Here is a 105592-nt window from a genome sequence, read left to right on the forward strand (position 1 = left end):
CGAGCATATCTAGCGCTTGTGGTTGATGAACGATGCATTTGTGTTTTGTCTGAATTGCCTTTTAATGTTTAAACATGGCTCTTTTAAAACAATCACAAAGGAGGTAAAGGTATATGTTTTCCAAGGCAATTTTGAAGAGTCAGTAATGTATAATGCATAGATGAGATTTTTCTTTCATTTTCATGACCTGGAACATATTTCACAATCACCAAATATAGCACACAAATAATGGTGCACAATAATGAACCAGCTAGCAAAATGATCAGTAAAGACTTCTCAATATACTTAAAAAAGGCAAAATCATCATGAGGTGTAACACATGGTAGTCGATTTTGTTTTATATTTTGCAAGTACTACACGTGTATCAACAATGCGCGAAAGTGACAAATCTTTGTACTTTGTTGTGTGCTTGTGTTTTGGAAGAGTAATTAGTAGATATATTATCGTAATAGCTTAAAACACTTTCGTATCCAAAAACCTATTCAGGGCATTTGTAGTAGTGATGGGTACTTTGTTGTGAGATATATTATCTTTGTTATTATGTTTCCATTGCATGCGTGTAACGTTTGATGGTAAACGCCTAGAGCGAAGAAATATGTGATAAGGGACAATTTTGTTTTGTGTGGACAACTTTGTTCAAAAGACTTAAGTTTCAATACAACACGTTTAAAGAGTAGTTTAGTTTCGGATCAAAATGGCTTCTAAAAGTTAATAGGAACAAGTCTCACATTTCTTGAAAGCTTTGGAACAAACTCCTTGAATATTTCTTTCATGTATAAACCATTGTGTGCAATGTGCATATCATATAAGTAGGATACATGATCATAGTAATAACAAGGTTCACACGACTACATCATTTTAACAAATCACATTAACATTTTTTTATGTCAAATAATTTATTTTAGATTTTTAGTTTCATTAAGAATTCATTAACAAATCACATTAACATTTTTTATGTCAAATAATTTATTTTAGATTTTTAGTTTCATTAAGAATTCAGCACATGTAGGCTCTGTTTGTTTTTTGCTTAAAAGGCGTACAATGGGCTTATGTCCGCCACCACCAACGTCCACCACCTGCCACCACCACCGTCAATCACCACCACTACCCACCGTCGGCCACCACCACCGTCCACTACCACCACCACCGTCCATCACCACCACCCACCATTCTCCACCACCGTTCACCACCTAACCATCGTTTACCACCAATCGTCCGACACCGTCCACCATCACTATCACTAGGGGCGTTTACGGTCCGGTTTTGACGGTTTTTAGATCAAACTGTAATCAAACCGTTACTAACGGTTTTTGATTTTCGAAAACCAAAACCGAACCGTTAACTTATGAAACCAAACTGAACCAAACCGTTAGTAACAGTTTGGTTCCGGTTTAGTTTCACGGTTTGCGGTTTACATAAAATGATAAAATGAAAAATAAAAAACTTGTCGAAAAATGCATATATCAAGCTATAAAATAAACATGATGCTTAAAAATGTATAAAAAAACATGTCCTTAGAATCTATGTTTTATATAGAGTGGAAAATATATGGCCTTATAATACCTATCCATCCAAATACATTAGACAAAAAATAGTGGAAATACATTACAGGAATATAGTCCAGGTTTTATTTTCAACAATCACACAAGCCATATTTGTATCTAGATATTTAACTTGAAGGCCCTCTACACTTCAATTAAGAGGTAGAAACCTACTTAGATTGTGGTGCTATAAATAGACTACATTTACAACAATCTAATAATCTAAACATTTGGTCTAGTTCTATTTTTATAGTGAACTTAAACAAAATATAAACAATCAAATACTTATAATATAAGTTAACTTAAAAAATAATTATATTAAAATCTCACGGTTCGGTCTGGTTTTTTACGGTTTGAAAATTTTGAAACCGTAAACCAAACCGTTTGTTACGGTTTAAAAAGTTTGAAACCGACCGACCGAAAGTTAATTAAAAACCCGACCGTGAAACCAAACCAACCGCCGGTTTGGACGGTTTCACGGTTTTAAACCAAACCGTGAACACCCCTAACTATCACCGTCCATCACCACCACCCACAGTTTGTACGCCACCATAAATTAATTTTGCAGTCTACAGACGTTAAAAAACAATCAGTCTTCTTCTTGCAAACTACAGAAGTTTGGTCCACATCTTCTACAAATGTCTGCAGATTTAGTTCACATATTGCAGACATTTTACCTCTGAAAAAACAAACAGCACCATAGTTTTATATTATCTAAACGCGTATTAATCTCGCTCCTAAAGAAATATGCATCCCCTTTTAATAAAAACAGAATCAACTAAACTACAATATACTAGTAAGGTTAAGAGTAGCAGCGTAAACGAGTCGAGTCGAGTATGCTCTTTTAGGCTCAATCTAGGCTCGTTCGAGTTTTATGTCTAAAATCTCTGAATTGTTTATTACTTAGCTATAAATCTTTCTAATCTTTTCTTCTTATATTTTGTTTATTTCATTTTTCATATTTTGTCTACACTTATAAAAAGATTGGTTATTTATATAAAAAAAAGTAGCTTGTTAAATAATAGAATAATAATAATAATAGTTGTATTATAGATTATTGTTGAAGTGATGGTTTATGAGACTTCATCCTAACAAACAAATTTCAAACCAGAACTTGGTACCATACTTGTCTGCCATTGCCAATCACCTAAATCTTGGCTGCCAACACACCACTTTGGCACTTTAACCTTCTCCTCAACAAATTAATACAAACTCATTCATATGATGATCTTCTTCAAACCAGTCTAAATTTGAAGAATGCATAAGCTCCAACCCATGAAAATTCTTTTCTACTTAGTTTTCATATTCCCATTTATAAACTCGGGTGACACCGCGATACAAAATCGCAGGACGCTACACCAACCATTCTTCCCATTCGACTCACCCGCCACACCTCCATTGTCGTTGTTGCCGTCCTCGGATATTTTATTTACACCGCCTGCCGAGCAGCCGTTTTTCCCCAAAATTCCAACTCCGCCTCCTCCGCCTGCTTCTTTCACTCCTAACATTCCTCCCATCAATTTTCCGAATTCCCCGAAACCAGCAAACAAATTAACTGCGACTGCTGCCACTCTGGTTGTTTTTGCTGCAATTGTGGCCGCAGTCGCAGTTATTGTCTTTTTTAGAAAGCGGAGAAGGCATGATCAGGACTCTATGCCTTTTAGTAATTCGAAGGCAAATGAATTACTTGATGCAACAAAAATAATTATTCAAGATTCCAATTTTCATAAATTGGATTCTCCTGAGCTCCGCCCTCTGCCTCCGCTTAATAGTTTAAGAGGCAGAGGGCGGAGTGAAAATATTATTAGTAATAATAATATTGAAGAAGAATTATCCAGCTCCAGACAGGCATTTGTTGCAGTGCCAGTGGATAACCATGAATCCGAAAGAATAATAGGTTCGGATTTGTCCTCTTGTTTGTCTTCAGGCTCAGGTTGTCCCGCGAGGTCTATATCATTAAGTACTTCACCACGGGCTAGTTTGAGCTCTATAACATCTAGCCCGAACTCGCCCGACCTTGTTGCAATTCTAACCGCTCCTACACTGCCGCCGCCGCCACCCACCACCGATTGAAATGTTTACGGAAAATGAAAATGTTGGAACCTCAAAACCTAAGTTGAAACCACTTCATTGGGATAAAGTAAGAGCAAGTTCTGATCGTGAAACGGTGTGGGATCAACTCAAATCGAGCTCCTTTAAGTAAGAAACCAAATCCGTTTAATGTTTTCTTGAGTCAAGAGGCTCGGCCTAGAGCTCGGCTCGCTTTAACTTATGAGGGCTTGAGCTTGAGCTCGAGCTCGTCTCTTTTAGAACTATATCTCTAAAGCTCAAGCACGAATCGTTATCAGTTTTCTCAAACTCTGACTCGGCTCGTTAATTACTTATTAGTTATTTAATTATTTTTATTTATATGTATAATTTTATAACTATTTAAGTATGTATTTAGAATTATAATTTTAGTATATAATATAATATACATACATTATTTTATTTTATTTATTATCATAACTTAATATATAATAATAGTATTATATAATTATATATAAATAAAAAGTTATATGAATAAAATGTTTGTTCAGGCTTGCGAGTTGGCTCCAGCTAAATATATGAAGTTCGGGCTCAATCTCGTCTATGAAATGAGCCTCAATAAAAGCTTGGGCTCTTTCAATGAGCCGATCTCAAGTAGCTCACGAGCGGCTTGATCTTTGACACCCCTATTCTTAATTACAGGTTAAACGAGGAAATGATTGAGACATTATTTGTCGTAAAGACACCAAAATCACCCACCACGAACCGCCCAATTCCACCATGGCCACGAGTTCTTGATCCAAAAAAGTCACAAAACATTGCGATTTTACTTAAGGCGCTCCATGTAACAATAGAAGAAGTTTGTGATGCACTTTTGGAAGGTATATTTTTGCTTGAGTTCAATCAAATTTCATCTTTTCATCATGAGCTTTGTACTTTCGTTTATTTTAATGCGTTTTTTTTATATTGATGATTGCATAGGCAATGCCGATATGCTTGAGACCGAGCTTCTAGAGAGTTTATTGAAGATGGCTCCAACTAAAGAAGAAGAGTGGAAGCTAAAACAATATAAAGACGATAATCATGGAAAGCTCGGGCCTGCAGAGAAGTTCCTCAAGGCGGTTCTTAATGTACCATTGGCGTTTAAACGAGTTGGCGCAATGCTTTATGTATCAAATTTTGAGTCGGAAGTCGAGTTCCTTAAACGATCGTTTCAAACTCTCGAGGTATAATTCTTTGCAATAACTTTATTTCAATTGGTTGTTTTCGTGTGTTAGGAGGGCTAAGTAGCGTGTTAGAACATGTTACGTTAAAAGGGTCAATCATTATTGCGAATGTGGTTTTTAAAAGATTGGGGTTTATAATTCAAAAAGGGGTAGTGACGCATCTTGTTGCCCGCTTACCTTCTTTTTTGATGTAATCACTACCTTGCTTATTACACTTAATGTATCATCATTATTAGTTTTATATCAACAAGGTTATTACACAAATAGTCTAAATTTTCAAATATAAGGTTGAATGTATTACACTTTAGTCAACTTTCAAACTTGTTTTACATGTTTTTTCTTTCCTGATATTTTATATGATTGAACTAAGGGATTCTCAGGGACTGCCCTGATTATGACATGATAATGACAGGTAGCATGCGAAGAGCTTAGAAACAACCGAATGTTCCTAAAACTCCTAGAAGCCGTTTTGAAAACTGGAAACCGTATGAACGTTGGAACAAACCGTGGTGATGCGCACGCATTCAAACTTGACACGCTCCTTAAACTCATCGATGTCAAAGGCACAGATGGAAAAACAACTCTTTTACACTTCGTCGTTCAAGAAATCGTCAAAAGTGAAGGCGTTCGCCTTTCTATTCCTGACACCAACGACACTAAGTGCCGCAAACTCGGTCTCCAACTTGTTGCTAATATCAATTTCGAACTTACAAATGTCAAGAAAGCTGCAGCCATAGATTCGGAGGTCCTTCATAGTGACGTCACAAAACTATCCAAGGGCATTTTCGACATTTCACAGGTGGTCAATTTTTTTTCTTTCTTTTGTTCTTTTTAACGACGCTCCCAAGGTCTGAACGCTCACCAATATTTTGGTTAACACAGGTGGTCAGATTAATTGACACAATTTCAGACCGACAAAGATTCTCAGAATCTATGAACATGTTTATGGAAAAGGCCAAAGAGGAGATTATCCGGATTCAAGCTCAAGAAAGTGTCGTGTTTTCATTAGTTAAAGAGGTTACGGAATATTTTCATGGGAATTCGGTTAAGGAAGAAGCTAATCCTTTTAGGATATTCATGGTCGTTCGAGATTTCTTAAATGTTCTAGATCGTGTATGCAAAGAAGTTGGTTCCATAAATGACCAGATTGTGATTAGTTCGGACGTTCATAAGCGTCCGGTCTGGTGAACCGGACACTGCCCAAGGGTTTTATGGGAGACCGAGAGTCCAGTTCTTTAGGTGATTAAAGTAATTAATACTTTCGATCGTTGTAGGTAAGCGTGTTCGTGTTCGTTTATGTATCATAAATTTAGAAGATTTTGAATTTTAGTATGTTTATGATATAAACATATATGATATATAGTGATTTTTCTGTAAATTTGAAAAGTTACTGTTCACCTCTATAATTTTTTAATATTTGTTGAAAGTGGTTGTGAGTGAATGATAGAGAAAATGTAATCATAAAAGTATGAAAAAAATATTATTTAATTGGAAAGAAAAGAGAAAATATTGAGAAAATATAGTTTTTTTTAGTGTAAATGAAACCACATGGATCGACTCTAAAATTTACTTTAATTTTTAAAAATTTTTTGATCGCTTTACAATAAATGGTATTTAAGAACGTCGTTTTATGTTAGCAACAACATTTAAAGTTAAAATAAAGCACCCAATGCCATTTGTGTAATGGACCAAAATTCAAAATTATTAATTAATAGTATTGTGTAAGTTAAAAATATTTGAAAGATGAACGTTGTAGAACGGTCATAAAAAGGTTCTATATGTAAGTGGTTTTTTCTATCTCAAGTGCATCCTGTGTCACTAAACCTCTCTCCATTTCCGATCTTACTTTTCTTAGCGGATTGTTTTGCATCAATTTCTTTGTCTAAAGATAGATATTTCAACAAAAAATGTTTTGATCATGTATTTCAAGTTTTACCATTTTGCTTCAAGTAAAACTAGGAAGCATATTGTCGAAGCACGAAATGAATCTTACCTGATCCATGACGATGTTTCCACGGATTTTCGAGATAAACGAACCACGTCTTGATCTTCTTCTTCTGCGGCAGCGCCTGTGACCTGCAATGTTGAGACCTGCAATGGTTTCGGGGGTGTGGAGGTGACTGCTAAGATATCCTGAGGATTTCTTGTTCACAGACACAAAAAGGTGGTGGTGGCTCTTATTGAGCATGACCTCTAATAAGGAGATGGAGACCTCCTTATATAGAGAGTCTCATGGCCACCATCATGGTACCCTAATGGGCCTAGCCCAATTAGGGTTACCTCCACAAAACCCCCTCAGCCCAATAACATTGTATTAGTCCATGTAATAAAATAAGCCAAACATAATAGATTTAGGGTCGTAGAACCGGGTTTTAGTACCATACCCCTACAATATGTAAGCGAGAGCTAGGCATATGCGGTCCACCCGACTTATCTAAGTCATATGCAATTAGATAAGTGACGCCACCAGATCAACGAACCATCTTCCTGACCCTTTCTAAAGGTTACCTACTTTCTGCCGATGAACGAACCATCTTCCATTTCAATATTTCCCGATGAGAAAATTGGGGAAAAGCTTCTTGGTTTACAAAGAGACGCAAACTGTCCTAATAGAAAACCACATGGACTCAATTTGTTTATTCTAAGTTTGAGGGACCCAAAGTGCCTCCGCCAACAAACAACAGAGACGCAAGCGAGAATTCTCTCTCTTCATTATATAATTCACTGGATTATGTATATTAAGTTCATTACACATTAGCCCATCTGTATCAGCACGAAAAATACGAAGTATAATAAAAAATTTGTGTAGTTACTAGTTTTATAAATTTGTTATAATAAATGGCTTGATTGAGGAACATGTTTAATTAAACAGATTGACTAAGCGACATTTTTAGTTAAACGGGCTAACAAGTCAACATGTTTAATCAAATAGATCACTCTGAGCACGACCAATTGAGATAAAAGTTAAATGTTTAAACATATATACCGAACATGACCTGTTCATTCATATTTGTACAAATCAATATACAACCATTTATACATATCAGTTAAACGAGTTTAACATATAAACGAATACTACAACCAAAAATCTGATTATTTTCGATACATATCGATTTAATTAAATAGATACAACCAAAAATATATAACTTTTCACTCCTACACATTTATATGCTATTACAAACTTTATAAAATATTTTTTTATTATTGAGAATAAATCAATAACTATCAAACAAAATACAAGGAAAATAGTTACATATTATTAAATTTTTATGGCCTTATTTTTTAACTTCAGTTTTGATATATGTTAACCTCTTATGATTATTTGATGTTTTTAACGTCGTTTAAACTCTAAACAGTTTCCTTAGACTCCAAGGATTCTGCATCCATGCGTTCCAGGATTCTGCGGGCCTCCTCTTCTATGGCCGGAACCACCTTACGAATTCTAACCCTGTTACTATTGGCTTTCGCCTCTGGACGAAAGTAAACGTGAAGTAGAACGTGTTTGAAACCTGCACGGCACCAAGTCAAACGGGTCAACTTTTTTTATACGGTCTGGGTCGGGCCAGATTGGCCCGGAACAACCACTCTTGTTTGTGCCAAGTATAGATGTGTTAAATATGGCCACAAAAGTTATTAGATTTCAAATATAATATAGATTTTGAACAAAAACGAGTTAGGAGGTTGTATGCATTAACAATACACTTTGAGAAACTTTCGACCCGTTTCGTTTCCTTTTGTTTATAAGCTCATTTTTAAGAGAGAAAAAAAAAGGTGAAGTTTAAGAATAAAACAGACCTCACTAGACCTCATTTCAGGCCTTGTAACATATGCAACAACTTCAACATTGATCAAAGGTTGTTCTGCATGTTCAAATTCGGTAAATAGGGCACACGATTTAAATCATAGGATATTACCAACGTCCACCTGAAAAACATAACCCAAGTCAACCTGTTCATATGTCTCCGACAAATGCTTTGATTCATAATTTTGGTACGTTAAATTGTGGTGGTTGTAAATAGAGAGGTTTATTTATTTTGTTATAAGCCATGGTGATATTATTGCTGGCTCAACCATTAAATAAAAGATTTGATAGAAGGAAGAATATTATTTTTGTATTTGGGTTAATTCTATAGAAGAGAATACATTGACATATATAACCTAACAATCTATACAAGGAAAATGCATAAACAAGGCAAGCATAAATTATGGGATATATTAGTTAAAAGAATCCCATAATATAAGGCAGTGAGTTAAGGCAAAATCATTGGCTTCTTTATTCCCCCTCAAGCTGGAGTGTGAAGGTTACAAACACCCAACTTGTCAAGTAGAGTTCGTAACTATTTTGTGCTTAAAGCCTTTGTGAAGAGATCAGCAACTTGAAGTTTAGTCTCAATGTATGACGGCTCTATCTCCTTGCTTTCGACTCGTTCACGAACAAAGTAGCAGTCCATCTCTACGTGTTTCGTTCTCTCATGAAAAACTGGATTATTTGCTATGTGTTTTACTGCAAGATTGTCACAAAAAATGGTTGTCGGCCCTTTTTGATCTATACCAAGGTCACGAAGGAGCCATCTCATCCAAAGAACTTCACTGACTATGGTTGCCATTGCTCGGTATTCTGCCTCTGCAGATGATCTTGATACTACTGACTGCTTCTTTGATTTCCTAGACACCGGTGCACCTCCAATTAGTAACAAGTAACCGGTTCTAGATCGTCTAGTGTCTGGACATCCCAACCAGTCTGAATCAGTATAGGCTATCAAGTTGGTTCCCCCTACTTTTGGTAACAAAATACCCTGACCAGGTATGTTTTTCAAATACCGTAAGACCCTAGTCGCGGCGTCCATATGACTTTGTCGTGGATCGGACACGAACTGGCTAAGAACGTTGACAGAGTGTGCTATGTCGGGTCACGTAACTTGCAGGTAGAGTAGTCTACCTATTAACTGGCGGTATTGACTAGCGTCCACATATTCCCCTTCATCTCTTTTCCCAAGCTTCAGGTTTTGTTCCATCGGGAATGCGCTAGGATGGCAACCAAGCATTCCACTATCTTCGAGAATGTCGAGGGTATATTTTCTTTGACTAAGGACCAAACCGTCTTGAGTTCTTGTAACTTCAATGCCCAAGAAGTATTTGAGTGGTCCAAGGTCCTTGATGCTGAAACGTTTGTTTAAGAAGATCTTTGTTTCTTTGATTTTTGTGACATCATTACCGACCACAATCACATCATCCACATATATAAGAGCTGCAATGAATGTCTCCTTTTTATTAAAAATGAATAACGTGTGGTCCGCCTTGCATTGCCTAAAACCCACTTCAAGCAATGCTGAAGTAAACTTTTGATACCAGTTTCTTGACGCTTGTTTTAGACCATACAATGATTTTCTCATACGGCAAACTTTCTTTTCTTTTCCTTTATCAAATCCTTGGGGAACTTTCATATAGACTTCCTCGTTTAAATCTCCGTGCAGGAAGGCGTTATTCACGTCTAGTTGATGTATTACCCAGTTTCTTTTAACCGCAACGGCTAGTAGAGTACGAATAGTCGCTAACTTGGCGGCAGGGGCAAAAGTGTCATAAAAGTCGATACCTTCCATTTGCGTGAAACCTTTTGCCACCAATCTCGCTTTATATCTTTCAATGTCCCCATTCGGTTTGTACTTCACCTTGTACACCCATTTGGAGTCTATGGCCCGCTTCCCTGATGGTAAATCTTCTAGGGTCCAAGTTGTTTCAATTTCTTGTTTCATGGCGTCTCTCCAATTTTTATCTTGCACAGCTTGATGAAAAGTTTTGGGCTCATCGTTGGCACTAATGGCCATTAGAAAAGCTTTGTGATTATTAGAGAATTTATCATTAGAAATATAGTTAGCTATGGGGTGTACCGTTAAGGAGTCTTGATTGGAGTTGGGTAATGCATGATTGATGGATGGTGGGAGTTTTACTTCATAACCATCGAGTCGTTTAGACCGGACTCTTTCCCTTCTTTCTCTAGTGGGCCCTTCGGTCTCAATATGAGTAGGAAGTTCAGTTTGGATAGTGACTTCTTCTAGGCCAGAATTCTTGGTTTGGGTTCTGACATTTTCTAGGCTAATATTTTTTGTTTGGTCAGTGACCTCATTTTCTTGACTTTCAATGCCCTCATAAGTTTGCATGGGACCATTGTTGGCATGCAAATTATTTTCTTCATGTAAGTTAACAGTTTCTTCATGCTCTTTTAAATTTGTTTCCTTGTCATAATACCAAGGTGGAAACGTGAAGATTTCTTTTCCATCATAAGTTTCGGTGGCATTGCTTAATTTGTAAGAAAAACTGTTTCAAAGAATTTTACATCTCTTGAGATGATTATTTTATTTTTGTGGGTGTCAAAAATCTTGAAACCTTTCGTTCCCGACGAATATCCCAAAAATATTCCCGATTTCCCCTTCTCTTCGAACTTGTCTCCACCCGTTTTGGTTCTTCGGTAGTAAGCGAGGCAACCGAATACTGGTTGAAGTTAGGTTTTCGATTAAACACCATTTCAAAAGGAGTTTTATTGTCAATTGCCTTTGAGGGTAATCTATTAATTGTGTACGTAACGGTTAAAATACACTCACCCCAGAATCTCAATGGCAGTTTTGCTTCGAACCTTAGGGCCCTAGCAATTTCGAGTAAATGCCGATGTTTGCGTTCCCCCACACCGTTTTGTTGCGGTATGTGGGGACAGGTTGTTTCAAGAAAAATGCCTTGTTCGGTGTAAAAATTAATCATACGGTTGGAGGTAAACTCACCACCGTTATCACACCGAACACGTCTCACGGTTTTGTTGAATTGTGTTTTCACAAATTTATGAAAAGCAATTAAGTGATCACTTGCTTCATATTTGTTTTTTATGAGAAATACCCAAACCGATCGACTATAATCATCGACTATCGTCAAAAAATAATGTGCCCGGGTGAGAGATGGGGTTCGATACTTTCCCCATATATCACAATGTAAGAGTTCAAAACAATCTTTAGTTTTAATAGAACTAATTGGAAAATGTGACCTGGTGTGTTTTGCCTTAGCACAAGAATCACAAACAAAAGTGCTTGTCTTTAAAGATAAATTTCTAACAAAATCCAAACGAGAGAGCTTGTCACATGAAGCATGTCCCAACCGTTGATGCCACACGTCCAAAGTTGTTGCCATAGCCCTTCTTTTATTCCCCACCATCTCTACCTCATAGAGTCCTTGTTTGCATTTACCCACTCCAATCAATCTCCTCGAGTTCAAGGCCTGCATGATACAAAAGGTAGGAAAAAAAGTCACGGTACATTGCAAGTCTTTTGATATTCGACTAACTGATAAAAGGTTACATGTAAATTTTGGGACATGTAACACGTTTTTAATTTTAATCCCATTCGGCAGAGTACACGTTCCCCTCCCTTCAACTGGTATTGACTCGCCGTTTGGTATCATTACTGGTAACTCATTTGAGATTACTACCTGATTATCAAACCAATCTGTTCGATGTGTTATATGGACGGTGGAGCCCGAGTCCACCACCCATTTATTATTTGATTCGAATGTACCTGCCATGTTTGCTGTTGGTTGCGCTTCTTGCTTGCCGGGTGCGTTCTTTTCTTTGAACATGTTCAAGAATTGTTGATATTGTTCGTTGTTTAAGCCCGGAATTGGACTTTCTTCACTATCAACGAGCGCTGCCTTGGCCTTTGGTTTCTCGCTCTTTCTCTTTCCTGGCCACCATTCTGGATAACCGACTAGTTTGAAACAACCGTTACGATTATGTCCGTCTTTGTTACAGAAATCGCAGTGTTCAACACGATCATTTGTAACACGTTTTCCAGCCTTTGCTGCGATTTTGTTTTGTGAGTTCGCGTTGCCTTCTCGCTTCATCTGAGTCTGAAATGCTGCAGATTCCACGGCTGTTCGCTTTCCGGTAGTGATCATTCTTTGCTGTTCGTCTTGAGACACAAGTTGGAAAGCTGCTGTCAACGCGGGACTCGGATTTAGCGCCAAGATCTGGGTTTTTATCACAGAGAATTCTCCGTCTAGTCCCATGAGAAATTCATACAATCTCTCTTTATTTCTGATGTCTTCAAGTTGTTTTCCAAGATTGCAGGAGCAACCATTACAGCTGCAGTGTGGGGAGGGAAGGATGGTTTGAATCTCATCCCATATCACACGTAATTTGGTAAAATAAGCACACACCGACGCTCCGTTTTGCCTCGTGTTAGTGAGTGCCTGCTTCAATTCGTATGCACGAGGTGCACTTTGTTTCCCGAACCTCTCCTTGAGGTCCGCCCATATGCCCGATGCGGTGGTAGTGTATTTAACGCTTCCCCGGATATCTTTCTCCATAGCGGTGGTTAGCCACCCCTTTAACATTGCATCACATCTCAACCACGCCATATAATCGGATGATCCGCTTTCTGGTTTCTTAATTGTGCCATATACAAACCCAATCTTGTTTTTGGCAAAGAGAAAATTCTCCATCTCTTGTGCCCAATCAACGTAGTTGTTGTCGGACAACGGATCATTAACATGCATTTGCCGGGGATAGTCAGATGGGTGGAGATAGAATGGTGAGCTGACTCAATGGCAGCCCCATCACTTTTGTTGGTCTGTGTTTTATCTCCCATATTGGATGCGATAAGGGATTTTAGGGTTTTGAATTTGTTGAGCGGCTCGTTGCCTGCTGTGATACCATAAAAGAACTGATAGAAGGAAGAATATTATTCTTGTATTTGGGTTAATTCTATAGATCAGAATACATCGACATATATAGCCTAACAATCTATACAAGGAAAATGCATAAATAAGGCAAGCATAAATTATGGGATATATTAGTTAAAAGAATCCCATAATATAAGACAGTGAGTTAAGGCAAAATCATTGGCTTCTTTATTAAATGATTACTTGTTTATAAGCATTTTATGATTCAGTTAACGACATGCAATTAGTAAGTATAGTATAAGTATATAACAGATGACACACCACGATATCATAACATGCGTTAAAATGTGGCAATTCAGATGGGAAAGACCCAAAAGGCCAAAAGTTTAAATAGGCATATCTCAGGCTAGGAATGAGTTACGAGATCCATAATATATGAATTTATATTAATCACTCTATTTCATTTTGTTGTAGTGATCATTATTACGCTACAATAATTGTACACGGAGAGTAAATATTATTACGCTGCACTTTACAAGTACAGTAATATTTATTCAGTAAACCAAGACATAGTCAGAATTTTCAGAAAAGCTGCTTATATGCCAGACCACACCACTGTCTAGTCGTTCTCGAAGAACTGTTCTCGTAGGGTTGATCGTGTTTGGTGTATAGTAGCAAAATAACGATATTTTGATTTATGTGTAACATGATTAACGATAGGAGCAAGGAGATGAATAAACCTAACAAACAAATGTTTTAAAAACAAAAAGACATAAACACCCCTTTGTTAACATTTAGATTTAACAAAAGTTAGGGTCTTCGACTTAAAAAAGAAAAAGAAAATTTGAAGATTGAGGGCCATATCTGCAAGTTTCAAAGATCAAGGACCGAATCTATGATTTAAATGAAACCACGTGGACCGAATCTAAGATTTTACTTCAATTTTTAAATTTTTTTGACCATTTTACAATAAATGATATTTAAGAATGTCGTTGCTTTATGTTAGTAACAACAATTAAAGTTAAAATAAAGCACCTAATGACATTTGTGTAACGGACCAAAATATTGCGTAAGTCAAAAATATTTTGAAAAATGAACGTTGTAGAACGGTCATAAAAAAGTTCTATATATAAGTGAATTTTTCTATCTCAGATGCATTTTGTGTCGTTAAACGCCTAAACCTATCTCTCCATTTCCGATCTTACTTTTCTTAGCGGATTGTTTTGCATCATTTTCTTTGTCTAAAGATAGATATTTCAACAAAAAAAGTTTTGATCATGTATTTCAAGTTTTACCGTTTTGCATCAAGTAAAACTAGGAAGCATGATCAATCTTCCAACAATATTTCACATTGTTTTTGGCCAAAAAAGTCTTTAAAGAAATGCGTGCTCTTTTCAAAAGGGCCATCACCCTCATCGTGATGCTACTATTGCCCACGGTGTTATTGGTCCGGTAGTGGGATTTCAACTTGGAATGGCGAGCGAAGATACATATGTAAGCGCGAGCTAGGCATATGCGGTCCACCCGACTTCTCTAAGTCATACCCAATTAGATAAGTGACGCCACCAGATCAACGAACCATCTTCCTGACCTTTTCTAAAGGTTACCTACTTTCTGCCGATGAACGAACCATCTTCCATTTCAATTTTCCCGATGAGAAAATTGGGGAAAAGCTTCTTGGTTTTCGGAGAGACGCAAACTGTCATGGCAGAAAAACCACATGGACTCAATCGGTTCAATCTAAGTTAGAGGGACCCAAAGTGCCTCCGCCAACAAACAACAGAGACGCAAACGAGAATTCTCTCTCTTCATTATATAATTCATTGAATTATGTTTAGCTAATTTACTTTATTTAGTGCTACTTTGTATGTATATTAAGTTCATTACACATTAGCCATCTGTATCAGTATCCATAAGCACGAAAAACAAAAAAATATATGTAATCAAAAATTTGTGTAGTTACTAGTTTTATAAATTTGATATATTAAACGGCTTGATTGAAGAACATGTTCAATTAAACAGATTGACTAAGCGACATGTTTAGTTAAACGGGTTAACAAGTCAACATGTTTAATCAAATAGATCACTCTGAGCACGACCAAATTTATACATATCAGTTAAACGAGTTAAACATATATACAAATACTACAACCAAAAATCTGATTATTTTCGATACATATCAATTTAATTACAACAATGCATATATAACTTTTCACCCCTAGACATTCATATGCTATTACAAACTTTATAAAATAATTTTTTATTATTGAGAATAAATCAATAACTATCAAACAAAATACAAGGAAAATAGTTGTACATTTTATTAAATTTTTATGGCCTTATTTTTTAACTTCAGTTTTGATATATGTTAACCTCTTATGATTATTTGATGTTTTTAACGTCGTTTAAACTCAACAGTTTCCGTCGACTCCAAGGATTCTGCATCCATGCGTTCCAGGATCCTGCGGGCTTCCTCTTCTGTGGCCGGAACCACCTTACGAATTCTAACCCCGTTACTATTGGCTTTCGCCTCCGGACGAATAGTAAACGTGAAGTAGAACGTGTTGGAAACCTGCACGGCACCAAGTCAAACGGGTCAACTTTTTTTTATTTGGTCTGGGTTGGGCTGGATTGACCCGGAATAACCACTCTTATTTGTGCCAACTATAGATGTGTTAAAATGTCACAGAAGTTATTAGATTTCAAATATAATATAGATTTTGAATAAAAACGAATTAGGAGGTTGTATGCATTAACAATACAATTTGAGCAACTTTTGACCCGTTTTGTTTCCTTTTGTTTATAAGCTAATTTTTTAAGAGAAAACGAAAAAAAATAATAAATAATAATAATAATAATAATAATAATAATAATAATAAAGGTGAAGTTTAAGAATAAAACAGACCTCACTAGACCTCATTTCAGGCCTTGTAACATGTGCAACAACTTCAACATTGATCAAAGGTTGTTCTGCATGTTCAAATTCAGTATATAGGACACATGATTTAAATCGTAGGAAATTACCAACGTCCACCTGAAAAACATAACCCAAATCAACCCATTCATAAGTAAACTTCAATTCAACGGATGATACGCTTTAAAAAGTAAACTTGGCAATAAGGTACTTACCGGTCTACGAAAGTCAACATGGTCAACTTCAAGAAAAAACGGCATAAATCCAGCAAAAGTGTAAGCAGTCGAAAACGCCAATTCAAACGCCCGATGCATCAAAAACCCTCCAAATATCCGCCCATGTATATTCCGTTGTTGGGGCTGGCAAATTAACGAGTTTTCCAGACGCGTGTCTTTAAGAAGAATGCTATCTCTATTTGCCAGTGCAGGCATGTCACTGAAAATGCGTGCTTCGGCTAATAATGTATCAACCCGAGTTTTATCTATACTTTCAACCCCTTGTCTTTCTGCTAACTTTAACTTTCTTAACTTGCTTCGTGCATCCGCTTCTTCATAAACTAATGTTTCTGTCTCGGTTTGAGGTGCTAGTCGGTTCACAGCAGCTGCTTTACCGGTTTTCGAATCGCGTGCCACAAATATAAAGTTAGCTGTTAAAGCTACTGTTTCTGACCCATCTGCAAAACCAATATTGCCATGTCAGCTCGGGTTTTTCTATAAAGTTTGAGTTGGGTAACGGGTCAAAACAGGTAACTGAAGCATCAGGTTTGAAATAATAAACAGTGTGTCAAAAAAATTTCAAATAATCTAAAACTTTTTAATAAAATAATTTCAGAGGTTTTATATATTAAAAAGTACATTTTGGGAGATTTCTGACATCTTTCCACTCAAGCTATATTATTAATTTACCTGTTGACCCGTTAGAGATAAAACTAAAGTTGAAACGGGTCAGGATATGTGATTTGTGTCTGTACTTAACAAATGGAAATTTTGTTCATGGAATTGCCATAAAAAAATATTTTATAATATAGTTTATTAATTTCTTTGGGGTGTGAGAAATGATAAAAATAAATAAATAAATAAAAATTACTTATATAATAGGAGAATAATTGATACCAAAACAGTTGCAGTTACAAAGAATAATTGATTATTATGCATTCTTAATTAATTTTCTAACTCAAGATAGGAGACTGATTATTGAGATAAGTGCAAGTTGTCTTAAGAAAAGTGAATATTGAGATACTTGTAAACTTAGCTAACAATAAGCACTCGATTATTGACATGTACCTACTTACCGCTGGCCAACTGCGTGACTTCAAGTTGAACATCGATGGATGAGAAGCCGACCCATATAACCTCACCAGCCATTTTGAGATCAGCATCAACACTAATTGTTTTCTTGAGGACCATTTTGTCAACAGATGCAGTAACCAACAGTAGGGGTCTTGTCATACTATCATGATCAGAGCAATGCTGCATTTACAAACAAACAAAAAAACATATGAACTAAGGATATCAACATAACTAAAGCTATATAACAACCAACCTAAACAAGTTGTAATCTCACTCACAAAAAAGCTATGGTAGGGTTGGGAAGGGTTTGAATGAGACAAACCGTACCTCAATCCTAGAGGACAGAGACACAACTCCCAGTGAGAACCTCGGCTCTAAAAACATTTTTTTCCGTGTACATTTATAAAGCATGCTAATGGATATTGTTAAACTTTAAGCAGGTGAATCAAGAACATGAACACGAGATTTGTAGAACTCTTTTGCGACTCTTTTATTAAGAAAACTACAAACGGGAAAAACTTAATAATAACTAACACATTGAACCTAGGGTATATAAAAACCCACGGTTCCAATCCTATACCAACTCAAATACATAATTTGAATTCAAAACAAATAAGATTAAAATAAAATAAGACTAACTTATCTTATAATAATAAACTAATTATTATATTAAATCATCTCCAAGATTCTAGGAGCTTTCAATCTGGTTTGGTGTTGGACACGTTTAACATAACAGATATATTATAAAATGAAACTAAGAGAACTCAGAGCAAACAACCATACAAAAGTACAAACGGAGGTTGCAAACTAACGCTAATATACAATGATGAGTAAACTCAAATAGCAACAGGTAACTAGCTATGAGTAAACAAGAAAAGTTATAATCAAACAATAAAGATAATACATAGGATCGAGCATGACAATAAGCCAGTTTTAAAAACGTCGCATTATCTGGTTTTACAGTCGTAGCTCTCTTTTTCAGTTTTTTGGTGGGACAATATTCCTTTTTATTTTGTAAATTATATAGAGTACTATAAATGAGTGATTAAAAATAAAAATCTGGTGATGATGCCATGCCACCATATTTTTGAGTTTTCTTGGGTGACTTTTTTGTGCTTATGAAGGTTTTTGCCTTTTCTAGTTGTGCATGGCAGCATGGTATAATAATATGATATCCAACTCTCTAAAGTGAAAACACAAAACCACTTTTTTGTTGGTCCGGTGAAACGCGGCAAGCTCAGATGGCAGGGAGAGGCGTGAGGCTGAGAAATGAAATCAGAGAAATCCATTTCTCCGCTTTTTGTAGAGAAACAAAACCAGAGAAATGGAAATGGTTTATTTCCATTTCTCACCTCTTTCTTTCATAAACAAACAAGAGAATTCTTTCCAATTCCATTTCTCACCCCTCAATTCCCTCTACCAAACACCCCCCAAGATTCCATAGACACACAACATAAACCCAACATGCAAGTGCTTAGTTCTTATAAGAGGGTCCCACACAATATTCAAAACATGTTACATACAATAAACAAAACAAACAACAATCATGAAAAGTAATTAATACCTTAACAGAAATGGTGCTAGCAAGGGCATCAAGATCTTCAAGCAATTTCCCAATCCTAACCTCATTCCAAGGGTCCCTATACTGTTCCCTCAATATATAATCAGTTGAGAAATTATAAAGAATCGTCGTGCGGCTTTGGGACGGGGTTTTGGTCAACAATTCGGTTTGCGGGGGTGCTTCTTTTGGTGAATCAAGAAGTCTTTCAAATATTTTGGTTCTTGTTTCCCACAAAGCAGCCGTAACCGGAGAATGGTACATGCCTGGCCATAAACTAAGTGGCTTTCGAAACGGAGAGTTGTCGTCATCTGATCTTGGAGAGTTCTCGAATGGAGATCTGAAAGTTGAATAGATTTTGATTGTGTTGAATTCCATTAATATATATATATATATATATATATATATATATAGGGTTTGTTGTTCCAAGATATATAAATATATATATATTGGTTTTCATGCAAAATTTAATGGGAATTCGGGATCAATGATATATATATCATGAGGGATTCTTGTTTCAAATTATGGTTTGTTTGTTTGTTTGTTTGTTTGATGATTGGGAAGAAAATGGGGTGGTGTTTATGAGACTCGTGTAAGTTTTCATTACATGAATATCATGGTGACTTATCTTAGAGATGGTAGAAAATATTATTAAATTTTGAGCCAAATGGGATTGATTGGTTTTAAGATTGAAATGGGATAAGAAAAATAATTTGAGCCAAAAGAAAAGGGTTTGGATTGGGTTGAGATTGTGGTGGTCCGATCCCAGAAGACCTACACCACGCAAAGAAAATTTTAGGGTTGTTTTATTTGAACACCTAACCGCAGGGTTGTCTTATTTGAACACCTAACCGCTTTGTACACGTCTAGCTTTGTATACGTCTATACGCGACATATAGCATCAACCTTAAAATTAATCAGAGTTGTGTAGCTGTCAAATCTTGTCTGGCAGCTAGGGTATTCAAAATAATCCGAATTCATATCCAAAACATTTGAATCCGAATTATCCGAAAATTCGGATATCCCGTATATCCGAGTTTTCGGATATTTCGGATATCTAAATTATGCGATATATTCTTTTCAATTATTAAATAATAAATATTAGTTATAAATTTTGGATAATTTTCGGATATTTGCATCACTTTCGGATATTTCGGATTATTTTTCGGTTATTTCGAATTATTTTTAGGATATTTTGTATAATATTCGAATATCTGATGTATTTTTAAAAATAATTTATAAAAAAAATTATAATTATTATCTTTTTTTCAAAATTTCAGATACGGATTTGGATATCCGAATTTTCGAGTTTTGACATCCGGATTTGAACACCCCTTACTGGCGATTGACAGCGAAGTGTGGACCTATACGCTCCCTATATAGGTGAAGGTTGCCTCACAAACGTACTTCGAGTGGCTTTGTTTCTTGTACCAAGGTGAAGGTCAACCCTATGCACAAACTCGTTATTGGGTTGTGATTGGCAGTTGTGTTCATAGTCAAAGCCGAACTCATGAAACAACGTAATGGTTAGCCTTTAGTAAAGGTAAAGGCTAATAATTAAAGAGGTACTTTGCCTCACATAAATCTAGCAGCCAGTCTCTTAAAGTCTTAAGAAAAATGAATGTTCGAGCCATCCTGAAATAACGATACGGTAAGTGTTTTAAATACAAAACAACAAATAAGTGAATAAATATTATACCAAACTACTTTTTGGCACCACCCATTCGTTAGAATATTTGCCAATAACATAGTTGTCGTTCGAATGCGACATTGCTAAAGAAAATTGGAATGTAGAGAATTGAAAACTGAACTCAATCGTTATGAAAATTGAAAAATCTTGATTGCTTTAATCAAATGAAACCGGATCGATCTCCAATATATAGAAATTATGTAGAATCTCACATCAAGTAATAATGGTAAAATTGAACCATGCGTCTCGTATAGACTGGTCAATCGCATGACTATATGCCACGTATAGATCTATACATGGCGCATGGCTGGGGCCAAAAAGATACGAATTGTTCTTGTACGTTACCTACTATACGCCACGTATGGTCGTCTGCCTTTAGAAATTGGGAAAGTTGTACGCCGCGCATTATTCTATACAAGTGGATGAAGTTAGATGACTTAGTAGCAATGCAAAATGAAAGATAAGACACCGAAATACTTCATTTAGAAAAGTGATATGCACTGTGATAAAAAAAAACGGTTTCGGTCTCACTTATGATGAATTTCCTTCCTAAGAAAACATACGATAAATAATGCACTCCTTTTAATTAGAGGTGCACAAAAAACCCGAACCCGGAACCGGACCCAAAAAAACCATGAACTGGTTTTTTTATACTCGAACCCGTACCTGACCCGTAGGGTACGGGATAGGGTATGCATTTCTGTACCAAAACCTGTACCCAAACCGGATTCTGTTCTATACCCGGAACCAGGTTTTTCAAATAACTAATCTATACCCGAAAAATACCTGAAATATCCGATAAATACCTTTAAAAAGTACAACTCCCTTAAAAAATCAAATCTATATCCGAAAAATACCTGAAAATACCCGAAAATTCAAATACCCAGTTTTAAAATACCTGGTTCTATACCTGACCCGAACCCGATACATAGAGTATGACTTTTAGAGCCGAAGCCGAACCCTACCTGGGTATAGCCAATACCCAGTCATACCCGAACCCCATGTATTTGAAAAACCCGATTTGTGCGCCTCTCCATTTAATAATAACAAGATGAGATGAAATTCATCTTATGATGCGTAGCAGCCCGTTTCTTTCCCGGGAAAAAAAACACTTACACAAGCGCGTGGGTTAACCTAACAACCTGGCAAAGTGGCAATAAACACAAATCATCATATAACCCTCTTTACTTTACTTTCCTCTTTATCTGTCAACATGCCTTGATCAAACTCCACAATCCGCCGCCACCGTCTCAACCGCCGTCAATTCACCAACTACTTCCGTAAGTTCAGTCAACTCTGTTTACTTTATTTCTTCAATCGTACTGTAACGGTAACGGTAATAATATTCAGATCCAATTGCTTTACTATTACTATTACTATTACTATTACTATTACTACCTGATAGTTTAAATTTACTATAAATGAATTGTTTATTTTTGTAATTACAAATGAAATCGTCGTTTGTTGATTGCTGCATAATATAATATCTATGTACATAAAATTGTGAACCAATTTGATGTTATTATTAGGTTTATTTTTATTGGTATTTGCTGTTCTTTTTTGTTCGTATTTTGCTAATTTTCAATTATGAGACGTTTTAAGTATTTGCTGATAATTTTGTTGTTATTATTAGATTTTTTCTTTTGTTGTTATAAGTATTTGCTGCTATTATTTTGTTCTTGATTTTGATTCTTTTGTTGTAATTTTTAGGTTTTTTTCTTTGTTATTATAAATCATTGTTTATGTAGATTGGTATTTTAGTTGGTAATGTTTCTTACGTTCTCATTTTTCTATAAATTGGTGTTATTTCCTACGTTCTTATGTTAAGAATAAAACGTACAAGAACCTTCCCCTATATATATATATATAGAAAAGGGTTCAAATAAGAATAAGGAGTTTCCTAGGAATGGTAAGAACCAATAGATTTTTAACATGTGGCATTATAACTTATGGTGAAAGAATATTCTAGGAAACTATGTCGGTTTTTGATAATTTTAAATCTCAACCATTGATTAACATGATCCAATGGCTATGATTTATTCCTACTCTTCCTAGGAAACTACTTATTTTTAGGATAACCCTCCCCTATATATATAGGCAAAGTATAAAATGAAAACCCAACCCTATACACACACACACACACACACATACATATATATATTGCTTTTTTTTAATGAAGTTTTAATTAGGTTGGAGATTATGATGATGAAACAAGTGTTGTGTTGAATTCATTTGTAGTAGCTTAATTTTCTTTTCCCTTTTTGTGTTTGATTTCTAAGAAATGATTTAGTTTTTGAACCTAATAATTTTAGCAGGTGCTCGTGGTCTAACTAGCTAGCTAATGGTAGTTAGTTAGTTAGTTACAGTTAGTTTGTTAAGTGGTTGAGTAATGAGTAGTGTTAATTGATAAGCTAGGTGTATCAACCACTATAAATACCTTGTGAAGTTTATTATAATCGAACTGACTGTTCAAAATCTGTCCTGATCGGTCCTTTGGTTCAACTTTTAACCCGTTAACCTGAGTTTTATACATTGACATCGACCTGTTCAAGTTTTAAGCAACAAAAGATGATCAAATGAGGTTTCAAAATGCTGAGATTTGTAAGAAAAACAACAGAAAATGATCAAATGAGGGTTCGATGCGTGTGTGTCTATATAAATATGAATAATTACATATAAAATTCCAATACGATTAATGGTGTTGATGGCTAGTTGGTACCACCGCCCGACTAGCGCCTATACAACACTGCAAACTGTAAAACATAATCACAACTTTCACATTTTTAATTCTCGTTTCATTCTTCTTACATTCAGATTATATTAGATTTCTAATATAGTGTTTGTTTTGACTGTATTTGAAGGTTTATTTGGCTTGCTTGCAATGGAAGATTCGGATTCGGTAGCAACACTCTTGGAATCTACAACCTCCAAAATCCAACAACTTCAGAAAGCGTTCGCTGAGCTAGAAAGTCACCGAGCTGTAACCCTAAACCTGAAATGGAAACAAATTGAGGAGCATTTTCATGGGCTTGAGAAATCCTTAAAAAGGCGTTTCACTGAGCTCGAAGACCAAGAAAAAGAGTTTGAAATGAAAACCACTCAAGCCCAAAAGGTGCTCGAGAAACGTCGTGCTGCGGTTATGGCTAAAGAAGAAGCTTCACTGGCAAGGCTTCAAGAGAAAAGAGATGCGGCAGTTGTTGCTATCTCTAATGCCTTCAAGAAAAACAAAAACAAACATTGTGTGGAAACAGAATCTGAATGTGAATCTAAATCTGAATCTGTTAGTAGTGAGATTCTTGTTGTGGACAAGAAACCACTTGATTCACATGTGAAACTGCTATCAAATCCGCAACTTTTTAAATTTTGTGAGGAGATGGATGCAGCGGGACTTCATAAGTTCATATCTGATAACCGGAAGAATATTGCTTCTATAAAAGAGGAAATACCAATTGCATTGAAAGGTATAAGTGATCCCGGTGGTCTGGTTTTGGATTCACTTATCGGTTTCTACGTCTCAGAGGGGTCAAATTTAGATGGGAAAAAAGACAAAGAAAAAGATTCAAATCTTTTAGGGTTGAGGCGAACATGTATTATGTTAATGGAATGTTTGAGTGTTATGCTTGCTAATTTAGATGAGAGTACGGTTTGTAAGGTGATTTCTGAGGATGTGAAGAACCGAGCAAAGATTATTGCACAAGAATGGAAACCTAAGTTAGATGATCTTGATTTGGATGCTAGTAACGGGAACTCATTGGAAGCTCATGCTTTCTTACAACTTGTTGCTACTTTTGGGATTGATTCTGATTTTGATCATGAAGATTTGGCCAAGTTGATACCGATGGTCTCTCGCCGACACCAGGCCGCCGACCTTTGCCACTTCCTTGGGTTGTCTGACAAGATGCCAGGTTATTATTATCAATATTTTCTTTTTGCTTCCTAGCTCTTAATATTAGAAGTAACATTTTGATCCACTTGCTTATTGAAAGAGGTTTATTACAGAAGACTAAATTATTGCGAGAACATAAAGAGCAAACCTAAATTGTCTAATTTATCTATCAGATTTATTTATTTTTTTTTAAATTACTTGTTACATACAAATGTCTATGTTATATACATAAAAGAACCATTAACTAACTTGTTCATATGGTTTTTGTAGTCACTTTTAAATGTTTACCTACACATAACTTACACATACCTATACATGTGTAAGTTATGTATAGGAAATATACCTACTCATGCTACACATAACCTACTCGCATAGTGTCTTCTGTGTAGGACCCTTCCCTTGCTTATTAATGGGTCAACTGAGCTATGTTTTATCTCAAAGGGTCATAGAAATGCTAATAGTATGTGGCAAAAAGGTTGATTTTTGTGCGAAGTTTAATGTTAATACATACATTCTTCTAAATTGCGTTATATATAGTAGACTATTATTGTAAAAAAAATGTACACAACATTGATCGGGTCAATCCGACTTTCAACACATATAAATAACCCATTTGACATCTCTGCTTTATTCTGCCCATGAAAACTGTAACTTCTTGCATGACGATGGTTTTGTTCATGGGTTGTCATATACAAACACCATCCCCGTGGTGTGTGAATAAGGCTATACAGCTCGTATAGGGCCTATGCGAGTCGTATAGGCCTAACTTATTAACATGCGTACGGAGGTGACAGTGTGGCAGCTTTTTGCAGTCTATACGAGCCGTATAGACCTATATGAGTCGTATAGATATTCTTGTTCGTATAGACCCTATACGAGCCGTATAGGGTCTATATGACTCATATAGACAGCATGTCGGTTGTACTTTGGCCAGATATTTATAATTATTTTATGATCTATACGGCGTACACGCCATGTATCAGTTTTTCTTGCTCCAAAAGTAATTATTTTTATGGCAGTTATATTTCAAAAGCTTAGATAGCTCACATGGGCGTCAACCAAAATGGATTGCATGACCACATATAAAAAGTAAAAACGCTCATGTTGTTTGTATGTTTTTATGTATATAGCAAAATATTTGCTTTTAAATTACATGTTTCTATTTTGTAAACAACTCGGATGTTATTTTTAATATTTTGTAATTTTAAAAAATCTAAAAAAAAATACTATACGGGTCAAACAGACTCTATACGAGTCGTATAGCCCTATACGGCTCGTATAGGGGCTATATGATGCAAATAAATGAAAACTGACACTCCTGACCGAAAATGATTTGACACTACACCTATACGAGTCGTATAGGACTCGTATAGGCCCTCCTGGTGTGTGAATAACCTCCTTGGTGTATGAATAACCTAAGCCTTTGTTCATTTGTTTGATCACTTGTGTAATATCTAAAATATCCGCTATTTCGTTAATAGAAATAGAGAGCACTTGTGGAGTGATTCATTCCATTGATATATTCCTGGAAAAATAAGTACTTTGACATGAAACACAAGCAAGAAATGTTGCGGTTTTCATGGGTTTTTTATCCAAAATTTTGCAAATATATTGCAGAATCACATCCTATGTTTGCGTATAATCCACAGGTGTAATTGATGTGCTGGTTAACAATGGAAGACATATTGACGCGGTCAACCTAGCATTTGAATTTGAACTCACACATCGGTTTTCTCCTGTTACGCTACTCAAATCCTACATGGCAGATGCAACTAAAGCTGGAACTCAGGTATGAAAACTTAAGAATCCTTAAGTTTGACCCATGGTCAACTGGATGGTTCTGCCATAAACTTATGTTTTAATATTCAAATTTCAGAATGATGTCAGCGAAAGAGAATTATCTGCACTAAAAGCCGTCACAAAGTGCATTGAAGAACACAAACTTGAAAACGAGTATCCGTTAGACCCGCTTCAAAAACGGATCCTTCAGTTGGAAAAAGTCAAAGCAGACAAAAAACAGGAAGTGGCTAAACCTCAGTCCAAAAGACCCCGAGCCAGTGCTGTGGTGGCAGGATATGGGGCCCACAACAGTGCCAGGTATGCACCGCCAGTTCAGCAATACATGTATTACCCTGGCCCACCCGAAAACCATGTCCCCTCATTTGCTTACAATATGGGTCCGAACCATGGGGCGTACTTTGGGAATGGTTTTCAGTACCAAGCTGCATACCTTCACTAAGAAGTAAGAACACTTTGACTTTTAGGTCTTGACTTTTGATGAAAAAAAAGTTGGTTTTGTAATTGTTTGTACTTTGTTGTATAAGTTGACATTGTAACCTTTTAATATATTTATTATTATGTTGTTAACTTTGGCTCTTGTGGTCAACAAGTGCGGTTGACTTGAATTATGGCAAACACATTTGATTTTTGTTTTGTTTGACTATGTGGTCAAATTCACAGTATGACTTTATTCTTTGACTATAAATCATACCACATTATGTTTTTAGTAAAACAAATACTCAACAAATAACACGAATTGATCATGTGATAATATATTTTAAATTTATGATAAAATTAAAAATATGAATCATTCATTTATTTACTTTTTTCATCTTATCATTTTTGAAACTCCCAAAGGAAAGCTTTATGAAACTAACGGTCTATCCGATACCCAACATATACTTGGCGAGTGACAGATACTGGTCTATCCGATACCCAACAGATACTTGACAAGTGACAGATACTTGACGAGTATATACTTAAAGAAAAGTTAAGTTTTCATGAATTTTTTTGAAATGAATATAATATACATAGAATAAATGAAAAGAAAAAAAAGTAAATTATGTCATCCTGTCAGGTATATAATCGGATAAATGGGTATATGTTATCTAGTAAACAAGTATATCACCAAATCCTATACACGTCTTATACCCGATTACCCGACCATATATGATATACCTGTCCTAGATAATCCATAATCCAAGAAACTATTACATTTCTTACAAATTACTTACAACTTATACCACATCACATAATAATTGAGCATAGACATAATTCTCAACCCAAATTCAATGCAAAAATGCATACACAGCAGTCGAAATATAAACCACAAGAGCAGAACTCACCAGCACAACCATCGAAGCAACAGCATTAACCGTCGCCCGACTGCCACAGCTCAACAACCCCAACCGAATCTCGATCACACTCACCATCGAAAGCATAAGAAACAAACACCCCATAACCGATCCAACAGCCGATCCCAGCATCCCAAACCGCAACGCCTTCACATTAACATGCGCCTTGAATGCATCATCAACTTCTTTACTATTAAGCAGATTAATAGCCAGCTTCAAACCCTGCGCTACCAACGACGAAAACAAGAAGAAACTGAACGATACGACTTCGAATACTAGAAGCTTTTTGGCAACTGATATGTCCGCGTCGCATGCGGACCGATTATCCAGGCTGCGTTGGCCTGGGGTGGTTAAGGAGAATCCTACGAAGACTGCAACCGTGAAGAGCGAGTTCACGTTCACGAGGCCGTCAAGTGCAGTTACGTGTATGCTGGTTGTTGATGTTGATCGTGTGGTGGTTGATGATGATGAGATTCTGGTTGTGTATTGTTGATCATGGAGGTTGTAATGATCTGATCTGTAATTAATTGAAGTGAATCAGGATTAGTAATAAGAATAAGGAATATTGGTTTTTACTTTTTATTAATCCCAACTATCATTTTTTTGTTGCTGTCGGTCCGAACTAACGAATTGGTTGCTGACGGTCCCATCTTTTAACGTGTTTGTTTCAAACAGTCCCCGACTAACAGAACCCTAATAATGTTATTTGCTAGTTGTCGGAAAAACCTTTTTGGCCAGAAGAGTCACATTTTTGACGGAAAACTCAACCGGAACACCGCCACCACCACCAACAGACTCGCCACCAACCAATCAGTCAATCACCACAACTTGAGCACCACCAACCGAATCCGACAATGGTTTAGGGTTCTAGCGACCTCAATAATTATGGCTAGGGTTCTAGCGACCTCAATAATTATGGCTTTTACTTTTTCAAAAGGTTCCTAAATGTCAGATCCAAGTTACAAGAATTTGAGAAAATGTTGAGTTTTCTTGGGAAAAAAAAAGTGAGTTTTCCGGGCAAAAACGAATTTCCAGATTACCTGCGACAAATGGCTTTTGTTTGAAACGAATTCGTTAGTTGAGACCGATGGGATTAATAAAAACCAACGCACCTAATAATAATAATAATAATGGATATATGAGTAATTAAGATGGAAATTGAGAGCTTACTCTGCTGCCATGGATGAAGCTTGAAAGCTTCAATTGAATTTTGGAGTGTTTTTGAGGGGTTTTGTGGGTATCCTGGAATGCAAGGGAAAGCTAAAGTGGTTTAGCGTGCTGAATTAAAGACAATTGTTTTTAAAAGCTCATTTGATTTGAAATAAGTCGGCTCGTATTGTCTTCTGATCAAAAGCCTAAATAATCGATTTAAAACTCGAAAAAATAAAATAAACGACGTTAAGTGTTTTTTACGGAGGTTCATTGAGAGAAAATTAGTTGAAAAATTGGACCATTGACATAGATTTTTAAAGGTAAGATTATTATCGACCAGTTCACAAAATATGATATTATTTATTTCCAATTTGCCTTTTAAATATATGATTCGAGTAAATATGTATGTTTCAGGTTATTAGAATATGTATCATGTAATACTAGATTCGTCCAATACCATGAAAGTTCTTAAAACTAATTATCTATATAGAAGTAAAGTTGAAGGTTGGTGCCGCAAGACCCTAATTAGATCAAGTGGCACCACCTCAATGGTCCAAAATTTTGTTTTTAATTTTGTTTTATTGGTTAAATGTTTTTTTTTTTTTGTTTTTTTTTCTAGGTTCTTAACAAACGTTATGTTTTTTGTTTTACTGAATTCGTGTCAACTCACCACCATAACGTCTGGGACTGAAGGTTGGTGCCGCAAGACCCTAATTGGGCCAAGTGGCACCACCTCAATGGACCAAAATTTTGTTTTTAATTTTTTTTTATTGGTTAAATGTTTTTCTTTTTGTTTTTTTTCTAGATTCGTAACAAACATTATGTTTTTTGTTTTACTGAATTCGTGTTAACTCACCACCATAACATCCGGGACTGACAATGCTCGGGTTTTATCGACTCACCGCGCAACGTCCAGCACCGACAACGCTTGGGTTTTACTAACGCCCGGGTTTTACTGAACTTTATTTTAATTTCGATACCATAACAATCGATATCGTAGCAAATGTGAACAAAATCGACAAAATTCGTGTTGGCCCACTGTCGAAAAGCTCGGGTTTTTACCAGCGCCCCAGTTTTACCGACTCACCCGCCCGAATACAAGTCGAGTCGATGTTTCAACGATCAGGTTTTACCAATGTCCAGGTTTACCGACCAAATAAACATTGTTTTAAATATGCTTTAAAAATTACAATATGTTATACGAGTGTCGTAGAGTCACTAACTCAGTGTCTTGGACCGACCGACGTCAGCCCATCGATTCACCTTAATTTTTTTTTTTGTTTTGTTTTAGTTCCAGTACCATAACGAACGTAGCTAATACTGACTAAATTTGTGTTGACTCGCTGCTGTCGTCCGGGGCCAACCAACGCCACCCCATTGTCCTGCCTCAATAGCTACTATTAACTGAATTCGCGATGATTCGCCATTGCAACACTTGGGTTTTACCGACCGATTTACCACGCAACGCACAGTTAAATCACTAGTTTTAATAGTAAATAAATACCCATCCCGAATATTTCGCGTTTCAGATTTATCCGTCGGGTGCAGGTACGGGTACAGCACAGGCACAGTTATATATATATATATATATATAATGAATATGCTAGATTATCACTTTTTCTTTCTTTCCTACATTTTTGTAGCTGTTTTGGTGTTGTCCGCCGGTGAATTTGTCGGCGGCGATGATCGGCAGTGGTGGCGGAGAAGATGCAGCCCAATTAGGTCATCATCTTTCTTCTCTTACTAATTTATTTCAACAGTTTTTTGATTGTATTGTATGAATCACAATCTGAAGTATGATCCAAATTCATAACTTTCCATTTGTTGCTGTTAGTAATAGTAATCATTATCCTTCAATTGAGAAAAATTTATTATTAATAGCCAGTTTTTGGTGCTTGGATGTACTTTCAAGATCCTATCATTTTGACATTTAAATATCAATTTTAGGGGTGTAACTGTAAACGAGCCGAGCCACGCCTGAGCCTGACCTCTGCTCGTTTATAGAGAGCTCCAGCTCGGCTCGTTTCAAGCTCTATATATAAAAGCTCGAGCTCGGCTCGTAAATAGTTTTTAAGCTCAAGCTCAGCTCGGGTTCAGGCTCGGGCTCAACTTGTATATTATTTGTTAACTAATTTATATACATAGTTAATTATTTTTATATGTTTTGAGAAAGTCTTTAACAAGCCTAAACTCGGGTTGAGCTCGTGTGCCGTACCATAAACGAGCCGAAGCTTGGTTGTGTAGTGTGAAATTAATACATAGAAGTCTAAAAGAGTTAAAACTTAAAAATAAGTTGGGCTCGTTAAGGCTTGGCAAGCCTGAATGATCTTCCCATACAAGGCTTGAGCCCGGGCTTGATAGCTAAACAAGCTTTATTTGAGGCTCAGGCTCAATAAGGCTTGGCTTGTCTCGAGCTTTTTAACGATCCAGTCTCAAATTGCTCACGAGCGGCTCGGCTCGTATTTTTCTCGTATATGATGGAGGATTGTGTGTTGTATCAAATGAACTAGTAAATACAGTTTACATTTCACAAATTATTTATATGCATATTAACAGTTAAATTGTATTTAACTGGACAATTAATAAATACACAATCCTCTATTATATAGGAGTGAAATACAGCCTTACAGAGCTTAATAATAAAAATGACTATGCTACCCTCAACTAATATTATACTCTTAACACGCCTAATGTTTATAACAATGGATGTTAATTTTGCAGCAGGGTTAACAGGAGATTATGCAGAACCATGTGTAGGTATGGAGTTTGACTCAGAGGATGCTGCTAAGAAATATTATGACGAATATGCAAGACGCGTAGGGTTCAAAATGCGAATCGATCAGTGTCGTCGATCTGATGTTGATAAAAAGATAATATCTCGACGGTTATCTTGTAACAAAGAGGGTTATTATACAAAATCCAAGAATCAGTTTGGGCAAATAAGGAAACAACATACTAGTTCAAGACAAGGTTGCAATGCCATGATGCTTGTTCGGGTTAATCAGTTGGGAAAATGGGTTGTTACTAGATTCGAAAAAGAACATACTCATCCGCTAGTGTTTTCGCCTTGTGGGTCTGTTGATAATGAAGGGGTAAGTTGGTCATTTTACCTGGCGTGAGTGTTATTTTGTTTTAGTTTTTCTTAATTATTGGAAAATATGCAGGATTGTAAAGAACGAAGGATTCAGGCGTTGGCTGAAGAGTTGAAGCATCAAGATGAACTGATTAAGTTTTATCGAGAGCATTTAAGCATGTTTTTGAGAGACGTCGAGCAACAGACACAAGTTTTGTCAACAAAAATACAAGTAGCTGTTAATAATATGAGAGAGATGGAATCAACAGAAGACGAAGAACACTAGATGTATGTTTTGTTCTTGTTTATTAGAGGTAGTAGTTTCAAGTTTCAACCGTGTATAAGTTAATTTGATTTTTGTTTTTATCTAAATGTTTATGTGAAAGTCCATTTTTAATGCATACAACTTCCTAAAATTGTAGATTATTGTTTCTTGCCAATTACCGTATATCTATTTGCAAAAACAAATACTTAACGAGCTGAGCTCGAGCCCTCTTAAATTAAACCGAGCCGGGTTCGGACTCGGCTATGCTTAGCTCATTTACACCCTACTTGCAGCCAGATCATAGAAGGAAACAAGTGACAGTTGGATTGTAAGATTATTTAAATCTTCAACTGAACTGAGTATTTGTTTCTGCATATTTTTGATTTTGTTTTCATGTATAAAGTCTTTGCTGCATAAGAAGCCAAGTCCGTATATTGTTGTAGTTGCATTACATCTTGTTTAAAGATTTTGGAATTAGTTGAAAAGTAGGTGTAAATATCAAGAAACAATACTAGGACTTTTTAAGTTTTAAAACAAAACTAGATTATTTATTAATTACATGTTACCCACTGTGGTTGTGCCACCTCTGCAAGAAAGACTGTAACCATAGTCAAAAGTTTCAAGTTTTGCAAAGGTAAAACATAAATCAAATTGAACAACTTGAATGCATTTAGAATAATTAAGATTAGTATTAATATTCTTATCAAGTCAATTAACATTTCAAATATCATCTTCTCTTCTTTATAAGTGAAGCAGCTCTCAGAACCACGCGATCGACCTCGTCAAATTCTAATTCTTTTTCCTTCTTCGAGTTAGCAGATATCCGCCTCAAGTGCTCCTCAAAATCATCTTCAGCCTCGTTACTTTCTACACAAAACTTATCAAATTCATTTAAATAAAGCGGTTTTTCATCATTATCTTCATCTGTTTCACGATCTGTCTCAAAAATATCAGACAAATCTTCTGAATCCGAAACTAGTTCTGGGCCCGTCACATAATCATCATCATCTTGAAAAGTATCATTTTTAGCGATGACTTGTTCGAGTTTCTCTTTGGCCTCAAGTTGTATCTTTGAATATTCTTCAGGCTCAACAACTTCAGTGTCCGATAATTCTGTTTCCAAATATACCCCTGGCCCGTTTCCAGCTTTTGCGCGAAGTAGCTCAAGATCTTGTTCAAGTCTAGGAATGTATCTTCTAACAGCACGAAGCGCGTCTTTATATTTTGATTTGTCTAACGCCTACAAGATAAAAAAAATGATACTTATTTACACACACTATCCCATTTTAAAGACATTATTGCATACTTCCATTATATATATATATATATATATATATATATATATATAAACTATTTTTACCTATTTTCTGTTTTTGCAAAATTAATATGATAACAAAGTAATGAACACTATTTTATGAAAAGTAAGATGATTTCTATTAAACTAAACAATTTATGACATTGTAGCATTGTAAACATTAGTTGACTGTTGTCAGTTAACCCGTACAACAGTTGGCCTGTCTCGTATTAAGTTAATTTTCTACATTTCGCACAATTTACCAGTTATCAACAAATAAATCCTAATCGACTCATTTCTTAAAAATTAGTTAGAAATTTGCCACTCCTCTGTAAAGTTGTTCAAAAAGCTTGGGGCTCGCTCGTAGTTTGCTCGAAGAAAAGCTCCTTTAAAAATGAGCCGCACCAACTTGGCTTGTAAACGAGCCAAGCCCAAGCCAGGGTTGGCTCAGCTCAGCTCAGCTCAGTTCGTGGCTCACTCGATAACTTGGCTCGTTTAGATTAAACACCAGATTTTAACGAGCCAAGCTTGAGCTTGGCCTTTAAGCTCGTTCAATTGGCAGCCCGAGACAGCTAGTTTACGTCCGAGCCCGAGCCCGAGCCCAATCCGGCTCCGCTCGGCTCGTTTACAACCCTAACCCTCTAGCATAAGCGTGATCGGGAAAAACACATTTCCGTTTTTAGCTAAGTTTCTTGATGGCATGCTATCACTAATATACAATCCAAATCGACCCATTTCCACATAAATGACTTGGAACACCTTTTTCCAACGCATTTGACCCGTTTCAGTTTCGGCTAAATTTCTACATGTGGCACATTACAATAAAAATACATAAACAAAGGTAAAAATCATACCTTTTTCCTAGGTAGAGTAACTCTAGGCGACATAATTTCAGTAGGCGGCTGTGAATAATTCTTCCCTCTATACATAATAATAGTGTCATCGTTGTCAATATCGAGCACAATTCCACCACTTAATCTTGCAAGCTCAACCGCCATATCTTTAACTTCATCGGGAGTAAACGTTTTTATTCTCACTTGTAACGTCTCGTGTTTTTTCCAATGTAAATGCATGTTGAGGATCACACCTTGATATATTCCACGTCTTCCAATAGGCACATAATTCTTGCTTTTCTTCCCCATTTTCAAAAAATAAAAATGTTCTTCCGGTGTCAGTATTTCTGGATCATGCGTCGTTTCTGATGACTCTTTTGGTTCAATCTTGTTTAGAGCTTCCAGTAACTGCTTCTCTTTTCTTTGAGCCTGTAAATAAGTTTCAAATGCTATTTAAGTATTAATAAATTAATCGAGTTGATAAAGCTTGTAATTAGGGGGGTAAACGAGCCAAGCCGCTCGTGAACTACTCGAGGTTGACTCGAATCGAGCTGAACTTAAACAAGCTCATGCATGAAAATAGGCTTGTTTAATAAAGAGCTCGAGCTTCACTAACATAGCTCAAGCCAGCTAGCGAGCTTAAACGAGCCTATTATTTATATAAATTTTATTTAATATATATTTATTTAATAAATATTATCATACATGAAATTACTAAATACTATATATATAAAATAAATAATAGGACACGAGCCAAGCTCAAGCCTAGTCGAGCTCGGGCTCGTTTATAATCAAAACTAACCTTTCTCAGTTTGAATAGAATTTTTTCTTCTGCGGTCATTCTTTCATAATCTTTTTTCTTCTTATATCTAAATGACTTTAACCACCTCACAACCGCTCTTTTTCCCTTCAGTTTTTTCCTCTTCGGTTTAGCTTCACTTGGACCGTTTGCCACCGTGTCGGTCCAACAGCTCGTTTGTGGCTCTAAAACTTTGGGAACCATGTCCATAGGAGCCGAGTGATACCACATGGTACCACACGGGAGGTATCTTTTCGTAACATATGATGTTTCATGATCCCGAACCTTGTGTATAACATTAGAAAAACTACTACAACATGAGATTAGCAGAAAAATCCTATAATAGAGGTAGTAAAACATCTTCTCAAAAAAAAAAAAAAAAAAAAAACTGGTAATTTTTAATCCTGCAAAATTACTATCTTTTTTTATAAATAACTAGAGTGTCAAATGTTAGGCCCGTTGATTATACCCGTACTCAACTAACCCGACTTGACCAGGTTTCACTTATACTCGCTTAACCCGACCCGAACAAACCATTTGCCCAAATGCCCGAAAACTGATTGTTATTAGGTTCGGGTATCGGTTACACCATTACTCCGTTAAACATTAAAAACCCAAATAACCCGAACTGATTAACCCGACTGCAAAACGGATTGGCTATCGATTGTAACATTATGCAGTACAAAAGCCCGAAACCCAAACTACCCGATTGCGATGCGGGTCGGTTATCGGGCACGATATCATACACGAAAAACCCAACTTGATCAACACCCACATCAAATTGTTGATTTTTAGGAGGTTTTATGCATTAAAAACCCTTAAAAAACAAATTTTGTTGATTTAGCCATGAAACATATTAAAAAAATTAAACATTATTTGGTGAAATTTGAGTTGAAATCAAGTTAGATGTACCTGGGATTGTGGAGAAATTGGGAATATGTTAAAGGGTTGAAGATAAGAAGATTCTTCTTCAGGTGTTTCGATTTGCAGAATGCCATTGAAGTCACAGCTCTCATCATCATTTCTTAATTTTCTGTAATAACATCAATTAGGGTTTATTATCAGACTTGTGGCAATATTTGGGTGAAATACCAGACAGACACACTATGGAATTGTAGACACAACAAGGTCAACCGGTTAATAACCGATCCTACCCATCGGTAAGTAACCGATTTATATTTTTTATTTCAAAATCGGTTGTAAATCGGTTAACCAATTTTTTTTATTATTGTTATATTAAAAAACTGGTTTTTACGATTATTAACCGGTTCAGTCTAAGCGGTCAAAACCGGTTACTACCCGACCCAAAAAACCGGTCTAACTGGTTAATTCCCGCAAGAAAAGAACGGTAAAAACCGGTGATCAAGTATGGGACCGGGTATGGGTTAACTTTTGAAACTTCTAGTGGTTATGAGATTTAGGTGTTGTTTATTTTTCTCAGAAGTAAAATGTGTAGTGTGTGAATCACATCTGCAGGCATCTGTAAAAGAAGATGTGGTCTTGTGAACCAAACCTAAGTACTCGGCAAGAAGAAAACTGTTTATTTTTAACGTATGTAGGCTGCTAATATGTTGGTGGTGGTGTACAAACTCTGAAAGTGGGGGGTGGTAGACGATTATAGTAGACGGTGAACAGTGGTGGTGGTGGTGGTGGAAGACGATGGGTAGTGGTGATGGACGGTGGTGGTGGTGTTAGACAATGGGTGTTGGTAGGATGTGAAGAAGTGCGAAGAAGTTGAATATTACCTTTTTTCTAAGACCATAAAACAATTTTCAGGTTTTTTTTTTAAACCAAACCGGCAGACATAAGCCCATTACAGACCTTTTAAGTAAAAACAAACAGAACCTTAATGGTATACATGTTTACTTGAGTCGATTACTCGAAAACATATACTAGTTTAACAAATTGTATGACGGATATGATTTTACTTTTAGTTTATTTTAAGTATATATGGTTTACTCGATCATATTCGTAGTTTCTTACCAATTGGGTTTATTTTAAGTGTATACGGCATATAATATACCTGATTTATTTGAAGTGTATACAATAATAGTTGATAATATACCTGATATTCGACGGGTAATTATCCGATTATCCGACCCATTGCCAACCCCATTAGAAATCCTAATTGTGTCAAATTTATGGGTTAGATTTTTCCTAAGCCGATTTATATGCATATTTGTGTCATGTAGTGTTGAACCCGTTTAAAATTGGTATTGACCCTAATAAACTGGGCACCATACCATAAATCGGCTGCACATTCGAGTACGTGACCCGTAGTGAAGGCGGAGAAACCGAAAGCCTTGCCCAATCAAATTGTTTTATGTTTAAAATTTTTATATTGTTCATTTGCAAATCTTCACACCCCTAATAAATCTTCATAAATCTCCAACTCCATACTATTGACATGACATTTTCTTATTAGTCGATCATTCTCCGTAAATCTCCAACATCCTCTAATACCCTTAATCATCAATTCTTTCTATAAATATCTATCATCCAAATTAGATGTTGTTGAATGTTGGATTAGCATAAAAAACTAAACTAAACATCTACCTTGTGTACCTTATTGAAAAGTAATATGTTACAATGCATACATATATAATTTCTAAGTATCTATACAATTTCCAAATAAGAGGATAATCAAATCATACTATGAAATAAAATCAAGTTTCCAAGCCAGCAAAACCACCTGCCTTCATCATTTGCTTAAACTCTTTGTAGTTAACCATTCCATCACCATCTTCATCCACCTTTTTGATCATGAGCCTACACTCCTCAACCGATCGACCCTGCCTCAACCCAAGGGACCCCAAAACGGACCTAAGCTCTTCCACAGTGATAAACCCGTCCCTATTTTGGTCAAACACGTTAAACGCCTCCCTCATATCCTCCTCTTCATCTCTCTCACCCAATACTGTTTGATAAAGCTCACCAAACTCCTCCATGTCCACGAACCCGTCCTTGTTGACATCAATTTTCTCGATCATTTGTGCAAGATCATCGTCTGGAATGTATATCCCAAGGTTTTCTAGAGAGTTTGCTAATTCTTGTTTTGTGATTTTGCCATCACCGTTGCAATCAAACATCTGGAAAACACGACGTAGCTCTGCTGGATCCATACCACATATGGAAATAACACAATATTTAATGGTTGTTTGGTAATATGGTTTTTTTAGAAGAAGATTGTTATGAAATTATAGCCAAAGGTTTAATGAAGAATAGAAGAAAATATACAAAATAGTAACAAGAGGGTTTATTGAAGAGCAATTACCGTTATTGAGGGGTTTTGTGGTTGTGAGAAATATAGGGAGAAAATATATGAGAATGGCCACTAATTTTGTAAATTGTCATTTTGTTTTAAGTGGTTAAGAATATTGCTGACAATTTGGCTGTTTTATACTCCATAAAAGGATGATTTCTCGTAACAAAAAGAAACACTTGGAAACTACTTTCTTCAAAAATAATTTGACTGAAGTCTTTGCCTTGATAGAACAAATCTAAAAACTTTATAAACCATACAAATAAATTAGAAAAATAGTTGAATTAGTTACCAAATCAAATTGCGGTTTCGATTCTAAGTTTCAGTTATTACACCTTTGGTCAAACGACTTCTCAAACGTAACGCAGATGGTCCATAGGAATTTAAGTTTTCCATCAAATTTTCAAGAAATGGCCAAAGTATTCCGACGTTAAAAAGAAGCAGCTTACATCTAAACTAACTAATTTGAACGGTGATAAATCAAATTTTCGTCATTGATTCATCTTATCCGCATAGGCGTTTGAAGTGCCATATGCAATTGTATAACATAAACTTAACACAATCATTTTCATATTTCTTGCACTACTTTTATAGTGTTTCTAATAACCACCATTAAAAAAACACCACTGCTTATAGGGTTAAGCACAAACAGCACTACCTTATAATTCCAAGTCCAACCACAAACCTAAATTTGACCAAAAGCCACAACTTTTCCAGATGCAACCGGTCACGGTGGTGTTGATATACTAGGCTTCCTTGGATCTGTAGAGAACAAAAATATAAGAAATGGTTCATGTATATCAAATTTTGCACTTTTTACATACAAATGCGCATACTTTTGTACATAAAAAACTAAAAATAATTTATTTATAGAGAAAATTACTGTTTGAGTCCCTGTGGTTGTAGGGCGGAGTCACATTAAGTCCCCTAAAAAATAATTGAACTAGTTGAATCCCTGTGGTACCAAACGTGACCCAAATGAGTCCTTCTGTCATTTTTCTGTTAAAAACACTGTTAAAATGAGGGGTAATTTAGTCTTTTCAACTTACAAAACAAAAACAATACATATTTAAAATGCAAACATCTTTGGGTCATCTCCATCGTGAACTTTTTTTTACATCTCCATGACTCCATCATGCTTTTCAACATTATTTGGGTTTTTTAATAGACCAAGATAAGTATTGTTCTTCTTCTTCTCCATTTTCTAGCCGACCAACACAGTGGAGCTGCTACCGACCAGCCTGAAAGAGTGTGTTGGCTCTTGAAATGGCGGATTGACAGCCAAATTAGGGCAAAAATTGATTAACTGTTGTTTGATTAATAAACCTTCCTAGAAAAAAATTGATGATCAATTGAAGATAAGATTGAAAAATTGGTCGACGCAAAGAAGTTAGGGCTCCATCATATCTTTCCCCGTCATCTGAGCACGAAGCCTCGCCTAAGATTCGAGGTTACTTGCCGGAACCTTGTTATGGGCGGAACCTAGTTCAGCCATCGTCGTTGTTGCTTCTTTCTCTGGAAACCATCTTCTGAACCGGCGAGCAATGCGGAACCCTAGCCGCCGCTGTTACTTATTCGCCATCATATTTCGTTCGCTTTCAAAGGTCGTCGTTACTGAGGGATTTGTGTAAATGTGGAGAGTAGAATGGTGCGGTTGAATCTCAGACGTCAGTGGTGGAAATTACGGCGGTTGGATTTCCAGTCCAGATCTGGAACCGACAACCATCACAGAGACTGGTTTTGTTCTGGTTTGAAAGTGAGCACCGGTTGAAGGAGCGAGGATTACTGGTTCATGACCAGTTATGTCTTTGCTAGATGTGTCGCCGAAAAGCCAAGGGTCGCCAGAATCCCGTTTAGATGGCACATGTATCTTCCTCTGTTGTTCTTCTTGTTCTTAGATGTAAATATATGGAATTATTTTTTGCATTTTAACTATGTATTGTTTTTGTGTTATAAGTTGAAAAGACTACATTACCTCTCATTTTAACAGTGTTTTTAACAAAAAGATAACAGAAGGACTCATTTAGGTCACTTTTGGTACCACAGGGATTCAACTAGTTTAATTATTTTTCCGGGGACTCAATGCGACTCCGCCTTGCAACCACAGGGACTCAAACAGTAATTTTCTCTTATTTATATCTTTTTTAATCTCTAATCATGTACTTACACATGTGTAACACATGTATAGATTATATTTGTCCATATTTGTTTTAGTTTCAGGAGAGATGAATAAACACTGCATTTCAACATTTTTTTTGAAGTTTCAAAAGTTTTTAAGATTGAACAGATGAACGGTTTATTTTGTTTTGGGTGCTGCCGCAATATTTAGTGTTATGCATAGATTCCTCCCCTGTTTATAAAAGTGTGTGTGTCTGTGTATACCATAGTTATTATTGATTACCTTTAACTTAATCACTGTCACTGGATACGAAGTGCTGTGAATCAGGTGCTGTGAACCGCATAGGTGCAAAGGCTGTGTGAGCAGAAACATATCAGTTGTTGAAGTGAAGATTTTAGATGAAACTTTTATTTGGAAAAATTAAAAAAATAATTAAAAGCAAAATGAAGGATTTGCTTTTTGAAACTGATAATCTGATAACATATATATGCTCATACATTCATAATAGTTAGCCAATGTTGAACAATCAGTTCCATACCAGCTCCAACAAATAATTAATTATCCAATTACACGAAAATTTTCTATAAATCCAAAAACTATTACATCAAAATTGTGATTAACTTGAAAATGTGATTAGTGCAGTTGAGTATTTGTAGGAGTGCAAATAAGCCAAGCCACTCTAGAACTACTCGAGATCGGATCAATATGAAACTCAAAACGAGCCGAGCCTTATCGTGCATGAACCTCAAGAAAGCTTGTTAAGTTATCGAGCCTAGGCTCAAGCCTTGTATAGGAAAATCATTTGGGCTTGTCGAGCCTTATGTATTTTTAAAATTTAACTCTTTTGGACTTCTATGCATTAAATTTCACGCTGCACAGCCGAACTCAAACCGAGCTTTGGCTCGTTTAAAGTGCTCACACGAGCTCAAGCCTAGCTTAGCCTCGTTTAATTTTTTTTTTAAATATATAAAAAATAAATAAATATGAATATAAAATAATTAAAAAATAATAAACGAGTTGAACCCAAGACGAGCTCAAGCTTAAAAAAATGACTCACGGGCCGAGCTTGAGCTTTAGAAAAAAAGAGCTCGAAACAAGCAGAGCTCGATCTCTCATAAGCCAAAAACGAGTCTATCTCAGGCTCGGCTCGTTTACACCCCTAAGTATTTGATATAAACTTAAAATTATTAAGAATACATACGATTTGTAGATTATAAGCAGAAAGTGACAACAACTGACCTGTATCTCTCATTCTTCTCTCGCGATCAAATTCAAACTTATCTCTAATCATAGAATCACCCTGCTGCCTATTTCTCCCAAAACCATGATTCTGGTTCTGCTTTCGATATTCAACCAAGTTTTAGTAAATTTACACACAACTTACAAGGTTATCAAAAATATGAGCTGTGAGCATCAAGTACCTTTGTTTCATCAGCATGAGGTGGCCTTCTTCTGCAAAACATAATAAATCAACGAATTTAAATGCTCGATCTAACAATAATCAAATAAACAACAAACACAGATTCCTTAATTAGTATGAATTCAACCTGTAAGGCGAAAAGTCTCGGTCGTCATCTTCAGCAGAATCATAACTTGCACGTTCTTGACCGTGCTTTTTGGAGTAACCTTCATCCCAGTATAACTTCTCCCAATTCTCTCTAAGTTCTTGATAAAGCTCCATGTACTTTTTGCACCAGAGTTCTTGCTCCTTTAATCAAGCATCAAAAACATAATACAATCATTCTCAATTGCCCTAATTACCAAGGAGTGTACATGAAACGAGCCAAGCTGCTCTGTAGCTACTCGAGATCGGCTCGTTAAAAACTCAAATCGAGCCAAGATTAAACAAGTTAGAGCTGTTATCAAGGCTCATTTGACAAGCTCAAGCCAGCATAGGGGTGCAAAAAACCGAGCCATTCATGAGCTCCTCGAGATCAGATGGATAAAAAACTCAAACGAGCCAAATTCGGGCCTCAAACATAGTTGTCAATAGCGAATAGCGGTAAATAGCGACAGGCCACCTATATGCTACGTAGCGAAGAGTGGCAAATAGCGACCGCTATTTCAAATTTAGCGATAAAGGAGTATAAATTTTTTTAGCAAATAATTAGGTTTTATATTCACAAAATAAGCTTTTACGGTGGAACTTGTGGAAGGTGCAACTGTTTGGTCGATAAGCAAGCCTAAAAAATAAGTATCTAAAGCTTTTTATATTAAAAAATAAAATAAAATAAACTAAAAAAACCCCTAAATACCGCTATAATCACGTTAAATGACCGATATTTAGTATATAGCGACCTATAGCCGCATTGCTACGTAGCGCGCTATAGCGCCCGCAATCACTGATATTGACACTATGGCCTCAAATAAAGCCCACTTATTTATCTAGCCCAAGCTCGAGCCTTGTGTATTTCTAAGCTTTACCTCTTTGGGACTTCTATGTAAATTTCACAATTCGCATTACACTGCCCAGCATTGGCTTATTTAAGGTACTACAAGAGCTCAAGCTGAGCTCAAAAGCTCGAAACGAGCCGAGCTCTAGCCTAGTCCAGCTCTGCTCGATTGCACCCCTAAATTCCTTTGAAACCCTAGTTCAGATAACACAAAATCAAAGTAATTGGATTCACAATTAATATAAACAACAATTAAAGAATATAAAATTAATAAACTAACGGAGTCCTTGAGGACAAGGCGAGTGCGACGCATGAACTGGTCACGGAGCTGTTTACGGCGTCTGTTCGGAATATTATCGCGAGGTATCACGAACCGCTCTCTCGGCGGCACGTTTTCGCCGATTTCGTGCATTTCGCCGTCAATGGCCCACCATTCGGACTTGTCGTCGGGTTTCCGCAAGGCGGCGGGTCTGGATTTGGAGCGTCTACGCGTTGGAGATGGGGCGGCGGAGAGATGTCGTGTTGGTTGTAGTTGGACGGTGGTTAGGTGGAGATGTCTCCGGCACCGGCGTGCTAGTGAAAGCATTTGAGTGGAGGCTTTAGTGGCGGCACGATGTTGTGTGACGGAAGGCTGCAACCAGGAAGTGTGTGAGTTGAGTTAGCCGGTGACAAAATAAGATATACGGCTAGCAATAGAGATGAAAAAAAAACAAAAAAATTATAAGACCATCTATGAACTAGTAGCTTTTTACTCTCAATCCTATGTGTTCTAGGCTAACTAAAGATAAATTAACTGGTTAAAGCATTAAGTTCTTACTGTCATGTGACATGCAGTGAGGCTTTAACTAACATATCATGTAACCTTATGGATCACCCACGATACGTTGGTTAAAAACTAAAAAATTTGACCAATTGTTATAGGTGGACCTCATTCACCATTTGGTGAAAATGGCGCTAACAAGCTACCACCCCATCCCTCAGCTTCCCCGTTGCTTTGCGTGACGTGGTGTTAGGACATTGGTAAGCACATGTTCGCCTTGGCTCCCTAGCTAACTCACGACCGGTGGTCTAACCAAGCAACTATAACTTATTTACCTCCAACATTAAAAACATCATGCATTTATCGATTTACGTATCATTATCAGTTGTCCAAGTTATTGATGCGCTTGTAGAAAGGAAAAATATTAGCATGATTTAAATAATAAAAAAAGAGCATAAAAGTTGAACACGCGTTATTCTTGTTGTGGGCATGTAGATGTTTGTGGGGTATGCACTCCAATGGGGAAAAGTCGAAAATTTGTTTGTGGGACAGATAATTAGTGTGTGCAAGACAATTCAAATCCTAATTATTTGAAATTCTAATTTGAAATATCCGAGAATTCGGATTTGAACATACTTTAAGAAAAATGGATAATTCGAATATTTGAGATGTTTTTTATAATAAAGTTTTTAAATACCAAATATTAATAATTAATTAAGTTTTTTTATAATAAAGTTTTTAAAACAACAACAACAATCATACCCATCATATCCCACAAATAACTAAAGTTATCTGTAGCAAGGTTTAATGAGGGTGGGATGTATACAGACCTTGCCTCTATCTCTAAGGATAGAGATGTTGCTTCCAGTGAGACCCCAGCTCAAAAATAAGTAAATAAACAAACAAAAAAAAATAAGATAAAATAAAAGAAAACAGTAGTGTTGAAATACTATACTAGAAACAATATACTAATGGTAACATTTAAGCAACGTTTATAATATACAGACTAAATAATAAAAATAATAATATGATAAAAAATACTATGATAAAAATAATAACCATAAATAGAAAATTAAAATAATAATAACGAAAATAATATAATAAAAAGTTATAACAAGAAATAGCCCCTCCTCCGACGGATCCTTAACCTTAATTCTACGTCTCTAGGAAGTCTTATCCTGAACCATGTCCTCAGATATGTGCAAATCTAGCAAATCAATCGAGTCAAACACCATATATATTTATTTATTTCCACGTCATATGTCCTCTAAAATAATTTTTTTTATTAAAAAATACATTTCATTACAAAGGTCCTAACACACACACACAGAGACTATTGTGTCGATCTAGAACCATCATCTCTCTCGCCTGCCATCGCCTGCCACCGAGTTTTTAACAAACAGGAAACAAAGCATTCGCGTAATAATAATAATAATAATAATAATCGGCGATGGCGAAGGGTGTGAATTCAGCAGCGGAGCAAGCAGAACAACTCAAGCAAAACGGAAACCTTTATTTCAAGAAGAATAGGTTAGGTGCTGCCATCGATGCTTACACCGAGGTATTTCATTTCATTTTATTTTATTTTTTTTTTATATTTTTATTTCATGCTCATAAGGTGTTCGACGAAATGCCGATTTGTTTGATTTTGATAGGCGATCACGCTGTGCCCTAATGTTCCGGTTTACTGGACCAATCGTGCGTTATGCCACCGTAAACGCAAGTATGTACCCTCTGATTTTGTCATTTAGGGTTTGAACTAAGACACAGTTGACAGTTAAATCTTTGCTTCATATTGCAAAATTGGATTGAATATTGTAGGCAAATTGTAAATAAATAATCCCACCTTTTGTGCATCGGCCGATAATAATCCCAACTTTAAACATCACCACCAACGGTCCAACCTTTTAGCTATTTTTGTCTCAATGGCCCCTGTTAAAAAACACTTAGCGTCGTTAAGTTTTTTCCGAGTTTCAAACTTATCTCGAAACGGTATCATTCTCGAAACTTATCTCGACTGATGTAAATCAGTTAGAAACTCGAAAAAAACTTAACGACGTTAGGTGTTTTTAACGGAGGACCATTGAGACAAAAATAGCTGAAAGGTCGGACCGTTGGTAGTGATTTTTAAAGTTGGGATTATTATCGGCCGATACACAGAAGGTGGGATTATTTGTTTCCAATTTCCCAATATTGTATGTAATTATTTGTGTTGGTGTATAGTGAATGGGCAAGAGTTGAAGAGGACTCGCGGAGGGCGGTTAAGCTTGATCCTAAATCTGTCAAGGTGTATATTAACAGATTATTTTGTTATATTGTATAGATACACTATTCACCTGTTGAGCTTCATAGTTCATATTGCTGTTCATTGTGCGAATTATAACTTTTTGCTTCTATTACGGGGTGTGATTGACTGATTGATTGATATGTCGAGTGTTGATAATTTCATACCGTTTATTTTTTTTACACGTGTTGATCATTGTGGGAAATGCGAGTGTTGATAAATGATAATCTTTTCTGTACACCTCTGTTAATACAAATCGTTATAATACAAGATATGATAGTCATGTTGCGGTATAAATGGAGCATAAAATAGATATAACTCTATTTGCATGTTAATATCTCATTATCAGCATTGACAGTTTAGATATCTTGGTTTTTCATGTGAACCATAGGTTGATGTTAACTATTTGCATATTAACTCTATTTTAGCTTCTATTACTGGGTGTGATTGATTGATTGGTTGATATATCAAGTGTTGATAATTTCATACCGTTTATTTTTTTAGACGTATTGATCATTGTGGGAAATGTGAGTGTTGAATGTTGATAAATGATAATCTTTTCTGTACACCTCTGTTAATACAAATCGGTATAATACATCTGAAGACATGCCTTATCTTCTTGATCTACATCTTTTTCTTTCTAGACCAATTAAGCCTGCACCGACTGAGGAAGAGGTTTTGCGTGATATGAAGGAGGTTATGTCGGATATTGATCTGGCAATGGCCAATGGTGAAACCGTGTTTGGGCGTTTTCCCCAAACAGCCATTGATCTTATTGCAGATAGAGTTCATGAAACAGTTGATTCGTCTACAGAATTGGACTGCTTGTTGAGGCCTTGTGAACGAGCATTCCGCTTGTACACCAAAACAAAAGAGAAGCCTTCCAGGGAATCTGCTAAAAGAGCTAAAAATTTGCCTCGTGAGGGGTTGCACCCAATGTTTATCAAAGTACTGGAGGGCAATGAGTTGTCTGCATTAGCATTTTCCAAGAGCTTAAAAGCATACAGAGTAAAGCAAACTGTCCTGGAATCTGAAGGTCATGCTGCCAAAGCAAAGCATCTGCAGGTAATAGTTTTTATATTTGTCTATACTTGTTCTTGATGGTGTTCTGATTAGTGTAGTTTGAATCAGTTTGCATTATTATATGAATATTTGTTATGTGTCTGTTTGCATTGTGTTTCATGCGCCCTGTGCCGCTTCACTAAGAGCATGCATACTGCTGTATGTACAATAGGACTATTAATCTTCTGCCTATGTCACGTTCTACAATCACCTTTTAATGCTCTAATGGAAAAGGAAATGAAGGTTAAGTGATGACTTGTTGCCTTTGCTGCTTCTGAGGAAAAATGTTTTTTCCATGTTTACTCTTTCTTATTGCCTTGCGTTCCTCTCTATGTTTAAAGACGGTTGTATGCTTCCAAGTTTTGGTTTCTTAAAATGATGTTGCTAAACACATTGTTTTGTTTGCAAACACGAGCTTTATCTGAAGAAGAAATAATCACATCCTTTAAACTAGTTATTGATTATTTTAAAATATGAAGACGAGAACGAAGTGTGTTTTTGTTTTATCTCTATTCTTATTTTGTTGTGTTGTTTCAGGGACCTGCTGGGCAATGGGTTGATGTTATGAAGATGAAACGAGCTGTTCATGAGAGGATCATTAATAAAGTAAACCAGCAGCAGTCTAGCAATCGTTTAAAAGAGGTGAAGTCAGATCTTGCATTTTTTAGCTAATCATGCGTTTGTACCAGTGATTGATTACATGTTATTTCGTTTCCTGTATGAGGTGCATTTTTTTTTTCTAATTGTCCAAATACACAGATACCAATGTCATTACTTAATGATGTATCCTGACTTCAAAATAACATAATTCAGCCTGAATAGTCTAGGATTATTTATTTTTATAGTGTGACTTGTAGCGTCTCTCTCGTACCCTATTAAAAGAGTTATGTAAGTGGACTTTTCACGTGTAATATCAAAGTCTATATATAGAGCCCCTATGCAACCCAATACACACTTACCTTTATGGTTCAACTATACGACGCGATTGGTTTTCTAAAAGCACATTAACCTGGATCTTTTTTCACTTCATTTAGCTGACACGTGAAATGGCTATATGCTTTGCAGGAAGTTGAACCTACAGATGATACTTCAACAGGCAAGGGAAAGAAAGGTTTGTTATTTAACTGACACCTAAGTCGTTTGCTAGATGCATTCACTATCATATCTATGTTATACTTGAGAAATCAAATATTTGATGGATGCTTTAAATTTCAAAAGCGTCTGTGGTCTGTTAAGCAAGTGTAGATTTTGTTGTACTTGCTTTTGAAGGAAATGGGAACTTTAGTATGGCTTTATGATAAAGGCTGCTAATATTCCTTTATGTATTACGTATCTGTAGTTCATCATTAATATGAAATTCTTGCAGTTTCTGGTAGTAGAAGGAAGGCACAGTGCTTCAAGGATGAGGAGTTTTTTATAAGTTCAGTGCCAACAAATCAAGTAGGTTATCATTCTCTTAAAAATTAATATCAACACTTTCGATGTATACGCTACTCTGTTATCTATGAATTTGCTTTCCAACTATCAATTTCCTGGCACCGGTGTGCTCTATTTTATTGTTTGATTTTTATATATCTTCTTCTTGGTGTCAGCATTTTGAGGCAGGCCTTTCCGTCAGAAATAATCAAGGCGGCTTTGCTTCCAACAGGTATACTTTTATATGCTAATTGCTTATGCCATTAGTTGGCTCTTGGATTTTTTTGGTTTTTGATTCTAATTTGCCAAAGGTGCTAAAGCACGGGTCTCATACGCATGTTGCATATTATCAAAGTTGAGGCATTGACTTGTATTGATCAATGATCAGGTTGGATTCAGCTGTTCTCGATCTAGCTGCAGATGATAGTGGGGGATTGCAAAAGCAGAAGTCTGCATATCATTGGGATAAGGTTGGTTTTTCAATTGTAATTCTTTACTTCACATAATATCTCAACGTCTTTCATTTTTTCTGATGACAGAGGAGTAAAAAGTATGTTAAATTGAACAATGGAGACCGCATCACCGCTAGTGGGAAGGTACATTATTTACATCCATCTATCAAATTGTCTTTTCTTTAACCTATATGAAGCAGCCACTGATATACTGTATACAGATAGTAACGGAGAGCGGTTCAAAAGCAAAGGCAAATAAAACCGGATTATATAAACGATGGAAGGAAAAATCTCACAATAAGATATCTTTCCAAGGAACAAACAATGAAGGTGGTAGTGCTGTGGAATCTACAAGTCTCAGAGGTATGATCATCTAATCTTGTATTATGAATTTTAAAGGCGGTTTTCGGTTTTCTCATTCATTTGTTTTTTACTGTTATTAATGAAGTTGTGGTTTTAGCAGGAGGACGCAGAGGGTTCAGAGGTGGGAATAAGGGCCGTCCGGTTCCTAACGCTCATGTGCGTTCAGAGGTGAAAAATTTCGAGCAAGTTCGGAAAGATAGGCAGACGAAGGCAACGAAAGCGGCGCTGATGAAGAATAACTCCAAGAAGAAGGGGAACAAGTTTGGGAAAAATGGTGGTAAAAGGGGAAAGGGAAGGAAATAAAGATGCTAATTCCAAGATTTTGACAATTGTGGGAGATTTTTGTTACATGATATTTGTTTTTTTATATTGTTTTATAAGTATTATTATTACACAATCGTTGTGGCTAATATTACACCATCTAAAACTTAGCAAGAATGCCTACGTCTCCAAAAGAAATTTAAATTTTAAAATGAGTGACCCGTTTATTTCACATTTGCCTTAAAAAGTTTTACCAATGTTTTAGAACCGGATTAGACAACAAACCGAATGTCTTACTGGTTCACTGGTAAGATGGGCAAACTGGATTTAAAAACCAATTGTATTATACATAATCTATTAAAATAATTATTTTGAATCATTCTTGTGTGAAGGTTTTAGAAACTAGTAACAGTGTAACATTATACAACAAGCCAGATGTCATATTGATGCATTGGTAATTTGGTAGGACTGGTCATATTGTAAGGCGATAACACTATGGGTAAGGTTAAAATGAAAACTCATTTGAGTTATGAAAACCCGTGAAAACCCTATGTAACATCGTTTTTTTTTTGTTATATGTAATATATGTTGTAACATTAAATACAAAACATCGAAACATCAAAAAAAATATTTTGCTATTTTTTAACATTTTTTTACTAATTTTTATATATGTTTTCAGGAGAGAGAAAAAATTATATTTATATTTATATTTATATTTTTTATTCACTTTAATTGTGGACCACAAAATTTAAACATTAATTAAAAACATGTTGTTGAGAATGGGTTTCTAGAGTTTTCACAACTCAAGTGGGTTTTCATTTTATACTTAGCCATAACACTATAAACAATATATAAAACTATATAAACTAATTGTTAGTATAGAAAAGCATAAGCAATATGCTATAGTTTAATTGTTAAGGTATGTATATGATAAAACGGAAAATCCTCAAAATGTCATATAATGGGGAGAGATTTTATTTTTGTCCCCTTAAATAAAAGTTTCCAGAAATATCCTCTATAAACACATTTTTGACGATGTGTTAGGTCTCAAAGCGTCTTTCACGACCTATTTGGCCACCAAACGCGTCTTTCACGACTTGTTAGCCTGCAACGCGCGTCTTTCACGACATGTTTGACATATTTTTTTTTAATATTACATTATTATAATTAATTTAATACATATTTGTTATTTCTTTATAACTTGTAATATATAAATTTATATATAATTTTAAACATGTCATTGAGACGTGTTTATTTTTTCTACATGTCATAAATTTTACTTAAAACCGAGTGCCAAATTGATATCGAAATGTTCAATAAAATTTGACCAGTCTCATGTTAAGTAAAATTTATGCCAACACGTAGATAAAAATAAATAAGTTTCAACTGTATATTTGGATCTTTATAAAACTTTATGCATTACAAGTTATTAAAAATCCAAAGTAAAGTTAATGATAATAATGTAATTAAAAAAACAATTATTAGGGCTAAGTTGCTAACTTGTCGTGAAAGACGCGTCAGAGTCTAACAAGTCGTGAAAGATGCGTTAAGGCCTAACACGTCGTCAAAGACGTGTTTGCAGAAAATATTTCTGAAAACTTTTATTTAAGGGGATAAAAATGATTTCTCTTTCCGTTAACGAGACATCTTAGAAATTTTCCCATAATAAAATTGCTAAGATATGTATAAAAAAAAGTTAAAATTGAGCAAGTAATAATAAAACAAATATAAGAAAATAAAACATTGATTCTATCTCTCTCTCTAAAGTCTAAAACCAAACCAGAGTGTTTTGCGGCGGCAGCGTCATCGCCGTGAGTAGTTCGTTTTTAGCAAGATTGGCTTTGCTGTTTAAAAGGGGGTTGCGGCGCAGCTTGTTGCCCGTTTGCCTGCCACTTTATTGTAATCGTTTTATAGTAAATTATATAAAACTTCCATTATTAATTAATGGCACTTGCCCTTCCTTTGGCGGTTGCTCATCCTGCTGCTGCCGCTGACAATCAAAGTCAAACACCGCCTCCTGTTTTCAAATGGCGGTTGCTTTTATCTTATGACGGCACTCGATTTTCCGGTGGTTATCTCTTTCCTTATTAATTACTTTATATACGTTTTTAATTATTTTTATATATTTCCTGAACCCTAAGTTCAACTCAAGCTCATGTAGTAAATTAAACGAGTCAAAGCTCAGCTCAAGCTCGGCTGTGTAATGTGAAATTGATACATAAAGTTCCAAAAGAGTTAAAACTTAAAAATACGGCCTAAACAAGCGTGAGATCGGGCTCAATTACTAAACGAGCTTTATTTGAGGCTCGGGCTTGGCTCAAGTTCGGGCTGTTTCAAGCTTTTTATCGATCCGATATATGGTGGCTCGCGAGGGGCTCGGGCTTCTTTGCACCCTACTTGATGATGACTGTGCTCTATGTTATAAACTTCATGTCATTTGTAGCTGCTAATTTAATATTTAATGCAATTTTGAATACCCGTTTTAGGCTTATTGCTGTTTATAGGGGTGTATACGAGCTGAGTCTGAGCTTTGCCAGGCCTGCAAAGAACACAAGCTCGGCTCATGTTTTATTTATTAATTAATTTATATATATTTTTAATTATTAGATTTATTTTTAATTATAATTTTATCTATAACATAATATATATTATTAAGTTACTTTTGTGATAGTTTTATGCATAACATTAATTATTAAATATTATTAAGTTACTTTTGTGATAGTTTTATGCATAACATTAATTATTAAATAAATATATACTAAATAAAAGATATACAAATAACAGGCTCGTGAACTAGCTCGAGCTCGATAAGTAAAGCCTGGGCTCGGGCTCGTTTCCTGAGCAAGCTTATTTTTAGGCTTGAGTTCATTGAAGCTCGGCTCAATTCGAGTTTTCTTGCGAGTGGCCTGCGTTTGCACCCCTAACTGCTTCTAGGATCTAATGACAAGGGTATGATGAGAAACTAAACTAATTTTTGATGATTTAGGCTGGCAGTATCAGCCGTCAACGCCAACCTTACAAGGCGCCTTGGAACAAGCCTTAACTCGTGTTACAAAACTAGACCGTAAGGACCTGTGTTTAGTTGGCGCAAGCAGGACCGACACGGGAGTTCATGCCCTTGGTCAGGTGGCACACTTTGTTACGCCTTTCGGTTATAACGAACTGCAGGATATGCACGCTGCACTCAACGGTCTTCTTCCTCCTGACGTTCGGGTCAGAGAAGTCAGCCCTGCACTGCCTGAGTTTCATGCTCGGTTTTCAGTCACTGGAAAGATTTATCGGTACATGATTTATAATGATACTGTCATGGACCCGTTCCATCGTCTGTACGCTTATCATAATCTTTCCAAGCTCAATATTTGTGTCATGAGGGAAGTGGCCAAGTATTTTGTAGGGAGACATGATTTCTCTGCTTTTGCGAATGCACAACGCAATGACCGTGTCGTTAGCTCGGTCAAGAGTATATCCCGAATGGATATAATTGAAAAGGTATGCATTTGTTTTCATGAAATTCTAAATACTTGTAGGGGTGCAAACGAGACGAGCCGAGCCGCTTGGGAGCTACTCAAGATCGGATCGATAAAAAGCTCTAAATTAGCTGAGTTTTTTCGAGCTCGAGCCTCAAATAAAGGCCATTTATTATCAAGATCGATCTCAAGCCTTGCATGGGAAGCTCGTTTAGGCTTGTCGACCCTTGTGTATTTTTAAGTTTTGCCTCTTTTGGACTTCTATGTATTAATTTCACATTGCAAAGTCGAGCTCGAGCCGAATTTTGGCTCATTTAAGTGACTACAGAGCTCATGCCGAGCTTAGACTCGTTTAAGGTTTTTCTCAAAAATATATAAATATAATAATAAAATGTATCTAAAGTTTAAATTGATAAATAATAAAAGAGCCAAGCTTTAGAAAACACGGTTCATGAGCCGTGCTTTAGAAAAAGAGCTCGAGCTCTCGTAAGTCAAAACAAGCCAAGCTGAGCCTAGTCGAGATTGGGCGCGGCTCGGCTCGTTTGCACCCCTAGTCATACTTGGATGGCTGAATTTTTGTTTTATAGGGACCCATTTTGCATGTTGAAGTTGAAGGCTCGGGTTTTATGTATAGGCAAGTCCGAAACATGGTACATCAACGCCCTTTGTGAATCTATACTAATTATCCAAATATATATATTCCCACAACTTTAGTATGTTTTATAGGTCGCGCTATTGCTACAAATCGGGAAGGAGGCGCTCCCACCAGAAATTGTTCCAAAAATTTTGGCAACACGTGATCGCAAGGAGCTTGCAAAGGTCGCTCTGGTTGCCCCGCCTCATGGTCTTTGTCTTGTCCAAGTCATGTATAATGAGGAACATCTTCGACTTCCCGAAGATGGACCTGCAACTAGTTTTGGTAGGCATCATACCATTAGCAAATGTAAGCTGCAGTATTATTAAAGTTTTTACCAACACCTTTTAAGCATTCATGCTCGTTTAAGAGTCGAGTTGACCGCCCATTTGTCTTGCATATTGATTTTTGTTGCTATCATACGACGAAGAATTTCACTATAGATGAATTTTAATACATGAGAATCTTCTCTTGGGTTTGGTGAACATTACAACAATAAAAACACCACTCGAGTGGCACTCGGCTTGTTTACACCGTTAAATAGGTGTATATACAATTGTGTTTAGCAACTACAACCATTTACAAGATTGTGAAATTACCACATAAGAATATTATTACACATGATCACTTCATAGTTCATAGTATCATTATTATGATTTCGAATTCGATTCTTTCCGTGTGCTTCTTGAATACAATCAGATATCTAACTACCATTTGGTAAGTTTCACTATAACATCTCAAACACATTCTAAACACTTGATGAGCTGCCACCGAGGAGAGACGATAACATCAACAACTTTACTGACTTATCATGCGATGTATTCGACGCGATAGAATGTTGTATTTGAGTAGATTGTAGATTAGGGCAGCTATCCAACCATCTATTGAGATGGAAAAAAGAGACTCACAAAAGACTAATGAAAGACTCCACAAAACTAGAGACAAGTTAAAGAGAGAGAGGTACAGGAAGAAATTTTTATTTCTTTTCAATGATGCTTATATATGAGAGGAGAGTTTTCCTTAACTTTACATATACAAGATTTGTTAATTTAAACAACTCTTTTCCAAAATATTTCGATAATATAATAAAATTGTTAGGTGGTTCTATGGTAAAAAAAACGGTCAGTAAATATTTTAATACTTTTATTTAAAAGCCGTATAATAAGTGTAAATCTATGATAATTATGCTACCGGGATTGTCGTTGCTAACAAAACTAAAATTATAACTTATAAAAGTATTGTTCCTATCCCTCATTTTTATGAGGGAGGTTTTTATAATGTATTGAGTGGTTTAAGTTGTTCTAAGTTGAGAATAGAGAAAATGCAGTAATTTTTCTGTATATTTGAAAAACTACTGTTCACTCCCAATAATTTTTTAATATATGTTGAAAGTGGCTGTGAGTAGACGAAAGAGAAAGGATAATAATAAAGGTATAGAAAAACATTATCTAGTTGAATAGGAGACATAAAAAGTAGTGATTTTTAGTGTAATTTTGAATTTGAAGATAAGAGAAATGATTATAATGCTTATAGGGTGGAGAGTTTTGCAAATTATAGGGTGGAGCTATGAGTGCAAATTATAGGGTGAAGAGAAAAACGTAGTGACTTTTCTGTAAATATGGGGAAATTTTGTTTGCCTCCATTTATTTTTTTAATATTTGTTGAAATGATTGTGGGTAGTGGAGAGAGAAAACTGTAATAATCTATCTATAATATATATAAACGAAACCCTAAAATCCTACGTGTCGCGATGTGGTCGCTCTCCCCTTTTATGGAAGTCACCAGATTGCTTAATTTTTTAATGGAGGTCTCTCATTGATTTAACCCAAATTCATGGGTATGAGTTTTACAAAATCCAGATAGTTCTTAAACGAGTTATAACATCTCATTAAATTAAAAATTAATCTTACCAATTATTTGATATGAAAACCCTATAAAATAGGAATACACTAAAATTTAGTCTCATTTTATTTAAAAAAAAAGGTATTATTTATAATTAATAAACAATTTTATAATAAAGAAAATAAACAGGCAATGAGTATCACCAAACCCAGATAGCTTTTAAACCGGATTATAACATATCATTTATTTGTGAAACAATTTTATCATCAAACCTCGAGTATATTAATTATTAACTTTTTTACAATAAATAAAATTAAAATCCAAATATACATATATGAATATTGAAAACGAATAATGTAAAACAACCTCCGTAATACGGGAGATTAAATCTAGTAAAGATATAAAAGAATATTATTTGATTTTTAGTGTAATTATAGAAATAGAGATGAGGTACATGCCGGAATACTATTAGTCAAATTTTATATTATTAAAATCCGGTTTTTCTTTAAAAAAAAATAAAAGAACAAAGTGGTGTTTTTAAGGTAAACAAATTTTTAAGGACCAAAACCGTAAGTTTAAAGAACCAAACCAAACACAAGTACTTGTACTTTCCGGTTGCCATCTGTTCCAGTTCCACACGTGCTCAACACAACCCTCACTTCATCCTCCGTTACGAACAAATATTCACCCGCTTGTAACTCATAGCTCCGATCAAGGTATGCCTTTATCACCCACAACGTTCGATCATCAACCTAATTGCTTATGCTGTTGAAATTTAATTTAGTCGAGTGTGTGTATTTTGAGTTGTCGTTTCTTCGGTCTGAGTTTACTTCATAAAACCTAAATAAGGGCTTTTGTGCTGGCCTTTAAACCAATACATTGTCAAACATAATACTTTACTTTATGTAATGCTGATGATTTGTTTTGTTATTTCTTTGTAATTTTGTTGTCCAATTTCTTAGACCTATTTATACATAATTTTAGGGTATTTTCATATTTTAAGAACAAATTATTTTGAAATGTGTGAATCTGATAATATTCTCAGCAATAGTAACCTAATTACTCTTACGGGTGTGCACGTTTCGGTTTGGGTGGGGTTTGGGCTAAAACCGAACTAGAAACCGAAATTTCGGTTTTTGAATTTTTGATAATAGTTTGGTTTCGGCTCGGTTTTGGTTTTTAAGGTTGAAAATTTTGGGTCGAAAAAAAGAGTTTTTGTCCAAATAATGAATTTGGGCCTAAATTAGGTTGTTGATTGTTAACTAATTTATTATTATTATTATACATTTGGGCTAAACTATTTCAGTTACATATTTATTAAGTTTATATAAATTACTTAAAAATAAAAAGTGAAAATCTATACATTTGGTGAACGGTAATTCGGTTTTAAATAAGCATAAAGGCAAACCGCCAGCTTTTGTATCGGTTCGGTTTTTTGGTTTCATGCACACCCCTAAATTTTATACGCATGTAACTTTCTTTATTATAGGGATTCACCATTTGTGTCTTTTCTGTTTGCTTGGGTCCTTTGTTGGGTTATGAAGGCCTTTGGGCCGGTTTTATTAGGAGGCCCAGTTTTGGTTCCTAATTATGTTTAACCCTAATACTGTTTATTATATATATCCCATCATGTAATTGTAATCTTTGTTCTGAGCTAATAAGAAAACCTAGTTGCAGCCCGTGGACGTAGGCCCCCTCGCGGGGACCGAACCACGTTAAATTCTTGTGTCGTTTATATTTTCGTTTATGCGTGTTTATCGTTGTGCATGTGTGTGCTGTTTCGCTTCCGCGCGCCGCTTTGTTCCTAACAAGTGGCATCAGAGCTTTGGCTTGTTGGACACACGGTTCGTTGCACTGGTAACGATTTCGCAGAAGGTTTTGGTTCGAATCTGTTTTTTGGTGATTAGGGTTGGGTAGGTCCGTCACCGTGAATAACTCTTGGAGATCGCAGGGTTAATTTCTGGTTCGTGTTCATCAGTGATCGACAGTCAAGATTGGTGGCTGTCAGGCTGAGTTAGGGTTTGACTATTTATTATCAACCGTAAATTAGGGAACCGGGTTTTGTGAAGACCATTTAGGTTCGGGTTCAGATTTGTTTGCAAGAGATTAGTCTGAGGTAACTTTATATAGTTTATTTACAGTTAGTTGATTTATCGGTTATTGCAAGAGCAAATCGGTTTATTTGGCAGTGTTCTGTTGAACAATCGTCAAGTTTAGGCCCGTGCCCTTGTTGTGTCTGTTCACTGTTTTCGATTTGTTCTCGTTTGTTATTGTTATAACTGAAGACGAGGTGGTTATGATCGGAATGTTGACGGTTATGGATTTTGGTTGATTGGTTTGTCATGTGAACTTGGATATAGTACTGGTGATGGATAAACTTGGAGAAAATGGAACCAGCGGGTGTGCTGGTGACGGCATAAGTGAAAAAAAAAATGAGGTTAGTGGCAAGTCATGTAAACTATTGCTCGTTTGGATGATCTTTCGGTTAGGGTTTGAGTTAACTGATCGTGTGTACGGTCATAGAACCCTTGGTACCGCTTGATTTCATGAAAGTTCTACTGTTGTTATAGCTGTTTGCCTGTTAGCTGGTTCGAAACTGTGATTATTACTTCTTGTTCGTTTGGAATTGTGAAGTTATATCTTGTTTGGTGGTGATCAGTGGTACACCATTTGAGAGGTTCATAATCTCGTGTTGGGTAAAGTTATTTGCCGGGATAGTACGAGTGGGGTTCATCTCATGGAGTGTTGGTGTGGCATGGGTTGGGATAACAGAGACAGTGGGAGCTGGGCATAGTCGACTTGATAGGTTGCGTAGAGGTGAGACATTTTAAGAGTCGATGTCGAAAGGTTTGGAATTCTGCTTTTGAGAATGTATATGAGGTTGATGCATTGGGACTCAGTGAAGGCGGTGACGACTCTTGGGTTCAAGATTCTAGTTTGCTTTATTTCTTGTTACTCACTTCAATGAAGCATTTGTTGAATCTTTTAATTAAAGACTTTTGGAAGATACGAGTTTTTTTTTGTATCGTCGGAAGAAGTGAACCAACTTCCGAGTTATAAGGTCTTGGCTCGCTGAATCGGGTAGAGCTAAGGGGTTTCAGTTTGCAGACATGAAGCCTGGAGCCACAGTGATGTTAGCTTGAGCGTATTCGGAGGTCTGAACATGTTCGGGGTTTTGGTAACAGTGGGAGCACGCGGTGTGTTCTAGGTTTGTTTCCAAAGGGACGTTGAGTTCGGAAGACTGGGAAATCCGAATGTGAAAATCTCTCCTGGTATAGTCTGCTGATTTTTTGGAGAGTGATTATCCTCTGGAAGTCTTTGGAGCCGGTAGTGTGAGTAAGTGAGGGCCGGTTAAGATTGAGGATGAGCCATTGGCGGGTTTTGTCATGGATGGGTCTGTGATGACCGGATTGGAGTTCTCGGGAGCTTCAATAGGCCTTTCAGGTAACTGATGAGAAGGGCGGATGCAACCAGGGTGTGGATTGGTAGAAATCTTAGTTTGTTCCTAGAGAACTGGAGGCTTGGAGAACTTCTTTTGTTGAAGTTTTAGCTTGTTCTTGGAACTGGAGGCTTGGTAGATTTCTATTACTGAAGATTACTAGAGTTACTGGATGAATGAGATTGTTATATTTACTTGGATGGCAGGCTGGAATTTATCGCAAGGCCTTCAAGTGGGAGATTGTTGGGTTATGAAGGCCTTTGGGCCGGTTTTATTAGGAGGCCCAGTTTTGGTTCCTAATTATGTTTAACCCTAATACTGTTTATTATATATATCCCATCATGTAATTGTAATCTTTGTTCTGAGCTAATAAGAAAACCTAGTTGCAGCCCGTGGACGTAGGTCCCCTCGCGGGGACCGAACCACGTTAAATTCTTGTGTCGTTTATATTTTCGTTTATGCGTGTTTATCGTTGTGCATGTGTGTGCTGTTTCGCTTCCGCGCGCCGCTTTGTTCCTAACATCCTTGACATTCGATAGTCACTTTTTATCAATTCTTAATCCCTTGTATCGTTGGTATTTGTAAACATTTTGTGCTTCAACTTCAAGTATGGCTGTAAAGTTTGGTGTTTTCTAAGTTTTATGTATTCTTCGGTTGGTTAATTCAGCGGTTGCTTTTGCAGATGCATATATTTTAAAAAGGCTTGGTTTGTGTAACTCGTTATATTAATAGGAAGCTATCTTCTTAGCCTGCCTGCCTGCTTCTTTTCATGCCAAGATGGTACACCAAAACGTTAGTCGGATACTACTCATCGTCCAGTATTTTGTTTTATAATGAAAGCTTTGCTGTTTTAACTGTGCAGTTGGAAGTAACTAATCTATCCGACAGCGAAGATGAGGTTAAACCCGAGCATAGAAGCCTTACCAAAGTAGAGACCATAGATTGCAATGGTTTTGCATGCACAAACATGTTCGTTGGGGTATGCCTCTTTTGTAGCCTATGATTATTGTGGAGCTACTTACCCGTGTTCAGCGGGTCATGCATAGTAATGTTATGACTCCAAGATCAGCAAATATAGTTTTTAAAAGATTGGGTTTTGCGATTCAAAAAGGGGTAGCGGCGCAGCTTGTTGCCCGCTTGCCTTCTGTTTCGATGTAATCCAATAAACAATCATATATTAAGATCTTATTCTATTATTGTTTCTTTTTTGTCTCTTCATATTCGTATCTTTTGTCTGTCACATTGATACATTGATTGCAGAAACTTAAATTGCACGTGGAGATTATGATCAATATTGTTAATAAGTGGCTACTAATGTTGTATGTTATCTTTTTGACAGAACGATGGTGCGAGCTCATCTGGAAGCAATGTAAGATCATCACTCCTAGGGATGGGATTTACGCCGGATCTTGTTGACAAAGCAATCAGACAAAATGGTATGTTATGCACAAACCAGTTTCTAACGATTTTAGGATCGTGCGATTAGGGCTCCTACGTGCTCAATTTTTATCTTATATTAAGCATTTTACTTGTATAATGTAGGCGAAGACAACATGGAGTTGTTATTGGAGACTCTCTTTGCATATTCTGTAAGTGGTTGTGATATACGATCCAGCATTTTTTATTATGTTTCGGAGTTCTTTACTTTAGCCAAAATATGACACAAACTATCATTGGCTTTTGTCTACTTTCATACTTTTTAAAATTGCTTCTTCCATATCTAGAAAACTACCTCTTTTTTCATTTTAAGGCGTCCCATGAAAGTTGTTTGTTTTATATACTCATCAAATTTGCTGGTGAATATTACACATATACCCCCTCACTTCAATTTGGTTTCTGTTACTATTTTGTAGGGGTGTAAACGAGCTGAGCTGAGCCCGAGCTTGAGCAGGCTCGAGCTCGGTTTGTTTTGACTTATGAGAGCTCGAGCTCGTTTCAAGCTTTTTTTTAAAGCTCGAGCTTGGCTCATTTATTATTTATTAATTAGTTTATATACGCGTTTAATTATTTTTATATATCTTGAGAAAAACCTTAAATGAGCCTAAGCTTGGCTTGAGCTCTAGTACTTAAGTGAGCCAAAGCTCGGTTCTAAAAGAGGTAAGTTTAAAAACACACAAGGTTCGAGCTCGGTAACCAAACGAGCTTTGTTTATTCGTTTCATCTCAGATCGTTTGCACCCCACTATTTTGTGTGATTGAACAAACGACTAATAAGCACGCACTCGTGTTAAAAAACTGTCAGCCAATTCTTTGAATTAGGCTGCATGATATATGTTGGTTGAGCAGTCATTTACTCATTTATACATTTGAGAGTTCAAAAAGATGAGATATAAGTTGTTATTATTATTATATTTTAACATTATATTTCAACAAAACAGGCCCTTCAAACATCAAAGGTCAGATCACTGCAGCCTGCTAACGGGTCTGTCCTGGAAAAAGACAAAGATTTGGCTCAAAATAATGGAAAACGGAAGGTAATAATCACAACTTGACCTCGCAATTTTCTTCCGCACGTTTACTTCCTATACGAGTCCTGATTTCTGTTTATGCTTCAAATGACTGAAAGTGACATTTTTTTTTGTGAATTCAACAGGCTGTTCTTATATCCCGTTCAGAGTCATCTGATTCTCTGGATGACTTATTTGAAGACGAGAAGGATATAACCAGCCGAAGCAGTGGCCCCACAACTATTTCTTTGAAAGAGGACAAAATGGCATCCTTACTAATGATGGACTTCACTGTTGAGGAAGTTGAGTTTGCAATGAACAAACTTGGTATGGTAACTTGTATTATCCCAAGTCTATGTGTGAACAAGTAGTGTGGTTTGTATTTTGTAATATAGAGTTATAGATGCTATCTTCTCTTGATTGTTGACAGGAGAAGATGCTCCGGTTAATGAACTTGTAGATTTCATATTTGCTGCTCAGATGGCTGCCACAGAAGATCCGACAAAGATCCATGAAACAAGGAATGAGGTTGACACAACAACACCGTGACAGTTGCAGAAACAACGAGAAGCACGGATGGCCTCTGTCCATTGATTCCGTGCTTCTCGTTGTTTCTGCAACTGTCACGGTGTTGTTGTGTCTTTAACCGACAGTATTTCATTAATGGATTGATTTTTTATACATTTTATTTTCAGTTACTGATTTCTGTTGATATTAACTATTAAGTTTGAAAGTTGTTTTTCTCGTGATTCTCATCCTTAAAATCGACCATGAATTACATATTCATTATAACAAAAAAGACTATTTGTGATGGCTAAACGCAAATTACCTGGAAAAAAATTGTGATAATAAGTATTAAATATTCTTGATTGTGTTTCTGGAATATTAATAAATATTCATTCTAAGTCATATTATTTGCTTAATACTAATTCGGTTAACATGAGCAGGATACCAACACCGAGACCTTATTTGGGACCATGGACAAGACACTTAGATTGCTTGAAATTGGCTTCTCTGAACAGGAAATTTCTGCAGCTATTGAGAAATACGGTGAGCATATCTTTATACTTTTCTTAAGTTGGATTTATATATGTTCTGTTAGACTAGTTATGCAATTATCCGAATGGACCGAATGTAATATTTTTCTCTATATATAGAGCCCCTATGTAACCCTATTATGTATACAATTTATTAATCCTGTTCTGTTAATGATTGTACGTATCAGGTCCGGACGCTCCCATATCAGAGCTCGCTGACTCGATTGTTTGGGATAGGATGGCTGACCATTCTGTTAAGACAGAAGAGGTTTTTTTATTTATTTATTTTATTTTTTTAATTTTTATTTTTTTTATTTTTAACTTTTTTGTTTGGTTTATGGAGGAGCATGGTTCTGACAAAGTATCTTGACTTCACAGGATCCATGGATGGCTGGAAACACGTCTATGGCTATGAAACCAGAAAAAGTGTTGGATGCCAGTTTTTATAGTAAGTTAGCATTAAGAACCGAAGAGAGACTTAAGGCTGCAGCTTCTCAGAGTCAGGCCTTGGACAGGTTTAGAGCGAAACAACCACAAGAAGATGCACCGGTTAATTTACAAAAACCAAAGCCAGAGTTTGAGGATTTGAATGATTATTCTGGACCAGCACACGCTGCACCAAAACCTCCGGTTAGCGCCAAGGTTTTACAGAGACAGCTTAAGTACAAGGCTAGACGTATGGCGGCGATGGGAGTGCCTAAACTCATACAGCCTGTTTCGTGTAGCAGTGTGGACCAGATGGTCGCCAAAGCTCCGTTATTTTTTTATGGGAATGTTATGAACTTAGCTCATGATTCATGGGTCAAAATCTCTCAGTCCTTGTATGCAATCGAGCCTGAATTCGTTAACACTCAGGATTTCTCGGCTTTGAGTAGGAGGGAGGGGTATATACATAATCTCCCAACCGAAAACCGTTCTCACGTTCTGCCAAAATCACCTATGACCATAGAAGACGCGATACCTCAAACAAAGAAGTATCAGCCGTCATGGGATACAAGAAAGCAGTTGAGTTGTGTTAGTTCTGAAACTATAGGAGTTACCCAACTCTGCGACCAGCTCAGAAACGTACTGAAAAACTCAAACGGGCGATTATCCGCTGAACAGCAAAACGATTTTCTTCAGCAGTGCAAGACCTTTAATCTGATGTGGGTGTCCCGTAACCGACTAGCACCCATCGGACCTGAGTCGGTGGAAAGAATTCTTGGATACCCGTTGCATCACACTGAGGCGGACGGGTTGAGCCTGGGAGAAAGGCTGCATTCGCTTAAACACTCTTTCCAAATCGACACTTTAGGGTACCACTTATCTGTTTTGAAGTCCATGTATCCCGAAGGCATATCCCTGCTTTCAATCTATAGTGGAGTGGGAGGAGCGGAAATCACCTTGAACCGCCTTGGGATCCGGTTAAAGGCGGTTGTGTCAATTGAACCGTCGGAAGCGAAACGTGGGATTTTGAAGCGGTGGTGGGATAAGTCGGACCAGACAGGGGAGTTGGTTCAGATTGCAACTATTCAAAAGTTGTCAAGTAGTAAGCTTGAGACTCTGATGAAGAAGTTGGGTGTTTTTGATTTTATCATATGTCAAAATCCGTATACCTACTCTCCCAGAAGCGTGTCGATGGCTGCTGCAGAATCGGAAAGCTTTGCTGGTTTGGACTTTTCCATGTTTTATGAGTTTGTTCGTGTTCTACAAAGAGTCCGGAGTGCGATAAAGACCAGGTGATTGGCTGTTTTTCTTGATGGAACTTAAGTTATTCTTGTAGGTTAATAACTTGATATAACTCTAAACTTTATGTACTTAAGGTCTTAAGTTCCCCTGCCTTTTTCACTTGCTAGTTAACTGATTTGGTTGGTGGAAAATTAACTAAGGATATATTATGTTTGCTTTTTAGGAATTGATAAGAATCTCTGAAAATATTGTTTGGTGTAGGAGATTGATACATCTTAACTTCTGCTAAACCATATTTAAGATGATTGAAAATTAGACATAATATGTAGGACTTGATGAATGAATAAAGCTTTTTATTGCCAACCATACAAGGAAAAGAACAAAGAATGATAGTCTCTTGTTATGATCTGGTCATATTTATTGATGCAAGAGTTATATGGTCACAACTTCTTAGTCTAGTCAAGGGCTAGATTAAATCACAATAAAAGATGATTTTCTACATTAAAAAACAATTCTTTGATTAAATCAAAATAAAAGGTTGGTCACAACTTCTTAGTCAATGGCTAGATTAAACTAGTACTTTACCCGTCCGGTGGACGGGAGCATTAACGCGGAAATCTTTAAACACTATTGATGCTAACTTTGATGTTATGCTTACATAGCAAGTGTAACATATAAAACAACCAATCAACCCAAGTTTGAACATATAAAACTAACTCAATAAACACCCTAATGGTTAACACTTAACAATATCAAAGCATTTTTTGGTCCAGATGAAACGGGGTTGACTTGGAAAATCAAAACCGGTTTGCGAATTTTCAATTATGAGACGTTTTAAGTATTTGCTGATAATTTTGTTGTTATTATTAGATTTTTTCTTTTGTTGTTATAAGTATTTGCTGCTATTATTTTGTTCTTGATTTTGATTCTTTTGTTGTAATTTTTAGGTTTTTTTCTTTGTTATTATAAATCATTGTTTATGTAGATTGGTATTTTAGTTGGTAATGTTTCTTACGTTCTCATTTTTCTATAAATTGGTGTTATTTCCTACGTTCTTATGTTAAGAATAAAACGTACAAGAACCTTCCCCTATATATATATATATATATATATAGAAAAGGGTTCAAATAAGAATAAGGAGTTTCCTAGGAATGGTAAGAACCAATAGATTTTTGACATGTGGCATTATAACTTATGGTGAAAGAATATTCTAGGAAACTATGTCGGTTTTTGATAATTTTAAATCTCAACCATTGATTAACATGATCCAATGGCTATGATTTATTCCTACTCTTCCTAGGAAACTACTTATTTTTAGGATAACCCTCCCCTATATATATAGGCAAAGTATAAAATGAAAACCCAACCCTATACACACACACACACATACATATATATATATTGCTTTTTTTTAATGAAGTTTTAATTAGGTTGGAGATTATGATGATGAAACAAGTGTTGTGTTGAATTCATTTGTAGTAGCTTAATTTTCTTTTCCCTTTTTGTGTTTGATTTCTAAGAAATGATTTAGTTTTTGAACCTAATAATTTTAGCAGGTGCTCGTGGTCTAACTAGCTAGCTAATGGTAGTTAGTTAGTTAGTTACAGTTAGTTTGTTAAGTGGTTGAGTAATGAGTAGTGTTAATTGATAAGCTAGGTGTATCAACCACTATAAATACCTTGTGAAGTTTATTATAATCGAACTGACTGTTCAAAATCTGTCCTGATCGGTCCTTTGGTTCAACTTTTAACCCGTTAACCTGAGTTTTATGCATCGACATCGACCTGTTCAAGTTTTAAGCAACAAAAGATGATCAAATGAGGTTTCAAAATGCTGAGATTTGTAAGAAAAACAACAGAAAATGATCAAATGAGGGTTCGATGCGTGTGTCTATATAAATATGAATAATTACATATAAAATTCCAATACGATTAATGGTGTTGATGGCTAGTTGGTACCACCGCCCGACTAGCGCCTATACAACACTGCAAACTGTAAAACATAATCACAACTTTCACATTTTTAATTCTCGTTTCATTCTTCTTACATTCAGATTATATTAGATTTCTAATATAGTGTTTGTTTTGACTGTATTTGAAGGTTTATTTGGCTTGCTTGCAATGGAAGATTCGGATTCGGTAGCAACACTCTTGGAATCTACAACCTCCAAAATCCAACAACTTCAGAAAGCGTTCGCTGAGCTAGAAAGTCACCGAGCTGTAACCCTAAACCTGAAATGGAAACAAATTGAGGAGCATTTTCATGGGCTTGAGAAATCCTTAAAAAGGCGTTTCACTGAGCTCGAAGACCAAGAAAAAGAGTTTGAAATGAAAACCACTCAAGCCCAAAAAGTGCTCGAGAAACGTCGTGCTGCGGTTATGGCTAAAGAAGAAGCTTCACTGGCAAGGCTTCAAGAGAAAAGAGATGCGGCAGTTGTTGCTATCTCTAATGCCTTCAAGAAAAACAAAAACAAACATTGTGTGGAAACAGAATCTGAATGTGAATCTAAATCTGAATCTGTTAGTAGTGAGATTCTTGTTGTGGACAAGAAACCACTTGATTCACATGTGAAACTGCTATCAAATCCGCAACTTGTTAAATTTTGTGAGGAGATGGATGCAGCGGGACTTCATAAGTTCATATCTGATAACCGGAAGAATATTGCTTCTATAAAAGAGGAAATACCAATTGCATTGAAAGGTATAAGTGATCCCGGTGGTCTGGTTTTGGATTCACTTATCGGTTTCTACGTCTCAGAGGGGTCAAATTTAGATGGGAAAAAAGACAGAGAAAAAGATACAAATCTTTTAGGGTTGAGGCGAACATGTATTATGTTAATGGAATGTTTGAGTGTTATGCTTGCTAATTTAGATGAGAGTACGGTTTGTAAGGTGATTTCTGAGGATGTGAAGAACCGAGCAAAGATTATTGCACAAGAATGGAAACCTAAGTTAGATGATCTTGATTTGGATGCTAGTAACGGGAACTCATTGGAAGCTCATGCTTTCTTACAACTTGTTGCTACTTTTGGGATTGATTCTGATTTTGATCATGAAGATTTGGCCAAGTTGATACCGATGGTCTCTCGCCGACACCAGGCCGCCGACCTTTGCCGCTTCCTTGGGTTGTCTGACAAGATGCCAGGTTATTATTATCAATATTTTCTTTTTGCTTCCTAGCTCTTAATATTAGAAGTAACATTTTGATCCACTTGCTTATTGAAAGAGGTTTATTACAGAAGACTAAATTATTGCGAGAACATAAAGAGCAAACCTAAATTGTCTAATTTATCTATCAGATTTATTTATTTTTTTTTAAATTACTTGTTACATACAAATGTCTATGTTATATACATAAAAGAACCATTAACTAACTTGTTCATATGGTTTTTGTAGTCACTTTTAAATGTTTACCTATACATAACTTACACATACCTACACATGTGTAAGTTATGTATAGGAAATATACCTACTCATGCTACACATAACCTACTCGCATAGTGTCTTCTGTGTAGGACCCTTCCCTTGCTTATTAATGGGTCAACTGAGCTATGTTTTATCTCAAAGGGTCATAGAAATGCTAATAGTATGTGGCAAAAAGGTTGATTTTTGTGCGAAGTTTAATGTTAATACATACATTCTTCTAAATTGCGTTATATATAGTAGACTATTATTGTAAAAAAAATGTACACAACATTGATCGGGTCAATCCGACTTTCAACACATATAAATAACCCATTTGACATCTCTGCTTTATTCTGCCCATGAAAACTGTAACTTCTTGCATGACGATGGTTTTGTTCATGGGTTGTCATATACAAACACCATCCCCATGGTGTGTGAATAAGGCTATACAGCTCGTATAGGGCCTATGCGAGTCGTATAGGCCTAACTTATTAACATGCGGAGGTGACAGTGTGGCAGCTTTTTGCAGTCTATACGAGCCGTGTAGACCTATATGAGTCGTATAGATATTCTTGTTCGTATAGACCCTATACGAGCCGTATAGGGTCTATATGACTCATATAGACAGCATGTCGGTTGTACTTTGGCCAGATATTTATAATTATTTTATGATCTATACGAGCCGTATAGATGGTATACGATCCGTACAGGCCATGTATCAGTTTTTCTTGCTCCAAAAGTAATTATTTTTATGGCAGTTATATTTCAAAAGCTTAGATAGCTCACATGGGCGTCAACCAAAATGGATTGCATGACCACATATAAAAAGTAAAAACGCTCATGTTGTTTGTATGTTTTTATGTATATAGCAAAATATTTGCTTTTAAATTACGTGTTTCTATTTTGTAAACAACTCGGATGTTATTTTTAATATTTTGTAATTTTAAAAAATCTAAAAAAAAAATACTATACGGGTCAAACAGACTCTATACGAGTCGTATAGCCCTATACGGCTCGTATAGGGGCTATATGATGCAAATAAATGAAAACTGACACTCCTGACCGAAAATGATTTGACACTACACCTATACGAGTCGTATAGGACTCGTATAGGCCCTCCTGGTGTGTGAATAACCTCCTTGGTGTATGAATAACCTAAGCCTTTGTTCATTTGTTTGATCACTTGTGTAATATCTAAAATATCCGCTATTTCGTTAATAGAAATAGAGAGCACTTGTGGAGTGATTCATTCCATTGATATATTCCTGGAAAAATAAGTACTTTGACATGAAACACAAGCAAGAAATGTTGCGGTTTTCATGGGTTTTTTATCCAAAATTTTGCAAATATATTGCAGAATCACATCCTATGTTTGCGTATAATCCACAGGTGTAATTGATGTGCTGGTTAACAATGGAAGACATATTGACGCGGTCAACCTAGCATTTGAATTTGAACTCACACATCAGTTTTCTCCTGTTACGCTACTCAAATCCTACATGGCAGATGCAACTAAAGCTGGAACTCAGGTATGAAAACTTAAGAATCCATAAGTTTGACCCATGGTCAACTGGATGGTTCTGCCATAAACTTATGTTTTAATATTCAAATTTCAGAATGATGTCAGCGAAAGAGAATTATCTGCACTAAAAGCCGTCACAAAGTGCATTGAAGAACACAAGCTTGAAAACGAGTATCCGTTAGACCCGCTTCAAAAATGGATCCTTCAGTTGGAAAAAGTCAAAGCAGACAAAAAACAGGAAGTGGCTAAACCTCAGTCCAAAAGACCCCGAGCCAGTGCTGTGGTGGCAGGATATGGGGCCCACAACAGTGCCAGGTATGCACCGCCAGTTCAGCAATACATGTATTACCCTGGCCCACCCGAAAACCATGTTCCCTCATTTGCTTACAATATGGGTCCGAACCATGGGGCGTACTTTGGGAATGGTTTTCAGTACCAAGCTGCATACCTTCACTAAGAAGTAAGAACACTTTGACTTTTAGGTCTTGACTTTTGATGAAAAAAAAGTTGGTTTTGTAATTGTTTGTACTTTGTTGTATAAGTTGACATTGTAACCTTTTAATATATTTATTATTATGTTGTTAACTTTGGCTCTTGTGGTCAACAAGTGCGGTTGACTTGAATTATGGCAAACACATTTGATTTTTGTTTTGTTTGACTATGTGGTCAAATTCACAGTATGACTTTATTCTTTGACTATAAATCATACCACATTATGTTTTTAGTAAAACAAATACTCAACAAATAACACGAATTGATCATGTGATAATATATTTTAAATTTATGATAAAATTAAAAATATGAATCATTCATTTATTTACTTTTTTCATCTTATCATTTTTGAAACTCCCAAAGGAAAGCTTTATGAAACTAACGGTCTATCCGATACCCAACATATACTTGGCGAGTGACAGATACTGGTCTATCCGATACCCAACAGATACTTGACAAGTGACAGATACTTGACGAGTATATACTTAAAGAAAAGTTAAGTTTTCATGAATTTTTTTGAAATGAATATAATATACATAGAATAAATGAAAAGAAAAAAAAGTAAATTATGTCATCCTGTGTCAGGTATATAATCGGATAAATGGGTATATGTTATCTAGTAAACAAGTATATCACCAAATCCTATACACGTCTTATACCCGATTACCCGACCATATATGATATACCTGTCCTAGATAATCCATAATCCAAGAAACTATTACATTTCTTACAAATTACTTACAACTTATACCACATCACATTATAATTGAGCATAGACATAATTCTCAACCCAAATTCAATGCAAAAATGCATACACAGCAGTCGAAATATAAACCACAAGAGCAGAACTCACCAGCACAACCATCGAAGCAACAGCATTAACCGTCGCCCGACTGCCACAGCTCAACAACCCCAACCGAATCTCGATCACACTCACCATCGAAAGCATAAGAAACAAACACCCCATAACCGATCCAACAGCCGATCCCAGCATCCCAAACTGCAACGCCTTCACATTAACATGCGCCTTGAATGCATCATCAACTTCTTTACTATTAAGCAGATTAATAGCCAGCTTCAAACCCTGCGCTACCAACGACGAAAACAAGAAGAAACTGAACGATACGACTTCGAATACTAGAAGCTTTTTGGCAACTGATATGTCCGCGTCGCATGCGGACCGATTATCCAGGCTGCGTTGGCCTGGGGTGGTTAAGGAGAATCCTACGAAGACTGCAACCGTGAAGAGCGAGTTCACGTTCACGAGGCCGTCAAGTGCAGTTACGTGTATGCTGGTTGTTGATGTTGATCGTGTGGTGGTTGATGATGATGAGATTCTGGTTGTGTATTGTTGATCATGGAGGTTGTAATGATCTGATCTGTAATTAATTGAAGTGAATCAGGATTAGTAATAAGAATAAGGAATATTGGTTTTTACTTTTTATTAATCCCAACTATCATTTTTTTGTTGCTGTCGGTCCGAACTAACGAATTGGTTGCTGACGGTCCCATCTTTTAACGTGTTTGTTTCAAACAGTCCCCGACTAACAGAATCCTAATAATGTTATTTGCTAGTTGTCGGAAAAACCTTTTTGGCCAGAAGAGTCACATTTTTGACGGAAAACTCAACCTGAACACCGCCACCACCACCAACGGACTCGCCACCAACCAATCAGTCAATCACCACAACTTGAGCACCACCAACCGAATCCGACAATGGTTTAGGGTTCTAGCGACCTCAATAATTATGGCTTTTACTTTTTCAAAAGGTTCCTAAATGTCAGATCCAAGTTAAAAGAATTTGAGAAAATGTTGAGTTTTCTGGGAAAAAAAAAGTGAGTTTTCCGGGCAAAAACGGATTTCCAGATTACCTGCGACAAATGGCTTTTGTTTGAAACGAATTCGTTAGTTGAGACCGATGGGATTAATAAAAACCAACGCACCTAATAATAATAATAATAATGGATATATGAGTAATTAAGATGGAAATTGAGAGCTTACTCTGCTGCCATGGATGAAGCTTGAAAGCTTCAATTGAATTTTGGAGTGTTTTTGAGGGGTTTTGTGGGTATCCTGGAATGCAAGGGAAAGCTAAAGTGGTTTAGCGTGCTGAATTAAAGACAATTGTTTTTAAAAGCTCATTTGATTTGAAATAAGTCGGCTCGTATTGTCTTCTGATCAAAAGCCTAAATAATCGATTTAAAACTCGAAAAAATAAAATAAACGACGTTAAGTGTTTTTTACGGAGGTTCATTGAGAGAAAATTAGTTGAAAAATTGGACCATTGACATAGATTTTTAAAGGTAAGATTATTATCGACCAGTTCACAAAATATGATATTATTTATTTCCAATTTGCCTTTTAAATATATGATTCGAGTAAATATGTATGTTTCAGGTAATTAGAACATGTATCATGTAATACTAGATTCGTACAATACCATGAAAGTTCTTAAAACTAATTATCTATATAGAAGTAAAATTGAAGGTTGGTGCCACAAGACCCTAATTAGATCAAGTGGCACCACCTCAATGGTCCAAAATTTTGTTTTTAATTTTGTTTTATTGGTTAAATGTTTTTTTTTGTTTTTTTTTCTAGGTTCTTAACAAACGTTATGTTTTTTGTTTTACTGAATTCGTGTCAACTCACCACCATAACGTCTGGGACTGAAGGTTGGTGCCGCAAGACCCTAATTGGGCCAAGTGGCACCACCTCAATGGACCAAAATTTTGTTTTTAATTTTATTTATTGGTTAAATGTTTTTCTTTTTGTTTTTTTTCTAGATTCGTAACAAACATTATGTTTTTTGTTTTACTGAATTCGTGTTAACTCACCACCATAACATCCGGGACTGACAATGCTCGGGTTTTATCGACTCACCGCGCAACGTCCAGCACCGACAACGCTTGGGTTTTACTAACGCCCGGGTTTTACTGAACTTTATTTTAATTTCGATACCATAACAATCGATATCGTAGCAAATGTGAACAAAATCGACAAAATTCGTGTTGGCCCACTGTCGAAAAGCTCGGGTTTTTACCAGCGCCCCAGTTTTACCGACTCACCCGCCCGAATACAAGTCGAGTCGATGTTTCAACGATCAGGTTTTACCAATGTCCAGGTTTACCGACCAAATAAACATTGTTTTAAATATGCTTTAAAAATTACAATATGTTATACGAGTGTCGTAGAGTCACTAACTCAGTGTCTTGGACCGACCGACGTCAGCCCATCGATTCACCTTAATTTTTTTTTTCGTTTTGTTTTAGTTCCAGTACCATAACGAACGTAGCTAATACTGACTAAATTTGTGTTGACTCGCTGCTGTCGTCCGGGGCCAACCAACGCCACCCCATTGTCCTGCCTCAATAGCTACTATTAACTGAATTCGCGATGATTCGCCATTGCAACACTTGGGTTTTACCGACCGATTTACCACGCAACGCACAGTTAAATCACTAGTTTTAATAGTAAATAAATACCCATCCCGAATATTTCGCGTTTCAGATTTATCCGTCGGGTGCAGGTACGGGTACAGCACAGGCACAGTTATATATATATATATATATATATATATAATGAATATGCTAGATTATCACTTTTTCTTTCTTTCCTACATTTTTGTAGCTGTTTTGGTGTTGTCCGCCGGTGAATTTGTCGGCGGCGATGATCGGCAGTGGTGGCGGAGAAGATGCAGCCCAATTAGGTCATCATCTTTCTTCTCTTACTAATTTATTTCAACAGTTTTTTGATTGTATTGTATGAATCACAATCTGAAGTATGATCCAAATTCATAACTTTCCATTTGTTGCTGTTAGTAATAGTAATCATTATCCTTCAATTGAGAAAAATTTATTATTAATAGCCAGTTTTTGGTGCTTGGATGTACTTTCAAGATCCTATCATTTTGACATTTAAATATCAATTTTAGGGGTGTAACTGTAAACGAGCCGAGCCACGCCTGAGCCTGACCTCTGCTCGTTTATAGAGAGCTCCAGCTCGGCTCGTTTCGAGCTCTATATATAAAAGCTCGAGCTCGGCTCGTAAATAGTTTTTAAGCTCAAGCTCAGCTCGGGTTCAGGCTCGGGCTCAACTTGTATATTATTTGTTAACTAATTTATATACATAGTTAATTATTTTTATATGTTTTGAGAAAGTCTTTAACAAGCCTAAACTCGGGTTGAGCTCGTGTGCTGTACCATAAACGAGCCGAAGCTTGGTTGTGTAGTGTGAAATTAATATATAGAAGTCTAAAAGAGTTAAAACTTAAAAATAAGTTGGGCTCGTTAAGGCTTGGCAAGCCTGAATGATCTTCCCATACAAGGCTTGAGCCCGGGCTTGATAGCTAAACAAGCTTTATTTGAGGCTCAGGCTCAATAAGGCTTGGCTTGTCTCGAGCTTTTTAACGATCCAGTCTCAAATTGCTCACGAGCGGCTCGGCTCGTATTTTTCTCGTATATAATGGAGGATTGTGTATTGTATCAAATGAACTAGTAAATACAGTTTACATTTCACAAATTATTTATATGCATATTAACAGTTAAATTGTATTTAACTGGACAATTAATAAATACACAATCCTCTATTATATAGGAGTGAAATACAGCCTTACAGAGCTTAATAATAAAAATGACTATGCTACCCTCAACTAATATTATACTCTTAACACGCCTAATGTTTATAACAATGGATGTTAATTTTGCAGCAGGGTTAACAGGAGATTATGCAGAACCATGTGTAGGTATGGAGTTTGACTCAGAGGATGCTGCTAAGAAATATTATGACGAATATGCAAGACGCGTAGGGTTCAAAATGCGAATCGATCAGTGTCGTCGATCTGATGTTGATAAAAAGATAATATCTCGACGGTTATCTTGTAACAAAGAGGGTTATTATACAAAATCCAAGAATCAGTTTGGGCAAATAAGGAAACAACATACTAGTTCAAGACAAGGTTGCAATGCCATGATGCTTGTTCGGGTTAATCAGTTGGGAAAATGGGTTGTTACTAGATTCGAAAAAGAACATACTCATCCGCTAGTGTTTTCGCCTTGTGGGTCTGTTGATAATGAAGGGGTAAGTTGGTCATTTTACCTGGCGTGAGTGTTATTTTGTTTTAGTTTTTCTTAATTATTGGAAAATATGCAGGATTGTAAAGAACGAAGGATTCAGGCGTTGGCTGAAGAGTTGAAGCATCAAGATGAACTGATTAAGTTTTATCGAGAGCATTTAAGCATGTTTTTGAGAGACGTCGAGCAACAGACACAAGTTTTGTCAACAAAAATACAAGTAGCTGTTAATAATATGAGAGAGATGGAATCAACAGAAGACGAAGAACACTAGATGTATGTTTTGTTCTTGTTTATTAGAGGTAGTAGTTTCAAGTTTCAACCGTGTATAAGTTAATTTGATTTTTGTTTTTATCTAAATGTTTATGTGAAAGTCCATTTTTAATGCATACAACTTCCTAAAATTGTAGATTATTGTTTCTTGCCAATTACCGTATATCTATTTGCAAAAACAAATACTTAACGAGCTGAGCTCGAGCCCTCTTAAATTAAACCGAGCCGGGTTCGGACTCGGCTATGCTTAGCTCATTTACACCCTACTTGCAGCCAGATCATAGAAGGAAACAAGTGACAGTTGGATTGTAAGATTATTTAAATCTTCAACTGAACTGAGTATTTGTTTCTGCATATTTTTGATTTTGTTTTCATGTATAAAGTCTTTGCTGCATAAGAAGCCAAGTCCGTATATTGTTGTAGTTGCATTACATCTTGTTTAAAGATTTTGGAATTAGTTGAAAAGTAGGTGTAAATATCAAGAAACAATACTAGGACTTTTTAAGTTTTAAAACAAAACTAGATTATTTATTAATTACATGTTACCCACTGTGGTTGTGCCACCTCTGCAAGAAAGACTGTAACCATAGTCAAAAGTTTCAAGTTTTGCAAAGGTAAAACATAAATCAAATTGAACAACTTGAATGCATTTAGAATAATTAAGATTAGTATTAATATTCTTATCAAGTCAATTAACATTTCAAATATCATCTTCTCTTCTTTATAAGTGAAGCAGCTCTCAGAACCACGCGATCGACCTCGTCAAATTCTAATTCTTTTTCCTTCTTCGAGTTAGCAGATATCCGCCTCAAGTGCTCCTCAAAATCATCTTCAGCCTCGTTACTTTCTACACGAAACTTATCAAATTCATTTAAATAAAGCGGTTTTTCATCATTATCTTCATCTGTTTCACGATCTGTCTCAAAAATATCAGACAAATCTTCTGAATCCGAAACTAGTTCTGGGCCCGTCACATAATCATCATCATCTTGAAAAGTATCATTTTTAGCGATGACTTGTTCGAGTTTCTCTTTGGCCTCAAGTTGTATCTTTGAATATTCTTCAGGCTCAACAACTTCAGTGTCCGATAATTCTGTTTCCAAATATACCCCTGGCCCGTTTCCAGCTTTTGCGCGAAGTAGCTCAAGATCTTGTTCAAGTCTAGGAATGTATCTTCTAACAGCACGAAGCGCGTCTTTATATTTTGATTTGTCTAACGCCTACAAGATAAAAAAAATGATACTTATTTACACACACTATCCCATTTTAAAGACATTATTGCATACTTCCATTATATATATATATATATATATATATATATATATATATATAAACTATTTTTACCTATTTTCTGTTTTTGCAAAATTAATATGATAACAAAGTAATGAACACTATTTTATGAAAAGTAAGATGATTTCTATTAAACTAAACAATTTATGACATTGTAGCATTGTAAACATTAGTTGACTGTTGTCAGTTAACCCGTACAACAGTTGGCCTGTCTCGTATTAAGTTAATTTTCTACATTTCGCACAATTTACCAGTTATCAACAAATAAATCCTAATCGACTCATTTCTTAAAAATTAGTTAGAAATTTGCCACTCCTCTGTAAAGTTGTTCAAAAAGCTTGGGGCTCGCTCGTAGTTTGCTCGAAGAAAAGCTCCTTTAAAAATGAGCCGCACCAACTTGGCTTGTAAACGAGCCAAGCCCAAGCCAGGGTTGGCTCAGCTCAGCTCAGCTCAGTTCGTGGCTCACTCGATAACTTGGCTCGTTTAGATTAAACACCAGATTTTAACGAGCCAAGCTTGAGCTTGGCCTTTAAGCTCGTTCAATTGGCAGCCCGAGACAGCTAGTTTACGTCCGAGCCCGAGCCCGAGCCCAATCCGGCTCCGCTCGGCTCGTTTACAACCCTAACCCTCTAGCATAAGCGTGATCGGGAAAAACACATTTCCGTTTTTAGCTAAGTTTCTTGATGGCATGCTATCACTAATATACAATCCAAATCGACCCATTTCCACATAAATGACTTGGAACACCTTTTTCCAACGCATTTGACCCGTTTCAGTTTCGGCTAAATTTCTACATGTGGCACATTACAATAAAAATACATAAACAAAGGTAAAAATCATACCTTTTTCCTAGGTAGAGTAACTCTAGGCGACATAATTTCAGTAGGCGGCTGTGAATAATTCTTCCCTCTATACATAATAATAGTGTCATCGTTGTCAATATCGAGCACAATTCCACCACTTAATCTTGCAAGCTCAACCGCCATATCTTTAACTTCATCGGGAGTAAACGTTTTTATTCTCACTTGTAACGTCTCGTGTTTTTTCCAATGTAAATGCATGTTGAGGATCACACCTTGATATATTCCACGTCTTCCAATAGGCACATAATTCTTGCTTTTCTTCCCCATTTTCAAAAAATAAAAATGTTCTTCCGGTGTCAGTATTTCTGGATCATGCGTCGTTTCTGATGACTCTTTTGGTTCAATCTTGTTTAGAGCTTCCAGTAACTGCTTCTCTTTTCTTTGAGCCTGTAAATAAGTTTCAAATGCTATTTAAGTATTAATAAATTAATCGAGTTGATAAAGCTTGTAATTAGGGGGGTAAACGAGCCAAGCCGCTCGTGAACTACTCGAGGTTGACTCGAATCGAGCTGAACTTAAACAAGCTCATGCATGAAAATAGGCTTGTTTAATAAAGAGCTCGAGCTTCACTAACATAGCTCAAGCCAGCTAGCGAGCTTAAACGAGCCTATTATTTATATAAATTTTATTTAATATATATTTATTTAATAAATATTATCATACATGAAATTACTAAATACTATATATATAAAATAAATAATAGGACACGAGCCAAGCTCAAGCCTAGTCGAGCTCGGGCTCGTTTATAATCAAAACTAACCTTTCTCAGTTTGAATAGAATTTTTTCTTCTGCGGTCATTCTTTCATAATCTTTTTTCTTCTTATATCTAAATGACTTTAACCACCTCACAACCGCTCTTTTTCCCTTCAGTTTTTTCCTCTTCGGTTTAGCTTCACTTGGACCGTTTGCCACCGTGTCGGTCCAACAGCTCGTTTGTGGCTCTAAAACTTTGGGAACCATGTCCATAGGAGCCGAGTGATACCACATGGTACCACACGGGAGGTATCTTTTCGTAACATATGATGTTTCATGATCCCGAACCTTGTGTATAACATTAGAAAAACTACTACAACATGAGATTAGCAGAAAAATCCTATAATAGAGGTAGTAAAACATCTTCTCAAAAAAAAAAAAAAAAAAAAAACTGGTAATTTTTAATCCTGCAAAATTACTATCTTTTTTTATAAATAACTAGAGTGTCAAATGTTAGGCCCGTTGATTATACCCGTACTCAACTAACCCGACTTGACCAGGTTTCACTTATACTCGCTTAACCCGACCCGAACAAACCATTTGCCCAAATGCCCGAAAACTGATTGTTATTAGGTTCGGGTATCGGTTACACCATTACTCCGTTAAACATTAAAAACCCAAATAACCCGAACTGATTAACCCGACTGCAAAACGGATTGGCTATCGATTGTAACATTATGCAGTACAAAAGCCCGAAACCCAAACTACCCGATTGCGATGCGGGTCGGTTATCGGGCACGATATCATACACGAAAAACCCAACTTGATCAACACCCACATCAAATTGTTGATTTTTAGGAGGTTTTATGCATTAAAAACCCTTAAAAAACAAATTTTGTTGATTTAGCCATGAAACATATTAAAAAAATTAAACATTATTTGGTGAAATTTGAGTTGAAATCAAGTTAGATGTACCTGGGATTGTGGAGAAATTGGGAATATGTTAAAGGGTTGAAGATAAGAAGATTCTTCTTCAGGTGTTTCGATTTGCAGAATGCCATTGAAGTCACAGCTCTCATCATCATTTCTTAATTTTCTGTAATAACATCAATTAGGGTTTATTATCAGACTTGTGGCAATATTTGGGTGAAATACCAGACAGACACACTATGGAATTGTAGACACAACAAGGTCAACCGGTTAATAACCGATCCTACCCATCGGTTAGTAACCGATTTATATTTTTTATTTCAAAATCGGTTGTAAATCGGTTAACCAATTTTTTTTATTATTGTTATATTAAAAAACTGGTTTTTACGATTATTAACCGGTTCAGTCTAAGCGGTCAAAACCGGTTACTACCCGACCCAAAAAACCGGTCTAACTGGTTAATTCCCGCAAGAAAAGAACGGTAAAAACCGGTGATCAAGTATGGGACCGGGTATGGGTTAACTTTTGAAACTTCTAGTGGTTATGAGATTTAGGTGTTGTTTATTTTTTTCAGAAGTAAAATGTGTAGTGTGTGAATCACATCTGCAGGCATCTGTAAAAGAAGATGTGGTCCTATGAACCAAACCTAAGTGCTCGGCAAGAAGAAAACTGTTTGTTTTTAACGTATGTAGGCTGCTAATATGTTGGTGGTGGTGTACAAACTGTGAAAGTGGGGGGTGGTAGACGATTATAATAGGCGGTGAACAGTGGTGGTGATGGTGGTGGAAGACGATGGGTAGTGGTGATGGACGGTGGTGGTGGTGTTAGACAATGGGTGTTGGTAGGATGTGAAGAAGTGCGAAGAAGTTGAATATTACCTTTTTTCTAAGACCATAAAACAATTTTCAGGTTTTTTTTTAAACCAAACCGGCAGACATAAGCCCATTACAGACCTTTTAAGTAAAAACAAACAGAACCTTAATGGTATACATGTTTACTTGAGTCGATTACTCGAAAACATATACTAGTTTAACAAATTGTATGACGGATATGATTTTACTTTTAGTTTATTTTAAGTATATATGGTTTACTCGATCATATTCGTAGTTTCTTACCAATTGGGTTTATTTTAAGTGTATACGGCATATAATATACCTGATTTATTTGAAGTGTATACAATAATAGTTGATAATATACCAAATTAGATGTTGTTGAATGTTGGATTAGCATAAAAAACTAAGCTAAACATCTACCTTGTGTACCTTATTGAAAAGTAATATGTTACAATGCATACATATATAATTTCTAAGTATCTATACAATTTCCAAATAAGAAGATAATCAAATCATACTATGAAATAAAATCAAGTTTCCAAGCCAGCAAAACCACCTGCCTTCATCATTTGCTTAAACTTTGTAGTTAACCATTCCATCACCATCTTCATCCACCTTTTTGATCATGAGCCTACACTCCTCAACCGATCGACCCTGCCTCAACCCAAGGGACCCCAAAACGGACCTAAGCTCTTCCACGGTGATAAACCCGTCCCTATTTTGGTCAAACATGTTAAACGCCTCCCTCATATCCTCCTCTTCATCTCTCTCACCCAATATTGTTTGATAAAGCTCACCAAACTCCTCCATGTCCACGAACCCGTCCTTGTTGACATCAATTTTCTCGATCATTTGTGCAAGATCATCGTCTGGAATGTATATCCCAAGGTTTTCTAGAGAGTTTGCTAATTCTTGTTTTGTGATTTTGCCATCACCGTTGCAATCAAACATCCGGAAAACACGACGTAGCTCTGCTGGATCCATACCACATATGGAAATAACACAATATTTAATGGTTGTTTGGTAATATGGTTTTTTTAGAAGAAGATTGTTATGAAATTATAGCCAAAGGTTTAATGAAGAATAGAAGAAAATATACAAAATAGTAACAAGAGGGTTTATTGAAGAGCAATTACAGTTATTGAGGGGTTTTGTGGTTGTGAGAAATATAGGGAGAAAATATATGAGAATGGCCACTAATTTTGTAAATTGTCATTTTGTTTTAAGTGGTTAAGAATATTGCTGACAATTTGGCTGTTTTATACTCCATAAAAGGATATATTGATTTCTCTTAACAAAAAGAAACACTTGGAAACTACTTTCTTCAAAAATAGTTGAATTAGTTACCAAATCAAATTGCGGTTTCGATTCTAAGTTTCAGTTATTACACCTTTGGTCAAACGACTTCTCAAACGTAACGCAGATGGTCCATAGGAATTTAAGTTTTCCATCAAATTTTCAAGAAATGGCCAAAGTATTCCGACGTTAAAAAGAAGCAGCTTACATCTAAACTAACTAATTTGAACGGTGATAAATCAAATTTTCGTCATTGATTCATCTTACCCGCATAGGCGTTTGAAGTGCCATATGCAATTGTATAACATAAACTTAACACAATCATTTTCATATTTCTTGCACTACTTTTATAGTGTTTCTAATAACCACCATTAAAAAAACACCACTGCTTATAGGGTTAAGCACAAACAGCACTACCTTATAATTCCAAGTCCAACCACAAACCTAAATTTGACCAAAGGCCACAACTTTTCCAGATGCAACCGGTCACGGTGGTGTTGATATACTAGGCTTCCTTGGATCTGTAGAGAACAAAAATATAAGAAATGGTTCATGTATATCAAATTTTGCACTTTTTACATACAAATGCGCATATTTTTGTACATAAAAAACTAAAAATAATTTATTTATAGAGAAAATTACTGTTTGAGTCCCTGTGGTTGTAGGGCGGAGTCACATTAAGTCCCCTAAAAAATAATTGAACTAGTTGAATCCCTGTGGTACCAAACGTGACCCAAATGAGTCCTTCTGTCATTTTTCTGTTAAAAACACTGTTAAAATGAGGGGTAATTTAGTCTTTTCAACTTACAAAACAAAAACAATACATATTTAAAATGCAAACATCTTTGGGTCATCTCCATCGTGTTTTTCACAGTCCTGAACTTTTTTTTACATCTCCATGACTCCATCATGCTTTTCAACATTATTTGGGTTTTTTAATAGACCAAGATAAGTATTGTTCTTCTTCTTCTCCATTTTCTAGCCGACCAACACAGTGGAGCTGCTACCGACCAGACTGAAAGAGTGTGTTGGCTCTTGAAATGGCGGATTGACAGCCAAATTAAGGCAAAAATTGATTAACTGTTGTTTGATTAATAAACCTTCCTAGAAAAAAATTGATGATCAATTGAAGATAAGATTGAAAAATTGGTCGACGCAAAGAAGTTAGGGCTCCATCATATCTTTCCCCGTCATCTGAGCACGAAGCCTCGCCTAAGATTCGAGGTTACTTGCCGGAACCTTGTTATGGGCGGAACCTAGTTCAGCCATCGTCGTTGTTGCTTCTTTCTCTGGAAACCATCTTCTGAACCGGCGAGCAATGCAGAACCCTAGCCGCCGCTGTTACTTATTCGCCATCATATTTCGTTCGTTGTCAAAGGTCGTCGTTACTGAGGGATTTGTGTAAATGTGGAGAGTAGAATGGTGCGGTTGAATCTCAGACGTCAGTGGTGGAAATTACGGCGGTTGGATTTCCGGTCCAGATCTGGAACCGACAACCATCACAGAGGCTGGTTTTGTTCTGGTTTGAAAGTGAGCACCGGTTGAAGGAGCGAGGATTACTGGTTCATGACCAGTTATGTCTTTGCTAGATGTGTCGCCGGAAAGCCAAGGGTCGCCGGAATCCCGTTTAGATGGCACATGTATCTTCCTCTGTTGTTCTTCTTGTTCTTAGATGTAAATATATGGAATTAGTTTTTGCATTTTAACTATGTATTGTTTTTGTGTTATAGGTTGAAAAGACTACATTACCCCTCATTTTAACAGTGTTTTTAACAAAAAGATAACAGAAGGACTCATTTAGGTCACTTTTGGTACCATAGGGATTCAACTAGTTTAATTATTTTTCCGGGGACTCAATGCGACTCCGCCTTGCAACCACAGGGACTCAAACAGTAATTTTCTCTTATTTATATCTTTTTTAATCTCTAATCATGTACTTACACATGTGTAACACATGTATAGATTATATTTGTCCATATTTGTTTTAGTTTCAGGAGAGATGAATAAACACTGCATTTCAACATTTTTTTTGAAGTTTCAAAAGTTTTTAAGATTGAACAGATGAACGGTTTATTTTGTTTTGGGTGCTGCCGCAATATTTAGTGTTATGCATAGATTCCTCCCCTGTTTATAAAAGTGTGTGTGTCTGTGTATACCATAGTTATTATTGATTACCTTTAACTTAATCACTGTCACTGGATACGAAGTGCTGTGAATCAGGTGCTGTGAACCGCATAGGTGCAAAGGCTGTGTGAGCAGAAACATATCAGTTGTTGAAGTGAAGATTTTAGATGAAACTTTTATTTGGAAAAATTAAAAAAATAATTAAAAGCAAAATGAAGGATTTGCTTTTTGAAACTGATAATCTGATAACATATATATGCTCATACATTCATAATAGTTAGCCAATGTTGAACAATCAGTTCCATACCAGCTCCAACAAATAATTAATTATCCAATTACACGAAAATTTTCTATAAATCCAAAAACTATTACATCAAAATTGTGATTAACTTGAAAATGTGATTAGTGCAGTTGAGTATTTGTAGGAGTGCAAATAAGCCAAGCCACTCTAGAACTACTCGAGATCGGATCAATATGAAACTCAAAACGAGCCGAGCCTTATCGTGCATGAACCTCAAGAAAGCTTGTTAAGTTATCGAGCCTAGGCTCAAGCCTTGTATAGGAAAATCATTTGGGCTTGTCGAGCCTTATGTATTTTTAAAATTTAACTCTTTTGGACTTCTATGCATTAAATTTCACGCTGCACAGCCGAACTCAAACCGAGCTTTGGCTCGTTTAAAGTGCTCACACGAGCTCAAGCCTAGCTTAGCCTCGTTTAATTTTTTTTTTAAATATATAAAAAATAAATAAATATGAATATAAAATAATTAAAAAATAATAAACGAGTTGAACCCAAGACGAGCTCAAGCTTAAAAAAATGACTCACGGGCCGAGCTTGAGCTTTAGAAAAAAAGAGCTCGAAACAAGCAGAGCTCGATCTCTCATAAGCCAAAAACGAGTCTATCTCAGGCTCGGCTCGTTTACACCCCTAAGTATTTGATATAAACTTAAAATTATTAAGAATACATACGATTTGTAGATTATAAGCAGAAAGTGACAACAACTGACCTGTATCTCTCATTCTTCTCTCGCGATCAAATTCAAACTTATCTCTAATCATAGAATCACCCTGCTGCCTATTTCTCCCAAAACCATGATTCTGGTTCTGCTTTCGATATTCAACCAAGTTTTAGTAAATTTACACACAACTTACAAGGTTATCAAAAATATGAGCTGTGAGCATCAAGTACCTTTGTTTCATCAGCATGAGGTGGCCTTCTTCTGCAAAACATAATAAATCAACGAATTTAAATGCTCGATCTAACAATAATCAAATAAACAACAAACACAGATTCCTTAATTAGTATGAATTCAACCTGTAAGGCGAAAAGTCTCGGTCGTCATCTTCAGCAGAATCATAACTTGCACGTTCTTGACCGTGCTTTTTGGAGTAACCTTCATCCCAGTATAACTTCTCCCAATTCTCTCTAAGTTCTTGATAAAGCTCCATGTACTTTTTGCACCAGAGTTCTTGCTCCTTTAATCAAGCATCAAAAACATAATACAATCATTCTCAATTGCCCTAATTACCAAGGAGTGTACATGAAACGAGCCAAGCTGCTCTGTAGCTACTCGAGATCGGCTCGTTAAAAACTCAAATCGAGCCAAGATTAAACAAGTTAGAGCTGTTATCAAGGCTCATTTGACAAGCTCAAGCCAGCATAGGGGTGCAAAAAACCGAGCCATTCATGAGCTCCTCGAGATCAGATGGATAAAAAACTCAAACGAGCCAAATTCGGGCCTCAAACATAGTTGTCAATAGCGAATAGCGGTAAATAGCGACAGGCCACCTATATGCTACGTAGCGAAGAGTGGCAAATAGCGACCGCTATTTCAAATTTAGCGATAAAGGAGTATAAATTTTTTTAGCAAATAATTAGGTTTTATATTCACAAAATAAGCTTTTACGGTGGAACTTGTGGAAGGTGCAACTGTTTGGTCGATAAGCAAGCCTAAAAAATAAGTATCTAAAGCTTTTTATATTAAAAAATAAAATAAAATAAACTAAAAAAACCCCTAAATACCGCTATAATCACGTTAAATGACCGATATTTAGTATATAGCGACCTATAGCCGCATAGCTACGTAGCGCGCTATAGCGCCCGCAATCACTGATATTGACACTATGGCCTCAAATAAAGCCCACTTATTTATCTAGCCCAAGCTCGAGCCTTGTGTATTTCTAAGCTTTACCTCTTTGGGACTTCTATGTAAATTTCACAATTCGCATTACACTGCCCAGCATTGGCTTATTTAAGGTACTACAAGAGCTCAAGCTGAGCTCAAAAGCTTGAAACGAGCCGAGCTCTAGCCTAGTCCAGCTCTGCTCGATTGCACCCCTAAATTCCTTTGAAACCCTAGTTCAGATAACACAAAATCAAAGTAATTGGATTCACAATTAATATAAACAACAATTAAAGAATATAAAATTAATAAACTAACGGAGTCCTTGAGGACAAGGCGAGTGCGACGCATGAACTGGTCACGGAGCTGTTTACGGCGTCTGTTCGGAATATTATCGCGAGGTATCACGAACCGCTCTCTCGGCGGCACGTTTTCGCCGATTTCGTGCATTTCGCCGTCAATGGCCCACCATTCGGACTTGTCGTCGGGTTTCCGCAAGGCGGCGGGTCTGGATTTGGAGCGTCTACGCGTTGGAGATGGGGCGGCGGAGAGATGTCGTGTTGGTTGTAGTTGGACGGTGGTTAGGTGGAGATGTCTCCGGCACCGGCGTGCTAGTGAAAGCATTTGAGTGGAGGCTTTAGTGGCGGCACGATGTTGTGTGACGGAAGGCTGCAACCAGGAAGTGTGTGAGTTGAGTTAGCCGGTGACAAAATAAGATATACGGCTAGCAATAGAGATGAAAAAAAAACAAAAAAATTATAAGACCATCTATGAACTAGTAGCTTTTTACTCTCAATCCTATGTGTTCTAGGCTAACTAAAGATAAATTAACTGGTTAAAGCATTAAGTTCTTACTGTCATGTGACATGCAGTGAGGCTTTAACTAACATATCATGTAACCTTATGGATCACCCACGATACGTTGGTTAAAAACTAAAAAATTTGACCAATTGTTATAGGTGGACCTCATTCACCATTTGGTGAAAATGGCGCTAACAAGCTACCACCCCATCCCTCAGCTTCCCCGTTGCTTTGCGTGACGTGGTGTTAGGACATTGGTAAGCACATGTTCGCCTTGGCTCCCTAGCTAACTCACGACCGGTGGTCTAACCAAGCAACTATAACTTATTTACCTCCAACATTAAAAACATCATGCATTTATCGATTTACGTATCATTATCAGTTGTCCAAGTTATTGATGCGCTTGTAGAAAGGAAAAATATTAGCATGATTTAAATAATAAAAAAAGAGCATAAAAGTTGAACACGCGTTATTCTTGTTGTGGGCATGTAGATGTTTGTGGGGTATGCACTCCAATGGGGAAAAGTCGAAAATTTGTTTGTGGGACAGATAATTAGTGTGTGCAAGACAATTCAAATCCTAATTATTTGAAATTCTAATTTGAAATATCCGAGAATTCGGATTTGAACATACTTTAAGAAAAATGGATAATTCAAATATTTGAGATGTTTTTTATAATAAAGTTTTTAAATACCAAATATTAATAATTAATTAAGTTTTTTTATAATAAAGTTTTTAAAACAACAACAACAATCATACCCATCATATCCCACAAATAACTAAAGTTATCTGTAGCAAGGTTTAATGAGGGTGGGATGTATACAGACCTTGCCTCTATCTCTAAGGATAGAGATGTTGCTTCCAGTGAGACCCCAGCTCAAAAATAAGTAAATAAACAAACAAAAAAAAATAAGATAAAATAAAAGAAAACAGTAGTGTTGAAATACTATACTAGAAACAATATACTAATGGTAACATTTAAGCAACGTTTATAATATACAGACTAAATAATAAAAATAATAATATGATAAAAAATACTATGATAAAAATAATAACCATAAATAGAAAATTAAAATAATAATAACGAAAATAATATAATAAAAAGTTATAACAAGAAATAGCCCCTCCTCCGACGGATCCTTAACCTTAATTCTACGTCTCTAGGAAGTCTTATCCTGAACCATGTCCTCAGATATGTGCAAATCTAGCAAATCAATCGAGTCAAACACCATATATATTTATTTATTTCCACGTCATATGTCCTCTAAAATAATTTTTTTTATTAAAAAATACATTTCATTACAAAGGTCCTAACACACACACACAGAGACTATTGTGTCGATCTAGAACCATCATCTCTCTCGCCTGCCATCGCCTGCCACCGAGTTTTTAACAAACAGGAAACAAAGCATTCGCGTAATAATAATAATAATAATAATAATCGGCGATGGCGAAGGGTGTGAATTCAGCAGCGGAGCAAGCAGAACAACTCAAGCAAAACGGAAACCTTTATTTCAAGAAGAATAGGTTAGGTGCTGCCATCGATGCTTACACCGAGGTATTTCATTTCATTTTATTTTATTTTTTTTTTATATTTTTATTTCATGCTCATAAGGTGTTCGACGAAATGCCGATTTGTTTGATTTTGATAGGCGATCACGCTGTGCCCTAATGTTCCGGTTTACTGGACCAATCGTGCGTTATGCCACCGTAAACGCAAGTATGTACCCTCTGATTTTGTCATTTAGGGTTTGAACTAAGACACAGTTGACAGTTAAATCTTTGCTTCATATTGCAAAATTGGATTGAATATTGTAGGCAAATTGTAAATAAATAATCCCACCTTTTGTGCATCGGCCGATAATAATCCCAACTTTAAACATCACCACCAACGGTCCAACCTTTTAGCTATTTTTGTCTCAATGGCCCCTGTTAAAAAACACTTAGCGTCGTTAAGTTTTTTCCGAGTTTCAAACTTATCTCGAAACGGTATCATTCTCGAAACTTATCTCGACTGATGTAAATCAGTTAGAAACTCGAAAAAAACTTAACGACGTTAGGTGTTTTTAACGGAGGACCATTGAGACAAAAATAGCTGAAAGGTCGGACCGTTGGTAGTGATTTTTAAAGTTGGGATTATTATCGGCCGATACACAGAAGGTGGGATTATTTGTTTCCAATTTCCCAATATTGTATGTAATTATTTGTGTTGGTGTATAGTGAATGGGCAAGAGTTGAAGAGGACTCGCGGAGGGCGGTTAAGCTTGATCCTAAATCTGTCAAGGTGTATATTAACAGATTATTTTGTTATATTGTATAGATACACTATTCACCTGTTGAGCTTCATAGTTCATATTGCTGTTCATTGTGCGAATTATAACTTTTTGCTTCTATTACGGGGTGTGATTGACTGATTGATTGATATGTCGAGTGTTGATAATTTCATACCGTTTATTTTTTTTACACGTGTTGATCATTGTGGGAAATGCGAGTGTTGATAAATGATAATCTTTTCTGTACACCTCTGTTAATACAAATCGTTATAATACAAGATATGATAGTCATGTTGCGGTATAAATGGAGCATAAAATAGATATAACTCTATTTGCATGTTAATATCTCATTATCAGCATTGACAGTTTAGATATCTTGGTTTTTCATGTGAACCATAGGTTGATGTTAACTATTTGCATATTAACTCTATTTTAGCTTCTATTACTGGGTGTGATTGATTGATTGGTTGATATATCAAGTGTTGATAATTTCATACCGTTTATTTTTTTAGACGTATTGATCATTGTGGGAAATGTGAGTGTTGAATGTTGATAAATGATAATCTTTTCTGTACACCTCTGTTAATACAAATCGGTATAATACAAGATATGATAATCATGTTGCAGTATAAATGGAGCATAAAATAGATATAACTCTATTTGCATATTAATATCTCATTATCAGCATTGACAGTTTAGATATCTTGGCTTTTCATGTGAACCATAGGTGCATCAATCCCGGTGATTCTTGGGAAACATTGCATCTGATTTGTTAGGTTTTGATAAAAAATCCTAGCTTGGATGCTGTTTGCTGTGACAGTTTTCTCTCTCTTTCATGCGCAGCATGGCTTAATCGTTCTTTATCCTTACCTATGATATCTTATTATGTGATATTGTAAATCTTATAGGCAATATAATGTTTTTTAAGATTGCATTTCCCTCAAAAGCGCATGCTAGCTTACATCATCCTAAATCAGCTGAATGTACATTAATTGCAAATATAACCAGAGCGGACTACCTTAAATGATATGACGTGGGCCTCTTTTATATCTGCAGGGACATTACATGCTAGGGCTTGCACTACTACAAAGGGAACAATATAATGAAGGAATTAAAGCGCTTGAAAGGGTATGCATCTTACTTTCAGTTTTGCGATCTCTTAAGATTAAACTGCAAAAAACAATGTTGTGTTCTTTCGATGGTTGAAATTATATGTTTTTATCCGAATGGTTTATGTGGTTAATCAAGATGGCATGATTGTGGACTCTAATTAATGAATACTCTGATGTGGAAAGTTAGGATTTATTTAAAATTTTAAGAGATACCCGTCAATCTTCTGCTTGTTTATTGAAGTATAATCACAGTGTGGCTATATAAGGCGTTTCAATTAATATAGTAATAGGTCAAAATGATAATTTTTGGTCTGGGTCATAATGAGTTGGTTGGCTTGTACCGGCAAACTTTCTGTTCAATTTTTGAACTTTTTAATAACTGGTTTGTATTAAAATTTGCTTACAGAATATATATACTTTTATTTACAGTAATAGTACAACTTGTAAAAAAACCAGTTTAGTAATTTGTATACATTACACTATGCTTACAACCTGCTTTCCTTTTAGTTTGACCAGTAGAGATGAACCATGACCCAAATTGACCCATTCATAATGGTCAAGTTTGCCATCGCCATCACTTGTATGAGTAATTGTTCTCAAATTTTCTATGTGTAAGCAAGGAGCAATTTTCTATAATTGTATGCGCATTTTAGGAGAATAATATTGGATAAAACATGTTTACCAATTGTAATAGGCTTATGAGACCATGCAGGCTTTGGACCTTGGTAGAGGTGCACACCCTCATAGTTATATGGTGGAGGAGATATGGCAGGAGCTTGCAGGTGCAAAATATAAGGAATGGCAGCGTGATTCAACTAAACGAGCTTCGGATTTGCAAAAACTTGAGTATGTTTCTTCTTAAATTGTTCCCATCTGGCGGTTGAATTTATAGGTGTCAAAACAGGCTGGGCCAGTTTGGGTTCACTAACAAAACAATTTATTTTCTTCATTTTTTGAAATATTTCACGGTCCATTAGAGTTTAACCCATTATCTGTTGTTACGTGCCACAGAAAGTCGTGTGAGATGGCTCTTAAAGAAAATTATTTGCATAACATCAGCCAAGATGAAGATGGTATTACGGATTCAACTTCAGAACAACTAGCAGCTCTGAAATTAGTATTCAGCAAAGCTGCAGAAGCCGACAAGCCAACAGATGTAAGTTTTTCTGTTTTCTTTTTGAATTCAAGTTTCCTTCTTAGTGGCACATCTGTAATTTCAGGTGCCAGATTATCTTTGCTGCAAAATAACACTCGATATATTTCGTGACCCCGTCATTACTCCAAGCGGTTTAACTTATGAAAGAGCCATCATTCTTGATCATCTAGAGAAGGTATTATTGCTTTACGCGGCATTAGTATAATAGTTAAGAGAAGGTTGCACAAATGGTCCCTGTAGTTTAACCATATTGCAAGTTTGGTTTCCAGATTTTAGTAAATGCAAGCTTATTACAAAAATATGTAAGACAGACAGGCGGTTGCATGTTTAGTCTCCACTCTTAATCTTGGTTAGTTTTTAACGGAAAAGTGATTTCGTGTGTCACTTGTGTGAGGGTAATTGCGTCTTTTCAAGTTTGGAACCATGATAGAATACTATTCAAACTCAAGAACTCCTAATGTTAACTTCATCACATTTGATTATGCATTGAACCTTCAGTTTTGCACTGATCGAATGTGATGAAGTCAAGTATAATCATTAATTAGAGTCCAAATTTGAAAAGGCACAATTATCCTCACATTATGACACCAGACATCAATTTTTTGTTAAAAACTAACCAGGATTAACGGTGGAGAACGTGCAGCCCTCTCACAAATGTTTGGACTAAGTTTGCAAGTTTTAATATCTGGGGACCATACTTGCAATATGGTCAAACTACAGGGACCATTTGTGCATAGTATAACTTTTTTGAAACTTACATTAAACCGAGGCTGTTGCAGGTGGGGAAGTTTGATCCAATCACTCGTGAAGATCTTCACCCGTCGCAACTAGTACCGAATTTGGCAATTAAAGAAGCAGTAGAAGCATACTTGGAAAAACATGGATGGGCATATAAGATGGAATGAAATATATTGTGGTGGTAAATACGTTAACTAGAGATTGATGTTTTTGCACCCTAAAACTCTGGTGGTGCATTCATATGTTGTACAGTTTCATCTATGCCTTTGTTCTTTTGGTATGTGGTACATTTGACTTTTGTGCTTGTACAGTTGAGTGGCAAAACTTGGTACACAAGTCTTTTTTTTTTACCCAAACGGTTTATTGCTTATTTATCAAAATAACTTGAATTAAAATTACAAATGGGCATGCTTTAATAATCAGCAGCCATTTTTTATATCCAAAGTTTTGTAGGAACAGTCCTTAATGGCCTGATGTGCTCCTGTGCTAAAACCGCAGGGATGTTAATAGGCATAGTGCTACATCTATTACCTAACCGTCACCAAGTATTATAAAGGTCCGTGTGACTAGAGAGAGATGTTCATGGCAATGATGACGGTTAATGGCCGGAGACGGTGGCTGCTAGAGACCGTCGAAGGAGAGAAAAAACCATGTGCGTGTTGTATATTTTGGAGATCTAGTTGAGAGATGAAGATGCCTGGCAACAGAAAAACATATTCACTACTCTCTTTTGTCGAGAGAGATGGAGAAACGACATGTAACAACACGATGACCTAGGACATAACACATGTAAAGTCGAAGTAGACAGTTGAACAGAGGTGGTAACAAAAGCGCGTGTCAAAAGCCAAGTGGCTTGTCTTATATATACAATTAGTGAACAGTGGTTTTTTGTGAGACAACCGTCATCTAGTTTTTTAATATATGTATAATGCAATTACTAATCTAATACGCCCAGCAGGTGAAAAGACGTAACAACGTGAAGCCTGGAACTACAAATATTAAAGCAGTAGAACAAACTCTTTGATCAAAGTACTAGCAAACCGAGGACATATAATGAACATGGAGTAACTAAGCAAAAATAACATTTTTTTATGAAACAATGGATTAACTACAAACCAAGTAATTTGTAACTATATAAAGTCAGCACAGACTTAGGTGTTGTTTGTTTTTCAGAGGTATATTATTTGCAGTCTGCGGACTATATATGTACACAAAGTGACAGACATCTGTAGAAGAAGAGGTTGACAAAACCTCTACGGCCTGCAAGAAGAAGATTGCTTATTTTTTAACGTCTGTAGACTACTAAAATAAACTGGTATTGGTGTACGAATGGTGGTAGTGGGTGGTGATGGTGGACTATGGTAGTGGTAGCGGTCGGTGGTGGTGGTGGACGATGTTGGTAGACGGTGGTGGTAGGTGATGGACGGTGGAAGGTGGTGGTGGTGATGGACGGTGGAAGGTGGTGGTGGCGGATGGTGGGTGCTGGGTTGTGGTGGTGAATGGAGGACGGTGGCGGCGGCGTACGGTCGATGGTGTTGGTGGTGGTGGTGGACAATAGATGTTGGTAGGTGGTGATGTTTAGCCATCTGCAGACATTAGAAGATCTTAGAAGTGGCGAGTCAAGTCTGCAACAAGAACAGTTCATGTAGACATTTTTTAATGAAACGTTTTAAAAAAAACAAGCAGTGTTCAAATGACAATGCCTGTTCGACACAAACAAAAGAACCCGTGCATACATTTTTTAGAAAAACAAACGACACCTTAAAAAAAACGTCTGCCACGTCAGAAGCAGACGATGCGGGCATGAATTTAGTGGGTCAAATAAATAAACGAATAGAAATAGCCCAAGCTCAAATTAACCGGGTTCAACCCAATCTAGGGTTTCAACTCTACAAGTCAAGTCGGGTCGGTTCAAACCTTCACGGGTTAACCTCTGCAAATCTATTTGAAGACAAATCAGTCCGCCGCACAGATATTATTGCTGCCGTTGCTGTTGTTGTGCTTCTTCCTTCCTATAAGGTATTGTATTGTATTGTATTGGCATGTATTATTTACCTAGGTACTAATAATAAGTCGATTAATGTGTTAGTAATTGCAGAAACAACCTCTTATTTTGTTCTTAGTTTTGTAAACCCTAAGTTTGAATGTCAAATTATGCATTTGTTTGGCCATTTTGATATAATTTTGTGAATGATTTAACCTAATCTGTTGCATAAACCAAACTATAACTTTCAATTAGGCGTGTGAATGAGCTGAGCCAAGCCGGAGCTCGCCTAGGCTCAAGCTTGGCTTCTGTTAACTTACGAGAGCTCGAGGCTTGTGAGTCGTATTATCAAGCTCGATTTCAGCTTGTTTATTGTTTATTAACTTATTTCTATATGCATAATTGTATATTTTTTAAATATATGACATTGTATATTTTTTAAAGTTTCTATTATCATAATTTTGTGTATAATACAAATATTTGTATAGTGTTTTTTTAATAAAATTTATATAAATAATAGGCTTTATATTCTTATAGCTCGTAAGTCGCCTCGCGCGCAAGCTTTATTATTCTCATAGCTCGTAAGTCGCCTCGCGCGCAAGCTTTATTATTCTCATAGCTCGTAAGTCGCCTCGCGCGCAAGCTTTATTATTCTCATAGCTCGTAAGTCGCCTCGCGCGCAAGCTTTATTATTCTCAGCTCGTAAGTCGCCTCGCGCGCAAGCTTTATTATTCTCATAGCTCGTAAGTCGCCTCGCGCGCAAGCTTTATTATTCTCATAGCTCGCAAGTCGCCTCGCGCGCAAGCTTTATTATTCTCATAGCTCGTAAGTCGCCTCGCGCGCAAGCTTTATTATTCTTATAGCTCGTAAGTCGCCTCGCGCGTAAGCTTTATTATTCTTATAGCTCGTAAGTCGCCTCGCGCGCAAGCTTTATTATTCTCATAGCTCGTAAGTCGCCTCGCGCGCAAGCTTTATTATTCTCATAGCTCGTAAGTCGCCTCGCGCGCAAGCTTTATTATTCTTAAAGCTCGTAAGTCGCCTCGCGCGCAAGCTTTATTATTCTCAGCTCGTAAGTCGCCTCGCGCGCAAGCTTTATTATTCTCATAGCTCGTAAGTCGCCTCGCGCGCAAGCTTTATTATTCTCATAGCTCGTAAGTCGCCTCGCGCGCAAGCTTTATTATTCTTATAGCTCGTAAGTCGCCTCGCGCGCAAGCTTTATCATCATATTATAGCTCGTAAGTCGCCTCGCGCGCAAGCTTTATTATTTTTATAGCTCGTAAGCTGCCTCGCGCGCAAGTTATGTTACATTATTATCGTGACGCGCACTCTATCTTTTATCAGGCCCCGCGCCACTATTGTTATGATGCGTGCTATATCTTATTCATGCTAGGGCACCATCATTATCATAAGGACCACAACATGTCACCATCATGAAGAAAACCTCCCAAAACTCAAAGACAATAAAGACAAGGCCGAAGAAAATGGAAAAAACCGCCTCATGTCCTAACACACCTCATAAAGTCCAGCGCTCCACCTAAACGCTTGCGCGCCTAGGAGCAACACTGGACTTGGGGGGCTTGTAGGGGTATGGTACTAAACCCGGTTTTACGACCCTAAATTTATTATGTTTGGCTTATTTTATTATATGGACTAATACAATGTTATTGGGCTGAGGGGGTTTTGTGGAGGTAACCCTAACTAGGCTAGGCCCATTAGGGTACCATGATGGTGGCCATGAGGCTCTCTATATAAGGAGGTCTCCACCTCCTTATTAAGGGGTCATGCTCAATAAGAGCCACCACCATATTTTTGTGTCTGTAAACAAGAGATCCTTGAGATTTCTTAGCAGTCACCTCCACACCCTCAAAAGGCCATTGCAGATCTTAAGCAACTGGAGAAGAAGATCAAGACGTGGTTCGTTCATCTCGACATCCGTGGAAACATCGTCACGGATCAGGTCAGATTCATTTCATGTTTCGACTGGCTTGTTTACACTCATGAGCCAACTCGAGGTTGATAAGTGAAGCTCAGGCTCGGTCTCGTTTATCAAACAAAATTATTTTAAGGTTTGAGTTCGGTTAAGCTCGGGTCAATTGGAACTTTTCAACCAGCTGATATCGAGTAGCACCCCTACTTTTATTTACTTTTAATCTTGAAAGTTTATTTTTTTTATGTAGGGATGGGTCATCTTGTAAGTTCTGTAACGGAGTTGAAGAAGAAAGAGAAGGTAGCTAAAAAGGCAAAATCTGGTGGGTTTGAATCGTTAAATTTAAGCTCAAATGTGTTCAATGGCATCAAACGTAAAGGGTATAGAGTACCAACACCCATACAACGTAAAACGATGCCTATTATTCTCTCTGGCGCTGATGTGGTGGCAATGGCAAGGACAGGGTCCGGTAAAACCGCAGCTTTTTTGATTCCCATGCTCGAGAAGCTGCAGCAGCATGTCTCTCAGTCTGGTGTCAGAGCTCTAATCTTGTCACCTACTCGTGATCTTGCTCTTCAGACACATAAGTTTACCCAAGAACTTGGCAAATTTACCGACCTTCGTGTTAGTTTATTAGTTGGTGGTGATAGCATGGAAAGTCAGTTTGAAGAATTGGCACAGAGTCCGGATATCATAATTGCAACTCCGGGCAGGCTAATGCATCATCTGGAAGAGGTGGACGATATGTCATTGCGATCAGTTGAATATGTGGTTTTTGATGAAGCCGACAGTCTCTTTAGCATGGGGTTCGCCGAACAGTTGCACCGAATTCTTATGCAGTTAGGTGAGAATAGGCAGACGCTGCTCTTTAGTGCAACATTACCTAGTGCGCTTGCCGAGTTTGCCAAAGCAGGTCTACGGGACCCGCAGCTTGTGCGTCTTGACTTGGAGACCAAAATTAGTCCCGACCTAAAACTCACCTTTTTCACCTTAAGGCAGGAAGAAAAGTTAGCAGCTTTACTGTATTTGATTAGGGATCATATCGGACCTGAAGAGCAGTCGATAGTATTTGTCTCTACAAAACATCATGTTCAGTTTCTTGGTCATCTGATGAAAGAAGAAGACATAGAGCATTCTGTTTGTTATGGTGATATGGATCAAGTTGATCGCAATAAAAATGTCTCACTGTTTATATCAAGGGAGAAAAAGATTTTAATTGTGACCGATGTTGCAGCTAGAGGGATTGACATTCCATTGCTTGACAATGTTATAAATTGGGATTTTCCTTGTAAACCAAAGCTTTTTGTGCATCGGGTGGGTAGGGCTGCGAGAGCTGGTCGGACCGGTACCGCATTTTCTTTTGTGACATCTGAAGACATGCCTTATCTTCTTGATCTACATCTTTTTCTTTCTAGACCAATTAGGCCTGCACCGACTGAGGAAGAGGTTTTGCGTGATATGAAGGAGGTTATGTCGGATATTGATCTGGCAATGGCCAATGGTGAAACCGTGTTTGGGCGTTTTCCCCAAACAGCCATTGATCTTATTGCAGATAGAGTTCATGAAACAGTTGATTCGTCTACAGAATTGGACTGCTTGTTGAGGCCTTGTGAACGAGCATTCCGCTTGTACACCAAAACAAAAGAGAAGCCTTCCAGGGAATCTGCTAAAAGAGCTAAAAATTTGCCTCGTGAGGGGTTGCACCCAATGTTTATCAAAGTACTGGAGGGCAATGAGTTGTCTGCATTAGCATTTTCCAAGAGCTTAAAAGCATACAGAGTAAAGCAAACTGTCCTGGAATCTGAAGGTCATGCTGCCAAAGCAAAGCATCTGCAGGTAATAGTTTTTATATTTGTCTATACTTGTTCTTGATGGTGTTCTGATTAGTGTAGTTTGAATCAGTTTGCATTATTATATGAATATTTGTTATGTGTCTGTTTGCATTGTGTTTCATGCGCCCTGTGCCGCTTCACTAAGAGCATGCATACTGCTGTATGTACAATAGGACTATTAATCTTCTGCCTATGTCACGTTCTACAATCACCTTTTAATGCTCTAATGGAAAAGGAAATGAAGGTTAAGTGATGACTTGTTGCCTTTGCTGCTTCTGAGGAAAAATGTTTTTTCCATGTTTACTCTTTCTTATTGCCTTGCGTTCCTCTCTATGTTTAAAGACGGTTGTATGCTTCCAAGTTTTGGTTTCTTAAAATGATGTTGCTAAACACATTGTTTTGTTTGCAAACACGAGCTTTATCTGAAGAAGAAATAATCACATCCTTTAAACTAGTTATTGATTATTTTAAAATATGAAGACGAGAACGAAGTGTGTTTTTGTTTTATCTCTATTCTTATTTTGTTGTGTTGTTTCAGGGACCTGCTGGGCAATGGGTTGATGTTATGAAGATGAAACGAGCTGTTCATGAGAGGATCATTAATAAAGTAAACCAGCAGCAGTCTAGCAATCGTTTAAAAGAGGTGAAGTCAGATCTTGCATTTTTTAGCTAATCATGCGTTTGTACCAGTGATTGATTACATGTTATTTCGTTTCCTGTATGAGGTGCATTTTTTTTTTCTAATTGTCCAAATACACAGATACCAATGTCATTACTTAATGATGTATCCTGACTTCAAAATAACATAATTCAGCCTGAATAGTCTAGGATTATTTATTTTTATAGTGTGACTTGTAGCGTCTCTCTCGTACCCTATTAAAAGAGTTATGTAAGTGGACTTTTCACGTGTAATATCAAAGTCTATATATAGAGCCCCTATGCAACCCAATACACACTTACCTTTATGGTTCAACTATACGACGCGATTGGTTTTCTAAAAGCACATTAACCTGGATCTTTTTTCACTTCATTTAGCTGACACGTGAAATGGCTATATGCTTTGCAGGAAGTTGAACCTACAGATGATACTTCAACAGGCAAGGGAAAGAAAGGTTTGTTATTTAACTGACACCTAAGTCGTTTGCTAGATGCATTCACTATCATATCTATGTTATACTTGAGAAATCAAATATTTGATGGATGCTTTAAATTTCAAAAGCGTCTGTGGTCTGTTAAGCAAGTGTAGATTTTGTTGTACTTGCTTTTGAAGGAAATGGGAACTTTAGTATGGCTTTATGATAAAGGCTGCTAATATTCCTTTATGTATTACGTATCTGTAGTTCATCATTAATATGAAATTCTTGCAGTTTCTGGTAGTAGAAGGAAGGCACAGTGCTTCAAGGATGAGGAGTTTTTTATAAGTTCAGTGCCAACAAATCAAGTAGGTTATCATTCTCTTAAAAATTAATATCAACACTTTCGATGTATACGCTACTCTGTTATCTATGAATTTGCTTTCCAACTATCAATTTCCTGGCACCGGTGTGCTCTATTTTATTGTTTGATTTTTATATATCTTCTTCTTGGTGTCAGCATTTTGAGGCAGGCCTTTCCGTCAGAAATAATCAAGGCGGCTTTGCTTCCAACAGGTATACTTTTATATGCTAATTGCTTATGCCATTAGTTGGCTCTTGGATTTTTTTGGTTTTTGATTCTAATTTGCCAAAGGTGCTTCTAAAGTAAAAGCACGGGTCTCATACGCATGTTGCATATTATCAAAGTTGAGGCATTGACTTGTATTGATCAATGATCAGGTTGGATTCAGCTGTTCTCGATCTAGCTGCAGATGATAGTGGGGGATTGCAAAAGCAGAAGTCTGCATATCATTGGGATAAGGTTGGTTTTTCAATTGTAATTCTTTACTTCACATAATATCTCAACGTCTTTCATTTTTTCTGATGACAGAGGAGTAAAAAGTATGTTAAATTGAACAATGGAGACCGCATCACCGCTAGTGGGAAGGTACATTATTTACATCCATCTATCAAATTGTCTTTTCTTTAACCTATATGAAGCAGCCACTGATATACTGTATACAGATAGTAACGGAGAGCGGTTCAAAAGCAAAGGCAAATAAAACCGGATTATATAAACGATGGAAGGAAAAATCTCACACTAAGATATCTTTCCAAGGAACAAACAATGAAGGTGGTAGTGCTGTGGAATCTACAAGTCTCAGAGGTATGATCATCTAATCTTGTATTATGAATTTTAAAGGCGGTTTTCGGTTTTCTCATTCATTTGTTTTTTACTGTTATTAATGAAGTTGTGGTTTTAGCAGGAGGACGCAGAGGGTTCAGAGGTGGGAATAAGGGCCGTCCGGTTCCTAACGCTCATGTGCGTTCAGAGGTGAAAAATTTCGAGCAAGTTCGGAAAGATAGGCAGACGAAGGCAACGAAAGCGGCGCTGATGAAGAATAACTCCAAGAAGAAGGGGAACAAGTTTGGGAAAAATGGTGGTAAAAGGGGAAAGGGAAGGAAATAAAGATGCTAATTCCAAGATTTTGACAATTGTGGGAGATTTTTGTTACATGATATTTGTTTTTTTATATTGTTTTATAAGTATTATTATTACACAATCGTTGTGGCTAATATTACACCATCTAAAACTTAGCAAGAATGCCTACGTCTCCAAAAGAAATTTAAATTTTAAAATGAGTGACCCGTTTATTTCACATTTGTCTTAAAAAGTTTTACCAATGTTTTAGAACCGGATTAGACAACAAACCGAATGTCTTACTGGTTCACTGGTAAGATGGGCAAACTGGATTTAAAAACCAATTGTATTATACATAATCTATTAAAATAATTATTTTGAATCATTCTTGTGTGAAGGTTTTAGAAACTAGTAACAGTGTAACATTATACAACAAGCCAGATGTCATATTGATGCATTGGTAATTTGGTAGGACTGGTCATATTGTAAGGCGATAACACTATGGGTAAGGTTAAAATGAAAACTCATTTGAGTTATGAAAACCCGTGAAAACCCTATGTAACATCGTTTTTTTTTTGTTATATGTAATATATGTTGTAACATTAAATACAAAACATCGAAACATCAAAAAAAATATTTTGCTATTTTTTAACATTTTTTTACTAATTTTTATATATGTTTTCAGGAGAGAGAAAAAATTATATTTATATTTATATTTATATTTTTTATTCACTTTAATTGTGGACCACAAAATTTAAACATTAATTAAAAACATGTTGTTGAGAATGGGTTTCTAGAGTTTTCACAACTCAAGTGGGTTTTCATTTTATACTTAGCCATAACACTATAAACAATATATAAAACTATATAAACTAATTGTTAGTATAGAAAAGCATAAGCAATATGCTATAGTTTAATTGTTAAGGTATGTATATGATAAAACGGAAAATCCTCAAAATGTCATATAATGGGGAGAGATTTTATTTTTGTCCCCTTAAATAAAAGTTTCCAGAAATATCCTCTATAAACACATTTTTGACGATGTGTTAGGTCTCAAAGCGTCTTTCACGACCTATTTGGCCACCAAACGCGTCTTTCACGACTTGTTAGCCTGCAACGCGCGTCTTTCACGACATGTTTGACATATTTTTTTTTAATATTACATTATTATAATTAATTTAATACATATTTGTTATTTCTTTATAACTTGTAATATATAAATTTATATATAATTTTAAACATGTCATTGAGACGTGTTTATTTTTTCTACATGTCATAAATTTTACTTAAAACCGAGTGCCAAATTGATATCGAAATGTTCAATAAAATTTGACCAGTCTCATGTTAAGTAAAATTTATGCCAACACGTAGATAAAAATAAATAAGTTTCAACTGTATATTTGGATCTTTATAAAACTTTATGCATTACAAGTTATTAAAAATCCAAAGTAAAGTTAATGATAATAATGTAATTAAAAAAACAATTATTAGGGCTAAGTTGCTAACTTGTCGTGAAAGACGCGTCAGAGTCTAACAAGTCGTGAAAGATGCGTTAAGGCCTAACACGTCGTCAAAGACGTGTTTGCAGAAAATATTTCTGAAAACTTTTATTTAAGGGGATAAAAATGATTTCTCTTTCCGTTAACGAGACATCTTAGAAATTTTCCCATAATAAAATTGCTAAGATATGTATAAAAAAAAGTTAAAATTGAGCAAGTAATAATAAAACAAATATAAGAAAATAAAACATTGATTCTATCTCTCTCTCTAAAGTCTAAAACCAAACCAGAGTGTTTTGCGGCGGCAGCGTCATCGCCGTGAGTAGTTCGTTTTTAGCAAGATTGGCTTTGCTGTTTAAAAGGGGGTTGCGACGCAGCTTGTTGCCCGTTTGCCTGCCACTTTATTGTAATCGTTTTATAGTAAATTATATAAAACTTCCATTATTAATTAATGGCACTTGCCCTTCCTTTGGCGGTTGCTCATCCTGCTGCTGCCGCTGACAATCAAAGTCAAACACCGCCTCCTGTTTTCAAATGGCGGTTGCTTTTATCTTATGACGGCACTCGATTTTCCGGTGGTTATCTCTTTCCTTATTAATTACTTTATATACGTTTTTAATTATTTTTATATATTTCCTGAACCCTAAGTTCAACTCAAGCTCATGTAGTAAATTAAACGAGTCAAAGCTCAGCTCAAGCTCGGCTGTGTAATGTGAAATTGATACATAAAGTTCCAAAAGAGTTAAAACTTAAAAATACGGCCTAAACAAGCGTGAGATCGGGCTCAATTACTAAACGAGCTTTATTTGAGGCTCGGGCTTGGCTCAAGTTCGGGCTGTTTCAAGCTTTTTATCGATCCGATATATGGTGGCTCGCGAGGGGCTCGGGCTTCTTTGCACCCTACTTGATGATGACTGTGCTCTATGTTATAAACTTCATGTCATTTGTAGCTGCTAATTTAATATTTAATGCAATTTTGAATACCCGTTTTAGGCTTATTGCTGTTTATAGGGGTGTATACGAGCTGAGTCTGAGCTTTGCCAGGCCTGCAAAGAACACAAGCTCGGCTCATGTTTTATTTATTAATTAATTTATATATATTTTTAATTATTAGATTTATTTTTAATTATAATTTTATCTATAACATAATATATATTATTAAGTTACTTTTGTGATAGTTTTATGCATAACATTAATTATTAAATATTATTAAGTTACTTTTGTGATAGTTTTATGCATAACATTAATTATTAAATAAATATATACTAAATAAAAGATATACAAATAACAGGCTCGTGAACTAGCTCGAGCTCGATAAGTAAAGCCTGGGCTCGGGCTCGTTTCCTGAGCAAGCTTATTTTTAGGCTTGAGTTCATTGAAGCTCGGCTCAATTCGAGTTTTCTTGCGAGTGGCCTGCGTTTGCACCCCTAACTGCTTCTAGGATCTAATGACAAGGGTATGATGAGAAACTAAACTAATTTTTGATGATTTAGGCTGGCAGTATCAGCCGTCAACGCCAACCTTACAAGGCGCCTTGGAACAAGCCTTAACTCGTGTTACAAAACTAGACCGTAAGGACCTGTGTTTAGTTGGCGCAAGCAGGACCGACACGGGAGTTCATGCCCTTGGTCAGGTGGCACACTTTGTTACGCCTTTCGGTTATAACGAACTGCAGGATATGCACGCTGCACTCAACGGTCTTCTTCCTCCTGACGTTCGGGTCAGAGAAGTCAGCCCTGCACTGCCTGAGTTTCATGCTCGGTTTTCAGTCACTGGAAAGATTTATCGGTACATGATTTATAATGATACTGTCATGGACCCGTTCCATCGTCTGTACGCTTATCATAATCTTTCCAAGCTCAATATTTGTGTCATGAGGGAAGCGGCCAAGTATTTTGTAGGGAGACATGATTTCTCAGCTTTTGCGAATGCACAACGCAATGACCGTGTCGTTAGCTCGGTCAAGAGTATATCCCGAATGGATATAATTGAAAAGGTATGCATTTGTTTTCATGAAATTCTAAATACTTGTAGGGGTGCAAACGAGACGAGCCGAGCCGCTTGGGAGCTACTCAAGATCGGATCGATAAAAAGCTCTAAATTAGCTGAGTTTTTTCGAGCTCGAGCCTCAAATAAAGGCCATTTATTATCAAGATCGATCTCAAGCCTTGCATGGGAAGCTCGTTTAGGCTTGTCGACCCTTGTGTATTTTTAAGTTTTGCCTCTTTTGGACTTCTATGTATTAATTTCACATTGCAAAGTCGAGCTCGAGCCGAATTTTGGCTCATTTAAGTGACTACAGAGCTCATGCCGAGCTTAGACTCGTTTAAGGTTTTTCTCAAAAATATATAAATATAATAATAAAATGTATCTAAAGTTTAAATTGATAAATAATAAAAGAGCCAAGCTTTAGAAAACACGGTTCATGAGCCGTGCTTTAGAAAAAGAGCTCGAGCTCTCGTAAGTCAAAACAAGCCAAGCTGAGCCTAGTCGAGATTGGGCGCGGCTCGGCTCGTTTGCACCCCTAGTCATACTTGGATGGCTGAATTTTTGTTTTATAGGGACCCATTTTGCATGTTGAAGTTGAAGGCTCGGGTTTTATGTATAGGCAAGTCCGAAACATGGTACATCAACGCCCTTTGTGAATCTATACTAATTATCCAAATATATATATTCCCACAACTTTAGTATGTTTTATAGGTCGCGCTATTGCTACAAATCGGGAAGGAGGCGCTCCCACCAGAAATTGTTCCAAAAATTTTGGCAACACGTGATCGCAAGGAGCTTGCAAAGGTCGCTCTGGTTGCCCCGCCTCATGGTCTTTGTCTTGTCCAAGTCATGTATAATGAGGAACATCTTCGACTTCCCGAAGATGGACCTGCAACTAGTTTTGGTAGGCATCATACCATTAGCAAATGTAAGCTGCAGTATTATTAAAGTTTTTACCAACACCTTTTAAGCATTCATGCTCGTTTAAGAGTCGAGTTGACCGCCCATTTGTCTTGCATATTGATTTTTGTTGCTATCATACGACGAAGAATTTCACTATAGATGAATTTTAATACATGAGAATCTTCTCTTGGGTTTGGTGAACATTACAACAATAAGAACACCACTCGAGTGGCACTCGGCTTGTTTACACCGTTAAATAGGTGTATATACAATTGTGTTTAGCAACTACAACCATTTACAAGATTGTGAAATTACCACATAAGAATATTATTACACATGATCACTTCATAGTTCATAGTATCATTATTATGATTTCGAATTCGATTCTTTCCGTGTGCTTCTTGAATACAATCAGATATCTAACTACCATTTGGTAAGTTTCACTATAACATCTCAAACACATTCTAAACACTTGATGAGCTGCCACCGAGGAGAGACGATAACATCAACAACTTTACTGACTTATCATGCGATGTATTCGACGCGATAGAATGTTGTATTTGAGTAGATTGTAGATTAGGGCAGCTATCCAACCATCTATTGAGATGGAAAAAAGAGACTCACAAAAGACTAATGAAAGACTCCACAAAACTAGAGACAAGTTAAAGAGAGAGAGGTACAGGAAGAAATTTTTATTTCTTTTCAATGATGCTTATATATGAGAGGAGAGTTTTCCTTAACTTTACATATACAAGATTTGTTAATTTAAACAACTCTTTTCCAAAATATTTCGATAATATAATAAAATTGTTAGGTGGTTCTATGGTAAAAAAAACGGTCAGTAAATATTTTAATACTTTTATTTAAAAGCCGTATAATAAGTGTAAATCTATGATAATTATGCTACCGGGATTGTCGTTGCTAACAAAACTAAAATTATAACTTATAAAAGTATTGTTCCTATCCCTCATTTTTATGAGGGAGGTTTTTATAATGTATTGAGTGGTTTAAGTTGTTGTAAGTTGAGAATAGAGAAAATGCAGTAATTTTTCTGTATATTTGAAAAACTACTGTTCACTCCCAATAATTTTTTAATATATGTTGAAAGTGGCTGTGAGTAGACGAAAGAGAAAGGATAATAATAAAGGTATAGAAAAACATTATCTAGTTGAATAGGAGACATAAAAAGTAGTGATTTTTAGTGTAATTTTGAATTTGAAGATAAGAGAAATGATTATAATGCTTATAGGGTGGAGAGTTTTGCAAATTATAGGGTGGAGCTATGAGTGCAAATTATAGGGTGAAGAGAAAAACGTAGTGACTTTTCTGTAAATATGGGGAAATTTTGTTTGCCTCCATTTATTTTTTTAATATTTGTTGAAATGATTGTGGGTAGTGGAGAGAGAAAACTGTAATAATCTATCTATAATATATATAAACGAAACCCTAAAATCCTACGTGTCGCGATGTGGTCGCTCTCCCCTTTTATGGAAGTCACCAGATTGCTTAATTTTTTAATGGAGGTCTCTCATTGATTTAACCCAAATTCATGGGTATGAGTTTTACAAAATCCAGATAGTTCTTAAACGAGTTATAACATCTCATTAAATTAAAAATTAATCTTACCAATTATTTGATATGAAAACCCTATAAAATAGGAATACACTAAAATTTAGTCTCATTTTATTTAAAAAAAAAGGTATTATTTATAATTAATAAA

The 105592-nt window shown here is 36.3% G+C and overlaps 16 protein-coding genes and 3 pseudogenes across 18 annotated transcripts; 11 read left to right on the plus strand and 8 right to left on the minus strand.

The window, feature by feature from the left end:
• The first annotated feature begins 2816 nt into the window (after window positions 1-2816).
• LOC143573220 (formin-like protein 1) lies at window positions 2817-6042 on the plus strand (annotated as a pseudogene). The gene is made up of 5 exons (XR_013142389.1): window positions 2817-3740; window positions 4272-4450; window positions 4551-4795; window positions 5208-5594; window positions 5678-6042. The product of XR_013142389.1 is annotated as a formin-like protein 1 (transcript).
• Window positions 6043-8023: 1981 nt separating this feature from the next.
• LOC143573202 (acyl-coenzyme A thioesterase 2, chloroplastic-like) lies at window positions 8024-19595 on the minus strand. Of its 2 annotated transcripts, none has more exons than XM_077058143.1 (5): window positions 19224-19595; window positions 17662-17839; window positions 16586-17043; window positions 16362-16490; window positions 8024-8304 (listed from the first exon to the last, which is right to left on the minus strand). In XM_077058143.1, the coding sequence occupies exons 1-5, from the start codon at window positions 19593-19595 to the stop codon at window positions 8212-8214; spliced, it is 1230 nt and encodes a 409-aa protein (XP_076914258.1). In that variant the 3' UTR covers window positions 8024-8211. The 2 variants fall into 2 exon arrangements, with proteins under 2 accessions (XP_076914258.1, XP_076914257.1); XM_077058142.1 differs by lacking the exon at window positions 8024-8304 and adding an exon at window positions 15785-16028.
• A 2561-nt stretch (window positions 19596-22156) lies between these two features.
• Window positions 22157-27096, plus strand: LOC143573234 (FRIGIDA-like protein 3). The gene is made up of 4 exons (XM_077058165.1): window positions 22157-22187; window positions 23769-24812; window positions 26443-26582; window positions 26670-27096. The coding sequence occupies exons 2-4, from the start codon at window positions 23789-23791 to the stop codon at window positions 27030-27032; spliced, it is 1527 nt and encodes a 508-aa protein (XP_076914280.1). The 5' UTR covers window positions 22157-22187; window positions 23769-23788; the 3' UTR covers window positions 27033-27096.
• A 765-nt stretch (window positions 27097-27861) lies between these two features.
• LOC143573221 (uncharacterized) lies at window positions 27862-28464 on the minus strand (the record flags this gene model as incomplete). Its single annotated transcript, XM_077058154.1, has 1 exon — window positions 27862-28464. A coding segment is annotated over one exon (603 nt), but the record flags the coding sequence as incomplete, so codon positions are not given.
• A 2296-nt stretch (window positions 28465-30760) lies between these two features.
• LOC143573203 (protein FAR1-RELATED SEQUENCE 5-like) lies at window positions 30761-32445 on the plus strand. Its single transcript, XM_077058144.1, has 3 exons — window positions 30761-30801; window positions 31801-32171; window positions 32244-32445. The coding sequence occupies exons 1-3, from the start codon at window positions 30762-30764 to the stop codon at window positions 32436-32438; spliced, it is 606 nt and encodes a 201-aa protein (XP_076914259.1). The 5' UTR covers window position 30761; the 3' UTR covers window positions 32439-32445.
• Window positions 32446-33101: 656 nt separating this feature from the next.
• LOC143573204 (putative CRM domain-containing protein At3g25440, chloroplastic) lies at window positions 33102-35678 on the minus strand. The gene is made up of 3 exons (XM_077058145.1): window positions 35347-35678; window positions 34566-34973; window positions 33102-33657 (listed from the first exon to the last, which is right to left on the minus strand). The coding sequence occupies exons 1-3, from the start codon at window positions 35572-35574 to the stop codon at window positions 33145-33147; spliced, it is 1149 nt and encodes a 382-aa protein (XP_076914260.1). The 5' UTR covers window positions 35575-35678; the 3' UTR covers window positions 33102-33144.
• Window positions 35679-37968: 2290 nt separating this feature from the next.
• On the minus strand, window positions 37969-38468 carry LOC143573205 (calmodulin-like protein 3 pseudogene; annotated as a pseudogene).
• Window positions 38469-41012: 2544 nt separating this feature from the next.
• On the minus strand, window positions 41013-43711 carry LOC143573222 (uncharacterized). The gene is made up of 5 exons (XM_077058155.1): window positions 43398-43711; window positions 42272-42432; window positions 42146-42176; window positions 41964-42060; window positions 41013-41078 (listed from the first exon to the last, which is right to left on the minus strand). The coding sequence occupies exons 1-5, from the start codon at window positions 43701-43703 to the stop codon at window positions 41014-41016; spliced, it is 660 nt and encodes a 219-aa protein (XP_076914270.1). The 5' UTR covers window positions 43704-43711; the 3' UTR covers window position 41013.
• A 1512-nt stretch (window positions 43712-45223) lies between these two features.
• Window positions 45224-49760, plus strand: LOC143573223 (putative DEAD-box ATP-dependent RNA helicase 29). Its single transcript, XM_077058156.1, has 12 exons — window positions 45224-45438; window positions 45533-45600; window positions 46101-46194; window positions 46756-47226; window positions 47761-47865; window positions 48289-48334; window positions 48590-48663; window positions 48816-48871; window positions 49028-49109; window positions 49179-49235; window positions 49313-49454; window positions 49555-49760. The coding sequence occupies exons 1-12, from the start codon at window positions 45328-45330 to the stop codon at window positions 49755-49757; spliced, it is 1509 nt and encodes a 502-aa protein (XP_076914271.1). The 5' UTR covers window positions 45224-45327; the 3' UTR covers window positions 49758-49760.
• A 1899-nt stretch (window positions 49761-51659) lies between these two features.
• Window positions 51660-54145, plus strand: LOC143573224 (uncharacterized). The gene is made up of 4 exons (XM_077058157.1): window positions 51660-51783; window positions 52702-53204; window positions 53770-53832; window positions 53909-54145. Exons 1-4 carry the CDS (start codon window positions 51660-51662, stop codon window positions 54143-54145), a joined length of 927 nt encoding a protein of 308 aa, XP_076914272.1.
• Window positions 54146-59964: 5819 nt separating this feature from the next.
• LOC143573235 (putative inactive DNA (cytosine-5)-methyltransferase DRM3) lies at window positions 59965-64332 on the plus strand. Its single transcript, XM_077058166.1, has 9 exons — window positions 59965-60076; window positions 60437-60533; window positions 60640-60686; window positions 61475-61570; window positions 61690-61870; window positions 61974-62071; window positions 62491-62593; window positions 62769-62848; window positions 62959-64332. The coding sequence occupies exons 1-9, from the start codon at window positions 60065-60067 to the stop codon at window positions 64300-64302; spliced, it is 2058 nt and encodes a 685-aa protein (XP_076914281.1). The 5' UTR covers window positions 59965-60064; the 3' UTR covers window positions 64303-64332.
• Window positions 64333-66316: 1984 nt separating this feature from the next.
• LOC143573236 (FRIGIDA-like protein 3) lies at window positions 66317-69695 on the plus strand. Its single transcript, XM_077058167.1, has 3 exons — window positions 66317-67392; window positions 69042-69181; window positions 69269-69695. The coding sequence occupies exons 1-3, from the start codon at window positions 66369-66371 to the stop codon at window positions 69629-69631; spliced, it is 1527 nt and encodes a 508-aa protein (XP_076914282.1). The 5' UTR covers window positions 66317-66368; the 3' UTR covers window positions 69632-69695.
• A 736-nt stretch (window positions 69696-70431) lies between these two features.
• Window positions 70432-71065, minus strand: LOC143573225 (uncharacterized; the record flags this gene model as incomplete). Its single annotated transcript, XM_077058158.1, has 1 exon — window positions 70432-71065. A coding segment is annotated over one exon (603 nt), but the record flags the coding sequence as incomplete, so codon positions are not given.
• Window positions 71066-73331: 2266 nt separating this feature from the next.
• Window positions 73332-75016, plus strand: LOC143573207 (protein FAR1-RELATED SEQUENCE 5-like). The gene is made up of 3 exons (XM_077058146.1): window positions 73332-73372; window positions 74372-74742; window positions 74815-75016. The coding sequence occupies exons 1-3, from the start codon at window positions 73333-73335 to the stop codon at window positions 75007-75009; spliced, it is 606 nt and encodes a 201-aa protein (XP_076914261.1). The 5' UTR covers window position 73332; the 3' UTR covers window positions 75010-75016.
• Window positions 75017-75667: 651 nt separating this feature from the next.
• LOC143573208 (putative CRM domain-containing protein At3g25440, chloroplastic) lies at window positions 75668-78253 on the minus strand. Its single transcript, XM_077058147.1, has 3 exons — window positions 77922-78253; window positions 77141-77548; window positions 75668-76228 (listed from the first exon to the last, which is right to left on the minus strand). Exons 1-3 carry the CDS (start codon window positions 78147-78149, stop codon window positions 75716-75718), a joined length of 1149 nt encoding a protein of 382 aa, XP_076914262.1. The 5' UTR covers window positions 78150-78253; the 3' UTR covers window positions 75668-75715.
• Window positions 78254-80191: 1938 nt separating this feature from the next.
• Window positions 80192-80602, minus strand: LOC143573209 (calmodulin-like protein 3 pseudogene; annotated as a pseudogene).
• A 6704-nt stretch (window positions 80603-87306) lies between these two features.
• Window positions 87307-91588, plus strand: LOC143573210 (E3 ubiquitin-protein ligase CHIP-like). The gene is made up of 8 exons (XM_077058149.1): window positions 87307-87521; window positions 87616-87683; window positions 88184-88247; window positions 89293-89364; window positions 90061-90194; window positions 90360-90504; window positions 90569-90679; window positions 91284-91588. The coding sequence occupies exons 1-8, from the start codon at window positions 87411-87413 to the stop codon at window positions 91407-91409; spliced, it is 831 nt and encodes a 276-aa protein (XP_076914264.1). The 5' UTR covers window positions 87307-87410; the 3' UTR covers window positions 91410-91588.
• Window positions 91589-93133: 1545 nt separating this feature from the next.
• Window positions 93134-99532, plus strand: LOC143573240 (putative DEAD-box ATP-dependent RNA helicase 29). The gene is made up of 10 exons (XM_077058170.1): window positions 93134-93237; window positions 95386-96989; window positions 97524-97628; window positions 98052-98097; window positions 98353-98426; window positions 98579-98634; window positions 98800-98881; window positions 98951-99007; window positions 99085-99226; window positions 99327-99532. The coding sequence occupies exons 2-10, from the start codon at window positions 95406-95408 to the stop codon at window positions 99527-99529; spliced, it is 2349 nt and encodes a 782-aa protein (XP_076914285.1). The 5' UTR covers window positions 93134-93237; window positions 95386-95405; the 3' UTR covers window positions 99530-99532.
• A 1899-nt stretch (window positions 99533-101431) lies between these two features.
• LOC143573226 (uncharacterized) lies at window positions 101432-103917 on the plus strand. Its single transcript, XM_077058159.1, has 4 exons — window positions 101432-101555; window positions 102474-102976; window positions 103542-103604; window positions 103681-103917. The coding sequence occupies exons 1-4, from the start codon at window positions 101432-101434 to the stop codon at window positions 103915-103917; spliced, it is 927 nt and encodes a 308-aa protein (XP_076914274.1).
• Window positions 103918-105592: the final 1675 nt, after the last annotated feature.

The sequence above is a fragment of the Bidens hawaiensis genome, unplaced genomic scaffold (assembly GCF_021521415.1).
Source record: "Bidens hawaiensis isolate Kalapana, Puna unplaced genomic scaffold, B.hawaiensis_p1.1 tig00026238_1, whole genome shotgun sequence".
Classification (NCBI taxonomy): domain Eukaryota; kingdom Viridiplantae; phylum Streptophyta; class Magnoliopsida; order Asterales; family Asteraceae; genus Bidens; species Bidens hawaiensis.

Bases quoted from the DNA above. Each gene is read 5' to 3' on its own strand.
- LOC143573207 (XM_077058146.1), top strand. From the start codon at position 73,333: ATGATCGGCAGTGGTGGCGGAGAAGATGCAGCCCAATTAG. The intron at 73,373-74,371 runs GTCATCATCTTT...TTAATTTTGCAG, and splicing joins AGAAGATGCAGCCCAATTAG to CAGGGTTAACAGGAGATTAT. The intron at 74,743-74,814 runs GTAAGTTGGTCA...GAAAATATGCAG, and splicing joins GGTCTGTTGATAATGAAGGG to GATTGTAAAGAACGAAGGAT.
- LOC143573210 (XM_077058149.1), top strand. From the start codon at position 87,411: ATGGCGAAGGGTGTGAATTCAGCAGCGGAGCAAGCAGAACAACTCAAG. The intron at 89,365-90,060 runs GTATGCATCTTA...GAGACCATGCAG, and splicing joins GAATTAAAGCGCTTGAAAGG to GCTTTGGACCTTGGTAGAGG. The intron at 90,505-90,568 runs GTAAGTTTTTCT...CTGTAATTTCAG, and splicing joins AAGCCGACAAGCCAACAGAT to GTGCCAGATTATCTTTGCTG.
- LOC143573204 (XM_077058145.1), bottom strand. From the start codon at position 35,574: ATGTGGTATCACTCGGCTCCTATGGACATGGTTCCCAAAGTTTTAGAG. The intron at 34,974-35,346 runs GTTAGTTTTGAT...ACTTATTTACAG, and splicing joins TTCTATTCAAACTGAGAAAG to GCTCAAAGAAAAGAGAAGCA. The intron at 33,658-34,565 runs GTATGATTTTTA...TTTATCTTGTAG, and splicing joins TTACTCTACCTAGGAAAAAG to GCGTTAGACAAATCAAAATA.
- LOC143573202 (XM_077058142.1), bottom strand. From the start codon at position 19,595: ATGGAATTCAACACAATCAAAATCTATTCAACTTTCAGATCTCCATTC. The intron at 17,840-19,223 runs GTATTAATTACT...TTGTAAATGCAG, and splicing joins CTAGCACCATTTCTGTTAAG to CATTGCTCTGATCATGATAG. The intron at 16,491-16,585 runs GTAAGTACCTTA...TATGTTTTTCAG, and splicing joins ATGTTGACTTTCGTAGACCG to GTGGACGTTGGTAATTTCCT.
- LOC143573234 (XM_077058165.1), top strand. From the start codon at position 23,789: ATGGAAGATTCGGATTCGGTAGCAACACTCTTGGAATCTACAACCTCC. The intron at 24,813-26,442 runs GTTATTATTATC...TATAATCCACAG, and splicing joins GTTGTCTGACAAGATGCCAG to GTGTAATTGATGTGCTGGTT. The intron at 26,583-26,669 runs GTATGAAAACTT...TTCAAATTTCAG, and splicing joins CAACTAAAGCTGGAACTCAG to AATGATGTCAGCGAAAGAGA.
- LOC143573208 (XM_077058147.1), bottom strand. From the start codon at position 78,149: ATGTGGTATCACTCGGCTCCTATGGACATGGTTCCCAAAGTTTTAGAG. The intron at 77,549-77,921 runs GTTAGTTTTGAT...ACTTATTTACAG, and splicing joins TTCTATTCAAACTGAGAAAG to GCTCAAAGAAAAGAGAAGCA. The intron at 76,229-77,140 runs GTATGATTTTTA...TTTATCTTGTAG, and splicing joins TTACTCTACCTAGGAAAAAG to GCGTTAGACAAATCAAAATA.
- LOC143573223 (XM_077058156.1), top strand. From the start codon at position 45,328: ATGGCGAAGGGTGTGAATTCAGCAGCGGAGCAAGCAGAACAACTCAAG. The intron at 45,601-46,100 runs GTATGTACCCTC...GTTGGTGTATAG, and splicing joins TTATGCCACCGTAAACGCAA to TGAATGGGCAAGAGTTGAAG. The intron at 48,335-48,589 runs GTTTGTTATTTA...AAATTCTTGCAG, and splicing joins AACAGGCAAGGGAAAGAAAG to TTTCTGGTAGTAGAAGGAAG.
- LOC143573235 (XM_077058166.1), top strand. The intron at 60,534-60,639 runs GTATGTTATGCA...TGTATAATGTAG, and splicing joins CAAAGCAATCAGACAAAATG to GCGAAGACAACATGGAGTTG. The intron at 62,849-62,958 runs GTTTTTTTATTT...TTGACTTCACAG, and splicing joins ATTCTGTTAAGACAGAAGAG to GATCCATGGATGGCTGGAAA.
- LOC143573226 (XM_077058159.1), top strand. From the start codon at position 101,432: ATGGCACTTGCCCTTCCTTTGGCGGTTGCTCATCCTGCTGCTGCCGCT. The intron at 101,556-102,473 runs GTGGTTATCTCT...TTGATGATTTAG, and splicing joins TGACGGCACTCGATTTTCCG to GCTGGCAGTATCAGCCGTCA. The intron at 102,977-103,541 runs GTATGCATTTGT...TTTGTTTTATAG, and splicing joins GAATGGATATAATTGAAAAG to GGACCCATTTTGCATGTTGA.
- LOC143573224 (XM_077058157.1), top strand. From the start codon at position 51,660: ATGGCACTTGCCCTTCCTTTGGCGGTTGCTCATCCTGCTGCTGCCGCT. The intron at 53,205-53,769 runs GTATGCATTTGT...TTTGTTTTATAG, and splicing joins GAATGGATATAATTGAAAAG to GGACCCATTTTGCATGTTGA. The intron at 53,833-53,908 runs GTACATCAACGC...TATGTTTTATAG, and splicing joins ATAGGCAAGTCCGAAACATG to GTCGCGCTATTGCTACAAAT.
- LOC143573236 (XM_077058167.1), top strand. From the start codon at position 66,369: ATGGAAGATTCGGATTCGGTAGCAACACTCTTGGAATCTACAACCTCC. The intron at 67,393-69,041 runs GTTATTATTATC...TATAATCCACAG, and splicing joins GTTGTCTGACAAGATGCCAG to GTGTAATTGATGTGCTGGTT. The intron at 69,182-69,268 runs GTATGAAAACTT...TTCAAATTTCAG, and splicing joins CAACTAAAGCTGGAACTCAG to AATGATGTCAGCGAAAGAGA.
- LOC143573240 (XM_077058170.1), top strand. From the start codon at position 95,406: ATGGGTCATCTTGTAAGTTCTGTAACGGAGTTGAAGAAGAAAGAGAAG. The intron at 98,098-98,352 runs GTTTGTTATTTA...AAATTCTTGCAG, and splicing joins AACAGGCAAGGGAAAGAAAG to TTTCTGGTAGTAGAAGGAAG. The intron at 99,008-99,084 runs GTACATTATTTA...TACTGTATACAG, and splicing joins GCATCACCGCTAGTGGGAAG to ATAGTAACGGAGAGCGGTTC.
- LOC143573203 (XM_077058144.1), top strand. From the start codon at position 30,762: ATGATCGGCAGTGGTGGCGGAGAAGATGCAGCCCAATTAG. The intron at 30,802-31,800 runs GTCATCATCTTT...TTAATTTTGCAG, and splicing joins AGAAGATGCAGCCCAATTAG to CAGGGTTAACAGGAGATTAT. The intron at 32,172-32,243 runs GTAAGTTGGTCA...GAAAATATGCAG, and splicing joins GGTCTGTTGATAATGAAGGG to GATTGTAAAGAACGAAGGAT.
- LOC143573222 (XM_077058155.1), bottom strand. From the start codon at position 43,703: ATGCTTTCACTAGCACGCCGGTGCCGGAGACATCTCCACCTAACCACC. The intron at 42,433-43,397 runs GTTAGTTTATTA...GCTTGATTAAAG, and splicing joins GCCTTGTCCTCAAGGACTCC to GAGCAAGAACTCTGGTGCAA. The intron at 42,177-42,271 runs GTTGAATTCATA...TATGTTTTGCAG, and splicing joins CGAGACTTTTCGCCTTACAG to AAGAAGGCCACCTCATGCTG.